This window comes from Dipodomys merriami, unplaced genomic scaffold (assembly GCF_024711535.1).
Source record: "Dipodomys merriami isolate MVZ:Mamm:240054 unplaced genomic scaffold, mDipMer1.0.p SCAF_2, whole genome shotgun sequence".
NCBI classification, from domain to species: Eukaryota; Metazoa; Chordata; class Mammalia; order Rodentia; family Heteromyidae; genus Dipodomys; species Dipodomys merriami.
In genome coordinates this window covers 58,914,079-59,049,819 of record NW_027203381.1, presented here as the reverse complement: position 1 = coordinate 59,049,819, position 135,741 = coordinate 58,914,079, and the positions used below count along the sequence as shown (strand labels likewise).

Here is a 135,741-nt window from a genome sequence, read left to right as displayed (position 1 = left end):
TGCTGATGGTTCAGGCCTGTAATCCTAGTTACTAAGGAGGCTGTGATCTGATGAACGCAGTTCAAAGCCAGCCCAGGCAGAAAAGTCCCTGTGAGACTCTTATCTGCAATTAACCACTCAAAAACTGAAAGTGGGGCTGGGCATGTGGCTTATTGGTAGAGTGCTTGCCTAGCATGATGAAGCCCTAGGTTCAATTCCCCAGCACCACATAAACAGAAAAAGCCAGAAGTGGAGCTGTGGCTCAAGTGGTAGAGTGCTAGCCTTGAGCAAAAACAGTTCGGGGGGGCTGGGGGTTTAGCCCAGCGGAAGGGCGCCCGCCTGGCGCACGCAAGGCCCTGGGTTCGGTCCTCAGCCCTGGAAAAAAAAAAAAAAAGACATAAAAAACAGCTCAGGGACAGTGCCCAGACCCTGAATTCAAGCCACAGGGCCAGGCGCCTGTGGCTCATGCCTGTTATCCTAGCTACTCAGAAGGCTGAGATCTGAGGATCACGGTTCAAAACCAGTCCAGGCCAGGAAACGTCCGTGAGCCTCCTCAATTAATCACCAGAAAGCCAGAAGTGGCACTGTGGCTCAAGTGATAAGAGTGCTTGCCTTGAGCTGAAGAGCTCAGGGACAGCTCCCATGACTGTCTAAAACAAAACAAAAACCAAAAAACAAAGTGGTGCTGTTGACTTAAGTGGTGGAGTGTGAGGCTTGAGCAGTAAGAGTCTCAGAGACAGTGCCCAGGCCCTGAGTTCAAACCCCACAGCTGACAAAAAGAAAAAAGAAAGAAGGAAAAAAAGAACAGAAAGAAAGAAAGAAGAAAGAAAAAAAATCGTTGGGTACCGCTGACTCAAGCCTTTAATTCTATCTACTCAGGAAGCTGAGATCTGAGGATCACTATTCAAAGCCAACCCAAGATAGAAGAGTCCATGAGACTCGTTATCTGTAACCACACACAGCTGGAAGCAGAGCTTTGGCTTAAGTGATAGAGTGCTATCCTAGAACAAAATTATCTCAGGGACATCACCCAGGCCCTGTGTTTAAGCCGTAGAACTATCACTCAGAAAAATAAAGTATGAATGAAACAGTTTGTACCAATAACTGTTAAATGGTCAAGCAGTCTATAAACTTGGTTACACCTGATAAATTGGCTTTTTACACTTTCATAGACTCAGCAATTTAAAAACCACACAAATGTAGGTAGTTATTATTTACACAGGTTAAAAACATATTATCAACTCCCTGTATTACCAGTCACATGGCATGATAGTTAACAGAGGGACTAAGAGATGTCATAATGATGACAGAATGTGAGCCAGTGGCTCACGTGTATAATCCTAGCTACTCATGAGGCTGAGATCTGAGGATCATGATTTGACGCTAACCTGGGCAGGAAAGGCTATAAGACTCATCTCCAGTTAACCATCAGAAAAGCAGACATGGCACTGTGGCTCAAAATGGTAGAGCACTAGCCTTGAGACTAGCTCAGAGACAGCACCCAGGCTCTCTCAGTTCAAGCCACACAACTGACAAAAAAAGGTAAAGGGCCAGCATTGAGTACTGTTGAGAATGAATGCTCCCTTAAATGGTGTCCCCTGAGCATTTCACTTGCTTGCCCTTAGTCCCTGCTCTGTTGAAGTGCCATGTTAAACACAGGTAGTGAAGGCAGAAAGTTCTGTGTTCAACTGAAAATAGGGACATAGGTTAAGAAATGGCTTATAATAGACTCCTATAAGAAAACGCAGTAAGAAGACACAAAACTGTGCTGATCTCCCCCTCTACTCCAGTAAGACTCTCAGAGTTGTTTGTTGATACTTGCCTACTTTATAGTAGCAGTGTTCAAGCTCTAGGACAGCTAGTCAGAGGTGTTTCACTTACAGACTTCTATCTGAAGAGAGAGAATGTTAAAGTTACTGCTTCCTATTGGAAGTGAGGCTAGACTGGCTGTGCAGAGCCTGTGCAAACAAAACAGACTTGATCTTGTGGACTTTTGAGTCAAGGTTCAGTTCACAGATTAGCAGTTTTCAGAGGACATAAATAGAAAGTAGCTGATGATCCCTTAAGGTGGTGTAAGTTGTTGGTACTGAGATATTGCTGATGGGTTGACCTTGACACCATGGGTTTGATCATTGAGTCATTTCTCTATGCTGCTTGAATTGGTTCTGTCTGTGTATGCTAGTCATGAGAATTTATTATTTTTTTAACTAATTCCAAGAGACAAGAAAATATGCATAAATATTTCTTAATGCCAGGTGCTGGTGGCTCACATCTGTAATCCTAGCTACTAAGGAGGCTGAGATCTGAGGATCACAGTTGAACCAGCCCGGGCAGGAAAGTCCATGAGACTCTTATCTCCAATTAACCACCAGAAAACTGGAAGTGGTGCTGTGGCTCAAGTGGTAGAGTGTTTGCCTTGAGTTGAGGAGCTGAAGGACAGCACCTAGGCCCAGACTGACATAAATAAAAATAAAAATTCTTAATAACTGATCAAATTTATGAACGTCAGTTAAGAAAATTTTTACTTTTTTTCTTTTGAAACTGGTTCTCATTGTTTCTTTCTGGTTATCCTTTGCCTGTATAACCCAGGATAGCTTTGAACTCTTGGTCCTGCCTCAGAGTGCTGGGATTACGAGCATGTGCTACCCTGTCAGTTTTCTAGATTGCCTTCTGACCATTGGATGAACTGTAGGGACCATGGGAAGCCCAGAACATTTAGAGTGAACTTTTGGGAAGAAGAGCTTGGTATTGTCTTTAGTCTCCAGCCAGGTCAAGTACATAATCAATAGATGCTTACTTAGCTCATAGGCAAATAGATGAAGTATTAGCAATCCCCATTTCTTAGGAAAGGCAGGGAAAAAATAAGGATTGGGCAAATAAGGGTTCACAGGTTTCACTAGGTGGCAGTGTTGTGTAAGCATTGGGTGATGGCTTTTGTAAATAGCCTAAGTATACCAGCATTTGAGTGAAATGAATGATGTGTGTGGTTCATGAGTTCTAGACAGGCCTCAGGGCACATATAGTTGTCAGAGCCCCAGGTAACTGTCCCTGTTCATGGTGTTATAAATGTACTGTCTGAGAACCACCAGAGTCACAATGCTTGACTTGAAAAGGCAAAATTTACTTATGCAGAAGGATGTGTCACCAGCCAAAAATCTTGCCAGCCACCACACAGCTGGCAGACGGCTTCCTATTTATCCCAAACGCAGCAAGCTCTGCCCCTCTGCTCAGATTGATTAGTCTGCACAGTGTGAGAGAGATGTATTTACATAATTTTACCATTAAAAGACTGAAATAAGATGAACAAATAGCAGGTGATCTCAAAACATACAGCCTCTGCTGTTTCTTGAACTATCTGAGGTATTTCTACAGAGGTATGTCCTATTTCTTTTTTTTTTCTTTTTTCTTTTTGTCGGTTGTCAGGGCTGAATTCTGGGCCTAGGCGCTGTCCCTCAGGTCTTCAGCTCAAGGCTAGCACCCTACCACTTGAGCCACAGCACCACTTCCGGCTTTATTTCTGCTTATGTGGTGCTGAGGAATCAAACCCAGGGCCTCATGCATGTGAGGCACTCTTCCACTGAGCCAACTTCTCAGCCCCTATTTCTGTCTTGAACAACCAGTTCTGATTGTTAGACTCCAGCAAGCTGAAACAAAAGAGTGCCACACACTGAGAAATTTGATGGTCCATTATTGAAGCCAGCAGTGGAGAATGGGTATTGCCAAAGATCTCTCGGGCCCCAGGGGAAGTTAAGAGGGGGTTTTTAAAGGCAGAAACTGCAAACTTGACATATGTTTAGTTAGTACCAGCGAGATTAAGTACTTACAACTTGGACTCATAAGAGATGGCTGTACTTGTCTCTTAAACAAAAGTGACTGGGAGGGGTTCAGGACCTAGGTAAATTGTAAAACAGGACATCACAGTTTAACTATTTGCTCCAGGGGTGTATTTACTCCTTAACTCCAGATTTTCCCTTCTCATGAAATTGCATGGCCCTTTGCTGTACAACTGGGGTCAGGGCTAGGCAAGGTATTTCAAGACCAAACCTTACATTAAAAAAAATGTTCCTTATTCCAAATCATTTCCTCTTTTCCTTCCATTACTTGGTGACATTGTCTTCAGAAATAATCAACAAGAACCAAGTCATCTGGCCAAGCAAGAACTTTTAAGCAACCCACTGTTAGTATTATGCCCACTTGGGTCCTCAGCTCCACCCAGACCTGGGCTCCTCCCTGTCTAGAGTGCCCACCATACAGCTGGCCAGACCCCAGACCCACCTGCACACACATTTATCTCACTTCCACCCTCACTCTTCCCCCCCCACACTCACACATACACCAACTTGAGACTGGGATGGGGGCGGATGCCATGTGCTCCCTCTCTTGGGGAGATATAAACCTTATAATCTTTCTCCTGTGCTGCCTGCCTCTGGGATAGTCGTGAAGGATTCCTCTACCCATTTTGACAGAGAAGCCCACTTTTCTCACAATTGGGACCTTGATGAATACTGAGATGAGTACAGCTGGTCTCACAATGAACCCAGAACTTGTGCTCAGAAGCCCTCAGATTGTTCAAGAAATAGCTGAGGGTGTGGGTGTATTTCAAAGTCTTTTAGGGGTCACTTCATGCAAATGAATCTAACCCTATTCATGCAATCCAACAATGCCTTAGGGCATTGGAGTGCTGGCAAACATCTGTACAGCTTCCTGGTAGTTCGTGGAATGGGGCAGGAAGGGCAGCAGATGGGAGGCGGTGCCTGGCCCTCTTTGACCAAACAAGATCATCCCTCTTGGGAGCTGGCCCAGGGCTCCGAGAAAACTGACTACCTGATTGCAAAAGATAGCAGCAACCACAGCAACGGACAAAACTTCAGTGACAGAGGAAAATGGCTGAGTACTTGAGGCTGCCCCACTCCCTGGTGCTCATCCGCCTGCGAAACCCCCCTGTTATGTGCTCAGGTATGGGCTCCGCAGCAGGAACAAAGGGCCCAACAGATCTGTGTCTGGCTTTGGAGGCTTTCACCTTCCCTGCAAGCTGAAATTAACATTTACAGATAAAACAACTGGTTTGCACTAGCCTGGGTCATCTCTGTCAGGCTGAGACCTGGCAGACTGATGGTGAGCCAGGCTTAATTTCACCAAGTGCCAACTTGGTGCTTGCTGAACGCTTTGCTAGCTTGCATCTTCCTTTGCTTATATGACCTTTCAATTCCAAAGGTCTTGACTTAATTCCAAGTTTGGACCTTGATCCAGCTTCATTCCCCTACTGGATACAGGCTGCCATTACACTATGTAACTGGTTTCAAAACTAAAAGAATTCATATTGGGGGTAGCGCACTTGCCTAGACTTAGTGAGGCCCTGGGTTCATCCCCAGCACTGCAATATATGGAAGATATTTGATTATAATTTCGCAACACATGCAGTTGAAGCAGTAACAGAGTGAAAGGAGACTAGGCAATTTTAACTGACCTGTAGTACTATATGAACAGGCTTGATTTTATCCTTAGTCTTTTTTGTTGTTGGTAGTGGTAGTCGTGGGGCTTGAACTCTGGCCCTGGGCTCTGTTCCTCAGCTCTTCAGCTCAAGGCTAGCGCTCTACCACTTGAGCACCACTTCCAGTTTTCTGGTGGTTTATTGGAGATAAGAGTCTCACAGACTTTTCTGCCTGGGTTGGCTTTGAACTATGATTCTCAGATCTCAGCCTCCTGAGTAGCCAGGATTACAGGTATGAGCCACCATGGCCCAGCTTTATCCTTAGTCTTAATACCAAATTTATTTTAATATGAATGATATCATTTACTATTATATAACAATGGGAGGATGATATATTCACTTGCATTCCAGGAAAAAGTGAATCAATTTACTATATTGGTTTTGAAAAGAAATCATAAATAATATGATTCTATATCATATTGGACTGCCTATATACTGATTAGATTATAGGATTCTGTAGCAGCTTCTTTTCAAGATGTGTCCATTGAGCTCTTAGAAAAAAAGATTCCATAATCTAAACCCTACCTGAAAACATTTTCTGATATTTTGAATGTTTCTAGCATTTAATCTGCTCACCCCTTCAAGGAATGTCCTGTATCTCATAAAGCTGTGAGGATAAAAGGAAGCAGAGATTACAAACTGGTATTTAACACATGTTAGCTGTCCTAATTCCATTCTTCAGAGGCCTGTTACAGATGCTACCTGCAGGTCAAATGCTCACATGCAATTCAGCTTCACCTAGAAGACTCTCCAATTGGCCTCAAATCCATTCTTGGTTTTTTTTTTTTCCATCAGTCTGTTAGACATTATTTTATGTAGGATGTCTATCTTTGCCTTCACCAAATTTAACATGTTCCTGATTTATTTTTTCTGCTTCATGCTTTTCTTTCCATCCTTCCTTTCTTTTCCCCTTCCTGTTTCTCATTTTGTGTGGGAAATCATCTCTTTCCAGCTAGCTCCCCGAGAGATTCTATCTGAATAAATTATTTTTATCTAATTAGTTTAAATCCTTCAGTGCTAGAATAGCCAGCCACATTTTATTTCATTCAGATGAGAGCAAACCCTGGATGCAACTATAAAACATGCCTATCTCCAGAACAATGACATGTTTGTTTTAAACTAATCCTAGTAAGAAACTTCCTGTTTTACCTAACAATTCAAAATTGCATATCAGCTAAAGAGAAAATTTCCCTAGACTAAATCTATGCTTAGGTATATTGCATAATCTATTTTCTATTTCTTTGTTTGAAAAAGTGCTGGCCACAAGCCACAGTCTTATTTTGTTTTTTTGGTGTTGTGGGGTTTTTTTTGGGGGGGGGCATTCGGGATTGAACCCAGGGTTGTACTTGCTAGATAAGTGCTTTGCCACTGAGCTACATCCAGCCCCTACAGAATTATTTTGCTGGCTGTTGGTTTATCACCACTATCAACAAAATTGTCCAAAGAAAAGGCCTACCATGGTCACAAAAGCTGAAAAGTTGTCAGCCATTATGAAACATTTTTCTTCTCCCTAGACTCCATTCTCTACACCTGACAGTGTTAAGGGAAGAAAATACTCACTTGGCCCTGTGTTCTTTACCTACCTGTGGGCTTCCTCTGTTGGCTGAATCAAGCAAAGATGTAGAGGCTACAGCCATTGCCCCTTTCTTGTTATCCTATTTGAGTTTTTCAAAATTAAAATGATCACAAATAAAAGAAGGGTTAGTTGGACTAAGCAAAGCCAATCTCTTGTCCTCAGTGGTGCTGATTGAGCAATTTTTAAATTTAATTTTATTGTGAAGATGCTGTGCAGAGGGGTTACAGTTACATGAGTAAGATAATGAGTACATTTCTTGTTGAGAATTGTTACTCCCTCCTTTGTTGTTCTCCCACTATCCCTCCCCTCCCCAACCTTCCTCACCCTTCCCCTCTCCCCTCCGAAGTTGTAAAGTTCAATTCCAATATACTGTCTAGTGGATATCATTGTTGCAATGGGTTATCCTGTGTCCTTGTTTCAGCATTTTGTTATTCCCCTTCCCCTACCCAAACTGGACAAATGTATATACAAGATACAGGGTACCAATATCAAGTACAGTGACAACAGGAGATATACTATAGGGGGAAGAACATACAAAGGAAACAAAACAATCTTGTAGTACATTAAAAACAATAAAGAAGAACCACTTGTACCCATATCTTGGGGTTTGTTTCACTTAGCATCATCTTATATGGTCATATGTACATAGCTTTTGAGCTTTTCTGCTCATCTGAAAAAAATTATTCTAGACATATACTAATTATTGCAAATGAGGGAAGCTATGGGAAAAAGTAACAATAAAGAAAAAGAACGAACTGTATAGAGGGTCTAATGAGAGCCTCTTTTTTCCATAAGTTGGAGTTTGTATTAATATGCTTCATTATATAGAGTCCTTTGCACTCTTTGGGATCTTGAGATCCCTGTTTAGAGTATCTACATATTCTAGTTCTTCCAGATGAGGGAGATAATATGACCTGCTTTTCTTTGGATCTGAATTACTTCACTTAATATAATTTTTTCTAAATCTTTCCATTTCCTTATGAATGGAACAATGTTATTCTTTCTTATAGAAGCATAGAATTCCATTGTGTATATGTACCACATCCCTACAGCATCTGCTGTTGTCAGATTTCTTGATTATGGGCATTCTTATTGGTGTAAGGTGGAATCTCAATGTTGTTTTGATATAGCCAGAGATGTTGAGCAATTCTTCATGCGTCTCTTGGCCATTTGTATTTCATCTTCAGCGAGGTCTCTCTTAAGATCTTTAGTCCATGTTTGAATGGGGGTGGTCGTTTCTTTGGGGTTTGTTTTGGGGGATGATTGAGCAAATTTTGCAGCCAATCCTTTGTAGTGTCCTTTACACAGAAGAAAATATAGTTGGTCCTATATCCCCATAGGATATAGGTTTTATATCCCCCTTTCAGCCAAAATGTAATTTTGTCTAGGATGCCTGGGTTTCTAATAAGCATTTGATTGTTATTCTCTTTTTTTGGGGGGTGGGTCTGGTTGTGGGGCCTGAACTCTGGGACTGGGCGCTGTCCCTCAGCTCTTCAGCTCAAGGCTAGCGCTCTACCACTTGAGCCATAGCTCCACTTCCAGCTTTTTTTTTCTTTTTGCTTATGTGGTGCTGGGGAATCGAACCCAGGGCCTCATGCATGCAAGGCAAGTGCTCTACCACTGAGCCACCTTCCCAGCCCCTTGATTATTATTCTCTTATCTTCTTGTTACTATTCCCTAAATACTGTAGTACTCTAACTGTTTAGAAAGCATTTATGTTTATTGGGCAGTATAAGTACTATAGAGATGATGGTGTGGCTAGGTTCTTTGCAAATAGCATGCGGTGCTTCATTCTTTTTTGTTGTTGGTCATGGGGCTTGAACTCTGGGCCTGGGTGCTGTCCCACTTGAGCAAGTGCGCTACCACTTGAGCCACAGCACCACTTCTGCTTTTTTCTGCTTATGTGGTACTGAGGAATCGAATGAACCCAGAGCTTCATGCATGTGAGACAAGCACTCTACCACTGAGCCACCTTCCCAGCCCCTGTGTTTCATGCTCAAGCATCCAGAGATTTGGTATCCTGAAGTGTGAAGATTCTTTGACTCAGTTTCTAATGGATGACTACATATGCCTTGGGTTTCTCAATATTATGTAATGGTCTAGATTAGAATATGATTTCATGAGCAGATTTGGTTTCTAATTAACAGGTTGAAAGACAGAAGTTCTGCTTGATTTCCTCTAGGTTAATGAATGAAAAGCATCTGGGGAAAGATAATTATCATGCACAAGGACAAGAATCTTCTTCATTCCATGAGGGTTTGGTTCCTCATTGACAGGTCTGAACAATATGTCTTTTATAAAAATTTGCTGTTGTGGGATTGGGAAGGTGGCTCAGTGGTAGAGTGCTTGCCTTGCATGCATGAGGTCCTGGGTTCGATTCCTCAGCACCATATAAGCAGAAAAAAGCAAGAGGTAGCGCTGTGGCTCAAGTGGTAGAGTATAGCCTTGAGCTGAAGAGCTGAGGGACAGTGCCCAGGCCCAGAGTTCAGGCCCCATGACCAACAAAATAAAATAAAATAAAAATAAATGTGCTGTTGTTTAAGTTTTTTTTACCCTATACATGAAAGACTCTATATTATAATACATCCCATCTCATTTATCAAGTATAACAGCTTCTATTATCATCATTCTTTTTTGGGGAGAGGGGAGTTGTACTTTTCATTCCTTCTTCCTTTTCCCCTCCCTATTTTAAATTTCATTTAGAAAATCACCTCATCTCCCATCATTGAGAGATTGCTATTTGTGGGTTTTTCCCAAAAAATGGTTTTAAATTCTTCATTGCTAGTTTAGTCAACTACATTTCCTCCCATTCAGATGAATGAAAGCCTTCCTTATAAGTGTAGGACATGGCTGATTTCTAGGCCTGCCTCCTAAAACGAAGACTTCCACACTTTAATGGTAATCCATATATAAGAAACCTATAGTTAGTTACATTACAGCTAACTAACTAACTAACTAACTAACTATATATATATATATATATACACACATATATATAGATACATATATATATATATGCACACATATATAACTGGAAACTAACTTGTGAAATCAAACCTATTCTTAGAGGTTAGTTTGGCATATTTTATTTAATCATCTTCTCTTTGAGAAAGTAATAGCCTGTAATCCTTACTAGTCATGAGGCTGAGATCTGAGGATCAGGTTCGAAGCCTACCAGAAGTAGAGCTCAAAGTGGTACAGGACTAGCCCTGAGTTCAAGCCCCACAACTAATACAACCTCCTCCAATATATATATAATCATTAAGTCCCAAACTTGAATGGATGACTTTTATGCTCTGTCTAAGACCCCATTCTGTACACCTGGCAGTGTGAAGAGGAGAAAATACTTCCTTGGCCCCTGTGCCCTTTGCTTGGGAGCCTGTGCTCTCTTTCTGTTAGCTAAATCTGGAAAAATTATGTCAGTTACAGCAACTATCCATTTCCTGTTTGCCTTGCTTAGGAGGTGTTTAAATTTTCCAGCAACAGAAATAAAAGAGGAAGGGAACATAGCTTTTTCATTTTGTAGTGTGGTATGGTATATATAGATTATAAGCACAGATAATGCTATTTTATATAAAAGACTTGAACAGATGAAGATTTGGACAAATCCCCACAGATACTGAGGCTTGACTTCATATGCCTTTTGGAGTCTGGACATTATGTAATGGTCCAGAGTTGGTTTGGTTTCTGAACTACTCAAAAGCACAAAGTTTTGTTTGATTTTCTCTAAGTTAATGGGTGAGAAGTTAGTAGGGGAAAGGTAATTATCATTCATAAAGGCAAGTGGCTACTTTATTCCCTGAAGTTAAACAAATATTTGACAATCTTGACAATATGACTCTTATTTATGTTTTATGTTATTATACTAAGGAATAGATATTTAGTACATCCTAGCTTATTTCTTCCTGTTTCTGGTTTTATGTGGGAAATTATCTCTCCCTATTACTGAGAGATTCTTACTTGAACAATTCTTTTTCCTCAAAGATACTACTGTGATCCTTCATTGCTACTTTAGTCATCATTTAGTCAGATTCCAATGAATCTAGAGTCTTTTATTTTATTTTTGCCGATTCTGGAGCTTGAACTCAGGACCTGGGCATTATCCCTGAGCCTCTTTGCTCAAGGCTAGCTAGTGCTCTACCACTCGAGCCACAGCATCACTTCCAGCTTTTTCTGAGTAATTTATTGAAGTTAAGAGTCCCATGCCTTTCCTGCCTGGGCTGGCTTCAGACTGTAACCTTCAAATCTCAGCCTCCTGAGTAGCTAGGATTACAGACATGAGCTACCAGCACCAGGTTAGAGTCTTTTAAAGTGTAGCACAGATTACTAGTCCTATGTATCAGAACAATGGTGTCCACATTTTTGTGTGTGTGCCTATACTGGGGCCTGAACTAAGAGCTTTGCCCTCTTCCTCAGCTTTTCCACATCCCATACCACAAGCCCAGATGTCCCTTCTTCCATCATTGCCCATTTTAAATTCTCTAGCCAACTTTTCTATTGCTACAATCTTTGGGTTTTATAAGTGTGTTTTGGAGGGGGGGGAATCCTTCCTTGGACTTGAACTCAGGGCCTTGGTGATGCCCCTGAGCTTTTGTGCTCAAGGCTAGTGTTCTACCACCTGAACTGCATCACCACATCTAGCTTTTTGGAGATAAGAGTCTCATGAACCTTCCTGTATGGGCTGGTAAAATGCAAGCCTCAGATCTTCAGCCTCTGAAGTAAGCTAGAATTACAGGGATGAGCCAGTATGCCTGACAATGCTATTTAAAACACACACACACACACACACACACACACACACACCCCTGTGATCCACATAGTAAGAATCTTCATGTTTTACATATTAACTGAAAACATGCATACAAATGCATAGGTAAGTCAATTGGCTTGCTGAAACAAAGCCTGTCCTTACAAGCCTGGCATATTTTATTTTTTCCTCCTATTTTCAAACAAAAATTATCACAAGTCACAAATTCATGAACTTTTGTTTCTTTGCCCTTTTTAATTTATTTTTTGCCAGGAATAGGTCACTAATCTTAGGTACTCCGAAAGCTGAAATCTAGGAAATAGTGGCTCAAAGCCAGCCCAGGCAGATAAGTCCTTTAGATTTTATTGCCAATTAACCAGCAGAAAGTCACACACACACACACACACACACACACACACACACACACACACACACACACACACACACACACACACACACACACACACAGTCTACATGAATCTAGGAACTTTTTTCTGCCCAAGACCATTTGGGCAGATAAGTCCTTTAGATTTTATTGCCAATTAACCAGCAGAAAGTCACACACACACACACACACACACACACACACACACACACACACACACACACACACAGTCTACATGAATCTAGGAACTTTTTTCTGCCCAAGACCATTTGGGCATTATAACAACATTCACTGGCCTAGATTTATTCAATTTTCACTTTGAAAAAACTCCTAGATTTTTACATTTTGAGTCCCACCTAAGATTCTCTAGGTTGGCTAGACCAAATGATTTCTAAGGCTTTATACAGCCCATGTGCCAGACATTCCCCACTCCTGGAAGTGGCAAGACTTGCCCACAAATGGGCACTCAAGATATTCTTGAATTGTCTTTTCAGACCACTCTCTACACCTGGTAGCATGAAGGGGAGAAAAAATATTCTTGGTCTCTGGCTTTACTTGCTTCGTGGCTATAGTTTCTCTAAGGCAGCTCAGCCTGGAAAAGAAAGCTCTATTGGTTATAGCCATTATCCTTTCCTGTTTTTCCTACTGATGAGTGTTCCAAACTTATCCATAGGTAAAACAGGTTTGTTGGAATGGGCAAAGCCGGAATCTTAGTTGCACTGATGGAACTAATTTTGGCTCATTTTGAAGCCATCCTTTACCCAGAAGAAATTCAGTCAGCCCTGCATATCCATTGATCCCCAACAGATAGAAAATGTAGTTATACCGGGTTACTTGGACCTTTATAGTCTTTTGTTGTTTTATAATTCCCTAAACAATACAGTGTGACAGCTGTTCACATAGTATCTCTGTTTCATGGGATCTTAGAAGGAGTTGAGAAATACTGATATGAATAGGTTATGCAAATAGTATATAATTTTGTCTAGCAGATTGGAACGTATGAGGACTTTGGTATCCTGAAGGGATGGGGACTTGTCTGAACCAATTCCTCCTCGACACTGAGGGACCACTGTGTATGCCTTTTGGGCTTCTCACTGTGTGTAATGGTTCAGAGTCTGTTCTCATGATCAGATTTGGTTTCTAATTAACCAATTGAAGGCTGGAGGGCTTGTTTATTCCTGTAAGTGACCAGGGAAAAGGTAACTAGGGAAAAGGTAATTATTGTACACAAGGCTATCTACTTTATTTCCTTTATTTTACAAGGTTTTGACTTATCATTGGCTAGGCTTAAAATTATGGCCTTTATGTACCTTAGTTGTTGTTTGTTCTGTAATAATAGTTTTCTATCATTTTTCCTATATGCATTCTTACCAATTTTTGAGTCTCCCTTTTTTAAAGCAAAACTTGCATCTAATAATGTCTTTCTTTGCAAATTCTCCTGTCTTGGTCTTTGTGACTTGGGCTCCCTTTTTCCTGGATCTCTTTACTGAGCCTCTGCTAGTTCTTTTATGCAGAAATGTCCAGAAAATCTGCTGTCATCTCACATTGCTCTTCTTTTTAAAAACTCGCCAAATCTTAGTTATACTTAACTTTTCTGGGAAGACTCCTTCAGATGCTAAGTCTTGGGGGGAAAATCTACTGCTGTGTGTAGATTATTTACTATCTTTGTCTTTGACACTTAGATTTGTTAGGGTCAGATTTGACTAGCAATATCAGAAAACAGGCAATAACAGTAATTTAAATAAGAGCAAGTTAATTTACCTCACAGCAGTGTCTTGGCATTCCAAAGCAACTATGAGTGACCTCTATGTTTGTCTACTTTTTTGCTCAATCTTTCTTAATATATGGTTGTACTTCTTGCTCAAAGATGATTGCTCCTAATCTAGCTAGCTATTCTCCCAGAAAGTAAATAGGAAAGAAAACAAGGAAAGTAAAGACATTCTAAAGGACTTTTTCTAAAAGTTGTATATACCATTTATTACTACTTAGTACATTGGGCAGACCTTACTGCAGAGCAGTGGGGAGTTAAAAGGTAGATGTCTTGATTCTTTGGAACATGTGAGAAGGAATCTTTACTTGAGGTGATTAGCAGCTGCTCCTAATGTCTCTCATTTACTTGTCTACCACTTTCCAATAGGAACTTGATGTAGCCCCTCTGAAAATTTTTGTTCCTTTATTACAGCACACATTAGTGGATGCATACTTATGTGATACTTTGTTGAAACTTATCAGCTAACTCCTAGTTGAGCACATAGGAGATGTATATTTTTAAAATTTGTTAGTGCAAATTTTAAGTTAGAGCAAAATAGTATTACATTAAAAGTGGACTTCTTAGCTTGGTGTCTGTGTACACCTAGCTAGTCAGAAGACTGAGATCTGAGGATCATAGTTCTAAGCCAGCTGGGGCAGGAAAGCCCATGAGACTTTTTCTGCAGTTGACCAACAAAAGGCTGGAAATGGAGCCGTCAAGTGGTAGAGTACTGGTTATGAGCTAAAAAACAAACAAAACTCAGGGATAGTATCCAGGCCCTGGGATTGTACTCCAGTCCTGAGTTCATACTCCAGGACTAATCCCCCTTACCCCCCAAAAAGGGCCTTCTTTAAATTAATGACACTGTTATTTGTTGAGAAATGAGTGAAAGCCTCCATTACAAGAATCTCTGGGGTTGTGTCCATTGTATATGAGCTTACTTGATCAGAATTAGGCAAGATAAACCTCTGAAATGGTGGAAATTTAATTTTGCTTCATATAATTTTTTTTTCTTTTAGCTTTTCTGTACTCCACGGAATAAAAGAAGGCCTACAGAAAGCTATATTAGATCATACAGTTAAAGGCATTGTAATTTCTGGATCAGGTGGAAAACTCTCTGCAAGTAACTAACCCTCTCCCACTGTCTCTAGAATATAGGCACAGACTGATCAGTAGTGAGCTAGTCCTATGGATGTGAACCTAGTGATTATAACAGATGGAGCACACTAGAGCAGGAATGAGAAACATGGTGGGTGAATAGACAGGTCTCTCCCAAGATACCTAAGCAACTCTTAGGACCTTTTTTCACTTTATGATAAGGCCAAGTTGGTTCATAAACATAATTTTACTAACCTAATATTACGTAAAAGGCATAACATGCTACTTTTCTCCTAGAAATACCTGATTGTTTGAATACTAAATCAGCATCCTATTGAGATTAAACAAAATTTTCATGGTTATTACAATAAATTTTGGAAAATACATTTCACAGTATTTGATATGACTTAAAAATATAATAGATTAATAAACAGATACAGGACTAGTTGGGCTAACCATACCTATTTTCCCCCAAAAAACCCTATGTCAAACAAGTGTTAAATTGAAAACATTCCTTAAGAGAAAGGAAGAAGAGAAGACTGATTACCCTCATCAAATTTCTATTTCATATTGGATTTGAGGCCTTACCTTGTCCAGCAAGATAGAAAAGGAAGTTAAAATATAAGGATTGAAAAGGAAGATAAATCTTCCTTATTCACATGTTTGTAGAAAAAGAAAATCTATCAGAAATTTAGTAGAATTAAGAGAATCTAGCACTTTGGGTTGATATGAAATCAGAATCCCAAAATAATTGGATTTTTGTGTCCTGAAATCATGAAACTTGAAGTCATACAAGGAATGATTTCAGTACACAGGAGACAGAAGCTGGAGCTCCAAAGCCACTCTAGGTTATACTGAGACTGTCTCAGAAAAACAGAAGAAAATTGAAATCACTGTATTCTTATTTGTACATTAGTTTCTGTCAGTTTGTGACAATAATCTTAATTATACATGATAAGTAGAAGAATGTAGCAATGCATTCAGTATCAGGCTTTGATTTAGGGCCAAATATGGTTGTACATGCCTATAATCTCAGCAATTAAGACTGAAGCAAAAGAATTATGGGTTTGGGGCTGGGAAGTTAGCTCAGTGGTAGAGTGCTTGCCTTGCATGCATGAGGCCCTGGGTTCGATTCCTCAGCACCACATAAGCAAAAAGAAAAAAGCCAGAAGTGGCGCTGTGGCTCAAGTGGTAGAGCGCTAGCCTTGAGCTGAAGAGCTGAGGGACAGCTCCCAGGCCCAGAGTTCAGGCCCCACAACCAGACCCCCCCCCAAAAAAATTATGGGTTTGATAACAGCATGGACCACATAGGAAGGCCTTGTCTCAAAAGAGAAAGAATAAGGAAAGGAAAGAAAGAAAAGGAAAGGAGAAAAAGGAAAGGGAAGGGAAAAAGGAAAGAACAAAGAAAAACTAGGCTTTGTGGTCAAACTGGCTGAAATGCTTATTCTGTGAGTCACTAATCATATGTCTTAACTGACTAGTTAAGATCTTAAAGCCTTCTTTACCTGTAAACTGAAGATTGTTATAGAATTTAACCTAGTTAAACAAAATAAATGACATAATATATGGAACTATTTAGCCCAGTGCCTGATGTACTTATCCAACAAATGTTCATTACTGTTAATCATGAAAAACCATCTCATTCTTAAAGTACTGGAATGATAAGCCTGAAGCTTAAATTTTAGCTGATTTTATTTTCCTTGGAAGTAAAAAAGAAAAAAACTCTCAAAATAACAGAAAACAAATCTTTGGCTACAGAGTTAAATTGGTAGATTGGTAAGAAAAAAAAAAGAGAGAGAATCTTAGATTGATGCTAGAAAAGAAACGTAGTGAAAAGAAAAAGGAAAGTAGGTAAATAAGCTAAAAATAAAATATTTAATTTTAAAACGATACAAAGTTTATTGTTACCAAAGAATAGATAATGAGCTGGGTGCTGGTGTCTTACACCTGTGATCCTAGCTGAGCAGGAACTTTAGGTCTGGAACATCATGACATAAAGCTAATTGAGGCAGAAACATTCTCAGGACTTCATCTCCAAAGTAACCAGCAAAAAGCTAGACCAAGTGTGTGGCTCATGTGTTAGAGTGCCAGCCAAGAAAGCTTGAAGCCCTGAGTTCAAACTCCGGAGCCCAAATAAATAAGCAAAAGTATGTTTGTTTATTCCAGGAAAATGATCACTATGGGCTGGGAAGGTGTCTCAGTGGTAAAATTCTTGCCTCACATGCATGAGGCCCTAGGTTCGATTCCTCAGTACTACATAAACAGAAAAAGCTGGAAGTGGTGCTGTGGCTTAAGTGGTAGAGCTCTTACCTTGAGCTGAAGAGCTGAGGGACAGCGCCCAGGCTCAGAATTCAAGCCTCATGACCCACTCCCCACCAAAAAAAAAAAAAAACAAAAGAAAGAAGAGAAAAGAAAAGAAAATGATCACTATGTACATGTCATGTGAAAACAGGAAAATAAGAAATTTTACATATGCTCTCAATGTTTAAGTATAAATTAAACTTTTACTTAGTTCTCACATCAATCATTTAATATATGTCTTGAAACAAAAAGGTTCAATAACTTACTCAAGGCCATAAAACTACATATACACTAAAATATTAAATATATACAAAAAATTCATCAAAATCCTGTTATTTTCTCTGTTTGGTGAAACATAAGTAATCATCATATTTTATAATATTGTATATCTTTCACAATTTTCAGACTGCCTGTGCTATTTTTATAATTTTTAATTACTAAAGGCAAGACATTTTACGAACTTTGTTATTCATAAAAGATGACAGTTACTCATGAGAGAGGATAGTCATGAGCCTCTGGGTTTAAAATTTAGTGCCTTGTACATACTAGGAAGGTGCTCTACCACTTTAACCTCGCCCTCAGATTTCTTTGTTTTTGTTATTTTTCAAAACAGTATCTTACAGTTATGCCCAAGAGGCTTGGATCACCCTCCCATTTACACTTTTCACCTAAAAATGTGAGCCACTGCCAGGCGCTGGTGGCTCACGCCTGTAATCCTAGCTACTCAGGAGGCTGAGATCTGAGGATCGCGGTTCAAAGCCAGCCCGGGCAGGAGAGACTGTGAGACTCTTATTTCCAATAAACCACCAGAAAACCAGAAGTGGCTCTGTAGCTCAAGTGGTAGAGTGCTCGCCTTGAGCTGAAGAGCTGAGGGACAACGCCCAGGCCCAGAGTTCAAGCCCCATGACCGACAAAAAAAAAAAAAAATGTGAGCCACGATAGCCAGCTCTACTATCTCATTTTAATGAGCTGTGTGGTTTTCCATCATACAGATTAGGCAGGCTGTGCCTCCCTAATCCAAACACCTAAAACCCTAAATGCTCCAAATCCAAACCTTCTGAAGGACACCACAAGTGGCAAAGCACACCTGACTTCTATGATGGGTCAAATTTAAAAGGCAGGCATACTCAAACTGTTATCTACAATCCATCTTGACTGGTATGTAATATATCACTCACAAATAATATATAGGCATTTTATCTTGCTATTTTATATTGTAATTACTTATACTGTTAACAAAGATACATGGTGAAATTGTTGTGAATTGGCCTGATAAACAGTGTCACCAAGAAAATGAGGAGACTGATTTGATCTCAGAATGATGGTCTTAAATCCTCTTAAATCCTTAAATTCTCTTTCCTAGACTTTTAAATTCCCTGTCATTAGAGTTTCTCTTTATCCTAAGAGTCCACAGATCTTAGGAGGCTGTAGGATTCATGGTAAAGATTTGATGAGTTTCTCATATTCAATTCTACATTTCCCAGAGCACTTCCTCTCTCGTGTCTCCATCTAAGGATGGAAGTGTCTCCTGAGGCCAAAGGGTCTAATGAGTAAAACAGGCTGAGGTGGAGTGGGGGAATTAACCGGAGGTAGGAAGGACAAATGGAGAGGGTGAATGAGGATGAATATGGCTGAAGTACTTTATTTCCATTTATGAAAACAGAACAATGAAACCAGGTGAAATTGTTTCAGAAGGGAGGTTGGAGGTAATGAAGACTGAGGGAAGGGCTCAGTTTTATGGGGTACATTGTATGTATATGGAAATGCCACAATAACCCTTGCCCCTTGTAAACTAATGTATGATAATAAAAATATTTTTATAAAAGAAAAATGATTAATGAACTTTATTCATATGAATAAAGTTAAAATCAGAGCCATTTCCTCTTGTATCTTTGTTCTTTAGGTGCTGATATCCATAGCTTCAGCAATCCTTGGTCCACTGGCATCAGATTGGGAAGTGTAGTAGATGAACTACAGAGAAATAAGAAGCCTGTGGTGGCAGCTATTGAAGGCGTGGCTTTAGGAGGGGGCCTGGAGCTGGCCTTGGGCTGTCACTATAGGGTTGCACATACAGAGGTAACCACTGAGGTCCATGTAGGGGTTGGTTTGGGGGCTTTCCTTAGGGAAAGTTCTAAATATGGTAATGGAGATCAATCAGGTGCTGTTGTTCAGTGGTGGCTTGTAGTTAACAAGTCTCAGGTATGTTCAGCACTGGTACTAGGCTGTGATGTAATAGGGAAGTGCTTGCAGATGTAGAGATTCTTCATCCTGGTTGGTAAGTAGACTACTCTGAGTTCTCTCTTTTTCTCTCTCTCTCTCTCACTCGCTCTTTCTCTCATATCATTTTTCTGTCATGGACCACTTGGATATTTCTAACATCATTCTTGGGTCACACAAAATTATCAATATAAGTAGACCAGCTGTGAGCAGGCAGCAAGAAGCATTTGTGTGTCTCCTGTCATGTACCTAGTGCTTTGGGGGACCTTTTGTGAAGGCCATTCATTCCCCACCCTTGCTAGACCTGGGATTTCTTCCTAAGCCACTACTTTCTTCTAGTCTTCTACCTATGTAACTTTTGTCCATTAACTTTTTCTTTTGCCATTGTTTTTTAAACAATATTTTGGATTTTATTGTATTTACTTTATAGTCCTATGTGATGTTAATATAGTTTACTCTGTTATTAAGTATTCTTTTTTCTGCCCATTTCTTGTGTGTGTGTGTGTGTGTGTGCGCGCGCGCGCGCGCACATGTGCAAAGATGCCAGTATTATAGCTTGTTGTTAGTATTATGCTCACCTTTGGTCCTCAGCTCCACCCAGACCTGGGCCCCCCTCCCACCCTGGAGTTCCCACCATACAGCTGGCTCCTCCCTCTCTCCGCCCAGACCCATGAACTCCCATCTACCTCACTTCCTATCCTCAGACCCTCCTGCTACCTGAATAGAGATGGAGGCCATGGTTCCCTCTTGGGGGAAATATGGCTCCTCTAATAAACCTTGTAATAATCTTTCTTCTGTGCCTGCCTGCCTCTGCGTGGTCCCCTGGCATGGATGTGTCCGGTCCTCTTTCCCTTGTACTCAGGGCCTTCGTGCTGTTCCTGACCCACACCTCCATTTCTGATGGAGATAAGTATCTCTAACAACCAAAAAATTCACAGGGACTTTTCCTGGCTTTTAACTTTGATTTTCAGATCTCTGCCTCTTGAGTACCTAGGAGTATGGGCATGAGCCAAGGTAATTAGTCCATTTCTGCCTTTTAATTAAAGTTTAGTATACATGTGCATTTGATACATTGACTGAGAAAGAAAAACAATTCTGCCCTCTTGCTATGTTGTGTCTCCGCTTCCTTAATTACTCTATTACTACTTTCATTTGTCTTAAGGAGCTATGTGTTCTATGGACCTATTAATCCTCTTATAGTCTTCTGTTTTACACACACTACATACACACAGAGTTATTTGCTTAGTGGTCATGGCCTTGGTAATTATGACTAATGTTTTAATTTATAAGAATGAGACTCTGGTTAGCACCAAGTTGGCTTCAGTAGTATTAAAAAATCTTATATCTCTGTTGCCTGCCTCTCTGGGGTTATGGACACAAATTGATACTTAAAAATCATGCGTTCCTTACATAGTTTTATACGGATTGCTTTTTGCAATTTTCTTTTATATGATATCAGAAAAAAGAAGAATTGAAATAAAAAAATTGTTAGTTCTGTGTTTTGCATTTATGTATACAGTTATCCTTTCTTGCAGGGCAGGTGTGTTAGCAACAGATCTAGGTCCTGGAAATGTATTAATTTTTGTCTTAACTCTCAAAGGATGCATTTTCTGAATATGTAGTTATTTTTTCAGATAGTGGCTCACATGTAGGCCCAGGCTAGCCTCATATTACAGGAGTATACCACCACACCCAGATTATTTATTGAAATGAGTTGGTCCCTCTAAATTTTTGCCTTGGCTGGTTTTGAACTGCTGCTTCTCAGTCTCCACCTTCCCAGTTGAGATGACAGTCACAGGTCTCTGGGTTTGGAACTTAGTGCCTTAACTTAGTGCCTTGTACATTTGAGGCAGGTGCTCTACCACTCTAACCACATCCCCAGCTTTCTTTGTTTTTCAAAACAGTCTCTTACAGTTATGTCCAAGAGGCTTGTATCACCCTCCCATTTATACTTTTCACCTAAAAATGTGAGCAGTGTAGCCAGCTGTAATATACCATTTTAATGAGCTGTGTGGGTTTCCATCATACAGATTAGGCAGGCTGTACCTCCCTAATCCAAACACCTAAAATCCTAAATGCTCCAAAATCCAAACCTTCTGAAGGACACCACAAGTGGCAAAGCACACCTGACTTCTATGATGGGTCAAATTTAAAAGGCAGGCATACTCAAACTCTTATGTGAAATTACCTCCAGACTCTGCGTATAAAGCCGATATGGAACATAAATTAATTATCTTTAGACTTGTGTTATATTATTTTACTTTTTGGTAAAATCTGATATCAACACATGCATATCCTAAGTTCACATTTCCTGTGTCCCTTTCCCTATGACCTCATACAGAGTGTCTGGAGATCTGAACAACCTGCAGCACGTGTGTGCCTTTGGGGGCTAAACATCGGGGAGCAGAGGTGATTTACTGTTAGGAAGACTCAAATACACAAAGTATGTGAGAACTGTTTAGGTACCTGGAAGTCTGCATTTAGGCTGTTGCTGTTCATTTTCCTCCTCCTCCTCCTCTTTTTCTCCCTCCTTTTTCTTTCTTCTTTTTCTTCTTCCTCCTCATCCTTCTCCTCCTTTTCACCCTTATTCTCCTGTTCCTCTTTTTCTTCCTTTTTTTTTGGGGGGGGACTGGAAATGGTGGGCAGAGCCTCATCCACTTTTCAATGGGCAGGGAAGGCTGTGTGGTAAGGACTCAAGGTCACCCTCCTACCTGGACTCAGGTAGCTGCTTAGCTTTTCATATGTGGGTATGCGCATAACCCGCATGCTTTATTGTGATAACCTATACCTATGTCAAGGGCCCCATTCTGTGGCATGTGGTTATATTCACTGAGATACATGTCCATAGTCCATTTTCAACATCTGATCACCCAGAGAAATGTCTACTCCTTTAATTGTTTTTTTTTGTCGGTTGTGGGACTTGAACTCTGGGCCTGGGCGCTGTCCCTCAGCTCTTCAGCTCAAGGCGAGCGCTCTACCACTTGAGCTACAGCACCACTTCCGGTTTTCTGGTGGTTTATTGGAGATAGGAGTCTCACGGTCTCTCCTGCCCGGGCTGGCTTTGAACCGCGATCCTCAGATCTCAGCCTCCTGAGTAGCTAGGATTACAGGTGTGAGCCACCAGCGCCCGGCTACTCCTTTAATTGTTTAATTTTCAATTTTCATTGTTAAGGTGATCTACAGAGGGGTTACAATTACGTAAGTCAGGTAATGAGTACATTTCTTGTTTGAACAGTGTCATCTCTTCTCACACCTATTCCTTTACTAGTAACCTTCCATCCTCTTCTCCTCCAGTCCTAGACTACCAGGAGACCTTCCTGTCACCCAATTGGCCTGTTCCCAGTAATTTATTCAAATAGATGTTACCATATGTGGTCTGCTGTGACTGCTTCTTTCACTTAACAGGTCTTCTAGGTTCATCCATATCAAATCATTGATCAATTCATTGTTCTAGTCTGTGGCTGAATATTTCATTCAAAGGATGTACATGGTTCATTTATCCTTTCATCAGTTGAGGTCATCTGAGACTTTTTTTCCTACTATTTTGACTTTCAGGAACATCCGAAAGCTTGTATGTGGGGTTTTGCTGGGACTATATTCCCATTGCTCTTGCTTTATATTTGAGCAGGCTTTGGTGTATGGTAGAGTAACCCACTCTGTGTTTACCCTTTGAAGGACTGCCAAATCATTTTCCAAACTGTCTGCATTATTTAGCATTCCCACCAGCAAATGTGTAAGGATTTTATCTTCATATCCTCTCAAACACCTGTGATTGTCTCTTTAAAAATACATATTTATTACAGTGCATTTGAAATTGTATCACAGGTAGTTTAAATTTGCATTCTCCTTTTATCTAATGATATTTAAGGTGCTCATTGGTGATTCATACCCCCATTTTTATAGAGATTTGTCTATTCAGATCCTTTGCCCATTTTTAATGATTAACATTTCATTGTTGAGTTGTAAAAGTTCTTTATGTACACCTGGTACAAGTCCTATATAAAACTTATAATCTGTCAATATTCTGCCCCATTCTCTGGGTTTCTTCTTCACTTTCTTGTGCTTTCTGGATCCTGCAGTGACTTGAATAAGTTGTTTGTAAGTTCTAATTTTGTTGTCTGACACAGTCAAGTTAGACTAAAGAGAATCAAGTTGCCAGAAGCTGGGGATGTGTTTGAGAATGAACACTGAGCAAAGCCTTGATTATTATGTTCATCAAAGACTAGAACATACATTGATGTGCCCTGTGGGAAGTCAGGCTGAGTTCAATGAAACATGTTCTGAGGTATAGGAGATCCTGGGAGATGCTTGTCTTCACTGTGAGCATGTGATCTCATTGTAATGGGCTTCCTACTTCAATGTCTGATAGAGTGAGATTGGTTTCCCAGAAGTCACTCTGGGAGTCCTTCCTGCTGCAAGAGGAACCCAGCTTCTCCCCAGACTTATTGGACTTCCTGTTGTACTTGACTTGATAACCTCAGGTCAGTATACACTTTGGGCACCTGTCTAGATCAATGTGAGGAAGGTAAGTGACTGTTATTGGACTTTGGTGTTCATATAGAAAAATGTTCTGATCTGGTTAGGAAATTGTAGTACAAATACAACTCACTTCAGTATTCTTTTCCCAAGAATTAAAATATTAGCTATAGCCGGGTGCTGGTGGCTCATGTCTGTAATCCTAGCTACTCAGAAGAATGAGATCTGAGGATCAGGGTTAAAGCCACACCAGGAAAAAAAGTCCTTGAGACTATTATTTCCACTTACCCACCAAAAAACTTGAAGTGAAGCTGTGGCTCCAGTAGTAGAGTATTAACCTTGAGCAAAAAAGCTCAGAGAAAAGTGCCCAGACCCTGAGTTTAAGCCTTAAGACAGGCATTTAAAAAAAAGAGACGATATTAGATACATATGCACATCTTTTGTCTTACAGACAGAATGTGGATAATATACTAAATTCTAGATTTATAACCAACTACATGCAATTATAAAACATAAAAAGGCTTATACCTAGCTACTCAGAGATCTGGAGGGTCTTGATTCAAATCTAACCTGTGAGAAAAGTCCATAAGGCTCTATCTCCAAAATACACAGAAAAAAAGCCAACTTTGGATTCACTGAGTTCAAATCCTTGTATCAGAACAGGGGTGGCTAGGAGGAGAGAAAGCCTGAATTTAGTTGAGGCAAAATTAATAGAAGCATACACAACTATTTATTTGAGACAGGTGTCTTTGCCTTTTTGTTGCTTAGATTTCCATAAACATGGACAATAGCCATACCCTGCTCTCTTATGGCGATGTGGTGATGATTAGCTAAGATTAATATGTACTGGGCTTAGAACATGATATGGTAAGTACATTTTAGAGAATGTAAATTATTTGATGTATCTCATGTGGAATTCATGAGATGCTTATAATCCAACATACTACAGAAATTCAAAGACCATGAGACAGCAAGAATGATAGGAGGAAACAATAGCAGTATGAAATGAGTCTCTAAATCCTAAGACTTAAAAAATGAAGTATCTTGGGGAACATGGAGTCATTTTGTGGCCCTGTTCTTAGTTTTGAAAGACAACCATGTTCTTGTAGAAATAAAGATAAAACCTCACCTCCTTGACAATAAGAAATGAAGTAAACTGAGTTAGCCTTTTCCCACAGCACTGGATCAGGAAATATCCCTATTTTTAGCATGACAAACATAAGAGGTGAAAACAGTAATGATGTGAAGCACTTCTGATTTGCATAGAAAAGGTCACAGTGAAGAATGCTGACAGTAGAATCATACACCTATCTTTGGAGGAGACTGTATAATTTTGGGAAGTTTAAAATAACATTTGGAAAGGGTTCTAAGAAGAGAAAACATGTTTTAACTTTGGAAAAGTTAAAAAAGAAAAAGAGAATTGGAGAGGGAGGGAGGAGGAGGGGAGAGAGAGAGAAAGAGGAGAGAGTGCCAGCCTGTAGCTTGAGAAAGAGCTCTCTGCTCCAGTACCTTGGGATTTCTATGGCAGCTACACAGGCATCTTATAGAGCCCATTAGAGCAGGGTCATCATCCACACTAATGCAGCCCAAGTCAAAACAAGTTTAAAGCACAGCATGAGGATTCAGATTGGAGGCTCATAGCCATATCTGGAGATCATTAGTTCTTTGAAACAAAAACATACTGGAGGAAGTGGCACTGTGGCTCAAAGTGATACAGTACTAGCCTTGAGCAAAAGGACAGTTTTGCAGACCCAAAGTTCAAGCCCCATGACCACCACCACCAACAACAGCAAAAAACACCGGAATATTATTGACACTGAAAGAGTAGCAGTAGTTCTCTTCCTTTATTTGTGAAATCCAGCTAGTAGATACCTTAGTGCTAAAATACTGATCAATTCCTCTTTGGGTAGTAGATCTCCTTCCCTGCATTGTTGCTCCACAGATTTATTGGGACCCAAGTTTCTGCCTTCCATTTTGTATTTCCTTGGCCCTCTAAATCAGCTAGGCTGACTTACTCACCCATCATACAAGTGACTTTCTATGGGAAACTCAACCCCTGACACCATCGCCTACTCCCTACCTCCTCCAGGCTGAGACCTGGAAATCTGTTTTCAAATACCCATCCCCAAAAGTACTGTTTTAGCAAAGGGAGCCAAGGGACATCACCAAATGAATGGTCAGGGAAACCCTTTTGTTCTCTGAAGTACTGTTCAGAAGCAGGACTGGGGGGCGGGGAGGGGAAGGAGGTGTTGTTCTAAATATGGCATCCACCAACACTGTAAGTGCAAGACAAGCACTGGAACTTACACTCATCAAAGGTTATTCAATACCACTTTTCAGAAGGCAGAATGGTGCTGTCAAGAAAGCAAGCGATGACATCATGTCCTTTCTTCTTTACCCTTTGGCAAGGAATACTTAAGATTCGTGCTTTCAACGATATCGACACACAGTAAATTATATCTTAGCCACTGGTAAAGAACTGCCAAGACATGATACTTCAGAGAGATAGAAACCATCATCAAGGGCTGGAATCAGGGCTCAAGTAGTAGAGCAGCAGCCCTGAGCAAGACAGCTGTGTGAGAGACAGAGGCACTGAATTCAAACCAGAAAAAGAAAAAAAAAAGTCATTTGTAAGCCCTCATCAAACATCAAACTTCTGTCACACTTTAGAGATGGCATTGTCTACAGGAAGCTACTACAAGTTCACTGCTAAACACAAGAGGCTATCAGCAACACTTCCACCAGACTCTAAGTGTTGTTACTTAGAAAGTAGAGCATTATTGCTGCTCAGTGTCACTGACCACAGCCCAAGAACCCTCAGCATAGTTCAACTAGCTTGAGGTCACAGGCCAAGGGTCTGAAGGAACAGTTTTCTAATCATCTCTGCTTTCATAGATAGAAACCTGACAAACAGGGTCAAAGTACGAGGTAGTAGAATATGGCAAAAGTTTGCCCCACCTCTCCTACATAATTTTTTAAATTATATTTTATATATAATGCCATCTTAACTGATACTTTACCAGCTCTGTTTTTGTTTGGGGACTTTAAAAAAAATCAGCTGCAGTCTGTGGTGTACAGTATTAGTACTACTTTTATTATCTGATTCTTGAAGAGATTCATACTATATAAAGTGCTTCTTTAGAGATTTACAGGCTAGAAGGAGAATTTATTACTTTCACCTCATGCTCAGAATTACGGAGGCAGGCACAATTCCTCCCATTTATCAGTGAGGAAATTGTGGTTCTGGAGCCAGGCCCCACAGTCACTGTGACCATGAAAATTGAACTGCCACTGGAATCCAAGTTTTCTGCCCATGTCTGCAGTGATCTTTCTCCTGCAGTAGTGTGAGTGGTCTCTTCATGTTAATACTTAGAGATAGCCTTCCAGTGTCCAAGAGAAAGCAGTGCTCTGCTTCTATCTCACATTGTTCTTTGTGTTCTTTGCTTTTGTTTTAGGAAGGCATATTTTGGCAGGTGAAGCACTCAAGATGGGCATTGTGGATAAAGTGGTGAACTCAGATGTGCTTGAAGAAGCAATCCAATTTGCCCAGCAAATTGTTGGTAAGAAGCCAATAATAGATGTATCATAGTATTGGAAACAAGCTCAGGTTGCATTTGAATGTGGCGCTCCTTAAGTATCTTCTGCATTGTCCATGTGATAGAATGTGACGGATGGTAAAGAGGAATGTACTGTCATGATATGAACTCTATTATATAGGTATAATTTAGTGAAGAAAGCATCACTGCATATCTTGGAGTTACCAATGGTGTAACAAGTGTCAATGCAATAAAAAAAATTTTTTTTGGTCAGTCATGGGGCTTGAACTATGGGCCTGGGCGCTGTCCCTGCACTCTTCAGCTCAAGGCAAGCACTCTACCGCTTGAGCCACAGCGTCACTTCTGGTTTTCTAGTGGTTCATTGGAGATAAGAGTCTCATGGACTTTCCTGCCTGGGCTGGCTTTGAACGGCGATCCTGAGATCTCAGCCTTCTGAGTAGCTAGGATTACAGGCGTGAGCCACCAGTGCCCAGCTATGCAATCAAATTTTATAAATGTGGAGATTGCATAAATGTGCAAGTCTATGCTTAAAATGTTTCCATAAAGGATTCATAGAAAGTGAAATGGCTCTTAAGGTATGGTGCTGGTCACCTAGCTGAAGCGTTTGAAAGGAGGTGTTTTACAGCTTGTCTTCCTATGCCTTTGGGATTTTCACCCTACCAGTGTTTTTCAAGTTAAGAAATAGAGGCTCGAATCCATTCTTTACAGTAGGAGACAGGCAGACCCTGCAACTCCCCCCATGAAGCTGTGGCCTCAAACTTCTGTTCCTAGGATCTAGTATGTCCTGGTCAGTTCTTCTCATTTTACAGACTTATATTCCTTAAAAAGTGTCATGTAGGCACTCTTTAGGGTATCATTTACACTCTAAAAATGACTTTCTTTCAGTCTATTGGAAATGTACTCCTTTCCAAAGAAACTTTCCAATCACTTTCTGAACAAAGTTTTACTTTCACACACACACACAAACCTACAAAAAAAGAGTCCCTTTAGGGTGTTACCTTAAATTTTGTTTATTTATTTGTTCAATGGGCTTAATCTGTTCCCTTTCAAAGTCTATGGTCATTGTCAGCTGTAAATAAGCAGAGGGGGTGCAGAGAAAATATCTGGGAGGAGGGTTGTGGCCCTGGCAGAAAGAAGTGTGTTCTGTTTGCCCACGAGGTGGCAGCAAAGGCTCTGAGTGATTCAAGGCAGCCCTGTGGAAAGCTGATGACTCTGCTGACTGAGGAGTCACCTCTCCTTTGGGGTTCATCCTCCTGTTTTAGTGGTAACAGGAGCTGGCACTGGGGAGGTCAGGAACCCTGGGAGAAAATCTAGTGACTCCTGGTGAGAAACTGCAAGGCCTTGGCCAAGTGGAAATGGCTTTTCTACTGTCCTCTGCCTTCCAGGCTGTCTTCAAGTCTTCAATGTTGTGCTTCCTAAGAGGACTGCTTGTTTGCTCAGACCTTACTTGACTGATTCAGAGTTTATTGGGGAAGGGGGCTCCTAAATCATTCTTTGAACTGACTAGATCTAGTGTTCACACTGTGGTTCTAGTTTGTAAAGAACTCAATTTCTACTGGACATTCTTTGCCTTAATTGACTTCCCTACTTTCTGACTTTTTTTCAGGGGGAGATGTAACTTAAAATTCACTGTATAATTTCTTTTTGATACCTGAGCAATCCTGTTCTGCAGTTCACCGTCCTCCTGGCTCATCATCTTCAGCTTATTTATTATCTACATTCTGATTTTGAATTAAGTTAGTTCAAGAAGTAGACTAAAAGCTAGTCACTGGTGACACATGCCTGTAATCCTAGGTACTCCAGTCTAAAATGTAAAGGATGGGGCTGGGAATGTGGCTCAGTGGTAGAGTGTTTGCCTTGCATGCATGAGGCCCTGGGTTCGATTCCTCAGCACCACATAAGCAGAAAAAAAAATCCAGAAGTGGCGCTGTGGCTCAAGTGGTAGAGTGCTAGCCTTGAGCTAAAGAGCCCAGGCCCAGAGCTCAACCCCACTACTGACAAAAAAAAAAAAATGTAAAGGATGGAGATTCAGAAATGTCCATAAGACTCTTTCTCTAAAATAACCAACAAAATGCTAGGCTGGAGTATATGGTTCAAGTGGTGTAGACCCAGCCTGAGCAAGAAAAACTGAGCAAGAGCTCAAGGCCCCGAGTTCCAGCCATGGTATTGGCTCAAAAAAAGAAAAGAAGAGAAAGGGAAAGGAAAGGAAAGAAAAGGAGGACAGGGAAGGAGTGGGGAGGAACTAGATTAGAGGCACAGGTGGTGATACACACCTGTCATCCCAGTTCTCAAAAGACAGAGGGAGGAGGATTGCAAATTTAATGCCATTCTGGGCTACATATGTAGAGTTTATTTTGAAAAGGGTTTTAAAAAAGAAAAGATTAGTAACACTTTCTATTGTACTTGTAAAATTAAATTTTAATTATTTTTAAACATTAATGTTTTGGGATTTCATTCCTGGTTTTACTCTTGCTTGGTGGGCAATCTGTCCCTTGAACTGCATTGCCTGGCCATTTTTACATGTGTTATTTTCAAGGTGGGGTCTCATTTTATGTCTGGCTGTCCTGAGCTACAATCCTCATACTTTTGCTTCTCCACTTCACTGGGAAGTATGGCAGACAGGCCACACCATGCCCAGCCATTGTTTAAGATCGAGTCCTAAGAACTTCTGTTTTGTTTGAGAGACCTCAAACCACAGTCCCTCCCCATGACCACCTCTCAAGTAGCTAGGATTACAGGTTTCACTATCTTGTGCAATCTCATCAACCTTGCATAGTTAAACCACTTGGGGGCAGCAACATATCAAAGCATCATTATCTTGATCAAGTCTTGATAATTCATACAATTCTGGCAATGAACAATTATGAATAGTTTTTAAACTTTAGCTATGAGAATGATATAGAAGTATGTAGAACTTCTAGTGAGATATAAAAAGTTTCAAGCCAGGTGCCTGTGGCTTACACCTGTAATCCTAGCTACTCAGGAGGCTGAGATCTGTGTGAAGCAGTTTGAAGCCAGCCTGGGTAGAAAAGTCCCCATGAGAATCTTATCTCCAATTAGCCATGCAAAACTTAGAAGTGGCACTGTGGCTCAAGTGGTAGAGTGCTAGCCTTGAGCACAAAGAAGTCAGGGACAGTGCCCAGGCCCTCAGTTCAAGGCCCACAACTGACTAAATAAATAAATAAAACGATTTCAAGTATAAACTTGCCCAAACTGGGGATGTATCTCAGTGGGAAAAAATTTATACGGAAAATTTACACAGAAAATTTATAAGGAGGGCCAGGTGGTGTAATAAATGCCTGAAATCTCAGCTATTTGAGAGCTAGAGATTGGAGAGCTACTGTTCAAGCCCAGCTAATGCAAAAATTCTCAATGAGTCATAGTCAGTATGGTGGTACCTATCTGTATCTCCATGGAGGCCTAAAGAAAGATCAGTCTCAGGGCTAGTCCTGGGAAAAAACATGAGGTCCTATCTGAAAAATGCTCAAGAAAAAAGGGCTGGAGATGTGGTTCAAGTGGTGAAATGCCTGTCCAGCAAGTTCAAATCCTAGTAACCCCCCCTTCCCTCAAATAGCCAACAAATAAAGAATAATTTGTAAGAAAAAAAAACAAAAATGAAAGAAAGGTAGTTTTAAGCTACCTTTTCACAGTTGTTAAATGTTTTAGTTTTGGTTTTGATTTTCCTTTTTTGAAACTGAGCCTGGGGCCTCATTCATGCTTATGTTCACCACTGAGCTGTATATCCAGCCTTTGTTTGAATTTCTTTTCTAACGTACAATGTTTTAATTTTCCTAAACATTTCTAATTTAATTTTAGGCTTATTTTTTTGTTATTTTTCTTTTTGGGTCCAGTCGTGGGGCCTGAACTCTGGGCCTGGGCGCTGTCCCTCAGCTCTTCAGCTCAAGGCTAGTGCTCTACCACTTGAGCCACAGCGCCACTTCTGGCTTTTTTTCTTTTTGCTTATGTGGTGCTGAGGAATCGAACCCAGGGCCTCAGGCACAGCAAGGCAAGCTCTCTACCACTGAGCCACCTTCTCAGCCCTGTTATTTTTCTTTCTTCTTCTTTTTTTTTTTTTTTTGTCGGTCCTGGGGCTTGAACTCTCGGCCTTCAGCTCTTCAGCTCAAGGCTAGCACTCTACCACTTGAACCTCAGCGCCACTTGTGGTTTTCTGGTGGTTTATTGGAAATAAGAGTCTTATGGATTTCCTGCTGTGGCTGGCTTTGAACTGTGATCCTCACATGTCAGCTTCCTGAGTAGCTAGGATTACAGGCATGAGCCACCAGCACCCGGGTTTCTTTCTTTTAAAAATATTTTTTATTACCCTTTGTTGTTGTACTGGGGTGTTCATTGTGACATTTCCACACACACATATAATATGTCCTGGTCAAACTCATCCCTCGCCACTCTCCCTTATCATCTCTATCCACTGCATATAAAAATTCTTTGATCATATCTACCCTTTCCCTACTGTGCCTACCCTCCATTTTAGCCTATGATTCTCTTTCCCCCACCCAGCGTTTATTAATTGTACAAAGGTGTATACAGTTTCCTTTTGGGGGGGTGAGGGGTGGGTTGTCAGGTTCTGCTTATGTTGCTAGGTTGCAAAGTAAGTGTGTAAGTGTATTCTTTTTTTTTTTTTTTTTTTTTTTTTGTCTGTCATGGGGCTTTGATTCTGGGCCTGGGCGCTGTCCCTCAGCTCTTCAGCTCAAGGCTAGCACTCTACCACTTGAGCCACAGCACCACTTGCAGTGTTCTGGTGGTTAATTGGAGATAAGAGTTTCATGGATAGTCCTACCAGGGCTGGCTCTGAACTGTGATCCTCAGATCTCAGCCTCCTGAGCTAGGATTACAGGCATGAGCCACTGGTACTTGGCTAAAGGAAGTGTATTCTTAACTTTGAAAGGCTTTTTAAACTTGATGAAGAAAAAAATGGGTAAACTAAAAGCCATGAAGTTTTGTTAAGCAAATTGGAAAGGATAGAAAAAATAATGTGGTGAGACTGAGTTCAAAAAAGCTCTTACTACTCTACTTATAATGGAGGGTGATTTGGAAGTCATGGATTGAGGTTTAAAAGTAATCATATTTCTCTTTTTTATAATTTACTGTGGAGAAATAATCATAGAATTACAAAGATTTGAGGATAGTAAAGCTTTATCTTTGGAAACAAACATTGAGTTTTAGGGGATTACTTGCCTAGAAGATGACAGATATAAACTTCTATTATTTGATGAAAATGAAACAATGCTTGTGTATAATATTAAGAAAGAAACATCCAGATGGGAATTTTTACAAATATGTATATTTTCAAATACCTGTTTACACAAGGTGAATACTATAAGAAGATACAATAGATTTTAACAGAGGTTATGTTGGGGATATATATCTTTTGTTACTAATTTAAAAAAACCAAAACACTGATCTTTTCCTCCTACTTGAGTCATTAAATTTACCCAGTGGAAAAGAGATATATGCCCAGTGTGGAAGGGCACAGTGTCATAGGAAAGTGTACTAAGGACTGGACATCAGAAGACATAGGTTATATTCTCAACCTTTGCCATGTGGACTACAACAGATCTCCTGATGCACCTTTATTTTCTCCTCCATAAAAGGAATGAGCTTTGCAAAATTAATTGGCTTTGAAGCATATTTTGAGGATACAAAGGTTACAATGGTTGGGTTCCCTGTGTTTGGGCCTTGTTTCAACAGAGCAGTTCTCTAGTTTTGAGGATTAGATTCTTAGGTCTTTTACTGTTTATTTTTAATAAGCACCATTGTTGAAATCCTATGCTTTCTTGGTGTTGCTCTTCATATAGAAATGCTAGAAATGGAAGGTAGATAATAAGGCGGCTCACCAGAGGACTGACTGAGAAGACGTATACTTCCCACTTATCTCACAGATGCACCATTTAGCTGTGTTCACTTCTCCTTTCATTTTCATTTGAGGTCTTGTGCTCCCTACTCTCTCCTTTTCTTTTTTGTTTGCTTTTAAATACAGCTATAAGTTTAACTAACATATAATTATGTACACATATGAAAATCCATACTTCTGTGAAGCTAGTGCAATTGTCTGGATCCAGCACAGTGATTCTTTAGTTTTTCTCTATATCAGATTCTCTTGGGCTACTTACAGCACAGATATTAGGGCCCTCCTCATTACATTCTTATTCAATAATGTAGGGTAAGAGGAAAAATCTGAATTACTAACAAGTGCCTTCATAGTGCTACTGCTGTAATCTGGACACTACACTTTGGGAATCATTGATGTAAAGGAAACAAAGGTAAAAATAGAGATAACTTTTCCTCGTTTTAACTTTTTCAATATGCATGCAAACATAACCTTGTCTTAATAGTATCAATCAGTTATTACAAGCACAATTAAAAAGCCCCATTAGTTTTCTGGTTAGTAAATAATATCCCAATATTTTAAAAAATATAACTACTTTGGTCCTCTTTTTCATTTGTAAAAATATTCCATTAATTCAGCCTATTCCTGTAACCAATTCCCAATTGTTGAGTTAAAAAAAAAATGAAGTTGGGGGCTGGGAAGGTGGCTCAGTGGTAAAGCGCTTGCCTTGCATGCATGAGGCCCTGGGTTCGATTCCTCGGCACCACATAAGCAAAAAGAAAATAGCCAGAAGTGGCGCTGCGGCTCAACTGGTAGAGTGCTAGCCTTGAGCTGAAGAGCTGAGGGACAGCGCCCAGGCCCAGAGTTCAGGCCCCACGACCAGACCCAAAAAAAAAAAAAAAAAAAAAAAATGAAGCTGGGTGCCCATGGCTCACACTTGTAATCCAACTACTTGCAAGCCTAAGAATTGAGGATCACTGTTTGAAGCCTACTCGGGCAGGAGGGTCTATGACACTCTTATCTCCAGTTAACCACCCCAAAAGCCAGAGGTGGAACTATGGTCCAAGTAGTAGAGCACTAACCTTAAGCAAAAAACACAAACAAAAACAAAACCCTCAGGAACAGCACCCAGCCATTGATTTCAAGCCCAAGGACTGACACAAAAATAAAATTAATAAATTAGAAGTTTAAGAAGACATAGTTTCTATATTTTATTTTATTTATTTATTTTTTTTTTGGTCCGGTTGTGAGGCCTGAACTCTGGGCCTGGGCGCTGTCCCTCAGCTCTTCAGCTCAAGGCTAGCGCTCTACCACTTGAGCCACAGTGCCACTTCCGGCTTTTTTCTTTTCTTTTCTTTTTTTTCTTTCTTTTTTTTTTTTGCTTATGTGGTGCTGAGGAATCGAACCCAGGGCCTCAGGCATGCAAGGCAAGTGCTCTACCACTGAGCCACCTTCCCAGCCCCATCTATATTTTATATACATGGAGGGATGTTCCACTTTCAGGCAGCAATTTTTGGACCAACTATGGTGGGAAGGGAGTGTAGGAGGTTATGTATTTATAAGTGTGATTAGGGAAATAGCTGCAGAGGGCTGGGAATGTGGCTTAATAGTAGAGTGCTTATGTAGCATGCATGAAGCCCTGGGTTTGATTCCTCAGTATCACATAAACAGAAAAACCTGAAAGTGGTGCTGTGGCTCAAGTGGTAGTGCTAATCTTGAGCAAAAGAAGTTCGGGACAATGCCCAGGTCCTTAGTTCAAGCTCCAGGACTGGCAAAAAAAAGAAAAGAAAAAAAAAAGAAATAACAAAATAAAGAAAAAAAGAAGAAAAGAAAAAGAAAGAAAATAACTGCAGATTTCCCCAGAACTTGAGGCTATTTCCTAGAATGTTGGCCGTGGATGTTAATTAGCTCTATGCATCTTAATTTTCCTAGTTTTTTTTCCCCTGGTTTCCTTAATTTTCTAGTCTATTTCAGTCCACTAGAAATAGCAGAGCAATGCAGAATTCCTTGGCCAAACCAGATTGCTTAGGCTCACCTGGAGCAGAAGGTCCTGTAGCGTACTACTTACTTTATATTGCCTATGTCTAGCAGCCTGCTTTTTCCAGAACAGATTAAAACTCCTAGTTCCTATGTGCAAGTCCCTGGTATGAAGCTGAGAGGGAGTGCATTATTCACAGACCATGAACCTGTGGGCTCTCTGCCCACTTTCTAGTATAGATGAGCACAAGGAATACACCAATGGGAATGTCAACCCAGGAAGCTAATGCTCAGGGACTTATTTCACTTCTTTTTTTTTTATTTCCCACTGGCTTTGAACTATTAATCAGTCTCCCAAGAACTGGAATTACAGACCTGTGTCATCATTAAGTCTTTTAATGCTCTGTTGCTGTTGCTATGATGAATCCTGGTCCTACTGCCATGGCTGTGATGAGCTATTTTAGCCTGTTTGTTTTTTTCTGGTCCTTGGGTTTGAACTCTTGGCCTGGGATCTATTCCTGACCTTCTTTTGCTCAAAGCTAGCTCTTTACAACTTGAGCCACAGCCCCACTTATGGCCTTTGCTGAGTAGTTTATTGGAGATAAGAATCTCATGGACTTATCTGCCCCAGCTGGTTTTGAGTGATCCTCAGATCTCAGCCTCCTGAGTAGCTAGGATTACAGGGGTGAGCCACCAACACCTGGTTTTGTTTTAGCCATTTTTAACAACTGTAGTTCTCCCAAAGACCTTAGCTGTTTGCTCATTTGGACTTTGTGGCTTAAAAAAAGTCTCGGTGGTTTCCTTGGTCTTTCTCTTCAGTTTATCTCTTGCTCTTTGTAGTTTCTTTTCATTCTTTTCATTCTATGTGTTTCCAAAGAGAAGAGTGATGACCCTGACTCGCGTAGGACATGGGCGCTCGCGACCCAGCTGAGCTTCCTCTGGAAGTGCTGCCCTTGTCTGCAGCGACCTCCATGAAGCCAGGGAATGGGCAGTGTTCTGTCTGTCTTTGCAGAGCTCTCCACAGACACAGCAAGCTGCCTGTCAGGGTTAGGGAGGAGCTAGCCCTTTGTATCTTGGAAAGCAATTTCTCAAGTGCATGTTGAGTCTCTTTGAGGCCAGGCAAAGAGAATCTCTTCCTGTCAGGTGAGCAGAAGGGATCTGGGAAAAGAATCCTAAAAGTCTGATTGAATTGTTACTTAGTTTCAGTCTTTCCTGTTTTCCTGACCTGCCCACACATGCTTTTTACTATATAGGTACTGTTGAGAATCTCCTTTTTTTAATGTTAAACTCTTTATAATTTTATTTAATGACTAGAGTCTGTGAATATTTTTGCTGGGCTGGCCTATGGCCATGATCCTTCTGATCTCAGCCTCCCATGTAGCTAGGTGACGCATACTACCACACTCATCTGTTGGTTGAGAATGAGTTTTGTGAACCTTATGACCTGGCTGACTTTGAACTGTGATCCCCTTGACCTCAGCCTCCTGAGCAGTAGGAGTATAGAATGGAGCCAGCACACCTATGTCCAATAAATCAGTCTTGAAACTTGCTGAGTCTCACAAATAGTTTCTTCATACCAACTACAGCTAATTCCCACCCCAGACCTGGGAAGAACAATGGTTTTCTTTCTGTCTCTATTAATTTGCCCTTTCTGGATATTTGATATGTAAATGTGAGCTATTACATGCAATCTTTTGCATTTGTCTTCTTTCAGATTGCATGCTTTGAGCTCCTGTATATTGCCACCTGTATCAATAATTTAGTACTTTATATGGATGAATAGTATTCTATGGTATGGTTATTCCATGTTTTCTTTATCCATTCAGCAGGTAGTGGACATCTGCATTGTTTCTGGTTTTGTTATCATGAATAATGTTGCTCTGAATACCTGTATACATATATTGTACAGATATTTTATTTCTCTTAGATTTCTAGAAGTGAAAATGCTAGTTTGAACATATTAAGTTCATGTTTATTTAAGAAACTACACTTTCCCAAAGTGAAGTACTGTTTTCCATTCTCAGAAGTAATATAGGAGGTTTCTAGTTTCTCTAGTGCTTGGTATTTCTGTCTTCATTATAGCTTTTGAGTGGGGCTGTGTTTATTAGCTACAGTGGCATAATGATTATTACCAACATTTAGGTTAACAATCAAGCATTTGTCAAACAATTTATTTCTCTGTCTCTCTGTCTCTCTCTGTCTCTCTCTCTTTGGCCAGTCTTGGGGCTTGTACTCAGGGTCTAGGCACTGTCCCTGAACTTCTTTTGCTCAAGGCTAGCACTCTACCACTTGAGCCACAACACCACTTCTGCTCTTTTTTTGGGGGGGGGGGTCCAGTCGTGGGGCCTGAACTCTGGGCTTGGGCGCTGTCCCTCAGCTCTTCAGCTCAAGGCTAGTGCTCTACCCCTTGAGCCACAACGCCACTTCCGGCTTTTTCTTTTTGCTTATGTGGTGCTGAGGAATTTAACCCAGGGCCTCATGCATGCAAGGCAAGTGCTCTACCATTGAGCCACCTTTCCAGCCCAACACTACTTCTGCCTTTTTGTGTCTATGTGATACTTAGGAATCAAACCCAGGGCTTCATGATGCTAAGTAAGCACTTTATCACTAAGCCACATTTTCATCCCTCAAACAATTTCTGTAATTGATGAATGCAGGTGCTGTTAGCCAGTCCTCTGGTTTTAGGATTTCACACAAATCTTCAATTGAGACTTGTAGCCATTGACTGCAAGTGGGATCCTAAAGCTGCCTGGGGGAGGATCTGCTCCTGAGCTTCAAGGGGTTGGAGGAGGATTCAGTTCTTTAGCTGCTGGAGGACCAAGGGTCTCGGTTCTTTGATGGCTGTCTAAAGATTCTCTTTCAGTCCTTTGCCACTTGGACTTTACCACAAGGCAGCTCACAGCCTGACAGGGGGCTCCCATCAGATTGTGAATGGAAGAAAGGGTGAGAAAGAGAAGCCAGAATCTTTTTATAACCAAATCTCAGAAATTATATCTTAATATTTTGAGGCTTGTGGCACATTCATTCTAGTTTTCATTTGCATTTCTATTATGATAATGCTGTTGAGGGTTTTAAAAAATTACTTGTAGCCATTTATATAAAATACCTGCTTACATGTTTTTTCCTAGTACAGAGTTGAATTCAGGGCCTGTTCCTTTCTAAGCTGATCTCTCTTCTAGTTGAACCATGCCTTTAGCCCTGATTTTTTTGCTAGTTATTTTTGAAATAAGGTCTCTTAAATTATTCTGCCTTGGCTAACTTCAAACTGCAATCCTTTTTACCTGGGATAGGCAGTAAGAGCCACCAGAGTGCCCTGCTCTGCTTGTTTTCTTGCAGTTTGTGGGTCTTGAGCTCAGGGCCTGGGAACTATCTCCTAGCTTTTTCACTCAAGTCTAGTGCTCTACCACTTTGAGCCATAGCTCCACTTCCAGTTTTCTGGTAGTTAATTGGAGATAAGAGACTCACAGTCTTTCCTGTCTGGGTTGGCTTTGAACTGCAGGAATTTACTGTCTTGCAGTTTTTGACTTAGAGGTTTGGTAGAGGCTTCACTGATCCAAAACCTTGCGGTCAACTAATAAACTCTCTGGAATATTTAGTGAAGAATGTATTCTCTGCCTATTTGGGTTGCATTGTGGGGTCTGCTTCACTGTATTCTTGAGGTGTGGAATCTGAAGGTGGTTCCTGGCTTTAGAGGTCACCACACACCTTGGTTCTTGATTGTATCTGCCATGTTAAAAGCTACGCTGATGCCAGAGGGGGATTCCTTCTTCTGTTGTACCTATCTAGACCTACTTGTTGGATATCTGTTGTCACATTTGTGATTAGATTGGGCCACTCAGCTCATACAGGGTCATCTTCCTATCTCAAAGTATTTCATCTTAAACTCACCTACAAATTGCCTTTGCCACAGAAGTTTATGTATTCATAGGTTCTGTGGTTAGGAAATAGACTTTATTTCATTGTTACTGGTTATGAGGCTTGAACTTTTGGCCTGGGCACTATCCCTCAGCTCTCTAGCTCAAGGTTAGCACTCTACCACTTGAATCACTGCCCCACTTCTGGTTTTCTGGTGGTTTATTGGAAGTAAGAGTCTCATGGACTTTCCTGCCTGGGCTGGCTTTGAACCATGATCCTCAGATCTCAGCCTCCTGAGTAGCTAGGATTACAGGCGTGAGCCACTGGTTCCCTGCACAAATAGACATTTAAAGAGGAACATTCTGGGCTGGAAGGGTGGCTCAGTGTTAGAATGCTTGCCTTGCATGTATGAGGCCCTGGGTTCGATTCCTCAGCATCACATAAGCAGGAAAAGCTGGAAGTGGTGCTGTGGCTCAAGTGGTAGTGCCCTTGCCATGGAATGAAGAGCTCAGGGACAGCATCCAGGCCCAGAGTTCAGGCCCCAAGACCGCCAAAAGAAAAAGAAAAAAAGAGTAACATTCTTTCTGCCACTAAAATATTTGTTCAAACTCTATGGGTCTTTATTTCCTTTCTTTAACAGTGCTTGCTCAAGTACAAAAGTATTTTTACTTTTATGTTTCAAAGGGATCATAATTAAGGCATTGAATTCAGGAAGATATTGCCTAAACTAAGATGATAGATACAATTCTTGGTTTGCTTCTAGAAATTTTGTAATTTTAGATATTTAATGGATTTATTATCTGTTTTGGGTTAGTTATTATATATGGTGCTAGGTTAAGGATCTCATAATTTAGGTATGTATTAATTGACTTATTAATTTTATGTGGATATTCAATTAGCCTGACACAATATGCTCACAAGTATCATCTTTCTTTTACTGATTTGATTTCCACCTGTATTGAAGATCCATCGGCCATTAAAAAATAATTTGAAGAATAATTATTAGACAAATTGGAGGAATTTACTGATAACTCCTAAATTTTCTCCCACTGATAATGTATGCTTACCTTTCTGTCAATATGACACTGTATTCTTTTCTAATATTTTAAAGGTTTCTATGTCTATTAAAAAAGGAGTTAACACTATGTTGAATTAAAATATTAAGTAAAAAATGGTTTTCCATAATCTATTTGACACATTAATATTTCATTGCTCATTAAATTCTTCTTAGCTATGTAATAGAAAGGAAGAATTTGAATTTTATGCTTGAATTAGGAGAATTAGATTGTTTTGAATCTGTTAAATGCTATCTTATAGGAATAAGGTAAAAGATATTCAAAATGTTGGTAACGTTCCATTAAATAATCTTGATGCAAGTACCACTTGCAAAGCTCTGTTCTTTCTTTTTCCTTCCAGATAAACCTTTGGAACCACGCAGAATCTTGAACAAGACAGTTCCCAGCTTGCCCAATATTGACACCATTTTCACTGAGGCCTTTGCCAAAATGCAGAAGCAGTACCCTGGTATTCTTGCTCCAGAGACATGTGTCCGTGTAGTTCAAGCCTCTGTGAAATATCCCTACGAAATGGGTATCAAGGAGGAGGAGAAGCTGTTTTGGTACCTTCTACAATCAGAGCAGGCCAAAGCCCTACAGTATGCTTTCTTTGCAGAAAGGATTACAAACAAGTGGTCAACTCCCTCTGGGGCATCCTGGAAAACAGTTTCAGGGAGACCCATTTCTTCAGCTGGCGTTCTTGGTAAGTGACTGGGTACGTTCATGAGACTCACCACATTTTACATGTGGGTGCTACCACTTACTTAAGGCTGCCTGATGTAAAATTCACCATATTTTCATCTGCCAATCCAAGTATATTGAACATAAGCTGTGTCAGTTCTCTTAAATCTCATACCTTACCATAAACTCTATTCCTTTTACGTGGGAGGGCTAGAGACACTAACCTTTTTAACAATGAGCTAACCTTTAGTGGTGTGAGGGACAGTCACAAGGTGCATATGACTCCTCCTAGACTGTTTTTACTCTTTCTTGCCACTTGCCTGAATGAGTCTCCCACTCTAGTATTTTCTAACAGGGATTGTTATTTGTACCACATTTCAAGACGTAGCTTGTCATTCTTGTAGCTAGGTAGAAATGAATTCTTTTGTGTTTTTCGATGATATCCATGCATGTCTTCCAGGTCTAGACCACTATGATTATTTGATGCAGCCTTCTGCTACTCCTGTGCACCCTTAAAAATGCTTTAAAATCACTTTGTTTACCTTTAGTAATTTTTAAGTGCACATTACCATAGAAGCCTCTATTCAGTGGTGATTTTTGAGTTCTTAGTACCATTGAGCCATTCTTTCCTTCATTCCTAATCCACAGGTTTGGGAACAATGGGCCGAGGCATTGCCATTTCCTTTGCAATGGCCAGGATCCCTGTGATTGCTGTAGAAGCAGACCAAAAGCAACTAGAGGCTGCAAAGAAGGCAATAGCTTCCATCTTGGAAAAGGAAGCATCCAAAAGGCAACAGAGTGGCAAAGCTTGGTCAGCACCAAAACTCACCTTCACTTCCTCTATAAAGGAGCTGGCTGGTGTGGATTTAGTCGTGGAGGCAGTATTTGAGGACATGAACCTGAAGAAGCAGGTCTTTGCTGAACTGTCAGCTGTGTGCAAGCCTGAAGCACTTCTGTGCACCAATACTTCACTCCTGGATGTGGATGAGATTGCTTCTGCCACAGATCATCCACAGTTGGTGATTGGCACCCACTTCTTCTCACCAGCTCATATGATGAGGTTGTTGGAGGTTATTCCCAGTCGCTACTCTTCCCCCACTACCATTGCCACTGTCATGGATCTATCAAAGAAGATTAAGAAGATCGGGGTAGTTGTAGGCAACTGTTGTGGTTTTGTTGGGAACAGAATGTTGGCTCCATTTTTTGACCAGGCTTATTTCTTGTTAGAAGATGGAAGTAAGCCAGAGGACATAGACGGAGTGCTAGAAGAGTTTGGTTTTAAAATGGGGCCCCATGGGCTGGGAAGGTGGCTCAGTGGTAGAGCGCTTGCCTTGCATGCCAGAGGCCCTGGGTTCGATTCCTCAGCACCACATAAGCAAAAAGAAAAAAGCCGGAAGTGGTGCTGTGACTCAAGTGGTAGAGCGCTAGCCTTGAGTTGAAGAGCTGAGGGACAGCGCCCAGGCCCAGAGTTCAGGCCCCACGACCGGACCCAATAAAATAAAATAAAATAAAATGGGGCCCTTCAGAGTGTCTGACCTTGTGGGGTTGGATGTGGGCTGGAAAGTTCGCAAAGGGCAAGGGCTCACTGGACCTGCATTGCCTCCAGGGACCCCTGCCTGCAAGAGGGGCAATGCAAGATACTGCCCAATATCAGGAAGATTTGGCAGGAAGACAGGCAAGGGCTGGTATCTCTATGACAAGCCACTAGGTAGGATTCGCACACCTGATCCCTGGCTTTCCAAGTTTCTGTCTCAGTACAGAGAAACCTATCACATTGAGCCACGTGTGATTAGGCAGGACGAGATCCTTGAGCGCTGCTTGTATGCGCTGATCAATGAAGCCTTCCGGATCTTGGGAGAAGGCATGGCTGCCAGCCCAGAACACATCGATGTTATCTACTTGCATGGGTATGGGTGGCCAAGGCACCAGGGTGGACCCATGTACTATGCTTCCACGGTGGGACTGCCCACAGTTCTAGAGAAGTTGCAGAAGTATCACAGGCAGAACCCTGATATTCCCCAGCTGGCGCCCAGCGACTACCTAAGAAAGCTGGCTGCCCAGGGAAACCCTCCTCTGAAAGAATGGCAAAGCTTAGCAGGGCCTCCCAGCAGCAAACTGTGATTGAGCCAGTGGTTTGCGCTCACATGCTGGCTTCCAGGAAAACTCAATTTCAGTGAGATGAAATCTCAGGATCCAAAGTAAGAATGCTCTGAAATACAAAGATAAACAGAAGTACTAATAATAATTTAGATCAGCCACTGGTGGTGTACACCTTTAATCCTAGCTACTCAGGAGACTGATAATCTGAGGATCAAGGTTCCAAGCCAGCCTGGGCAGGAAAGTTCCTGTGAGACTCTTTAATTAACCACTCAAAAAGCAGAAGTGGAGCTGTAGCTAAGTGGTAGAGTGCTAGCCTTGAGCAGAAGAGCTCAGGAACAGTGTCCATGCCCTAAGTTCATGCCCCTCAGACAACAAAAATAAATAATTCCCTTCCTTCCTTCCTTCCTTCCTTCCTTCCTTCCTTCCTTCCTTCCTTCCTTCCTTCCTTCCTTCTTTCCTTCCTTCCTACCTTCCTTCCCTCCTTCCTTCCTTCCTTCTCTCCTGTTCCTATTGCTCTACTCTGTTCTCCTCTCTTCTTCCTTCCTTCTCTTCTCTTGAAAACATTAATCCAGAGCTGGGAATGTGGCTTCATGCCTAGCATGCATGAAGCTCTGGGTTCGATTCCTCAGTATTACATAAGCAGAAAATGACAGAAGTGGTACTGTGGCACAAGTGGTTGAGAGCTAGCCTTGAGCAAAAGCAGCTCAGGACAGTACCCAGGCCCTCAGTTCATTCCCCAGGACTGGACAAAAAGAAAAAAAATTACTCTAGTTAGAAAGATCACCCCTTGTATGGATATTTATAGGGAATGTCCAGAATATACAAAATTTAGGTTTGTGTTTGTCTAAATCGAAATTCTTAAAGGTTACAGTGAGGAATACTGATAATAAGTGCAGATTATACTTTATATTGATAAAAGTATTCTAAAGTATTATAATGGTTTTATAATACTATGATTATAAATCCTATGATCGAGATGTATATTTTAAAAGTTAATTGTATTGTATTGTGAATTATGTATCTCAATAAAGTTGATAAGTGACTGGGGCAAAGTTGACATCTTTCAGCATGTTTTAAAAGATCTGTGTTCACTACATTTTCACTTGCCAGTCTAAGCAAGATCATCAAAATTTGTCCTGGAGAAATCTTTTTTTTTCTTCTGCTAGTCAGGGGCTTGAACTCACGGCCTGAGTTCTTTTGCTTAAGGCTAGCACTCTACCACTTGGCCATAGTGCCACTTCCTTCTTTTTCTGTTTTTGTGATACTGAGAAATGGAATTCAGGGCTTCATGCATGCTAGGCAAACACTCTACCACTAAGCCATATTCCCAGCCCCTGGAGAAATATTGAATGAATGTAAAAAAAAATTTCTATTTAACTCCCTTCCCTCAAAAGAAAGGCCAGTGCTGATGGCTCGTACTTGTAATCCTAGCTACTTAAAAGGCTGAGATCTGAAGAACACAGCTTGAAGGCAACCTGTACAGGAAAGTCTGTGAGACTCTTGATTTCCAGTTACAAAAAAAGCCAGAAGTGGAGCTGTGGCTCAAGTGGTAAAGTGCTAGCCTTGAGAGAGAGAGAAAAAAAAAAAAAAAAGACCTCAGAGACAGAATCCAGGCCCTGAGTTCAAGCTCCAAGACTGGCACCAAAAACAACAAAAATTGTCAGTGTGAAATTCTTGTTGTTGTTGTTTTTGTGGGGTTTTTTTTGTCTTTTCTTTTTTGGCATTGGGGATCGAACCAGGGATGTTGCATTTGCTAGGCAAACATTTTGCCACTGAGCAACATCTCAGCGCTGCTGTATTCTTTTGAAATTCATATAATTTGTTTTTTTTTAATTAAAGAGATTGCAGATGCTATAACAACTGACTACAAATTAACTTATTTTAGATTTCAATTTTTTAAAAAGATGACATTAACTTTTCTTTAACTTTAAATGAATTTTATTTTGCATTCTTAAACTTTTTTGTTATGCCAGGCACCAGTGACTCACATCTGTAAGCCTAGCAACTCAGGAGGCTGAATAGAAAATGCCAGCCTGAGCAGAAAAGTCCCTAAGATTCTTACCTCCAATTAACTGCCTAATAGCTGGAAGTAGAGCTGTGGCTCAAGTAGTAGAGAGCTAGCCTTGAACAAAAATCCCAGGGACAACACCCAGGCCCCGAGTTCAAGCCCCATATCTGACACACACAAAAAACAAAAACCTTATCTTTATTCTAAACTTCCCTTTATTTCTAAGTTTTAAAATTAAAGGACTATGAGTAGCTTTTTTTGAGTGAAAGACCCCTGAAGTTTTTGATAGTTTGTATATATTCATATGCATTTCTTAGAAGTGCAGTTCTTGTTTTGTACCATATCCTCAAACATAACCCAATCATAGTTTAACACCAATACTACACATTGAAAGTAAGAAGAAATTAGTTCATATTATTTTGTATCAAAAAAGGCAGAATGAATTCTAAATTGTTTTCTATCAATAATATTAAACATGATGGCATTTTTCAAGGTATCTTACCCTGTACTTGAAAATATACTTGCTTGAAAAGCTGGGTTTTGTTTGTAGTTTTTAACCTACTCATGTCTAAGAAAAAGAAAACGTCCTAACAGACATTTTTATAACTGTGTTCTAATGGTAATTGTCTCAAAGAGACATATGTTTCAAATACCCTTGAAGCTTTGCCATAGGACTCCAGCTTTAAAGCCAGATCCATTGATGTCCTGCAATCAGTAAAGCCACTTTGGCTGCACTCATAGCTGTCCATTTGTCTCCAGCAGGACCAGCTGTGCACAAGAGATAAAGTGAAGGGTCCTTAACTCCCCTGATTAGTGATGTTGCAGAACTGTCTGTGCAAATTATGTTCTGCCAATCTGTCTACACCTGGAATCTCCACACTTGTCTTTTAAAAGACCCAGAAAGATGAGCATGGTGACTCATGTCTGTAATCTTAGCACTTGAAAGACTAATGGAGAAAGAATGGAAATTCAAGGTCATCCTGGGTTACAGAGTGAATTACAGGCCAGCCTGAACTTTATAGCAAGACCATGTTTCAAACAAAAACCAGGAAAACCCTTATGAACTAGAAATGTTGGGGCTCACTCATATTATCTGAATCCTTTAGGTAGCCATTGATGATATCAAATCCAGCTTTCTTTTTTTTTGGGGGGGGGTCCAGTCGTGGGGTCTGAACTCTGGGCCTGGGCGCTGTCCCTCAGCTCTTCAGCTCAAGGCTAGCGCTCTACCACTTGAGCCACAGCACCACTTCCGGCTTTTTTCTTTTTGCTTATGTGGTGCTGAGTAATCGAACCCAGGGCCTCAGGCGTGCAAGGCAAGCGCTCTACCCCTGAGCCACCTTCCCAGCCCTAAATCCAGCTTTCTTAACTCTATAAACAACTTTCTTTTTTATTTTATTTTTGCACTATTATCAGTGTTTGAACTCTGGGCCTGAGTGTCCCTTTTTTTTTTTTTAAGTTTAGTTCTTTGCTCAAGACTGGTACTCTACCAATTGAGTCACAGCTCAACTTTCAAATGTTTTGTTGGTTGGTTGGTGATTAACTGGAGATAAGAGACTCTTGGACTTTCCTGCCTGGACTGGCACAGAACCTCAACCCTCAGATCTCAGCTTCCTGAGTAGCTAAGATTATAGGTATGAGCTTCCATCCTGTACTTCATTTAAAATATCTCTGGGAGTTAGTAGAGCACTAGACAATGAATGAAAGCAGAAGGAATCAAGTTTGAGTCCCTGGTGTCTTTTGCTTGGATGGGCATCAGGGAAACTTCTGGGCCTTGCTCAGTGCTTTGAGAATCTGGTGTCATAATCTGTGCCAGGGAACTGTGATGGGTCACATGTACTTCTTTTCCCACCTGCCTCTTCACTCTTACAGCGCTTTCTTCAGCCTCCTTGATGGCTGGCAAGACAGACGTGGAGCCTCTCCTGTCTATCTTCCACTCACAAGCATCTCTTTCAGCTGCTCCACCCTACTCTGGTGTGCAGGGTGACAACCTACTTCCCATTTTTGGCTGTTCTTGCTTCAAATGCTCCTAGAGCTTTAGTATGGCCACCTTTGCACCTAACAGCTCCTCTTTTTTCCTGGTTTTAATTCTGCATCTGCTTCACCGTACCTTCGATTTCTCTCTGCACTGCTGGCAGGTGGCCACTTGGTCCAGTGACATATGTCCAGGGAAGAACTCAGCTGAGTAATGATTGATAATCTGTTTCAAATTTATTTACTCATCACATTAGTTAGTCCATCTTATGACTACCTCAGATTGGGGGCATCCCTAGGATGGCACCCACGCCTGGACCCACACTGATCAAATCCTAGAGTCCCCAGGGCCCCATGTCACTGCTGCAGGTGCAGTACCATGAAAGCCAGCCTGAAGACCGCTGGGGGACCAAGCCGAGACCCAAGGCTGCCCAGGCCAGGCCTGAAGGGAAGGTGGCACTGACTCAGCGCTCACCTGCCTTCTTCTTCAGCTGCTACCATGCACAGCCAGACTCATCTCTACAATACAACTTGCTATGACTGGAGTGTGGCTTAAGTGATAGAGCACCTGCCTATCCAGCCATGCCCTGAGATCAAACCCCAGTACTGCTTCTCTCCCCTCAAATAGAAAAAGAAACAGCTTTCTGCATAAAATCACAGTTGTCCCCATTGCTAGTGCTAGGTGCTTATCTCACTAGTTTATGCATATTTTAATGGGCAAGTTACATGACTTCCAGGCAGGATAGCAATATTGCACCATTCCAGGGGATGGCATTCATAATGTACAATATGTTTCTCTCTCTCAATCTCTGTGTGTGTGTGTGCGCGTGTGTGCTTGTGCACCAGTACTGGGTCTTAAACTTGTCCTTGTGCTCTTACTTAGCGTTTTCACTGAAGGCTAGCATTCTACCACTTAAGCCATACCTTCACTTCTGGCTTTTTTTCTGGTTAATTGGTGATTCAAGTGACAAACTTTGTTGCCTGAGTTGGCTTCAAACCATGATCTTCAGATCTCAGTCTCTTGAGGAAGAGAAATGAGCTATCAGCATCTGGCTTTAATCTGTGGCTCTTTTTTTTTTTTTTTTTTAATTTTTGTTTTGGGTCTGGTTGTGGGGCCTGAACTCTGGGCCTGGGCTCTGTCCCTCAGCTCTTCAGCTCAAGGCTAGAGCTCTACCACTTGAGCCACAGTGCCACTTCCGGCTTTTTTCATTTTGCTTTTGTGGTGCTGAGGAATCGAACCCAGGGCCTCAGGCATGCAAGGCAAGCGCTCTACCACTGAGCCATCTTCCCAGCCCCTAATCTGTGGTTCTTATAGGTATTCTACCTAATGGTACTACCTAATAGTATCATATAATGGCTACTGATTAGTGTAAAAACTGCATCATGGGATCTGACACCACATCTTTGTAGGGCATTACCTCAAAACGAAATCTCAACAATATCTCCAAAGAGGTACTCTACTGCTCTTCTCTTAGGAAGGCTAGTAGATTCTGGGCAGTGCTTTATGTGATTGGATAGGGAAATCTATGAATTCCAGTCAAATGGATCATCTATCCTCCAAGACAGAAGTATTCTGATATAATTGACAGCACCCAGTGGTTGAGTGATGTCCTTGAGTACTAGTATCTGGGGTGCAGCCTTGGTGTCTGGCTAGCAAACTGTGCCTTCAGCAAATGGATCAGCCTTGGTGAGGGAGTTGGGCTCAAGCCCAGCTCCATCCCTACAATTATACCTACTGGGTTCATGGGCCACCCATGTCAGTACTAATGTAGGCAGTGACTGACAGGCTGGTATCAGCAGCATGATCACTCTATATAACTGTGTCATTTTCTTTGGTGAATGAATGCCTTTTTTTTTTTTTTTTGTCATGAGGCCAATTGTGGCCTGGGCGCTGTCCCTCCGCTCTTCAGCTCAAGACTAGTGAGTGCTCTACCACTTGAGCCATAGCACCACTTTCAGCTTTTTCTGCTTATGTGGTGCTGAGGACTCGAACCTAGGGTCTCATGCATGCAGAGCAAGCATTCTACCACTGAGCCACCTTCCCAGCCCCTGAACGCATGTCTTTAACACAGAATGCAGCCAGGCGCCAGTGGCTCACACCTGTAATCCTAGCTACTCAGGAGGTTGAGATCTCAGCATCACAGTTCAAATCCAGCCTGGGCAGGAAGTAAGTCCTGAGACTCTTATCCCCAATTAACCACCAGAAAACCAGAAGTGGTGCTGTGGCTCAAGTGGTAGAGCACTTGTCTGGAGTTGAAGATCTGTGGGACAGCGCCCAGGCTGAGTTCAAGCCTACAACTGACAAAAACAAAACATAGAATGCCCCCTTTTCTTTAATTATTTTTCCTCTCAGGCCCTGAGCACCTATCAAACTGTTGGCTATTGCCTGTTTTACCTCAAATGAATCCAGATTTTTCTCTTCTCTCCCACCATCTGCCATGCAAGTTTTGGCATTTCTCCTTTACAAGGCATGTGCCTTCATTTTCTCCAAACTTCCAAGTGTCAACTTAGCATTATGTTGGCAATGACTTCTGAAGTGACCAGGCCATGTATTATGACAAATGTTTTCACATGGACAGACTTCCTCTTCTCAAGTTTATGCCTTGAACCCTCCACTTACCACCTTCAAGGCCTGGTCCCATGTGTTTTTTTCTGGCTTTTGTAGCTATATGTTGGCTTCTTCTTCTTTGTATGGCCCTTGGAGGTTATAAACCCCATCTCTCTTACCAGTCTCACTACTTCCATGAATGGGTTATTTGGGGACTTAGTGTCCAGGAAGAGAGGGGAAAGTTTTTCCTACACTAGGCATGTGCTATCTTGTAAGGCAGAGGCCTCTGAATTCTCTTTGAGAGAGGTGGGAACACAAGCACTGAGCAAGAAGGGACCAATCACCTTTGCAGGCCCAAAGCATTCAGGGAATCTCAGATTTTCAAGATTTAACATTCAGAAATGGAGATGTGGCTACATGGTAGAGCACCAGCCTTGGTTAAAAAAAAAAAACCAAAACCATGAGGCTCTGAGTTCAAGCCCCAGAATTTGCACAAAAACAAACAAACAAACAAATAAAAAAACCAGCAACCAAAAAGATGATAAGACTTCAGTCAAGTGCCTATTGCTCACACCTGTAATTCTGGCTACACAGAAGGCTGAAATCTAAGGACTGAAATCTGAAGGCATCCCTGAGCAGACAAATCCATGAGACTCTTGTCTCCAGTAAACCAGCAGGAAAACAAAACAAAACAAAACAAACACAAAACTTGAAGTGGCTCACACCTGTCATCCTAGCTATTCAAGAGGCTGAGATCCGATCATCATGGCTAAAAGCCAGCCTGGGCAGACAAATTCATGGGACTCTTATCTCCAGTTAACCAGCAAAACCCAGAAGTGGAGGTGTGACTCAAATGTTAGAGTACCAGCCTTGAGTGAAAAAGCTAAAGGCGAAGGTAGAGGCCTTGAGTTCAAGCCGAATATCCCCACCAAAAAAGAAAGAGAAAGAAAGAAAGAAAGAAAGGAAGAAAGAAAGAAAGAAAGAAAGAAAGAAAGAAAGAAAGAAAGAAAGAAAGAAAGAAAGGAAGGAAGAAAGAAAGAAAGAAAAAAGAAAGAAGAAAAGGATTTTGCACTACTTGACCCAAATGTCCTTATCCTAAATCTACCTAGTCAAGTCCATATACTTCATGTAGTCAGTTTGCCATGAGAATGCAATGTTCTACAGAATTCCACTTCTCTTATAATGAAATCTGGGTCTGACTCTTCTATCTTCTTTCCCTGGTGACAACAAGGGATGAGTCTCTTTATAGGATGCTGGTGAAGTTCTCTGGTGGGCACACCTCATCTGACATTGGTAACTAATTACCTTCACTTCTCTTATTATATTTCTCTAGTATAGTAAAATCCCCTAGTAACAGCCATCTGCTGCTCTACGTAATTACTTCCTATAAGCCTCTTAAGTACTTGAGTGCAACAGTCCTCATTCTCTCTATCAGAATCTCTTCCCAATTCCACTGGCAAAAGTTTTAACCTTTCACTGAATTCTCAAAATTCTGCAAACTAATATAGTATTTGGGAACTTTATTTTTTTAATAATCTGCCACAATAATGAAACACCACCTAAATACTAGTGAGATATAATTTTAAAACATCTCTGCATATGAATTATAGTTCCTGGTATAATTTAAAATATATTTATGATGTTTTTTCTGTAATTAGTTATAACAATTATCTCTCATTTCTCTTGGACCTATATAAGTCAACCAGTTTCAAGACTGGTGTTGCTGGAGAAATCCCAAAAATTAGGCATGACTTGAGTCATATGACTTTCTTGCTGACTGGAAGCCAGTGATCTGGTTCCGAAATCCCATTTTAGAGTTTGTTTGCAAGAACTACCTCTGTGAACAAGTGTCATAGGCCAAGTTTTTCAGGAGAAACTCTGAGGTAGAAATATCAAACAGGAGGGGCTGGGAAGGTGGCTCAGTGGTAGAGCACTTGCCTTGCATGCCTGAGGCCTTGGGTTTGATTCCTCAGCACCACATAAGCAAAAAGAAAAAAGCCGGAAGTGGCGCTGTGGCTCAAGTGGTAGAGCGCTAGCTTTGAGCTGAAGAGCTGAGGGACAGCGCCCAGGCCCAGAGTTCAGGCCCCACGACAGGACCCCCCCCCCAAAAAAGAAAGAAATATCAAACAGGAGACCCATGGTGAACATTCTAATGATGAATGCTCTAGACAAAGACACCTGAAAAGAAGAAAGTAGGATGAACAGGAGAAGTTGAACTGTGATGTAAATGCCAGTGAACCCATGGGGAGCTCCGGGGCATAACCCTTCAGAGGTATACTGGATTGAGTCAAGGGGGCTGGGTGATGCATCCCACTTTGAGATACCTCTGTGTGTGTGTGTGTCTGTGTGTGTGTGTGGTATTTGAATTTGAACTCAGGATCTTAAACTTGCTATTTGGGTGCTCTATTACTTGAGTCATACCTCCATTCTTTCTGTTGCTTTATTTATTTATTTATTTATTTATAGGGCCTTGTATTTATCTCTAGAGCCAATATCCTCTTACCTTCACCTCCTCTTGGGATCATAAGTGTACATTATCAGCTTTGTTGATTAAGATAGGATCTCACTCAGTTTTCGAATAGTTAGGATTATAGATGTGGACCTCCATGCTCAGCATTTGAGTTATTTTTAGATATGAGTTGTTCCTAGGATAGGAAGATGGCCTTGGACATACCTTCAGCCAAGGTCAATATCCTTAGAGCACTCTACTCCTTACCTCCTCCCAGGCATGCCCAGCTCCTGGCAGAGTCAGTGCATTGACACTAAGGCGGGAATCTGGATGGTTCTGCCTTTGAAGACTAGTATTTTTTTTTAAATCATGTTGGTGTCTCCTGTTTCTGTCATTTAGTACCAGAAACTCTGAAGTCCGTGGCATCCTCATTATCTGAACTGTCCTTCCTGTATGGCATCTAAACTGTCTCTCTCAACGCTCTGTTCTTCGTAGGAATTCTTTAGGATTTACTTTGTATCAGCACAAGCTCCTCCTCAGGGCTCACAATGTTCTTTTGCAGAGATTCTTGGGGTATGCAAGAGACTCTCTAACAAAGAGCTTCATTAATTATCATCTGAATAAGTCAAGAAATAAAATGAAAATTAATTATGAGAGTTAAAGTATCACCTCTTATTTTTTTCTTTCTTTCTTTTTTTTTTGTCAGTCATGGGGCTTGAACTCTGAGTCTGGGCGCTGTCCCTCAGCTCTTCAGCTCAAGGCTAGCGCTCTACCACTAGAGTCACAGCACCACTTCCGGCTTTTTCTGCTTAGGTGGTGCTGAGGAATTGAACCCAGGACCTCATGCATGCAAGGCAAGCGCTCTCTACCACTGAGCCACCTTTCCAGCCCTCACCTCTTTTTGATAGAGGCAAGGGTGGAGGACAAGGTTTTAGACATATCAAACCTGTTGTAATGTAATAACATCGTAGTGGATAATTACGCAGGTCTCCCCACCTGGTCACAGAAATACTGAACCACACTTACTGTCTCATATTTTTTGTATGCTTAAAGTCAAAGCTTCAATCTCTGCTTTAGCTTTCTCAGACAGGGGTGGTGCTCTACCATTTGAGCCACTCCGCCACTTCACTTCTGGCTCTGTGCTGGACAATTTGAGATAAGAATCTCTTGGATTTGTCTGTAAGGTTGGCTTTGTATGATGCTCCTCAGATCTCAGCCTGCTGAGTGGCTAAAATTACCTGCATGAACACCTCATCTTTGTTTTGTTTTTAACCAGTCTTAGGGCTTGAACTCAGGGCCTCGCTGCCATCCCTGAGCTTCTTTTGCTCAAGGCTAGCATTCTACCACTTGAGCCACAGCACCACTTCTGGCTTTTTCTGTTTATGTGGTATTGAAGACTTGAACCCAGGGTTTTATGCATGCTATGCAAGCACTCTATCACTAAGCCACATTCCCAATCCCACCTCATCTGTGTGTGTGTGTGTGTGTGTGTGTGTGTGTGTGTGTGTGTGTGTGTGTGTGTGTGTGTGTGTGTGCGCGCGCGCGCGCTTGCGTGCATTCATACCCGCACCAGTACTAGGACTTTAATTCAGGGCATTACGCTGTACCACTTGGCCGCAACTCCACGCCTGGCTTTTTGCTGATTAACCAAAGGTAAGAATCTCACAGACCTTACTGCCTATGCTAACTTTGAACCAAGATCCTCAGATCTCAGCCTCCTGAGTAGCTAAGATTATAGGCGTGAGGCACCAGTTCCCTGCTTCCTTCTTTCATTTTTAACTTCTGCTTCAACCTCATCTTGTTAGAACAGCTGTTTCTGACTACCGCTGAACAATAGTAATTATTCACTTCCTTCATACTTCCTATCTTCTTTTTTCTTTCTTTCTTTCTTTCTTTTTTTTGTCAATTGTGGTTCTTAAACTCTGGGCCTGGGTGCTGTCCCTTAGCTCTTCAGCTCCAGGCTAGCGCTCTACCACTTGAGCCACAGTGCTGCTTCTGGTTTTCTAGTGGTTAATTGGAGATAAGAATCTCACGGACTTTCTTGCCCAGGCTGGCTTTGAACCGGGATTCTCAGATCTCAGCCTCCTGAGTAGCTAGGATTACAGGCGTGAGCCACTGGTGCCATCTTCTTGTCCTTCCTTTTTACCCAGTACAATTACTGTCTAACATAAATTTGTTTGTTACTTATTCTCTGTGCCCCCTCTCTAAATGTAAGCCCCTCAAAAGTAGGCACTTTTGAGTGTTTTACCTGCTTTCAATCTTAGCACCTAGACCAGAGCCAGGCTATAGGAGATATTTTATGTGAAGAAATAAAGATCTTACTTTACCTGTCTTCTAAAGTATCAAACTTCAAGTTCTCCCTTCTGAGGATTCACTCAAACTATCTTAGGAACACTAATGGAAGCTATAGAATGCAATCTTATATATTGTCTGTCTCAAAACTATTAATTACAGCTTATCATAAAGGAATACAGAAATTTTCTACACATTAGAAAATTAGCTTTTGCCTTAACCACCTAACTATAGGTCCTATGATCCTATCATTTTTATTTGTGACTTACACATAAACATCACGAAAAAAAAAATTGGGGGGGGGGTCCGATCGTGAGGCCTGAACTCTGGGCCTGGGTGCTGTCCCTCAGCTCTTCACCTCAAGGCTAGTGCTCTACCTCTTGAGCCCCAGCACCACTTCCTGCTTTTTTCTTTTTGCTTATGTGGTGCTGAGGAATTGAACCCAGGGCCTCATGCATGCAAGGCAAGCGCTCTACCACTGAGCCATCTTCCCAGCCCCACGAAAACAATTTTAAAATCAAATTATATTTTTTGCTTTTCACAAATCCTTTTTCTTTCAGACCAAAATATTACTAAAAATGACCAAATTCAAAAATATTTGTTACCAGAATATATGAAAGTTTAAAATCTGAACTGTTGCATAAAATCTAATTTTTGACACTCTCCTAAATTTCGTGTTGCAATTCCAACTTATCTCCAGGAGTATCTTGCAGAGTAGACTGTGTGTTGGAAAATAAACAGCTTAATGAATTGCAATTAAGATGGTTTACTTCTAAGAAGGGTGAGGAACTTTTTGCAGAAGTTTCCACTAGATGGTGTCATTGAGAAGTTTTCATAGTTCACTTTTAACTAAACAATAGAACACAATTCACAGCTTTAACAGCTCTAAATTAATCTTTCTATAACTTTACACAAGTGTTCTGGGGGCTCTCAGAGGTTAGTTCATCGTGTGTGTGTGTGTGTGTGTGTGTGTGTGTGTGTGTGTGTGTGTGTGTGTGTGTGTGTGTGTGTGTGTGTGTGTGTGTGTGTGTGTGTGTGTGTGTGTGTGTGTGTGTACTGGGGGCTTGAACTCAGATCCTGGGTACTATCCCTTACCTTTTTCATTCATGACTGGTGTCTGCCATTGAGCCACATCTCCACTTTGGCTTTCTGCTGGTTTGAAGAAAGAGTCACAAACTTTCCTGCCCAAGGTTGGCTTCAAAATTGCAACCCTCAGATGCCAGCTTCTCTCTCTCTCTCTCTCTCTCTCTCTCTCTCTCTCTCTATTTGGTCAGTGGTGGGGCTTGAACTCTGGACTTGGGTGCTGTCCCTGCACTCTTCAGCTCAAGGCAAGCACTTTACCACTTGAGCTACAGCACCACTTCCAGTTTTCTACTGGTTTATTGGAGATAGGAGTCTCATGGTCTTTCCTGCCCGGGCTAGCTTTGAACTGCAATCCTCAGATCTCAGCCTCTTGAGTAGCTAGGATTACAGGTGTGAGCCACCGGTGCCTGGCAGTTTACTTTTAACTACTAAACAATAGAACACAATTCACAAGTTTAACTTCTCTTTCTATAACTTTAGACAAATGTTCTGTGGGATTAAGTGTAGGTGTATTTAGCTCCCTTAACTAGCTAATAGGTAGTATGCACAGGAGCAAATTGGAGGTAGGATTTTGGCTAGGGTAACATTTGACAGTATGAGGTTTGCAGTGATCACGATGTATATGACTTTTGGTAACTCTTTTTCAGACTTAAAACATTATGTGAGATGCGTGTAATTTTCTTGTGGTTCCTTTTCAGCTTACAAGAGCATACAAGGGCAAGGGGTGTAGTTCCATGGTTGACTCAAAGCTCAAGAGTTTGATCCCTAGTCCACAAAGGAAAAAAAGCACGATTATACTCCTTCCTTCCTTCCTTCCTTCCTTCCTTCCTTCCTTCCGTCCTTCCTTCCTTCCTTCTCTTCCTCCCTTCTCTCTTCCATTCTTTTCTTCCTCTTTTTTTTTTTTTTTAACTTTTGCTAGCACTGGGTTTTAACTCAGGGACTCCCACTTGCTATCCAGGCATTCTACCACTTGAGCTACATACACACCCCTTTGGTGATTTAGTTATTTTTCAGGTAGAGTCTCACTCTTTTCCCAAGACTAATCTGGACTTTGGTCTTACTGTTCACACCTTCTGTGTAGCTGGGATGACAGGAGTGTGCCACAGTAGGATGAGAAGGGGTCCCTGTAACTTTCTGCCCAACTATGATCTTCCCAATCTTCACCTCTTCAGTAGCTAAGATTACAGGCATGGCACCCCACAGCAACTGAGTTTTAAAAATTGAAATGGAATGCTGGGAGCCAGTGGCTCATACCTGTACTCCTAGCTACTCAGGAGACTGAGATCTAAAGATCACGGTTCAAAGCCAGCCTTGGAAGGAAAGTCCATGAAACTCTTATATCCAATAAACCACTAAAAAACCAGAAGTGGCACTGTGGCTCAAGTGGCAGAGTGCTCACCTTGAGCTGAAGAGCTCAGGGACAGTGCCCAAGCCCAGAGTTCAAGCCCTATTACTGACAAAAATAAAAAAAAAAATTGAAATGAAGAAGGATACAGTGTCTCATGTCTCATGTAATCCTAACTATTCAGCAGGATTGTGGTCTAGAATACTTGGGTAAAAAGCAAGATCATACCTCAAAAATAACCAGAAAAGGCCAGATTCCAGTGGTTCATGCCTGTAATCCCAGCTACTCAGGAGGCTGAGATTGGAGGATTCTGGATGAAGCCAGCTCTGGCAGAAAAGTCTGTGAGACCCTTATCTCCAACAAACTCATCAGAAAAAGCTGGAAGTGGTGCTGTGGCTCAAGTGGTAGAGCCCTAGCCTTGAGTACAAAGAGGCTCAGGGATAGGGGACAGCACCCTGGCCCTGAGTTTAAGCACTGGGACTGGCAAAACAAGCAAATAAACAAAACAACAAAAACCCACCCAACAACAGAAGAGAAAGGACTGCAGATGTGAATCAAATGGTAGAGTACTTGACCTAGCTTGGACCTCTGAGTTCAAACCCCAGTACCCAAACAAACAACTTCAATTATTTATTCCTACATGGTGCATGAAAAGTTAGTGTAATTGTTTTTTGTTACTGATTTTTTTTCTGCCAGTACAATGGCTTGAACTCAGTCTTACTCAGTCTTTTGCTCACAGCTAGCAGAAAGCCTCTCAGATTTGTCTACCCTGATTGACTTTGAATGGAGATCCTCATATCTCAGCCTCTCAGCTTCCTGAGTGTCTAGGATTATAGGTATGAGCTGCTTATTAATTCTTTAAACTATGAGCAACAAGGTTAGATATTTAGTTATTTCTATATAAACATTTTTTTCTATTACATAATCAATTCAGGAATTATTTTCAATGTCTAATATTCATGGTATATTGATGTAATAATATGAGCCTTGATAAATACAGCAGTTAGTTTGCTTGACAATTTCCTAAGGGCCACTGATTTTTACAGTGGATCCAGATAATCAGATTCCATCATTTGCTGCAGATTTCAGGCTCTCATAGATATGTGAGAGATATTTTATCCACAGTGAAATGGAATCTTGCTGCAAAATCACTATTACACTTCCTCTTTTTTTTAGATTAAATTCCAGCTTCCTTACCTGACTTTTGCATGTTTGTTATAAGTTCCATCTTCTAGCCATTATTACCACTTTCTCCTAGTGTTAACAGAATTCAGATGAAAGAAGGGAAGATATTATCTGCATAATTTACATAATCTTCTGCCTAATCACCTGAATATATTTCCATAAGTTACATAGATCTATCTGAGCAATGAGAAGTCATGGGGGAGGGGGAGAGAGAAAAAGAGAGAGAGAGAAACAGAGAGAGAGAGGCAGAGAGAGGAAAGAGAGTCAGAGACAGGAAGACAAAAAGAAAAGAGGGAGGGGAGGAGAAGGGAGAGTAAAAGAGAAGGGAGGAGAGGGGAGGAGAGGAGAAGAGAACAGAGAAGAGGAGAGGAGAGGAGAGGAAAGTGAGAACTTTTCCAAAGTCCCTTTAGAAGAAGGCATGTGAAATGACAAATCAGGGAGTGTGAAGCACTGAAAGAAGAGATATCTGGGTTTGAGGCCACTGGGGCTACTGGAGGGTCAGGTGATGCCATGTCGCTGGAAAGAGAAAGGAAAAGCATGAAGCTCAATGCACTTCTTTCTCCTTTTCTCCATGGCTGATGTCCCCACTTCCCAGTGCCTTGCCTGGTCATAGGGAGACAGGAGCCAAGCGCAGGCCCCAGCAGCTGTTTTCTGGGCTGTTGACAGTGGGACAGCTCCAACACAGACTCTTTTCTTCTTCCATGTAGGGAGAAGACAGTGGCTATGAGTAGAGCTTTGTTTCAGCCATCCATCCCCCAATTATTGGAGAGAACTTCTGTTTAACCCTGCATATCCCATTCCTGGGCACTCAAGACCAGAGGACAATGCAACAAGAAAGAATCTCTCCTGCCAGGGCCCTTCTGCTAAAGTTAGTATGAGCTCAGATTCCAAGGTTGGCTAGGTAGGAGAGAAGCTTGAGGCGGGGTCTTAGTCTGGTGGCATGGAGAAGTTACTAGAATAGAGCAGTGACTGATAACTAGTGGCTAGCCATAGGCTAGACAGAGACAGATAACACATACCTTTCTTAGGAAAATAATTATTTCTATCCCATAAAAGATGTATAACCTAGTCATAGCTGCCTTGCTATATGAAAAGAAACTTTTAGTTCAGCTTGGATGTATCAAGAAAGCTTTCCCCAAGCCATTTGAGCCAGAAAAGATAAAAAAATGAAAGGAAAAGGGGATGGTGAACCAAAGCAATAGTACCTGCACCAAGTCTTATAGATGTGAATAACAGTACATTAGTTAGGCAGGGGTTGTTGAAATGAAGTCTGGAAGATAAAAATAAAACGGACAGAAAAAAGAAGAGAAAGAAACAACGTGTGTTAATCAGCAGGGTTCAAGGCAGAGACACTGGCTCTTACAGTCAGCTGAAGGAGGCTGTCAGGGTCAGCAGGACTGTTGGATATGAGCCCAGTGAGGGACCTCCTTGAGCGATAGGAAATGGCTCAGCTGACTGAGGATCCAGAAGAACCTCCGGCTTATATGTTGCTCCTCCAGAGGAGGGAAAACCATGGGGTTTGAACAAACCTAGACGAAGAAATGAGTAGCATGAGGAGGGGACCGCCTTTACTCTGCTCCATGGCCCTTTGACTCCTAACTTGCCCCAGCATTTTGCTGTAAGGGCCTTTTGGCAACAGAAAACAAGACTTCATCGTAAAGCTCTGCCCCTTACTTCACTGGCTGAATACAACTCTTTCCAAAGCTATCCCACCCACGGGCTCAGCGATTGGTGTTCTTCCCTGTGACATTTTGACTTAAAGTTGGATGGCTTTGTTTTAAAGTTTTTGAACACCTATCTTGTCCACAGTAATACTCTTCATGCTTCCACAATCAGATACTTGTTTATTCTCTCCCCTAGGACAAAAATGGTTCCTGGTTATCTTTCTAGATCATTTAATCAGTTTGTTCTAGTTATATTTACCACCCTGACTCATGATACTAACTGTTTACTATCTTCCTGGTATTACAGCTAAGTACTATCACACACATTGTCTACTTATTCCTCAAAAGAACTCAAAAGATAAGCATTATGGGTCCCGTTTTATCAACAAGAAAAAGTAAACCAAGAATGTTAAAAGACTTGCCTAAGATATCTGATGCTAAATATTATTCTCAATTACTATATATATGAATGTTTCTTTATGACAATAGTTAATTGTCTGTACCACTTCTGATTTGTCACCTATTAAGCTCTTAAAGGCTGGAGGCAAGTTGAGCAAACACAAAATCCTGAGTCTAACCCTATACTTCTCAAAAGGAAACAAAACAACACAAAACAAAACCTCATAGAGTTGAATTAATCTGTTAAATTTCTATTTGTTTCAGACTTGATATTTTCTTCAGTTTGTAACAATATGCATTATTTTTATAATTTATATTTTTCAATAATATATATTTACAAAAATTACACAAAAATGTGAGCCAGTATTATTTTTAAAATATCTGTCTATATAAATCTATCTGTCTATAGATAATATATAAATATATAAATCTAAAAATTATCTATCTGTCCATCCTTTGGTATTCTTCTTATTATACCAGATGAATTGAGCTCTTATTTTGTTTCAAATAAGAAATTAATCACTAATAATGTGCTCATGCTAGGCCATTACACTATCATTAAGCCACATCTCCAGTCCAAAAGTCTACATTTGAACTCTTCTCGTGATCTTTAGCTGATTCCTTAAATATCTAGGTCTGTAATTATGCCACCTGCAAAATAGATCCTTAGATTTGTTCCTTTATAATATCTACCTACTGTATTTTCTTATCTTGGATTGACCAGATTTCTAGAATAACAGATACTGAGTGGAGAAAACCTATGTGTGTTGCTTTAAGAATAAAATGGACTGCTTTCAAAACACACTCTATTATGTTTAGACTGAAAACCCAGTAAAGTTAATGTCACTTTAGTTTTCTCTTTGAAAGGCTAAAGACAGAAATAGTCCAAGACAATTCAAATCAACAGTGGGTAAGGAATGAAAAGGAGTAATCAAGATTGGAAATGCATAACTGCACATGCCAGTCCTTTTGTACACATCCAGGCAGAAAAGCAGCAGCTTTGGAATCAAGAAACAAATTCTTATTTCATTTTCCACAAGGAGTGGATGTGGAAGGTGTAATTTTGTGACCTTGGGCAAGCAACCTCCTTACCTTTCTGTGTGTCTACTCTCCTGAATGATGAAAAGGGCATTGACTTAAGCAATCCTGTTAGAAAACCACAGATCACTCCATCACTTTCAAAGCTCCTCACACCTTTTGTTTCCAAACCAGAATGGAAACATTTAGAGGCCTATGGGAGGTTGGATGAGTGGCAGCTTGTGCCCACTGGAAACCAGGGAACAGCTATTGCACAGAGGTGGCTTTCTCCACAAAGCAGAGGATAAAAGTCTCCTCATCCCAGCTGGGAAGCTACTGCCAGTGAGAGAAAAAAGGTCCTAGCCCTGATTTCATTTCACTCACCCAGGTGAATGAATTACCTGCTGGGTCCCACACAGGGACACTCCCAGGTCAAGTAGGAATGAGGCCGAGAAAGATAATAAGCCTTATCCTTGTCCCTTTACAGAAGGGCAGAGCAGGGAATTATTTTCCAGACAGTTGTGGTCAAGACCCCAGGTCAGCCATTGTAGATACGATGATTGGAGGCTAATTGGATTTGTGTTTTTCAGTTCTTTGTTTGTTTTGCAGTACTGGGTTTTTAACTCTGGTCATTGGGCTTGCTAGGCAGGTGTTCTATCTGTGGACCCACATCTCCATTCCTGTTTTCTGTTGGTAATTTTTTTTAATGTGAAAATACTGTACAGAGGGGTTACAATTACATGGGCAAGATAATGAGTACATTTCTTATCAAGCATTGTAGCCTCCTCCTTTGTTTCCCCTTCCCATCCTACCCTCCCTCAGTCCCCCACCAATCTTCCTCCCCCCCCACCAAAGTTGTAAAGTTTGTTTTTCAACATAACGACCTGTATATCTCATTGTTGCAATGGGTCCACCTGTATCCCTATTTAAACGATTTCTTTTTTCCCTTCCCCTCCACAAATTATACCAACATCAAATACAGTGAAAGCAGGGGTTATACCGCGGGGGAGGGACATACAAAGCAACAAAGAAATCATTTTATAAATGTGTTAGAAACAATCGCATGAAGGAGAAAAATATTTGAATACATATCTTAGGGTTCATTTCCCTAACATCAACTTATCTGGCCTTTTCTGCTTGACTCAGACATATACTAGTTATTGCAAATAAGGGAAACCATGGGACCTATGTTTCTTTGGGCCTGGCTTACTTCACTTAATACAATTTTTTGCAAGTCTTTCCATTTCCTAACAAATGGGGCAATGTCATTCTTTCTGATGGAGGCATAGAATTTCATTGTGTATATCTACCATATTTTCTTGATCCATTCATCTACTGAGGGGCATCTGGGTTGGTTCCATATCTTAGCTATGGTAAACAATGCTGCAATAAACATAGTTGTGCTGGTAGCTTTAGTGTGGTCTTGTTTGTGAACATTGGGGTAAATGCCCAAAAGTGGGATTGCTGGGTCATAGGGGAGATCTATGTGGAATCTTTTGAGGAACCTCCATACAGCTTTCCAAAGTGGTTGAACAAGTTTACACTCCCACCAACAATGCAGTAAGGTTCCCTTCTGTCCATATCCCCTCCAGCATCTTCTGTTGGTAATTTTTGAGATAGGGTTTTGCTTCCTGCCTAGGGGGTTCACTACATTAGGCTTTGGATAGCTAGGAAAATGGGCATGTGTTACCAAGTCCAGCTCATATTTCAGCATTTCATTCCAGATTTGCTTTTAAAATAAATATATCATAGTTCTGATCTGCCCTCTGACATCTAGCAGCAGACAAGCCCTCACTGCTAAACCAGGCAGGTCAATTATGAAGCCTCCTGTCCACAGTCCTTTCTGCAGAAAATTGTTCACTCCTGGCTCCTGCTAACGCTGCAGTTTAAGTGGCTACAATATCATATTACTTTCCTCCTCCTCCTTCACCTCCTCTTCTTCCTTCTTCTCTTCCTCCTCCTCCTCTCCTTTCTCCTCCTCCTCCCCCACAAGACAGAGTGTCTGAAACTGATCCTCACTCTTATGAATTTGAATGAGAGTAGGAGAGAGAAAAAGGAAGGAAAAGGTTAATCATATCAAGAAGGTGGGACTGAGAGTTTTATAATGTGAATTAGGGATCTGCAGATAGACCAAGCAAAGACAAACCACAAAACCGAGAAGAGACAAATAGAATGTGTTAACAATGAGGCATCAACTCATGAGTAAAACCAAAATTGGCTTTTGTGAGCATCCCAGTAAAGCTCTGGGAACTCCAGCTGGTCCTCCCTGGCTGCCTTGGGTCCCATCCCATGTCCTGCAGGCCTGGAAGAACTATCACTTTTGTTCTCCAAGCCTCTGGCAACACTCTGGGCCTCCGCTTATTCAATCGCCCATCGTTTGGAGTACCCATAACCAAACAATAGGTTCACACATGCACACAGCCCTCCTGGACGCCTGGTACTGAGACCTCCAGCAGGGATGCTCCATGATGGCCAGCGCATTCATGTTCAGAGCCTGTCAGTGGGAGCTGAAGGCCACCATTGCTTTGTTACCATAAGACCACCTTGCAATCATCTGTTTGTGCCAGGACTGCATTTGGCATTTAATAATGAATACTATATGTTGTTGCTTTCCCTTATGGAGCTAAGGAAATGTTGGCTCGGTATGTAGGGCCATTGGTTAGCAAGTGGCAGAAACAAGATTTGAACTCAGTGCTGTCTGATCTCTAAGCTTCTGCCCTTTCTCTCCTCACTGAGGAGTGCGGTAAAAGCTAGATTCTTACAGAAATTCAGTCATCAGACAGCATAGTGTTTCACATGTATGGCTTTAATATACTCTGGTATATTATAAAGATAAATCGACAGTCCTGGATATAAAGAAGGCAGGGACTCTGCAGTACAACACAGTCCCCACCAATCCTTTTATTGCATTATACCCAAGACTCTTTACTTGTTATTTTCTTGGCCTCTGGGGTGCTACAGCTAAGCACCCTGAATTAGAAAGAATTTCTTATGGAAGTACTCTATTTCATACGTCTTTGAATCATGTGCCCACAAGCATTATTCTCAGAATTAATCTCCACACATTTTATATTACACTATCTATCAATCAATCTATCTATCTATCTATCCATCCATCCATCTATCTATCATCTGTCGATCTAGTGTTGGTATTGAGGTTTGAATTCAGGGCCTCAGCCTTTCACTTGGCTCTTTCCTTCAAGGTTGGCTCTGTACCACTTGAGCCACAGCTCCACTTTGAGCTTTTTGCTGGTTATTAAAGATAAGAGTCTGATGGGCTTTTTCTGCCCAGGCTAGCTTTGAACTTCAATCCTGAGATCTCAGTCTTCTGAGTAGCTAGGATTATAGGATTTATTTTTTGAGACAATGTGTGTATATATAGCCCACTACACTCAGTAGACATTTTTTCCTCTCTAAAGATGTTTCCTCATCATTTCCCTAGCTAATTCTTAGCATTGTCCTTCCAACCCCACTGTCCTCAGAACCAAATAATCTCAAGTGCCTACTGATTTACCTCCTCAGGATTTGTACCTCTCCTACTGCACCATTCAGACTCTATTCAGCTCCACCTACCTTGGACTAGCAGTCCCCATATCCCTGATCTCTAGTCTTGCCCCTTCTAGGGATCTTGGAATATTCCAGAAAGTTAACATAAAAGGACAACTGATCTTGTCATTCCACACAGAATTCTTCAGTATTAGCCATGTATTGAGGAGTAACAAATGTCTCCACAATTTAGAGGGTTAATACAGCACACATTTATTATCTCACAGTTTCTATGCTCAGGAATTTAGGTACAGCTCAGCAGCTTTGGGTCTTTTCTTTTCTTTTCTTTTCTTTTTTTTTGGGGGGGGGGTCCGGTCATGGGGCCTGAACTCTGGGCCTGGGCACTGTCCCTCAGCTCTTCAGCTCAAGGCTAGCACTTTACCACTTGAGCCACAGCGCCACTTCCAGCTTTTTTTCTTTTTGCTTATGTGGTGCTGAGGAATCGAACCCAGGGCCTCAGGAATGCAAGGCAAGCACTCTACCACTGAGCCACCTTCCCAGCCCGCTTTGGGTCTTTTCTAATGCCAAAATCAAAGCGTTCTCTGGGACTGTGGTTTTATCTAAAGGTGCAAGTTTTTGCTACCAAGTTTCTGTAGTTGTCAGACATTGGAGCCTTTTAGGCTAGTGGCTAGAGATACCAAGTTCCTTGTCGTGTGGGTCTTTCCATGGAGTTAATCAGAAGATGGTAGTTAAGAGAAAAGAGCTTTGCTGGGCATATAATCCTCACTGGGTTGTAGTCCTCGCTATTCTGGGGGCGGAGATCTGAGGATGAGAGTTCAAAGCCGGCTGGGGCAAGAAAGTCTGTCAGACGCTTAGCTCCAATTGACCACTAAAAAGCTGGAAGTGGAACTGTTGTTCCTCAGCTTTGAGGGGAAAGAAAAAGGCTCAGGGTTAGCACCCAGGATCTGAGCTCAAGCCTCAGGCACAAAGAGGGATGGTTAAGACAACAAAAGTCTTCTTTTCACCTAATCTTGGAAAAGATTCTTAGCTGAACTTTTGGTGTAGCAATCACTCCTTTTGACCTAGGTTACTTTCACAAGACAACTCCACAGATAGCCCTTGGCCTTTCTTCCCACTCTTCATGTATTCCTATTCCCAGACTCCTACCCCAGACTGACTTGCAAGGCCAGTGCTAACTCATTCTTACTGGGAAATGTGTTTTAATGGCTTCAGGAAGACCCATGCATCTCCTTCATTCTCCTACTTATTATACTCTGTTTAAAAACCTTAATACAGCCAGGTGCTTGTAGCTCATGCCTGTATTCCTAGCTACTGAGAAAGCTGGTGTCTGTGGATCACAGTTTAAAACTAACCTGGGCAGAAAAAGCCCATATAACTCTTATCTCCAACTAACCAATAAAAAGCTAGAAACAGAGGTGTGGCTCAAGTGATAGAACTCTAGCCAAGTGAAAGCCTGAGGTGCTGAGTTCAAGGCCCTGTACCAGGACATAAATAAATAAATAATACCCTTAATTCAAGCCGTTACCTTCTGGACTCTTAGGATTGGCTTATTAGTCTGTCCTCAAAATCATTTCCAGCTTCTTGCCCAGGGCCTGGCGGATAGAAAGCCCTGGGTAGAGTGGATAAATGAGCCCCTCATTGTAAATTGGATGCTGCCTGAGTGACTGGAGCCCTGGGTGTGGATGGAATTCTGACCACAGCCAGGCATCTTCCAGGGCTGCATGTGGTACCTCAGCTGCTTCATTTATAATCCATGAGTCCATCATTGTATTCCAGAGTGTCCTTACTGTCATTGTAACCTTTAGCTGCTTACGAAAATGTACTAACCAAAGCTAAATTATTTAAATTATCAATCACAAAGGGAAAAAATTGTAAAAAAAAAAAAAAAAAGAAATGCAGAATATATGTGTTATGCTCACATTAAAACACTCCAGGAGCTCTTGTTTCCCAATTATGAGAGGTCCACTGCTCTGAGAAGTAGGTCTGACTGCTAGAGCGTAAAGGACGGGCTGTGTTGTGAGGAGCACAAGATCACCCCTCGTCCTCCTCCTGTCGGTCCCTCTCACATCACTCAGAAGTGCATTGGGTCTTGGCCCACTTAAGCATGAACATTGAGGGCTTTACCAATGCCCCTGGGGGTGTGTAAGGGGAGGTTGTTTGACAGCTTAATGACAGGCCCTTTGGTGCTCCCTGTTTTTGAAGCTTATTTATCCCCTAAAAATTTGCAGTGATAAAAATAAACCTCTAGTTGATCGAAACAACAACGAAAAACAAATGGGTATAAAACTGTTGAGTCCCTTTCAAAGAGCAGCTAAGGGACAAATGGCAAATTTGAAAAGTCATACAGAGGTGATCCACAAAATCAACCACGTCTCCCCACTTTAAACCTGTAAGAAATGCTATCTGGGACGGGCTCAAGATCTGTCTGGTTTTTAGTCTTGCCTTTGATGGATGCCTACTGGTGTCTTTTCTGGAAAAGACACCCTTGGTGGTATAATAGCAAAAAGGTTAGGAAGAGCTCATGAATATTTCTCTGTTACAGGTCTGTCATTCTTCAATACCTCTTTGAATCTATGTTTGTTCCAGCATCAGTCACATACAGAGGTAGGACACTAAGAAAGACTTCCAGCCAGTTTTTAAAGTAAGGCTTCAAAGGAATTTGTTCATCCTGAGGATCTGAGATTTAAAAAGTAGGTGCTTTGTCCTGCTATACTATTTATAAAATTTCTATCCACATATGTGTGTATGTGTGTGTGTGTATACACACATAGTGGGTATCAAACCCAGAGTCTTGTGAACCTATCACTGAGCTACTACCTCAGCCTGGTCATAAATTTTGATGTGTCCATAGATATTTTGATATGTCCATGGAGCAATATTTGTTGAGTGTCTAATATATCCCCCCAAAACAATATATAGTAAATGCCCCCCTACTTGAAGTGCCAAGTGTAGGCACAGAAAGTTGAAGATCTTCAGGTAAGAGACCTGGGTATGACAGCTTACATTATAATCTCAGCTACTCAGGAAGTGAATAGTGGCTTGAGAACAGCCTGGACAAAGTTAACTTGAGGCTCAATCTGGAAAGACAAAAACAAACAAAAAAACTAAAATACTTAACGAAACTGGGCCCTGTGATTCACACCTGTAATCCTAGCTACTCAGGAGGCTGAGATCTAAGGATTGCAGTTCAAAGCTAGCCAGAGCAGGAAAGTCCATATAAGACTCTTATCTCCAATTAACCACCAAAAGCCAGAAGTGGATCTGTGGTTCAAAGTAGTAGAGTACTAGCCTTGAACAAAGAAGCTCAGGGACAGTTCCCAAGCTGAGTTTAAGCGCCAGGACCAGCACCCACACACAAAAAGCATAAGGATTGTAGAGGTGAATCAAGTGGTAGCATGCTTGCCTTGCAAGTATGAGGCCCTGAGTTCAATTGCCAGTACTTAAATAAAACAAAAACAAAGAGAATACAGAGCAGAGTAAACTAGTAGGTTTCCAGCACCATTTTGAGCTAGAACTGGAAACAGTAGCATTTCTTGTGCCTAATGGGAGTGAGAACAGAATGGGGGAAGCTCAGAGGCAGGCAGAATAGCACACATTTAGAAACAAAGCAAAAATTCCGGGAGATGGCAGACTTGAAGGCACAGGGAAGGCCGGAGGAGGGGAGGAGAGCTTTGCATACATATCCCACAAAAGAGCTTCACTTTGTCCAGCCTGTAATGAGTAGCAGCAAACGATGAGTAGCAGCTGATGTGATCAGGTTTGTGTGGAGAGATAGCTTTGTAACACCTTGAAGAATGGACTGGCAGATTTAAAGTTAGGATAATGACATCTGCAGACAGAGGGGGTTTAAGATATAGTGAAGAGGGCAAGTAATATTTATTGAGCATCTACAATGTGCCAGTTACAGGCTCATCTCTTCCTTCCTTCCTTCCTTCCTTCCTTCCTTCCTTCCTTCCTTCCTTCCTTCCTTCTTTCTTCTTTCTTCCTTTTTCATTTCTTTCTTTCTGCCAGAACTTTGGGCACTCTTCCTGAGCCCCTTTGTGCTCAAGGCTAGGACTCTACCACTTGAACCACAGTGCCACTCGTGGCTTTTTTCTAAGTAGTTTATTGGAGATAAGAGTCTCATAGACTTTTTTGCTCAGGCTGGCTTTGAACCTTGATCCTCAGATCTCAACCTCTTGAGTAGCTAGGATTACAGGTGTGAGCCACTGGCACCCAGCTCATCTCTTCTTATATATAATTACATTTCATGTTCATGACCACTGTGTGAAGTAAGACTCATAACACTTGCTGAAGACATGACAGTGTAGGGCTGGGAAGGTGGCTCAGTGGTAGAGCGCTTGCCTTGCATGCCTGAGGCCCTGGGTTCGATTCTTCAGCACCACATAAGCAAAAAGAAAAAAACCAGAAGTGGTGCTGTGGCTCAAGTGGTAGAGTGCTAGCCTTGAGCTGAAGAACTGAGGGACAGCGCCCAGGCCCAGAGTTCAGGCCCCACAACCAGACCAAAAAAAAGACATGACAGTGTATAAAGCAAGGTAGTTCTGGACTGAGCTTTCATCTATTCTGCCTGATTCCAAAACTACTGTTCTTTCCTTACAAGGAACAACCCATAAGCGTGAACCTGTGCCTGCAGCCATGCTGAACACACCTCCACCCTTGTCACAGAAACCTCTGAATTCAGTTGTGCTGCTTTTGGAAGCTGTACCATCCACCTCATCACTCTAATTGCTTTAATATGACTAATTGACCAATTGCTAGTGGGTTATTTATAACCGTTGTGGAATTAGTTGCTTGGTTCAATCAAGCAACTGAAAACTAAGTGATTTGTAGTGACTCAATTTGTCAAAAGTGTTCAGAAGGGCTGGTGTGCAAAGGCAGCTTACATTAGCAATAAATAAACAGATGCAGTCCAATAGGAAAAGAACACCTGGTTATTCACAAGTGACATCTGAACCAAAAGTGATTTTGATCCTAGCTCTATAACTGGACAGGTCATGGCTATGAGTACCAAGAAATGTGCTAGAGAAACTTCTGGGTTTGAATTCAGAGCCTCATGCTGCTAGGATGGCACAATAACACTGAACCACACCTCCTCCCTGGCCTAGTGTGCACCTGAGCTATGACCTGCTCACTTTGAGGCTTCTGTCATTGCTTGAAGCACAGGTTTGGGCCAGCTTTCCTGTATAGAGACAAAGTCTTGTTGACTTTTCTGCCCAGGAACTGAGATTCCTGCACCCCTCTCTCCCTTATCACAATTTCCATGTGGCTTTGGATGACAGACTTGCACCACTGTAAGAAGAGGTTTCTTGAACTTTGCTGTCTGGGTTTCCCTTGAACCCCCCATCTTCCTATTTTTCAGCCTCCTAAGTAAGTATATTACAAGTATGTAATTCTAGGGTAGCATGGGTGGCGAGCTAGACATCTTTTCTTATTTTACCTGGTAAAAGGTGACATTGAACAACAGAGTAGTCTCTTGAGTCCTCAGATCCTTTCTTTGGAAGGACTGATGGATGTATCAGTTAGCTTTTGCTCTGTCATGCAGCAGCTCAAAATGACCACTGGTTATTCTGTGATTGTAGTGGTTGCTACGGTCTGAACTGATTCACCAGATCTCTCCTGGATGCTCTGTGCCTCTGCGATTGGCTGGTGGTTCTACTGTGATCAGCCTCACTCCTAGTTATAGGGTTGACAGACCATTGGTTGGGGGTGGCTGCTCATCACTAGGGATACCTCTATTCTCCTCCACACAAGTCATTTCATCCTCCAGCAGCTTGACTCAGGCTTCATCAAAAGAGTAGTTTTAGGGTTCCAACCACAGAAAAAAAAAAGGGAAAGCAAAGCAAAGCAAACAGGATGCAAGTTCTTTGCAATTTTTTTCAGTATTTAAGATTGAATTCAGATTGCACTTGTGACGCAGGCACTCTGCCACTTGAGTCCTATCTCCAAGCTTCTTTGGGGGCTTTATGCTAGGGTCTGACTTCATGACAGGACAGCCTGGGCTGTGGCCCTTCTATTTATACCTCCCCAAGTTGCTGGGGATGGCAGGCATGCCATATTGCACTCAAACATTGGTTGAGATGGAATCTCACAAACTTTGTGCCTAGGCTGGTCTTGACTCACCAATATCTGCCTCCCAAGTAGGTAGGATTACCCACTTGAGCCACCTTGTCCAACTTTCCTTTCAAATCTTTACCATGGGTGGGATCTTTGCTATTCACAGCACAGTGAGCAACTTCTAAGATGACTACTGATGATTCTTGCTCATTTGTATTCCTGTTCTTGTGTATCTTCCCCTGGAACAGGGCTGGACCTAGCAATGTGCTTCTAATGAATGGAAACAGTATAAATGTGAAAATCTTTCCCTGGTTTAAAATATTGTGACACACTTTCTTTTTCCACTCTGAGGATCTAAGCAAAGGCCTCACACATTCTAGGCAAGTGTTCTACCACTGAGTTACACTCCCAGCCCTGACTTTTCTTTTCTTTTTCTTTTTGTTTGGTTGTAGGCATTGAATTCAGGGCCTGGATGCTGTTCCTGAGGTTTTTTGCTCAAGGCTAGCACTCTGCCATTTTGAGTCACAGACACAGACACAGTTACGTACAGTGAAAGGAGTTTATTGTCAGCAGGGGCTGACAGACTAGCTCTCAGGATAGAGAGTAGCAGTCTGACCTTGTGTAAGGCAGTATTTATTTGTTAGGGGACTGGCTCGTGTGAGATGTGAGAGCCAAGTATTCCATTATGGTGGGCTAAGATTTATGACCGCAGCTTCAGGCTAGAGATAACATGGGGCTCTGGGAAGTGAAGTGGGAGGACCGGCCAGGGCTGAAGGCCAGTTGCAGTTAGGCCTGACAAGATTAACTGATTTTGTGAGAGGGGCTGAGGACCTTAGATAGAGGGCATGCTAACAGACTTGCTCTGATAAAACTAGTTTCCATATTTGGATTATCATCTGGAGAGGCTAAGCAGTGAGGAACTGAACCCACACCACAGCTCATTAGGTCTGCAAGGAACTAAATCTGGCCATCAACCAGTGAACCCTTAGATGATAAAGCAGCAGGGTCACAGCTTCATTATAGCCTTGTGAGAGATGTTGAAGTAGACCACCTAGCTAGGCATGCCTTCACCTAGAAAAACTGTATGTTGTCTGAATTTCAGGGCAATTTGTTACACAGAAATAGATAACTAATCCACATTGCTAAACTCAAGAGACAGTATGGGAGAGGACTTTGATAACAGTAACTATAGTTTTATAATAGTAATTATATGAACTACTCACATGTTTGGAAACAACTTACCATAACTTTACTTTTTCCAGTCTTCTGGTATCTGAGAAGAAATTATTTTCACTACTTCAACATTTATACTCTAGTTATATACTAGGGACAAAATGATAAATAGGACAGAGGCCATGTTCATGACTTCAAGGAGATCTTGTGTGTGATAGGTTTTAGTGCGCGTGTGTATGGAAAGATCTTAATGATTCTTTTCCTTCCTTCCTTCCTTCCTTCCTTTCCTTCTTTCCTTCCTTCCTTCCTTCCTTCCTTCCTTCCTTCCTTCCTTCCTTCCTTCCTTCCTTTCCTTTTCTTCCTTTTTTGCTGGTCATGGGGTTTGAATTCTGGGCCTGAGCACTGTCCCACAGCTATTCAACTCAAGATTAGCGCTCTACCACTTGAGCCACAGCACCACTTCTAGTTTTCTGGTGGTTTATTGGAGATAACAGTCTCACAGACTTTCCTGCCTGGGCTGGCTTTGAATTGCAATCCTCAGATCTCAACCTCTTGAGTAACTAGGCATGAGCCACTGGCATCCAGCCTTATTTTTTTTTTTAATTTTATTGTTATTATACAGGTGATATACAGAGCAGTTACAGTTACATAAGTCAGGTATATCACATTTTTTTTCCTTCTTGTTTCCTTAAAGTTGAGATAGCTGGTATGTAGGGATAGTGTATATAAAACATAGTTTGGGTTCATCTGAAAAAGCTTCTTTGGGGATGTGCTCTGCAGCTGAAGAGGTAGGCTAGGTAGATAGACAAGGAAGGGAATTTTTTTGTGTGGGTCCTGGAGGCTGAACTCAAGGCCTGGGCATGTCCCTGAGATTTTTGCTCAAGGAAAGTGCTCTGCTATTTGAGCTACATGTCCACTTCCAGCTTTTTGGTAGTTAATTAAAGATAAGAGTCTCACAGACTATCTTTCCTGGGCTGGCTTCAAACCTTGATCTTCAGATCTCAGCCTCCTGACTAGCTGGATTACAGTTGTAAGCCACTGGAGCCTAGCTGGGAGCAGAATTCTTTTTTTTTTTTTGGTGTCCGGTTGTGGGGCCTGAGCGCTGTCCCTCAGCTCTTCAGCTCAAGGCTAGCGCTCTACCACTTGAGCCATAGCGCCACTTCTGGTTTTTTTTTTCTTCTGCTTATGTGGTGCTGAGGAATCGAACCCAGGGCCTCATGCATGCAAGGCAAGTGCTCTACCACTGAGCCACCTTCCCAGCCCCGGGAGCGGAATTCTTAAAGGGGGAGCTAGAGAGAGAGGCAGCCAGCAGCTATTGGACAAATTCATTTCATAACCAAATTGTATCCTATTACGTAATTATGCAAAATTTCTTTAGTTATGTATACTAATGAAGTAAGGGAAAGACTAGGTCTAAGTAAGTCACCTTGCTTTCATAGCCATCCTGGTGCCTAACCAGGTGATGGCTCATCACCTGGCTTAAAGGCCTAGAAGTGAGACAAGCTATCCTTGAATTGCGGATATACCATGTTGATTAGACCAAGAGAAGATATCTAAATGTATCCTGTTGTTTAGCCCCAGAGAAGTCCCATCCCAGATGATAGGAGTGCCTGAATTCTGAGAGGCAGGGATGGGGACTTGGATGATAGGGTACTGGCCCTGCCAGTCCTCTGCCTTAAACTGGGGGGACTCGAGTTTCCTGGGACCCTGCCCCCTGCCTTGACCCTATTTTAGGGTCAAACCAGGTCAGATCATCAAGGCAGGCAGGCCGTGTGTGCTGTGTCCTGTCTCATGGCTTTGCTCTGGTCATCTCACTTCAGCTCTCCATTAGGGATGATCTGGTTTGTTGGCATTGTTTTTCTGCTTTTTCTTTCCTCTTCTGATCTCATGACTCAGTTTTCTACCAGAGTTAAGTCTATTCGCCAGGCTGCAGGTCTTTGTGACATTAGTCCACTTGCAGACACCAACCTTTTAATAAAGACTCCCAATATGACCTCTCAAAATGTGGCTTCTTTGTATCTTGCTGACTGGATTCAGCTTACAACACTAATAGATTTATGGATGAGACTATTGATGTCTGGAATTTGCTTTAAAATATTCCAGTGGTATGCTGGAAATTGGTGGCTCACACCTATAATCTTAGCTATCCAGGAAGCTGAGATCAAGGTTTGAGGCCAGTCTGGGCAGACTCTTATCTCCAATTAACCAGCAAAAGACTGGAAGTGGAGGTATGGCTCCAGTGGTATAGTGCCAGCCTTGAGCAAAAAAGCTAAGGGAGAGCATTAGGTCCTGAATTCCAGCCCCCAGACCCAGCACATGTGTGCACATGTGCACTCATGCATGCACACGTGCGCGCGCACACACAAATAGTAATATTCCAGTGTATGTGTGTGTGTGGGGAAATGGGTGAAACTACTGACAAGCAAGATTTTCTTAATTATGTTTTTATTTAAGTAGTTGTACAAAGGAGTTACCATTTAACAATGCATCTTATTCAATGTCCCCCCTTTTATCATTCTCCCCATCTCTCCTAACCCAATGCCTCCCCTCCATTTTCTTAATTTCATAGGATATTCATTCAATTTTATGACTGCATTCTCCCACACCTTCCTCTCTTTATTCATCTACCCCTTCCCCTTTGACCCCTGCTCCTGTCAAGTTCCAGTTTTCTGGTATTCATTTTGCTGGACTATGAGTTTTTCCATTTGAATTCTTCCTGTAAATATCATATTTCGGTTAATATATTTGTGTACACTTGCATACAACCCCATTGTGAAACAAGATTTTGTAAATGCATTAGTACATATTAAAACCAGATGATAGGTTTAGGGTTTCATTCTACTATTCTCTCTACTTTGGTAAAAGTGGATTTTTTATAACAAAACCTTAACAATTGTATCCTGACAACCCATCCTGAGAGTTGTATGTATGTGCATCTTTAGGGCTAGGAGATGGGATGCAAAAATGTATAGACTTCTCAGCTTCCAACCATGTGGTTAACCTAAAATGGCTATCTGGGTGTTACCTTGCCTCTTGGCTAACATGATTGATTGCATTCTTTTTCATGCTCATTTTTCACTCCTTGAGATGGTCAATTTCATCTTCAGTGAAATCTTATACCTTGGTTCACCCTAGAGTAAAAGCCAGGGGAAGAATACTATGGAAGCATTCCTGAAGGGATTCTGTTATTAAGGCCTTGTTTGATATACGAGGGAATGTAAAATTGGAGAAAAATAGGGTAGAACTATTGGAAATCCAATTTGTTAAAAATATTTTTTTTGTTGGATTGATGCAGTCATGAGGTAGCATGTATTGTTTGGTTTTCTCTTCCTTTTGCTCACGTTATTCTAAGATAGGTTAGCATATGAGTTGAGCAGCAGGGATGCGTGGAATTTATGAATCAGAGAGGTACTTCTTTTGGATTTAGTGGGAAGAGACACTGCCTCATATTTACAACTGTTTCAATGTGAGGTTAATGAGGAACCAGTTAGATCCTGCCATTTCTTGAAAATAATTTTTGCTGCCAAATTGAGTCTCTCTCCAGCCCCTAATAAATGAAGATTTTGCTACAGTCAGACATATGCAAATCACATTTCCCTTCTCAAGCCAAGGTTAAATAAAAGGGGAAATTATGAAAGATTGCTTAGAGCAGCACGGATTTTCAAGGCTTGAGGATGAATACTGTTCTTTCAAATTTAGGGTGAGTTGCCCATTAGGGCAAAACAGGGTAGGAATTAAATGAAGGAGGAAGGGGCCCTGGGCATAAACACGTTCCAGTACTGCATCTGTGTTGAAAGGCTTTGTTGTTCCCTGAACCTCGGTAATTACAGGCATTTTTCTATGCCCTGAAAAGTGTTTGGCAAATAAGAAGAGGCTGTCCCCTCCTTTTCTGTGTTCCAGGCTGGAATCTGGCACTGTTGCAGGGAAACACCAATTCCCAGCAAGGCTCCCTGGGAGCAAATGCTTTGTTTTCTCTTCACTGAATCCAGCCTAGGGTCCTTTCTCTGTAGCAGAGCCTAGCATGGAAAATCTATTTGGAGCAACTTGTCGCCAGGAGGGAAGAATACTAGCCAACTCTATGGGGAAGTGGCAGTCATCCAGGCCAGTCACACTGGCTAGCCAGGTGGGCATGAACACTGAAAAGCGGACGGACATGAGACCTATGTGTGCCCACACGTGTCACCACCATCCTTAGGTACCACACACACATGTTCACGATGCCAGTCACACCCACCCCAAATACACACTGTGTAATAATCATACCCATGCAGATGCTAGTACACTCATTCCACACATGTACCCAACCACACACACACATCACATATACTCAACCATATGCACAGTACGCACACTCCATTACTCACATACACACACATCATATGTACACGTATACACTTCATTATCCACCCGACCCCCCACGAATCATGGCAAGTGTCTAACACACCCAACAATACACCACACAGTCTACACACTCCACACCCCGCTGCTGTCGGTCCCCTGGGAGCCAGAGGCAGCCCCCTCTCCCCATAGGTGCGCTCCCCCAGGGACTCGCGCCCGCGGTCCCCCCTTCTCCCCCCTCCACCCCCCCCCCCCGCAACCCGGGGAAGCGTACGACAGAAAAAGTGAGTTGCGAGCGCGGACGGGCAGGCGGTGTGTACGTGTGAGAAAACCCTGTGAAAGAAGCACGAAGCAGCCCACGGAAAGGCTCCAGGCTCGGGGACCGGGCACGCGGAGGACACAGCGCGTGCCCGCGCGAGCCAGTTCCCCAGGCGTCTCCCTGGGAGGGAAGTGTGCGTGTGAGCTGCGCGCGTGTCCGCGCGGCGCGGCCCGGGCGTGCGGGTCCGAACAGTCTCCAGGGAGGTCTGGGCACCTCGGAGCGCGCGCGCCGCAGGAGCTCACCTTGGAGAGCGGCGGCGCTGCTGCCGCTGCCCCCGCCGCCAACCACTGCGCTCGCGGACTGGCTGGGAGGAGGCCGTGCGCACGCGGCGGCGCGCGTACGCGCGTGCGGGTGCGCGCGGGACGCGCCGGCGGCCGGGGGCGGGGCGCGAGGGAGGCCGTAGCCCCGCCCCGTCGCTGCGCCCGCGCGGGGCGGCTCCTCCGCTAGTCTGGGACCGCTGAGCTCCCGCCGCCTGCGCCTCCGCCGCGCGGCGTCCACCGTCCGCCCGCGCTGCGCCTCGCGTGTGCCGCCGGCTCGCGCGCTGCCCGCCCCAGGCGCCGCTCCTCCCGGGCTCCCGGCCTCGGCTCCGCGCGGACGCCGAGGAGATGAGTGCGGCCACGGCGCCGGCGCCCGAGCGCGGCTGGAAGAGCGAGAAAGTGGATGAGGCGCAGGCCCTGGCGCGAAGCTGCGCCGCCCGCCGCCCCGACTTCCAGCCGTGCGACGGGCTGTCCATCTGCGCCACGCACAGCCACGGCAAGTGCTTCAAGCTGCACTGGTGCTGTCACCTAGGATGGTGTCACTGTAAGTCCCGCCTCCGTGCGGCCCGCCGCGCTCCCGGGGCGGCCGGGGCTGCGGCGCCGCAGGCCGGGGTCGCGCCGGGCTCCGTCCACCGGAGCTGCCCAAGCGCGCGACGCCCGGCGCCGGCGCTGCCTCGGCAACGCGAGGAAATCCCGGGGGACGAGGGAGGGGGGCGGGAAGGGGACGGACCTGGCAGCCACGAAAGGGGAGCTCCCCGTGCCGGGAAAACCCGAGTCTCCCTTCCTTTTTCTTGTCTTTGGGCCCCGAAATATCATCATCGGGCGGTGGGCTGAGAAACGCTGGGGCCGGCTCTGGTCTCGCTCGGGAGGGGAAGCCTCGCCCCGGGTCTGGAGGCTCCGTGCCGTCGCCTCTTGAACTTCTCTGCGTTTATAGGAAAGAAAAAGCCCTGGGGAATGGAATCGGGGTCCAGTTATTGTGTTTGAGTTGAGCAAAGCGCTCAAGCGTGAGAGGTTTGCTCCCAGAAGTTATAAAAGGAGCAGCCGTTTTGGAGGTTGGACTCCCTCCGTACCCAGGTGCAGCCTTTAGAGCCATTGTGTGCATCTGCAAGAATAACAAAATAAAGTGAGAGTGAGCTTAACGGGCCGTGATCTAATGTAGAAAACCCCAGAACTAAATGGTGTAGGCCCTATTTATCGTGTGATTTTTAAATAGATTACACTTAAGCAGCCATTTAATCAGGATTCCACAATTAGATTAGTTCATGGCATTTGGCCTACTCTGATGAATCATTTGCTTTTCAGGAATATAATCTAAAGTTAGTTTCCACATAGTCTTATAGTAGAGTAGAGAGTTTGGAGAGAAATCTTCCAAGTGGTTTTAAGTTAAATTACTTTTTCCTTGTGAGAAGAAAATGGCTCACATACAGAGATTCTTACAAACTGAGCACAATCGAATATTTTAGTTGCATTTATGAATTCAAGGGTAGTGGATCCTTGTGTTTTCTTTGTAAATTCATGGTATGTGGAATAGGCACTGATGTTTTTATGTTTCATTCACTGATGTGTTCTTTTCTTCCTACTTCTCATTCTTCCTGTGTTCAGGCCTGGTCCCATTTAGAAAGCTGGGAACAGGGTAAAGAAATGAAAGTAGTAACTGGGAACTTGGGGTGCTGAAGAGCACAGTAGGATATGTCTTTAAGGCCTGTTTCTTGGACAAACATAGATTATAGGATGGAACGGGAGGAAGGTTTAGTGTGGTGCAGGTGAATACTTGTCTTCTTTCAGCAGTGCCTCTTATGAGAACACTGTTACTAATGGGAACTTTGCTGTCTAATCAAATTGCTTCTAACTTCCACAGCCTTTCTTAAAAAGAGCTGATTCAGTTGCTTTCTACCTTCTTCCTGCTGGTACTATTTGTACCTAATGACATCATATAGAACAATTCTTTTTCAGCCCGTGACTGTTTCTACCCTTCAGATATGCATATCTGAATACACATAGGCATTTCTTGCCATTATGGACTATCTTGTCTATCTGTGGACATTTCCAGAATGAAATAGGTCTTCCTGGTGTTTCTTGAAACGTGTTTAGACTTCATATTCATTGATTGACTGCACAAAGATTGCCAGCATTTTTTTCTGAAGCCATTGTTTAGAACTATTTTTAAGTTCCATTCCCAGTGCCCTTCCTTGTATAGAATAGTATCCAGGCTCCTAAGCATCCTGGTTCTTTTTCTAAACATGCCAGTGGTAGGATTTTGTGAAGACTGTGCTACAAAGGTAGACGTTATTCCACTAGTAATCTAGAGTGAAGTGAAACTGCTGTCTCCCACCTTTGAGATGCTGTTGAATTTGCTAGGGTCCCATTGCCTTTTCTGGTATCTACATCTCATTGCTATGAGCTTGCAGTTAATTAAGCCATCAGTTTTTTTTTAAACATTTGCAGCAGTTAAATACCATCTTGCCATCTCAATGTGATAGAATATTTTTGGACACAGATACTGATCCCCTGGGTATTTTTCCTAAATTTCATTTTAGGAGATTTAGCCTGTTTTTCTGACTTACGGTGTTTTAAAATTCTGGCAAAGATATTTTGTGTGTGTGTGTGTGTGTGTGTGTGTGTGTGTGTGCGCGCGCATGTGTGCGCGCATGTGTGCATGCAAGCATGCACTTACATTTCCAAAAATTCTTATTATTCACATGTTAGATGCCAGTAGTACTACATCTTTGTGCAAGTTATTGATAAAGTAGTTGAATACGAGAAGACCACATAGAGATTCCTGAAGCCTGCTGGTAGACCTGCCCTTGAAGCTGATGACAATTGAATAATCAGTTCTTGTTAAAGTTGTCCACGCTGTTAACTAGTTGCCCAAATGTATAATTATTCATGTATATTTTTCATGTCCTTGTGAGCATAATGAAAACCTGGAAAAAATTTGTTGCTGTTCTACCAACATAGGACTTTCACTGCTTTTTTTATTTTATTTATTTATTTATTTATTTAGTTTTTTGGTCGGTCGTGGGGCTTGAACTCTGGGCCTGGGCGCTGTCCCTCAGCTCTTCAGCTCAAGGCGAGCGCTCTACCACTTGAGCTACAGCACCACTTCCGGTTTCCTGGTGGTTTATTGGAGATAGGAGTCTCACGGTCTCTCCTGCCTGGGCTGGCTTTGAACCTCGATCCTCAGATCTCAGCCTCCTGAGTAGCTAGGATTACAGGCATGAGCCACCAGCGCCCGGTTTCACTGCTTTTTTTAAATTCATGATCTAACTATATAAATCTATTCTTAAAAAGATAATAGATTATATAATGTAACTCAGGTTGGTTGGGCTGATTTTAAAGTATCTGAATTTAGAAAAGGGGTGACGTTAAGTGTGCTGGACTGTTTCTTTCTAGTTATTCAGCAGTCAGACCTATATTAATTCTCTCTTTTCCAGGGTTCCACCAGGCTCTGAGTCTGCTTGCTGCACTTGCAGTAAGTCAGGGATCCCAGGCATGAGCAGCTGTGGTATTTGAAGCAGCCAGATGCTGTATTACTGTCGCCTCACTTGGCTGGGCATCAGTTCTTCCTATCCTTTGTATCCAAATAGCATTATTCTTGAGGGAAAACAGAGTTAACATGTTTGAGAATCATTTTCTTTTTTGACACTAGTGTAACATATCAGTTGTTATCAGGATTCTTCTTTTGTTGCACATGGCTTGAGCATCTTTTGTTTATGACATCTTTTGTTTATGTGTGTGTGTGTATGCCAGTGCCATAGCTTGAACTTAGACCCCATACTCTTACTTGCCTTTTTTGGTCAAGGCTGACACTCTGCCACTTGAGTCACATCTCCACTTTCAATGAGATATTTGTGTGACTGAGTGTGTGAGTCAGCCAGCCAGCCAGCCAGCTAGCTAGTCCTAGGCCTTGAACTCAAGATCTGGATGCTGTTCTTGAGCTTTGTTGCTCAAGATTAGTGCTCTTATCGCCTGAGCTACAGCTCCACTTCCAGCTTTTGGTTAATTGGAAATAAGAGTCTCCTAGACTTTCCTACATAGGCTGGTTTCGAACAATGATCCTCAGAGCTCAGCCTCTTCTGAGTAGCAGTTATAGACTTGAGCCACCATCACTTGGCAAAATGATGAGACATGTTTATGGAAACAGAAGACAGATATGAATACAGCTGGATCCTGGCCTTTGAGAGGAATGTAAGGGAAGGATCCATGCTGTTTTAATTTTTTTGAAACATGAGTGATAAAGGTGAGAGACTGGTTTGCTCACTAAAGCTGAGGGTACTAAAATGAAAAGCATCCCTTCATTCACATAAAGGCAGATACAGCTGATTGGTAGAGACAGAGTGGGTAGATTTGAGGTAAAAATCTATAGGCTTGAGTGAATTTGGGAAGAACAGGAAAATTACTAAGAATAACTTTTAGACTTACAAATTTCTACCTTGTGTACCTTGGATGAATGTCAATAAAGTAGTATTGTGAGGAAAATCATGAGCCCAGATTTGGATCTACTGAATTTAAACACATCCATTCATGGTAATGTGAGTGGGCAATTAGATATGGGAATCTAGAACTCAAAGGAGAGGCCTGGGCTAGAGATAATGTAGAAATCATAATGTAGAATTTATTTATAGGTTATTGTTGTTGTCATGATGAAATGTGAGATTGCCGAGAGAGATGATAACATGAGAAATGAAGAAAACCCTAGGCTTTTGTTTTAGAACACTAATTTGTAGAGTGTAGATATAGGAACATAAGCTTCCAGTGATATCTAAGAAGAGGTACCTAGAGAAGAAAATTCTGCGAGGGGACTACTGATGGCCTAGGGAAATGAGTGCTTGAAAAAAGAGTACTAAGATGGAGCTAGTTTTCTACGGGTTATTTCTTAAACATTGGTAATTTATACTAGTAGTGATTTTCTTTATTATTAAAGAAATACTAGTAGTGATTTATTTATTATTAAAGAGGGTGAAAGATTTATTCTTGGAACAAAGCACTTTGATACAGGGAATTCTTCAATGTAAAATGGGAATAGAATGCTAGGAGCCAAGAACTAGGACACAGAGATGATTGTTTTAATATTTATTCAGTGATTATTTTGTGCCAGAGTAAGATATTATGCTGAGTACTAATTACGAGTGATATACTAGTCATTGTGTCCGTTTAAATAGAATTGAGAAAAAGACTTAATGAAGTTAAGCAATAACAAAAAAAAAGAAGTAACAACAACAACAAAATAAGAAGTACCTTTCCATGGCACATAGCAAGTAAGGAGTGGAGCTTGGATTTGTATCCAGGTATGCCAGATTCTGGTTCTGGGATCTAGACTTGGAACCACCATCACACAGCAGAGCAGCATAGTGAACTGATCCAATAGAGCTCAGTTCCATTGAACCAGTGATAAGGAAAATGTTGAAGAACTGGACAAGTTGTGCCAATTGCATAGTGAAATACAGAAAAATGAGAACTCCAAAGGGAGAGCATTGGATGTGTTGGAGAATAAAACTCAAATGAAGCATTATGAAAGAGAAAGTGATGAGAAGGTGACAGGTGGAGTTGAGTGGGTGTACGTGGTATGATGGAGGTGCCACCAGCAGAACTCAGAGCTCAGTTTTCTTCAGAAGGAATCTTAAAAGATGTCGCTTTTAGGTTGAAAGGAGGAGGAGTGGGACTTGATGTCCTCTAATAGATGATATTAGCATATCTAAAGAAAGATTGACACTAGAGAATGTGGATAGGAGGCATGGAAAAGTAGAAAAAAGGGAGTTGGAGAGGCAGAATGTGCTAAATTTTCAGAACTGTTTAGAGAAGGTGGTATGCTACCTATATGTGCACTCCCGTCCTTCTGGCCAAGCTATCCCAAACATTTTTGGTTCAATTTGGCTTTGTATTTATAGGTTCCTATACAGACAAGAGGTGCTGATTAAAGAATTCAGCTGTCAGGACCTTAGGGAAAAGCACATGCCTTTCTGTTAGTATATTAACGCTGTAGTTTTTTGTTATTTATTTGTTCTGTTTTTCTGCTGCTTTGATACAACTAACTCTTAGGAAATGCACAATGAAGTCCAGACTGCTATAGGAGAATTCTGACTGGTTTTCCTAAAGCTTAGATATCTGTAGTAGTGGCTATAGAAAATGTAGTCAGGAAAGGCTGTCAGTGAAACTTAGAAAAAGAAAGAGGAGGGGGGAAGGAGGGAGGGAAAGAAAGGGAAAAAAAGGAAAAAAGGAAAGAAAGAGTACTAGTAACTGACGGAAGATGATCTGGATTCTAAGAGGAATGGTGTTGTGTTAGGTGGATTTCTTCATAGCTCTTCCAGAGATAGAGATAGCTGGTAAGTGTCTCTCCATTCTTTCAAATGGAGTGCATCAACCTCAGCAATAGCAGTACTTGTTAGCACACAGTACTTGTTAGCAGCACAGCAGTAATGTTTTGAATGTTGTGGTTTGAATATGCAGTGGCCCTCACAGGCTCATGTATGGATCACTTGGCCTCCAGGTGGTGGCACTTTTGTGAGAAGTTTGTGGAAACTGACAGGTGTGATCTCCACTGAGGAAGTAGATTACTGGGGCCTGTCTTTGAAGGCTATATTGGGACTCTATCCCAATCTTGCTTTCTACTTCCTGTTTGCCATGCTGTCTTAGACTAAGTCTTTTGAGACCATAAGCAAATCTTTCCTCTTTTAACTTGTTCTTCCAAGTATTTTGTCACAGTGATGGGAAAAGTAACAAATACAGATGTGTTAGTAAGCTAGTAATCATTATAATCTGTAGGGTAAATACTTTTAACTGTCCTCACTTTTCCATTAGGAAGCTTGCCTAAGGATATTCCAAACCAATTGCCAACAAGGCTTGCTGTTCCACTCAGGATATGGTGAGAATGTGTTCAGCCATTTAAAATTCTTTCTGGAACAAACAGAAATTAAGTAAGTAAAATGAGAATATTTTCTGATTTTAAGAGATGGACAGTTCTATACATTGTAAAACTTTGCTATAAAAAGTTGATATTGTATTGAGTAATGTAACTTTTTTAAACAATAGGCAAAAATGTATTTGCACCAGGCACTGGTGACTCATGTCCTGTGATTCTAGCTACTCTGGAGGCTGAAATCTGAGGAGCTCAGTTTGAAGACAGCCCAGGCAGGAAAGACTGTGAGATTCTTATCTCCAGTAAACTACTCAGAAAAAAGCTGAAAGTGGTGTTGTAGCTCAAGTGGTAGAACACTAGCCTTGAGTGAAAAAAATCTCAGGGACACTTTCTGAGTTTAAAACCCAAGACTGGCCCCAGGGCCCTAGGCTCTGAGTTCAAGCCCCAGGACAGATGTGTGCGCGTGCACACATGTGTGCACGTGTGCTTGCACGCGCACACACACATACAAAATCATATTTCACAGGGCTGTCGTGAAGCTTATACAACATATAGGCAAAATACTTAGAACAGCAGGGCGTCAGTAAAGGGTGGGACAAGTCACTTACCAAAAATGAAAAAACAGTGAAAGTAGAAAATGTTCTCTTTTGAGAGCAGGCTTTGCAGTTGGACTTTCTTCCCTCTTTTTCCTTTTAAGGTTTCCAGTCATTACTTAACCTATAACAATAACAATAGTAATAATAATATTAGCCTACTAGCATTATAATTGTCTCTGGACAAAACAAAACAAAACACAGAAGAAATGGCTCAAAAATGCAAACATTTTGAAAAATGACTTTATGGCTGACCATTTTTTTCAGTCCATGGTTCAATACAGGTTGTATCTCTTTATTACTGTAGTTCCTTTATGCCAAAACAATGATGTTTTTCTTAATGACTTCACATTTTTTAGACTCTAGGTTAAATATAGAATATCACAAATTGTTTCTTCATGATTATATTTCTGCTAAACAGTTTTATGAAGTTACTACATAGATGACATTGTGTCTTTCTTAATGACAACTCAAGAGACCAACATCTCAAGCTACAAAATGTTAGTTTAATACTGCTAATTGTTAAGGTATTAACTGCTAAGGTATTAACTGCTGCATGTAAACATACAGTTTTCCATTGTTATTTTCTCTGTTGGAAATTATTTTTCCATACTTTCTTGCTAAGCCTGTATTTGTCAGTGAATTGTGTTTCTTGTAGGCAATAGGCATGAGACACTAGCAGTATGGCTTATTTCTGTGGTTGTTTTTGTTTTGTTTTGAGATAAGGTCTCACTAAGTAGTCCAGGTTGGTCTTGAACTTGTAATCCTCCTGCCTCAGCTTCCAAGTGCTTGGGTTACAGGTGTTATGCCATTGATTTTGTATTTGATTTTTTTTTTCAGGTAGCCATAAAAAAACCTTGCTCTTTTAAAATATGTACCTAGTTGTCCACTGTATTTTTGTTCTTTGTATTTCTTTAAACATGACAGACATGCTTTTTGGGAGAGGGGAAGTCCTGGGGCTTGACCTCTAGGCCTGTCTCTGAGCTTCTTTCGCTCAAGGTGAGCGCCAATTTTGGTGGAGTTTTCTTAGACTTCTATGATAAGAAGATATAAACTTTGTCCTGAACTTCTGAATCCTGAACTTCAGAAGGCCATTGTTAAAAAAGCTAAAGTTTACCTATCCAACCAAAGAAACATTATGTTCACTTTTTCACATATCTTACGAAACTTCCACCATTTGTTTATTTATATTATTTTATTTGTGCCAGTGCTGGGGCTTGAATCAGGGCCAGGGCACTGTCCCTTAGCTTTTTTGCCCAAGGTTAATGCTCTACCACAGCTAACAGTTAACAGCTCTGCTTCGGTTTTGTTTTGTTTTTTGGTGGTTAATTGGATATGAGTCTCTACTTGGGCTAGCTTTGAACCCTGATCATTAGATCTCAGCCTCCTAAGTAGCTAGGATTATAGGTATGAGCTACTTGAAAGCCAGCAGGTATTTTTGCTGAGTATTCCTTACTTATTTTTGTCAGTTCATCATTGTAGGGCAGAATAATAATTTTTCAGCATTTTTGGTCTCAGCAGGAAGATTAGTCAGGTGTCCTAGTATACCATATGGTCAGAAACAATTCTTAGAATTTCTACTATGATGCATGTCTGTTTTAAAGTTGCTTCAGTGCTTTTATGTAACAACATGAACTATAAATACATGTGTTTATGAATCAGTATAATAAGAGGCAATAGCTATATATCTCTTAATGCTCTTTTGAGCCAGTCATACATCAGACTGCAGGCAAACTGTTGTAATGAGACATTATCACTTGGTTAACTTGTTGAGTATAAGCACCTCTACTCAGAACACTGGAGAAATTGCCACCTCTTATAGCTCAGGTTAAATGACAACTTCCGTAAAGTTAGTTTGGTTTGGGTAAGGTTGACATTCATTTATTTATGTGCAATTTTTGGATGATCAAACTATTTTAGAATTACTTTTTAGAGTCACATGAGACATTTCTTTATATCTACTAAGGTAGCAATAATAAAAATATAGATAATAAAGTTATGAATTGTAGTGGGAATATAAAATGGTGCAAACATTTTGGAAAAAAGTTTGTCAGTTGGTCAAAATGACAAGCATAGAGTTACCTACTGTATAGTTTAGCAATTCTGCCTCTAGACAACCCAAGTGTAATGAAAACAATGTCCATATAAACTTGTATATAAACATTCATAGCAGTGTTACTGATAAGAGCTGAGTAGAAAGACCCTAGATATCTGTCACTTGCTGAAGGATGAACAAAGAATGGAATATAAATACCTAGAGTATTACCTGACAATGGATTGGAAGGGGATGGAATACTCAGATACACAACACATGGATGAGCCTTGAAAACTTGTCAGAGGTGAAAGAATTGTACATAAAAACCTATGTGGGCTAGGTGCCAGTAGCTATAATCTTAGCTACTCAGGAGGCTGAGATTGGAAGATCGCAGTTTGAAGCCAGCCTGGTCTGGAAAGTCCATGATAGTCTTAGCTCTAATTTATCACTAAAAAAAGCCCTAAGTGGAGTTTTGGCTCCAACCTTGAGCAAAAAAGCTAAAGACAGTGCCCAGGCTCTGGCACACACACACACAAAAAAAGTAAAAACAACAAATACCAAACAAAAACTCACCTATGTGTTATGTGATTTCACTTGGATGAAATGTTCAGAATCAGTGATATACACAGACAGAAAGTAGAGTCATGATGTTACAACTTGTGTGGGAAGGAGAAACAGCAAGTGATTGTTGGTGTGAAATTTCTTTTTGGGGTATGGAAATGTTCTAGATTTAAGTAGTTGATACTTGTGGAACTTTTTTTTTTTTTGGTCCGGTCGTGGGACCTGACCTCTGGGCCTGGGCGCTGTCCCTCAGCTCTTCAGCTCAAGGCTAGCACTCTACCACTTGAGCCACAGCGCCACTTCCGGCTTTTTCTGCTTATGTGTTGCTGAGGAATCGAACCCAGGGTCTCATGCATGCAAGGCAAGCACTCTACCACTGAGCCAACTTCCCAGCCCACTTGTGGAATGTTTTAATGATAATAAAATCCACAGATTTATCTCTCTAGATTGATAAATTTTTTTTTTTGCTATGTGGGTGATACCATATAAAAAGCTCATGAAAGGGGGTTGGAGATTGAGCTCAGTGGAAGAGCACTTGCCTGGCAAGGGCAAGGCCCTTAGATTAGTCCTCAGCTCTGAAAAAATAAGTTCATAAACAGTACTTTTATCTCATGGCTGTTTTTCTTTTTAGTGGTATGAGGGTTAGAATACAGAGCCTGTGTTTACTAGGAAGTACTGTACCACTTGAGCCATGCCCCCAGCCCTTTTGCCTTTGTTAATTTTTGGATAGGCTGTTCCTGCTGGGGTTGTCTGGGATTGCAGTCCTCTTGTTACCACTTTCCACGTAGCTGGATGACAGGCATGTATCACCATGCCTAGCTTTTTAGTGGTTGAGTTGGGGGTCTTGCTAACTTTTTTATCTGGGCTGGCCTTAAACTGTCATCTTCTATATTGCTGCCTCCTACGTAATTAGGTTTACAGGCTATTTTATATCTTCTTACTGAAACTAGTTAAGAAACTAGTTTTTTCCATTTTTTGTTTTTTTTAGGTGAAGAGTGTTTATGTTGGCAATTGAACCCAGGGCCTTAGGCATTCCAACTATGTATTTCACTACTACTGAATTAACTTTAACCCTACATTCTGTGATTACATTGACATAGCATGAAGTGACTTCCTAGGTAGTAAAAAGCCTGGAAACCAAAGCTTTTTTTTTTTTTAAAGTGTTTTAAGACATATTTTTAATACATTTTTAAAAGAACTGTGTTTTGAGAGGCACATGGAAGAGGAACTGGTTGATACCTTAGTTGCTTGCTTAGAGGTCTATCTAAGTGAGAATATCAGTGGCTGCTAGCTTTCATTGTATAGCCAGTAAAAACAAGACTTGTGCTTTAATCTCCATGTTGAAATGAAGGCTTTATTGTTTGGCTATCATGTTACTTACTGATTTACACTCTGCTCTCTATTTGGAATGATATGAACAAACTCGTTATCATTTTGTTTGAATACAGATATTTTGGTAGTAGGACAGGTCTCCAGATGACTTCTTCTTCTTCTTTTTTTTTTTTTTTTGGGTCCGGTCATGGGGCCTGAACTCTGGGCCTGGGCACTGTCCCTCAACTCTTCAGCTCAAGGCTAGCGCCCTACCACTTGAGCCACAGTGCCACTTCCGGCTTTTTTCTTTTTGCTTATGTGGTGCTGAGGAATCAAACCCAGGAACTCATGCATGCAAGGCAAGCGCTCTACCACTGAGCCACCTTCCCAGCCACCCTCCAGATGACTTCTTAATTAAGCAGTAGATTAATATTGTTGGCATACTTGTTTAAATAATTGCTTTTTGTTGTGTGAAACTGATCGATTTGTATTTTCACTATTGTTCCTGTGTGTGCTCTTTTGCCCTGACAAGTTGATGAGTTTGTTTCTTGATTATCAATTTTGCTACTTGGCAGTTTCTATCTTATTAGCAAATGTTACCTCACCTGTATTTGATAGTAGTCATTTTTATAAAATTTTGTTAGATTTACAGTCATAATTGTGTTAAGTCACTAATTAATATAATGTATCTTGCAAGTGCTTATGAAGAATATTAGCCAGAATATAAAATTGGAGCAGCTTAAAAACCATTGGAAGCTGGGCGCTGGTGGCTCACGCCTGTAATCCTAGCTACTCAGGAGGCTGAGATCTGAGGATCGCGGTTCAAAGCCAGCCCAGGCAGGAGAGACCGTGAGACTCCTATCTCCAGTAAACCACCAGAAAACCGGAAGTGGCGCTGTAGCTCAAGTGGTAGAGCGCTTGCCTTGAGCTGAAGAGCTGAGGGACAGCACCCAGGCCCAAAGTTCAAGTCCCAGGACCGACAAAAAAAAAAAAAAAAAAACATTGGAGTCTAACCTGGTACTTCAAATCTTCTTTACATTCATGTTTTCAAACATGACACCAGCTTCTGTAGAGGATTAGAAAGCTGCTGGTTCCTCCTCTGGACAGTGTGTTAGCAAGCTATTTCTTATATAAGTGTCCTACTGTTTTTTCTTTTTGTTTTTGTTTTGTTGGTTGTGGGGCTTGAACTCAGAGCCTGGGTGCTGTCCCCGAGCTTTTTTGGTCAAGGTTAACGCTGTACCGCTTTGAGCCACAGCTCCATTACCAGTTTTTGGGTGGTTAGTTGGAGATAAGTCTCATGGACTTTCCTGCCTGGGCTAGCTTCTCAGACCCTTGAGTAGCTAGGATTACAGGTATGAGTCACCAGCGCAAGTTTGAGGGCTAATATATACTGCCTTAGCTGCTCCCTCCCCCTCTCTTTTTCCCCTCCCCTTCTTCCTTCCCTTTTCCCTTCCCCTTTCCTCCCTCCCTCCCCCCACCCCCCCTTCTTTTTCTGTCTCCTGCTAGTTCTGGTCTTTAAATTCAAGGCACGTGTTCTCACTTGGGTTTTGAATCAAAGCTACCACTCTACCATTTGAGCCACTCCTCTACTCCCAGCAAAGAGCTTCAAATAAGAGTTTCAGAGATTTTCCTGCCAGGTGGCTTTGAATTGTGATCCTCAGATCTCAGCCTCCTGAGCAGCCAGGATTTTAGGTGTGAGCCACTGGTGCCTGGCTGTCCTAGATCTGTCTATTAGAGTTGCACTGAAGAAGTGTACTTACCCCTCCATACTTTTATCAAACATTTGCTATGTGCAAACCCCTGAACTAGGTGCCAGGAATATAGCAGTGAGGAAGATAGCAATGATTCTACTCTATTGAAGCTTACTTCCCAGCAAGTGAGACAGATATTAAACAGTTGGTTACACTGTTAAGTAATCAATTACAGTAACCTGGAATTACAGTTGCTTACAGATTACAGAGACAGATACTTACAGTTGTGGGAGTGATGGGAGACCTGGTTGAGGAAGAGATGCTTGAGTTGAGAGCTAGAGTGTAGGCAGGAGCTATGAACCAGACCTGACTAGAAAGGACCAGACCTGACTAGAAAGGGAAGAGAGCGGTCTATGCAGAGGGAGGGGATGCAGGAACATCCTTTGAAGGAGATTTCAAGAGGCTATTGTCAAGGTTGGAGGTGTGGCTCAGGTAGTAGAGCACCAGCTCATGAGCCAAAAGCAAGCATCAGTGAGTTTGAGGCTGGTCTTGGACAAAAAAAGAAAAAGGGCCGGGCGCCGGTGGCTCACACCTGTAATCCTAGCTACTCAGGAGGCTGAGATCTGAGGATCGTGGTTCAAAGCCAGCCCAGGCAGGAAAGTCTGTGAGACTCATATCTCCAATAAACCACTAGAAAACTGGAAGTGGCGCTGTGGCTCAAGTGGTAGAGTGCTCGCCTTGTGCTGAAGAGCGCAGGGACAGCGCCCAAGCCCAGAGTTCAAGCCCCACAACCAACAAAAAAGAAAAAGGGCATTGTCAATTGTTATAGTTGTCTAACTTTTAACTCTTGTAGTACAGTATAATTTCTTGTACTCTTACCTCTATTCCCTAAAAGTCAGTTACAGTAGCCTTACACTTCAATGATACTGTGAAAATCTGGCTCCTTGCATTTCTAGTAAGGCCTGTAAATTAAAACAGATTTCATATTTTAAAAAGTTGTTAATAAAAAGTCAAAGAGGAGTATGCCAGAAAGACCACATGTGGTCTACAAATCTTAAATGTTTGCTACTTGGACCTTTATATGAAAAAGTTCTGCATCATAGATCTGACCAAATGACATTTTTAACGTTTTTTTTCCCCGACATTTCCCCATTTGTCACACTTATGATGCTCTTTTTGTGGTTCAAAATTACATCTAATGTGTCAAGTTTTATTTAGTTGTTATGTCTCATTTAGAGTCTTCTTTAATGTGGAAGGATTCTTCACGGCCTTTTTTTTTCTTTTACTTTTATGACCTAGGTCCTGTTAAAGTATACTGGCCAGTTATTTAGCAGAATGTTCTTCAGTTGGAACTTGTCCATTGTTTCCTTGATATGAAATTCACTGAATATATAATTTGGTAAATTTGATTTTTTTTCCTTAAAAAATTCAAGCATATATAGCTTACTATAAAATTATTATAGAACTAGGGCTGGGAAGGTGGCTCAGTGGTAGAGAGCTTGCCTTGCATGCATGAGGCCCTGGGTTCGATTCCTCAGCACCACATAAGAAAAAAGAAGCCGGAAGTGGAGCTGTGGCACAAGTGGTAGAGCGCTAGCCTTGAGCTGAATTGCTGAGGGACAGTGCCCAGGCCTAGAGTTCAGGACCCACGACTGGACCCCCCCCCCAAAAAAAATTATATTACTATTATCTCTCAGTTTTCAGTCTGAGAATAGCAAAAATTGTAAACTATTCTTTAATCACAAGTGTCATATCAATTTAAAAAATCCGAATTCTCTGAGCTTTTTTGTTAGTAGGGGTATTCTGTCATGGTATTCTGGTATTTTGTTAGCTAGGGGTATTCTGTAATGGTATTCATATTGGTTCTTTGTTCTGGAACTAAGGAGTATATTAATTAGAACTCTTGGCAGAAATGAAGTTTTGCCTTAGTCTTGTTTTCAGAAAATATATGTAGCTTTTAAATTAGGGAGCTATTTATAATTTTCCACTTAGTAAGTTTACCTATACTATAGTGTTATATTAAACTTCATTTAGTAATATAAACATTATTTCAGTAATGAAAAATTATTCTTAACACTATTCAACAGATTATGAAGCTATGTTTTAGAAATAATATACGATTCACATTGAGCTTGCAAAATTGAGGGTAGAGTTATATGCTTATTTTCATATTTTACTTAAAGGCTGTAACAGTAATTTATTTCTGCATTTAACTTTAAGTAGAATCACAGATTCACATATGAGTCTCCATAAAATGTTTGCTACTTTATATAGCTATCATTTTAGTAACTCTTTACCTCCAACAGATTGTAAAAGTGATACATTGTTCTCTAATCTCAATCACTTTATCTTTCAAAAATGTAATTGAAGGGCCAATATTATATACTCAGAACTTTTCTATTAAAAAGAGATAGATGATTGAATTTAAAAAGTATGATTACCTAGGGAATATAGAGCTGGGAATGTGGCTCAGCAGTAGGTGCTTGCCTAGCATGCATGAAGCCCTGGGTTCGATTCCCCAGCACCACATACACAGAAAAAGCAGAAGTGGCTCTGTGGCTGAAGTGGTAGAGTGCTAGCCTTGACCAAATGAAGCTCAGGGACAGATCCTAGGCCCTGAGTTCAAGCCCCAGGACTGGCAAAGAAAAGTAGGGAATACATGGTATTTGTTTAATGTTGAATTCAGACATTATTTGTAATTACTTGATTAAGTACCATGCATTCAGATCTGCCCTACCCTTTTTTTTTTTCTTTTTTCTTTTTGGTAGGGGATGCCTATTCTGTGGCTTGCTTGAATTCAGGCCTGGTCACTGTCCCTGAAATTCTTTTTGCTCAAAGCTAGCACTCTACCACTTGAGCCACAGCTCTACTTCAGGCATTTTATAGTCAATTGGAATTTGAGACTCATGGGCTTCCCTGCCTGGGCTGGCTTCAAACCACAATCTTCAGATCTCAGGGTTACAGGCATGAACCACCATTGCCAGGCTCAGCATTTGTTTCTGTTTTTAAGGAAGCCAATCTTACCAGTTATCAATAGTTTATGTAGCATAATAAAACTGTATTTCTGCCATGTCATGATTTTAGTGCAAATTTAATGATAGAATATTTTTTAAAAACATACATTCATTTTGTGATAGAAATATACCATTAAGATCTGTGGAAGCTAGAAAATAAAGTACTGACAGAAAATGCTTCATAGCCTTCCAAATGTTGCTTTAGTGAAGGGTTCAGTGGGAATGCCTAAGAGATTCATGATGAAGGTGACCTGTTTGGGCCCCCCACCACACCAGTGAAAAATCTGTTTGCTTCACATAGAATAAAAAGCTGAAAAAATGATCAACTTCACCATAAAACAAGTTCATTTTGTCTGGACTTGGCATCCTCCAACATTAATCAGATACAAATTTTCACTTTCGAAAAAGTAACTTCAGTGTAGGTAGGTAAAATAAGTAGAAACTTCTCTGAACCCTCCTTTGCTTTTCTGTTTATATGAAGTGATGAGGCAGATTAAAGGAGACTTGACATTCCCTAAGGGAAGTCGTATCAATCCAAACATTATTTAATACTTGGATTACAAAGGAAGAGATTCTCCAGGTATGGAAAGGGAAGTTGGTGTTTCGCTGTATGGATGCTTTGTGTTTCCATCTGAGATTGTATATATAATTTGTTATCATTCCTGTTGAGAAGTGAAATAAAACAGTTTGGATTGAAGAGAGAACCTTTAGACAGCATCTATATTCTGTTTTATAATTAGACTCCCATTTTATCAAATCATATGTTTTTTGAGCCATTTTTGGTGTTTTGATGGCATGTCATAGAAATTGATTATGTGTAGCAGGTTCTGCATTAGTGATTTTTTTCTTACCTTATTTGAAGTTATTGACCATAAAGTCTTATTGGCAAGTTGTTTCTTGGTTTAAGAATTTCTAAGGATAGGATGGGGATACATTATCAAATACATTTTAGGCTTAATGATCCTTATATCTGCATGGATCAACACAATTTCTTCATGAGTTTATTTTAAAATGTTTTCTAGAGGCATTGTTTTTATAGGTAAGTTATTGATTAGCTACCTTAGGGCATTTATTATAAAAATATAATTTAAAATTAATCTCAGATTAGGCTTTAGTAATAAGTTCTTTATTAACTATATTTTACAGATTTTCAGGTCATGGAGGAATAACAGTAATATTTTCAATTTTTTTTGTCACTACTGGGGTTTGAATTCCAGGCCTCATGCTTGCTAGATAGGTGCTTTGTCACTCAAAACACACTCCAGTCTGGAACCTACTTCAGATTATCATCCTCCTACTTATGCCTCTTGGGTAGTTGGAATTACAAGCATGTCCCATTATACCTGGCTAAAATTTTTATTTCTTAAATTTCTTCTTTTTGGGGGGGAGGGTCCAGTCATGGGGCCTGAACTCTGGGCCTGGGCGCTGTCCCTCAGCAATTCAGCTCAAGGCTAGTGCTCTACCACTTGAGCCACAGGGCCACTTCCGGCTTTTTTCTTTTTTCTTATGTGGTGCTGAGGAATTGAACCCATGGCCTCATGCATGCAAGGTAAGCACTCTACTGCTGAGCCACCTTCCCAGCCCTCTTAAATTTCTTAAATCATTGTTCAATTATGTTATAAAAGCACTCACGGAAGTCTTCAGAGCTGATAAACTAAAGAATCTATGTTTGGCTGTAAATTGATTTCTTTGGGGGTTAACATAGTTTTAGTTAAATTTTAAACAACCATCTAGAAATAGCATTATTTGCTTTTAAATTAACTTAGTATTTGATTATTGCTAGTTTGGTTGCTTGTGTATATAACTAGAAAATTAGTTTCTGATTTGTAGTTGTATGAGAAGTGTAATCTTACAAAGTTCATATTTAGTTTAGTTTTGTTGTTGTTTTGCTAGTCCTGGAGCTTGAACTCAGGGCCTGGGTATTGTCCCTGAGCTTCTTTTGGTCAAGGCTAGCCCTCTACCACTTGAGCTATAGTGCCACTTCCAGCGTTTTCTGTTTATGTGGTACTGAACTTCATATATGCTAGGGAAGCACTCTATCACTAAGCCACACTCCCAGCCCTGGCTCACATTTAGTTTTATGTTTGCTTTTTTTTTTTTTTTTTGGCCAGTCCTGGGGCTTGAATTCAGGGCCTGGGAGCTGTCCCTGAGCTGCTTTTGCTCAAGGCTAGTACTCTACCACTTGAGCCATACCTCTAGTTTAGCAGTTTGGTTTTGAAAAGAAAATCAATTTAAAGGCTGGGGGTAATCACTCAAATGCTAGAATGCCTCGTTAACATGAGGAATCCTTGAGTTCAAACCCCAGTGTGAACAATAATGAATGAGTAAATAAATAAAGCAATGAGTTTTAAGACCTTAGTTCTTTAAGCTAACCTATATCATAAATATTTTTAGGGTGTTAGAAATTACGGACCTTTTAAACAGATGACATTGTAAAAAGTTACAGTGCTACAATATATTTAGCTTTTTTTTTTTTTTTTTTTTTTGTTAGTCGTGGGGCTTGAACTCTGGGCTCAGCTCTTCACCTCAAGGCCAGTGCTCTACCACTTGAGCCATAGTGCCACTTCTGGTTTTCTGGTGGTTTATTGGAGATAAGAGTCTCATGGACTTTCCTACCCTGGCTGGCTTTGAATCATGATCCTCAGGTCTCAGCCTCCTGAGTAGCTAGGATTACAGGCATGAGCTACCAGTGCCTGGCTTATATTAGCTTTTCAATGGTACTTTATAATTTACCTCATTTTTGGCGTACTCTTTCATGTTTTGTTTTTGTTTGTTCATTTGTGTTTTTGTTTTGCTGGGCTTTTTGGAGATGAGATCTTGCAGTGTTGCCCAGGCTAGTCTTAAACTCATGAGCCTAAGTGATCTTTCTGCCTCAGCCTAGGAGCTGAGCTACAGTGTGTGCTACCACACTCAGCTTTGCCTATACTTTGAATTGATCAATTTCTCCTCCCATCAGTTTAACCTTTGTTAGTTCTAATATCAAAATGAATTCCTTTTTTTTTTAAAAAAAACAACTTTTTTCTCTTATGATTCTAGATAGCACATGGTGGTAGTCTGGACTATAAAATGAACATTGTATTTTATCTATTTTTACATTGTACTTCTAGGCAACTCTAGGAACTAGAATTGCTTAGAAAATTCTACTGCCCAGCCAGGTGACAAAGGGATGTTTTATAGGAGATGACAGAAAAGTATTTTCTGATATTTCTGGGCATGAGATGAGGGAGTTGGGGAATTTCAGTAGAAAAGATAGATGAAAAATACTTATAAAACTTTCCTAAGATAGAAAAATGGATTTATAGAAGTTTATAGAGCCATTTTCATGGTGTGGCATTGAGTGGTAGGGGAAGGCAAGAGATCTCTTACATGGGTAAAGTTTGTCAGAGGTCTCTACCTTCTCTTCTGAGCTGGTTTTTGTGGCCAGACATCTGTGCAGTTGGGCAGACTTGAAGGGCCATATGCTTGGTTTAATGATCTGTTATCACTACTATCAGTATCATAAACTTTTGTTAAAGCTTTTGGATCTGAAGTATCTGTGAGAGGCTCATGTATTTAAAGGCTTATTTCTTTGGATAGTGGGACAGGGAGGTTGTAGAACCTTTAAGACATGGATTCTAGTAGGAGGTCTTTGGAGCACTGCAGCATGCCTTCAGAGATTCCTTTCTTTCTTTGTACCACATCTCACCACATGTGTTTTACCTTGCAGTCCTACCATGAGTGCCACGATAGTTCCAAAGCAGAAAGGCCAATCAATAGTGAACTGAAATCTAGCCCAAATTTGTCTTCTTGCTGTCTAAATTGATTGAGTGTGTGTGTGCATGCATGCACATTTGTGCTGGTCCTGGGCTTGAACTTAGGACCTTAGCAATGTTTCTGAGCTTTTGTGCTCAAGCCTAGAGCTTTGCTACTTGAGCCATAGCTCTACTTTCAGTTTTTTGGTTTTTTTTTTTCCTTAATGGATCATTAGAGATAAGAATCTCATGGACTTTTCCTTCCCAGGGCTGGCTTTGAACCCTGATCCTTATATCTTAGCCTCCTAAGTAGCTAGGAATACAGGGTGAGTCACCAGTACCCAGCCTTATGTTAGGGCTTATTTATTTATTTATTTTTATTTTTACAGTAATAGGAAATAGATGGACAGTTTTGAACAAGGGGCCTGCATTTAAATTTTTGCACTAGCACCCAAATGTAGACCTTTCCTCATAAATGTTTCACTTAAGGCAAAGAAACATACAGACTTTAATATATAAGAAAATAGTATATTGAGTTGAGATGAAAAGTGAGTTAAAATGTGTTCAAATCCAGCTGAGCCTCATCTACAGTGTAACTTTCCACAAAATTTCTCTTGTCTGTCTAGCCCCATAACCTGGAGGCACCCAGGCAAATTACTTAATACTACCCAAAACTACATGACTCTGTACTCTATAGCCATTTTGTCATACATCCCTGAACTTCATTTGTCTCAGAAGACAGCATCTTCAGTCTGTGACTTATGTGTCCATTTTGTCATCTGGCAGCAAGCTATAAACTATTTTATTGGGAGAGGCCCTAGAGCTTTCAGCATCAGGAATGTTAAGCTGTGCCAGTCTCTGTTAGCTTGAATTTAGACCACTGTATTCAGTTATTGGTTATGTTTTAACTTCAAGAAAGTAAGAGTAATCTTAAAGAGAAATTTATAGAAAACTTTAGAAAATCGAATTTTAGAAAATTGAAAGACCTTTAATCATTGCAACCTTAAGTTTTCATTGACATCCTGTTTTATTTTTAAAAATTGGGTGTGATGGTGCACCAATGTAATCCCTGCTACTTGGAAGCGGAGGTACAAATATCTAGACTATCCAAGACCATGTCTGAAAAATAAGTTAAAGCACAAAGGGCTGGAGGAATGGCTAAAGCGGTAGAACAGTTGCAAGGGCTTGAGCTCCTGCTCCAAGACCACAAAAAAGTTGATTATTGCTTTTGTACAGTAAAATTTGCATATTTTATATGTACAGTTCTATGCATTTGAAAGAAATGGGTGTAACCACCAGGTTATCCAAGTATAGGATATTTCTTTCACCTTCAAGATTTCTCTCATGCCTCTTTGTAGCATGCAGTCTTTTATCCTTCACCCTATCCTTAGCAACTGATGTGTGCTCTTTCTCTCTGTCTTTCTCTCTGTCTGTCTCCCTCTCTCTCTCTCTCTCTCTCTGTCTCTCTGTCTCTCTGTCTCTCTTGTCTCTCTTGTCTCTCTTGTCTCTCTGTGTCTCTGTCTTTGTCTCTCTCTCTGTACGTCAGTATTAGGGTTGAACTCAAGGCCTGGTCTCTGTCCCTTAGCTTTTTTTTTGCTTTCTTTCTTGCTCAAGGCTGGTACTTTACCATTTGAGCCATAGTTCTACTTCTGGCTTTTTGGTGGTTAGAGACACTCTTTGTTGGCTTATCTGCTCCAAGAGCTGCTGGATCTTCTCCTGCCACCTGGAGTTCTCCACCCTCAGGTCCTCTGCAAAGTTGTCTCTGTCCAACTTTAATGTCATCACCAACTCTTTTTTTTGGGGGGGGGGGGATCTGGTCGTGGGGCCTGAACTCTGGGCCTAGGCGCTGTCCCTCAGCTCTTCAGCTCAAGGCTAGCACTCTACCACTTGAGCCACAGTGCCACTTCCGGTTTTTTTCTTTTTGCTATGAGGAATCGAACCCAGGGCCACATGCATGCAAGGCAAGCGCTCTACCACTGAGCCACCTTCCCAGCCCTATCACCAACTCTTTCACGTTGTCTAGGTGTCTTTTCCTCTCTGCCTGCTCCACTAGTGCTTGTTGGAACCTGTTAATTTGGTCTTCATGTTGGCCTTCGGTGTCAGGAGCATTTCCAGACTCTCCTGCAGCTCAGTGTTCTCTTCCTCCAGGTCATCATAGCTTCTGATCTTTTTCTGGAGCTGCAGCTTCATGTTATTCAGGGCTCTCATGAGTTCTAAGTTGTTCTTGGTGGTCTTATTCTGCGTGGTGGAGACCGCAGACTGTGTCATCTTTAGCTCTGTGACCTGCTGCTCTGAAGCCTGCAGGCCTCTGGTATGACCTTCCAGTTCTCTTTCATTGGCCACCTGCTGCATGTGGGCCAGGGCAGGTTGTAAATTGAATTTTTCTAAAACCTACATCTGTATTGATAGCTTGAGCTCCAGCTCTGTTTTCAGTGCTTCCTGCACACAGGCCATCTTCTCATTTTCTTTCCCCTGTTGATTCTGCAGGTCTTTATTTTCCTGCTTCAGTTGTTCAGTCTCACTACAGAGCTGCTGACTTCATATTCTGCTGGAGTCCAGGGCAAGCACCAGGTGTTGGTAGCGCTTTTCCAGGTCTTCAGTGTTATTGGGGTCCTCTGATACTCTTGATCCTGGCAGCTCTGGCAGTGCCCAATGGAGGGAGAGGCTTATTTGCATGGTCTTTGTTTATACCTTCAGTTCAATTACAGTCCCCAGTGGGACTAGGATGGGGAAGGTGGTGGGTGGCAGGGAGCACATTTCCAGGCTCTTTGAAACTACCTGTTCTTGCAGCCACCACCAACTTACTACTCCCTATTTTTTCTCCTAAATCATCTGGGTTTTTTCTATCAACATGTAGCACCTCTACTTCTCTTAACTGCTGTTAGTGGTGTAAAGGAATAGAGGGGAATACCAGTGCTATTAGGCAGCATGGAATGTGGGTGTGGCCTCAACTCTTACATCCCATTGGTCAGAATGAAACATGAAAAATAAGAAAGGTGGCTAGAATCTTGTGATCCAGGCAGACTGGATAAAGGCCCAATGACAGCTGCATCTACAGCCCTTCCCTGTCCAGTTAAGGACAGTTGAGGACTAGTTCTAGGTAGGTGCCTGCCCTGCTCTACTGGAGACTGACCTCCATTACACAGTTATAGTCACTTAGTGATCCTGAGAGGTCACTCTCAAGCCACTACCCTGGTGCTGCAGACTCTCATGACCAGGTTTTGGGGGATCAGACCCTAGAATTCCAGGTAGTGAATAAAGAAGGGATGACAGGGACGGTGCATTACTGTACAGTTCCTTTCCTCACTACACAACTCGGCTCCAAATATTTATGTCTTAGAAATCCCTCCATTGGAGGTAATTGGATTGGCCTACTTTATCTTTCCCTGTGAATTCATGTCTTGTATCACCTGATAATTGGCTCTCTGGAGTTCAGCCTATCCTTGTTCTAATCCTTTGTTGTATATGGGGAAGCACCTTTTTGTGGCTTTCAGTATGGCTTCCTGGAAATCAGTGAATGGTGCTTGATTCCCCTGCTTCTTGCCATTCTAGCTATTTTAGCTAGTAACTGTAATCGTAACTTTGTTTTTTTGGGTCCGGTCATGGGGCCTGAACTCTGGGCCTGGGCGCTGTCCCTCAGCTCTTCAGCTCAAGGCTAGCGCTCTACCACTTGAGCCACAGCGCCACTTCCAGCTTTTTTCTTTTTGCTTATGTGGTGCTGAGGAATCAAACCCAAGGCTTCAGGCATGCAAGGCATGAGCTCTACCACTGAGCCACCTTCCCAGCCCCTGTAATCGTAACTTTGTAACCCTATAACTCTGTAACTCTTTTTCTGCTATTTTCTGAACCTGATGTGAGCCCTACCCAGCTGAACTATCACCACCCTTTGTTCTAATCCCCTGCTTCCCACCATCAAAACCTTGGCTGGAAATTTAAACTTAAGGTGCGAATTTCTTGTAACAATCATTGGCTAAAACAAACACCCAGCCTCCTCCTTTCTCAGCCCTAGCCCAAAATGCTTAAAAGCTGATGTGGGCTGGCAGTCAGGGCTGTTTGCTGGGATCCCGACTCCAGGTGCAGTCCTGGTGCATTAGCATTTTTCTCTCAATAAAATCTTTTACATTTTCACTGCGGACTGAGTGGTCTCACTTCACCTCCCCACTACAGTCAACTTCTGACTGTGATCCATATCTTCAGGAAAGTCAATCACAAACAGATCCCAACTCCATCCAAGATAAAACTGCTTTCATTTCCAAATGCTAGATGGCATGTTGGCTTTGCTGTCTTTCTTTCTAATGCTTGCTACTGGTTCCTGAAGCTGGAAGTTGCATGGTAAGATGGTCAGTCCCAAAACTGAATCACTGTCCAGATCTGCCAAGGTCTGCAGTGTGAGTGCTTCATGGCTATGCCTTCCATACAGTCTGGCAGGATGGAGACCAGCAAGACTTTTCCAGAGGAAACAGTACCTGGAGACAATATATGGACTTGGCCTGTCTCTGGTCTCATTAGGGCATTTAGGTTCCTCAGCCAGAGTTGATCCACCTGCTGGGGCAAGGCAGAAACTGTTTCTATCTTTGGTTTCATGAGCAAAGATCCATGCCCTGAAATGTTAATATTTCTGTTTCATTAGTTCTACCATCTCCATGGTCATTCCTCTGTCTTCTTTCTATGATATGTATTGGTGAGAGCAGTATCATGCAAATATAGCTTCTCAAATCTCACAAGTCTTATGAGAACGGAACTGAAAGGAATATATTTCACATGCTAGAAGTGATTTGGCATTGCTCCAAAAATAACACTGAATAGTGAGTGGCAAAATCATCCAGTACTGAGAATCATGGCTTAATTTGAAGCATCAGTATAGAAAGGCATGTGTGTGAGACTGCTATACAACCCCAAAATAAGAAAAGCTGAGTTAGAATTTATATGATAAAAATTTGAACCTTCAGGATTCTTTAGTCAGATGTATCTTAATCTTGGTTGCTAAGTGGAATCAGTTAAAAAAACCTTGTAAAGAAATAGTGGGGCTGGGAATGTGGCTTAGTGGTAGAGTGCTTGCCTAGCATGCATGAAGCCCTGAGTTTGATTCTTCAGTACCATATAAACAGAAAAAGCCAGGAGTGGTGCTGTGGCTCAAGTAGTAGAGTGCTACTTTGAGCAAAAGAAGCTCACGGACAGTGCCCAGGCCCTGAGTTCAAGCCCCAAACCTGGCAAAAAAAAAAAAAAAAAGTACTGATGCCTAGAATATGATCTGAGTCCACTTTAAAAAAAGGACAGAATTTGAACATGGCTATTTTGTAAGATCTCAGAAGATTTTGCTGCACAGTCAAAACTGAGAATCACAGATCCAGCCTGGAAAAAAAAATATATGTATTATATATATATATTTTCTTCCAAGGGCCATTTGGATACCTGTAACATTCACAGGTCCAATAAGACTATCAATAAAGGCTCACTGGCCTCAGATAGCCAAAAGAAACATTGAACATTGTATCATTGTATGCCAAAGGATTTTGAAAGCCTTTGTAATGCCTGCCAGCTGGACATTCCCCAGCCCTGAACAGTACCAAATAGGAAGAATGAGCTTTTTAAAACTCCTTAGGTTGGGCTAGGAAAGTGGCTCAGTGGTAGAGCACTTTCCTTGCATGCATGAGGCCCTGGGTTCAATTCCTCAGCACCACATAAGCAAAAAGAAAAAAGCCGGAAGTGGCACTGTGTCTCAAGTGGTAGAGCACTAGCCTTGAGCTGAAGAGCTGAGGGACAGCGCCCAGGCTCAGAGTTCAGGCCCCGTGACTGGAAACCCCCCCCCCCCCAAATAAAACAACAACAAAAAAACTCCTTAGGGTAGGCTTAATTGATGTTATTTTCATTTTTATTAAGAACCCATTATCTTGGGCTAGCGATTTAGCTCAGTGATAAAGCACTTGTGCACAAAACAACAAAAAACAGGAACATGATTATCTGTAATTGCAACTCTAGGTGCTTTCATTTGCATTTAGTCATTTTAATTAAAACATATTAGGATGTGTTTCTGATGGAAATCTCACCATTTAAAAATCCTGATAGTATTAAGATTATAATGTCTCAATTATTTCCTTTGTTTTATTAATTTACTGGAGATGTGGACTTAGAGGACATACATGATAGGAAAAATGCTACTAATTCAACTTGTATATAACCAAATATCTGATTAACTATTTGAGTCCTTTTAATTTATTTCACAGTAATGTGGCATGACAGACTTACTTCATCAGTGTTCTTTTAGTTATTTTTGTATTCCCTTAATTATTTTCTTATAGCAAGCACTTTGCCAAGTATTATTTGAAATTTAAGTTAATAGGCTCTCCAGACAAATTCTATTATATTCTAGGGACTAGGCAGTATACTTCCTCTTTTTCTTTCAGACAGCTCTGTGCTTGGCACTTAACACAAGCTTAATAGATTTTGATGGGATTAATTACCCTCATGAATAGCCAACTCTTTTCCCAGATATATCACAACTGTACTTTTCTTTTTAGTACTTTCCAGCAATGAATTATAATTGGAAGCACTAAGACTTAATAGAGCTATGTCAATAAATGTTTTTACTAGAGTTTGTTATTTATAGGCATCCATGTTTATGATTTTCTGACTGGCTAAAATTTTCATACTTCCTCCTAAGTTAAACCTTAAATGAAGCAGAAATCAAGACACTGCCTTTGTTTTTTTTAAACCACATTCCAAGGAAAGTAATACAGGTTTTTGGTTGTTGTTGTTGTTGTTGTTGTTTTAATGCCAGTCCTGAAGCTTGAACTCAGGGCCTGGTCACTGTCTCTGTTCTTTTGTGCTCAAGGCTGTGCTCTACCACTTGAGCCACAGCTCCTGTTCTGGCTCTTTGGTGGCTAATTGGAGATAATGTTGAAGTATAGCAAGAAAACCGAGAAGCCACATTTTGAGAAGTCAAATCGGGAGTCTTTATTAGAAGGCCAGTGACTGCAGGTGGACTTTTGTCACAAACACCTACAGACCTGCGAATACACTACACTGTTAGAAAACTGAGCCATGAGAGCCAGAGAGGAAAGAAAAAGCAGAAAAACAATACCAACAAACCATATCAGCTCCAATGGAGAGCTGAAGTGAGACACCATGTTGACTGGGAAGAGCACCAGGAAACCGAATGTAAGGTTCACTGAAAGGAATGTGCCAGGCAGAAAAGAGTTTATTAGGAAGAGAGCAAACTGCTGGCCCACCTGTAGAGAGGGTCCTCAGAAAAAAGAGCCGGTCCTCAGAAAAAAGAGCCGACCCCTGGCAGGGTTGGAGTTAAGTTGGAAGGGAGGAGGTGTGACTGGGGGGGTGGGGCAGGATGTGACCTCAGAGAAAGGGGAGGTAACTGGCTCAGGTGAATCAGTCACCTAGGTAACATAGGTGCTGGGTGGAGACTTCAGACTTCTTTCATGGAAAATGGGCGGGGACTGGGGGGGTAGAGGGTTGGGGAGAGTCTACTTACAGACTTGCACACAGACTGGGGCAACCTAATATTCCCTTGAATCCACTGTATTTCAGTTAATACATTTGTATACACTTGTGTACCACTCAACATATTTACTTACAAGTTTATAAGCTAGTTCTAGCTTCTGCATATAAAGGAAAACATGAAACCTTTTTCCCTCTGGGCCTGACTTACTTCACTTAACTGTTTTATTTTCAGGTCTTTCCATTTCTTTATGAATAGTATAATCTTTCTAGTGGATGAGTAAACTTTCATTGTGTATATATACCACATTTTCTTAACTTTTTTGTCCACTGAGGGGCATCTGGGCTGATTCTATACCTTGGCTATGGTCAATAATGCTGCAGTAAACATGGTTGTGCTGGTGGGGGAATTTTTCTTAAGTATGGAATTCCTTAAGTACGTGAAAATTATTGATCATTAGTTATTGATAAATTAAGAGTTTGACAGCAAAAGCAAAAATAAGCTTATAGAAGTTTATAGAGATAGAAAGTTTATATATTAGGTAAAAATTCAAAATAAAGGTTAACTCTTGTGATGAGGGGATGAAATTGGGGAACGAATGTAAAGAAACTTTAACTGTATCAGTTTCACTTACTGGGTGGTCAGTATATATAATTTACTATCTTATTTATACTTTTATATAAAACAAATGTAGCATTTTAATACTAAAAGTAAGCTGAATAAGAATATGCTGAATATGCAAATGTGTGATTTTCAAACTTATTGAGGAGTGCTAAATTTTTTTGTTACAAAACTTCAGAAAAATGATGGAATTATTTTGCAGCAGGAGTATTTGAAGTCCATAAGACAAAGATGGTAGGGAGCTGAACTAGGGATAAGGGGTAATTTCTGGAAGTAAGGAAATGGGCAAGTGATAAATGGTAAATACTTTCTTTTTATACTCAAAATTCTGTCACAAAATGGCACACAACGTTAGTGATACAAAGTCGTGGGACTAGGAGGAGTTTGAAAGGAAGGAAAAGCAAACACACTGAACTAGCAAACACACTGAATTTTCAATAGAAAACATTGACTTGTAGAAAGCCAAACTTAAAAGTGATAGACCATCTTACTTGGTAGAAGAAATCTCAAGGCAACCTAACATCCTTGCTGGTATTACTGGCTCCTTTCAATCAAATAAGAACCAAGTATAAAGAGAAACAAAGTAGAAAGAAACTTTCAACATGGCCCAGAAAGGAAATACATGCAAAAGTGTGATTGAAGGAATAGTTACTGAAGAGATAAGCACAGATTTTTTTTCAAGTCAAGTGATTTATACTATAACAATAGGAAAGATGACTTGAGAAAATCTGGGGGCGGAGGGGAGAAGGGAAGGGGGGAAGGTAAGGCCACAGCCATCATTGATTCAGAAATGTAAAAATATCAGTGTGTTTCTAAAAGTTTTCTAGGCAAAATCATTGCAGGAAAGATTCCCATGGGTTTCTTTTTTTTTTTTTTTTTTTGGGTCCGGTCGTGGGGCCTGAACTCTGGGCCTGGGCACAGTCCCTCAGCTCTTCAGCTCAAGGCTAGTGCTCTACCACTTGAGCCACAGTGCCACTTCCGGCTTTTTGCTTTTTGCTTATGTGGTGCTGAGGAATCGAACTCAGGGCTTCATGCATGCAAGGCAAGCACTCTACCACTGAGCCACCTTCCCAGCCCCTCCCATTGGTTTCTGTACCCAAGATTATCTTAGGATTCACTTCCCAGTGTTTATTCTGCAAAGTAGTTTGAGGCTACTATTTCTGGTACCTGGCCCAGGTACCAGATACAGCATGTGCTTGCTAGAGGCATTGGTGTTAGCCACATGATGCTGTTTTGTAGAATGTAAGAGTTATTACAGTATTAATGCTGCTTTCACCAAGATTTCAAAGGACAGCCAAGAGGCCAGGCAATGTGCTGTGGGATCAGAGACCCTACAAGTACACTCCCAGTATGCAGCAGGTGATGCCTATGATGAACTATGAGTGTAAAGCCAAAGCTGCAAGAGAGACTATAAAATGGTTAAGGTGCCAGCAACGTGCAGTGCCCCTTGGGGAAAGCTACAAACAACCTAAGAGAATGGCCATATGGACTACAACCAACAAAGAGTAGAGTTTGGGCTGGTCAAGCTACACAGTGTGCCCCTGATGCCAGATATATGGAATTTTCAAAAATTATTATCTTTAGGTAGTTGTACAAAGGAATCGCCAATGTTGGCCCTGCTGGCTCTTGGTTTTATTTTGGGCAGATTCTTTTTTACTATAAAAAACAAAACAAGAAACCATTCTTTTAAAATAGGAATATATACCTTATACTTGTCCTAGTATTGTATCTTACAAGTACTGTATGTAACTTTCTTTTTTATTTTTATGGGAGGTCAAATCTTACTTTACCTTGAATCTAAGAGGAAACTTTTTATGTCAAACTCAAGAAATGCTGAAACAGATGTTGGAGACTTTGGGATAAACCCAATTCATGTTATGTTATGAGTGGTTTGAGTAAGTGTCCCTTGAAGGTCCATGAATTAAAGGACTGGTCCTTTGGGTGGCACAAGTCGGAGGTGGTAGAGATGTTAAGAGGTAGGCCCTCGTGGGAAGCCTTTAGGTCTTTTTTGTCAACTTGATGTGTTTTGCTGTTGAACCCCCTTAGTGAAATTTTTAGTACATTATTGTGTTTTTTGGGCTTTTTAATTTTATTTTCACAATTTGTTTAGTTTTTTGAGGAACCTCCAGACTGCTGTCCAGAGTGGTTGTACTAGTTTACATTCCCACCAACAGTGCTTTCCCTGCATCCCTACCAGCATTTGTTGTTGCTCAAATTCACATTGTTGGCTAATCTAACTGGGATGAGATGGAATCTGAATTGTTTTGATTTGTATTTTTTAAAAAAGATTTTCTAATTCTGTTGAAATCCTCACTGTATGCTTTGTTTGCTTTAGTAAGCATTTATTCATGACAGATATTTTAAATTGTGTCTTAGGTAAATAATATGATTTCATTTGATTAGGATCAGTTTCTGGAGATTTATTTAGTTTCTTTGTTTTGAACATCTTTGCCTGAGTTTTCTTTTCCTTGTCTCTGCACTGGAGTCTGGTTACTAGACTAAAGGAAACCTCTTTAGTCTTTGCTGACTGGCCCCAAAGGAGACCACCACTAATTAGGTTACACAGAGATTTTGGGGTGGTCTTCTAACTCTTCTCCTCAGCAAAGAGTAGTTATTGTGTTGGTAGTGTGTGGCTTGAACTCTGGGCCTGGCTTTTTTGCTCAAAACTAGCATTCCATCACTTGAGAGACAGGTCCATTTCTGGCTTTTTGGTGGTTAAATAAGAGCCTCTTGGACTTTCTCCTTCCCAGGCTGGCATCCTATCTCAGTCCTCAGATCGTAGCCTTTTGAGTAGGATTATAGGCATGAGCTAGCAGTAACTGGCTAATCTGTAGAATTTTATTTTTTGTGCTAGTCCTGGGGCTTAAATTTAGGGCCTGGGCACTGTCCTTGAGCTTTTATACTCAAGGCTAATGCTCTACCATTTGAGCCACAGTTCCATTTCCAGCATTTTTTTTTTTTTTAGTTAATTGGAGATAAGTCTCATAGACTTTTTTGTCCAGGTTGGTGTTGAACTGCAATCCTTGGATCTTGGACCTAGGCTTACAGACTTGAGCCACCAGTGCTTAGCTATCTGGATTTTTGTCCATTCTATCTGTGAAGACTCAGGAGGTTGAGGAACTATAGTGTTTACCAGTCCAAAACACTTATCTCCATTTTCTCTCAAGAAGGTAGAATGTGCTTGTCCCATAGGAGATCTGGTGCTAGAAAGATAAAAGCCAGTCATCTGGAGAGTACTCTCAGAGAATTGGGGATACTCTGCATAAGAATTAGCTTTTTCCTTTCCCCAGGCAAATCTGGGAGGTAGGAGAGCTCTTGAGCATACTGTATTGTGCTGGGATTAGAGATTCTGGCAGGAGAGGTTCCAAATATTCCTTCCTGATCTGATGAATCTGGTCTTGTTTTTGCTCTGGGCACAGAATCTTTTACTTACTTTTGTTGTAATCTTTTACTTATCTTTTGTTGATATCTCAACAAAAAGAATTTGTCTATGTATTACTTCTGAATTGATGTTTGTTAGTGGAAAGAGAGCCCAGGGCTTCCTTCTCTGCTCTCTTGTTCTCTGTATCTGTCTATATTCTGGCTGTTTAAAAAAAAATGTACTTTTTTTTCTTGCTAGGATTAGTAGCTCACACCTCTAATCCTAGCTAATCAGGAGGCTGAGATCTGAGGATCAAGGTTTGAAGCAAGCCCAGACCAACTGAGACTCTTATCTCCAGTTAGCCACCAATATGCCAAAAATAGAGCTGTGGCTCAGGTGGTAGAGCACCAGCCTTGAGCACAAAAGCTCAGGGGCAGCACCAAGGCCCTGAGTTCAAGCCCCAGGACAGACACCACAGTGTGTGTGTGTGTGTGTGTGTGTGTGTGTGTGTGTGTGTGTGTGTGTGTGTGTGTGTGTGTGTGTGTGTGTGTGTGTGTGTGTGTGTGTGTGTGTGTGTGTGTGTGTGTGTGTGTGTGTGTGTGTGTGTGTGTAATGTATGTATGTATGTTCAAGCCCCAGGACAGACACCACTGTATATATATGCGAACATTTTTTTTTTTTTGGGTGGTGGCTATCCAGGGGCTTGAACTCAGGGCCAGGACACTGTCCCTTACCTTCTTTTGCTCAAGGCTAGCACTCTACCACTTGAGTCACAGCACCACTTCCATCTTTCGCTGTTTATGTGGTATAGAGGAATTGAACCCAGGGTTTCATGCATGCTAGGCAAGCACTCTACCACGAACCCACATTCCCAGCCCTCACTTTTTAAAAAAAGAGTACTTTCATAGTTATTGAATATTTAGGCTTGTATTTCACAGACCTTTTTTTTTTTTTTTTTAAGAATAGGGCTTTTTTTTTTTTAACTTGCTCTAGAAGCTGGTAAGTTCTTAATATTGAGGGGCTACATATGGTGAGAAACTTCTTGCTGAATCATCTCATCGCAGGGGGGATGAATTCATAGCAAGTCACATAACCATTTCCACATTAATGACTACTCCATTCATGAAGCTCTCAGGACTTAATCACCCCTTATTAGGCTCTACCTCCTACTGCATTGAGGATTAAGTGTCCAACATAAGAACTTTGGAGAAGACATTCAAACCATAGCAATGATCTAAGTTAGTATTTATGTGCGTTGGCTAATTTGGGGAAAGAGAACAAGTAGAGATTAGTGAAAAATATGTGAAATCTTGTATATGTCTTTTTAAGTTCTGTATTCTGGTAATTTTTTAAAAGAAATCACAAAAGTATCTATAACATACTGGAAAGTAAAAATAACAACTTTTCCATGGGAACATGTGAGATTATTCAAGGGTCCCTTTAGCCTCCTGGGCTACTTTTTGTGCAGATCTCTACTTCATAGTAGATATCTTTAGCCCCTGGACTTTTGGTTTCATCTTATTATTTCATAGAGTGTTGTGGACTTCACTTGGGGTTCTCTCCTATCCTGCTTTCTGTATCTCAGAGGTAATTGTTTTAGTTCTCTAATATTAATGGTCTTGCAAACCATTGTTTAGTATGTTTTGTCTATTCTTTTTAATTTTTGTTGTTTGTTTGGTCCCTGTTATTTTCTCTTTCCCAGAAGTAGTATGTATGTATGTATGTATGTATGTATGTATGTATGTATTTTTTTCGGTTGTGGGGCCTGAATTTTGGACCTGGATGCTGTCCCCCAGCTCCTCAGCTCCTCACCTAGTGCTCTACCACTTGAGCCACAGCACCATTTCTGGCTTTTTCTGTTTATGTGGTGCTGAGGAATCCAACCCAGAGCCTCATGCATGCGAGGCAAGCATTCTACCACTGAGCCACCTTCCCAGACCCCAGAAGTAGAATTCTTTATGTTATCTACTTGGCAAATGGTACTGCCAGTGGCTCATTTGCTGTAACCATAAACCTGGGAATCATCTTTGACCTTTTATTTTTCTTTACATATCCAATTATTAACTATACAGAGTTAATGCCCTTTAACCTGCTTTTTTTTTGGGGGGGGCATTGCCTTAGTTCAGGTTCTTGTTCATTTCTCCTCTTGCAAACCAATTTGTCTTCCTGACCCCATAATCCTTCTGTACTATTGGAAGTAGTCTTTCTAAAATACAAATATGCTCTGACTTCTCTCTTCTGCACTGACTCTGCCTTTTCCCATGGATAAAAGCTTCGATCCAATCTCCATAATATGGCATGCATAGCCTTTTGTAGCATAATCTCTGCCCAAATCTCTGGGCACTTGTCCTTCTCAAACCTACCTCTATGTCAGCTCTAATGAAGGACTTTAGAACTCACTGAAAGTTTTTGCTCTTATGTATTCCACACCACAATCTACTTAGAATTACCTGTCTTTTCCCAGCCTAAGCTTCTAGCCATCTGACTGTTTAAACATCACCTTTTACTTATTCATTGATTTTTTTTTTGCCCCTGTGCCGCTCCTAAAGTTGATCCTCTCCTTTATTCCTCCTTTTCTGCTCTGTACTCTCTACTTAATCCTATTATGACACTTATCTCCTTGTAATTGTTATTTCTGAAGTATTCTCCAGTAGAAATGGCAGCCTGAGCTATATAGGGAATTATATAATTAGAAAAGAAATACAAAATTTGGCATAAAATTATATGGACCACCCTATAAAAACTCAATACCTAGAGGAATAATTGGAAATGAATGAAACAAGCTCAAAATGGTTAAATTACTTAAAATTATTTTTATTTGAGTTTACCACATTGAATTAGAACCTAGGGCAGTGTAGTTTGGTCTTTATTCAGTCACAACCAAAATGAAATGGCATAAAGAATAATTGTAGGTGGGGGGAGGATTGGGGGGGTGGGGGGGGAGCCTGGGAAGGGATGTGAAGGGTAAACAAAGGAGGAGGCTGCAATGCTTGATAAGAAATGTACGCATTATCCTGCCCATGTAATTGTAACCCCTCTGTACAGTATGTTCACAAAAAAAGAATAATTGTAATCATATAAGCTTAAAAGAATAGTATCTTAAAATTATATTTTAAAATGATACTTAAAGTCTAAAGTGTTGGTAACTGTAAGGTTTGGAGATAGACTTCCATGTGATTGTTCAGGCAGAGGAGTTTATTAAAACAACCAAACCTGCTGGCCCACACAAGATGGAGGTGTGCAGAAGGCAGAGATGGAGACAGGTTCTATAGGGGGAGGGTGGGGAAGAGGTGTGGCCATAGCAAATGCAGAAATGACCTCAGAGCCTGGGAACCCCTCCTGGGTCCAAAGGAGGTATGACTAGGATGGATGAGGAAGCAACCTCAGAGCCTGGGGACCTCCCACTGTTCGCAGTTGTGCCAGTTACCTGGGTTATAGATGCTGGGCAAAGACTTGTAGAAGGCCATGTGTACCCCCTCATGGAGGGAGAGAACAAAGGGGAAGCCCCCCCCCTCCCTAACCTAGCATTCCAGCCTTTTGATAGTTATAAAGGGGCATTGACTCTCTGGCTACTTCCTGCTGGCAAGAGGCATCAACATTCGGGGTAGGCGAAGATGCCCTCCAGAGGTTGTCAGAGCCAGCGAATGAATGAGCAAGTGAGCAAGAGAGAGATATTGGAACTGTTACAAGGAAAGTTACCTTTCTAGAGGAGATGGCTTGAGGCTTATACCCACGTTTATCCTACGTCAGCCACACAGGCCTGACAGGTACAGCAGTGAAGGTTGACAGAGGGAGACAGGAGAAGGATGAAGAAGGAGAGCAAAGAAAGCCTAACCATTTACCTTTGTGTTGATAGAAATTGTTGTAATAAAAATAAGGCATTTTGGCTTTATAGAGTCCTTTAGAGGGAATCTGGTGAAGACATAGATCCCTGAGGAGGTAGAAAATAGGACAAAAGGTATAAGGGTTCCCTCTGGCTTGGGGAGAGAGGGGGAGGAGGGAGAAAGAGAGGGGAGAGAGGAGAGAGAGAGAGAGAGAGAGAGAGAGAGAGAGAGAGAGAGAGAGAGAGAGAGAGAGAGAGAGAGAGCACACATATGCAGATGAATAGAGGGACCCAGAGACAGGAAACAGTGTAGTGAATGTGTGGCCAGCAATGGTGAAGACAAGCATGGGGCTCCTTTGGCAGTACAGGTCCATGGAGATGGGCCAGGAGGTGGACTGACCCTAGGAAAGAGAGAGAGGAAGAGGTCCAGCAACTCCTGACAGTATCCCCTCCTGGGTTTCCACACCATTATGTAAGGTTTGGAGAAAGGGGATTGTCACATGGTTGTTTAGGTGGAGAGAAGTTATTAGGAGAAACCAAACCACCAGCCCCCATGAGATGTAATGTGTTGGGGGGGGGAACTTATGCCAGGGAGACAGGTTATATAGGGAGAGGGCAGGGAGGAGGTGTGGCTGCAGCAAATGCAGAAGAGACCTCAGAGCCTGGGAACCTCTCATGGTCCAAAAAAGGCATGAGGGGGGTGGGGGGTGGGGTGGATAAGGAAGTGACCTCAGAGCCTGGGGACCTCCCATTGTCCCTAGATGTGTCCTTTACCTGGGTTACAGGTGCTGGTGGGGACTTCTAGTGAGGGCCACGGGTGCATGGAGGGAAGGGGCCATTTTTTCCCAGGTAGACCTAACAGTAACTTTCCATCTCTAGTACTATAGACACAAATAAATCAGTGGATGAATGAATGTATAGAACAGGAAAGTGAAGGAAAAGGTCTAATGGAAATACTTTAAAGAAAATCTGATGTAAGTGGATTTTTGTCATTATAGGAGTATTGGAATAGGTCTAGCTGCATAATTGGATCTGTTTAGAGTATAAAATGTATGTGCTTGTTTGCCATTAAACAAGGAAGATAGGGGCTTCTCATTGCTGCTTCTTCTAGCTGATAGATGGTTGGTTGAAGATGAGGTAAAAACTTCTCTTTATGAATAGTGGTCTCATCAAGGAAAAAGGACATTGGACCTTAAGAGTACATTTTTTTGACTGGTAGCAGAAGTTATACTGTCATGCAGTATCTTGCAGGTAAAACAAGTCTTAGTGTTAGAAACAGGAGACAGAGAGGAGAAAGAGATACAGTGATAGAAGGAAGGAGGCCAGCTAATTTATTATAAGGAATTGGATCATGTGATTATGGAGACTGGCAAGTCCAAATCTTCAGTGTGAACCAGTAGGCCTGAGACCCAGGAGAGCCAGTGATGCAGATAAGGTCCATAGACAAGATTTTCTTCTTGTTTGGGAAGTCAGTCTTTCTGTCTTTTCAGGCCTTCAATTGACAGGATGTTGTTCATTCACATGGAAAGCAATCTGCTTATTCAGAGTTGACTGATTTAAATGCTATTCTCATTTAAAACCACCTGCCATGCATTAAAGTGAATAATTGAGTTAAAAAATAGTTTACTATAAAAGAAGCTCTTTTCTCCCTTCACATTTGGTAAGTTCTTTGTGATTTTTACAAAACTATAGATTTTAAGTTATCAGCATCAACCAATGGCCTTTAGAAGATAATTTTTTAAATAGAATATGGCCTGGTCCCCCCCCCCCACACACACAAAAATCAATAATAAAACTCTCATGAATTTCTCTGAAATCATCAAGAAATCTCACCTAACATTTTCAGATTGTAGTCTGAAAAGGATTCACAGGAACTCTATTTGGTTCTTTATTAGCAACTTATAAAAGATTCTGCAGTTGGTTATGTCGTTTTCAAGCTGGGGACCTCATTGATCTTCTACCTAGTTAGACAATTTCCAGGATATTTTCTTTGCTATATCAGTCCAGACATATCCAGAGCCCTGCACAAGCTTCTTCCTTGCTGTGGGGCTTATGGGCTTTCTCTGTAAGCGTCATACTTGGACAGTGGTGTTTCCTTGTCATCACATTCTCACAGATGATTTTTAAAATCCTCATCAGATGCACTGAAATACTTGAAAAGAATCCCCGTACGGGCCACCAAAATGAAAGGAATCCTTTACATCTGTCCCAGGGGACCACGTTGAGGCAGGCAGGTACAGGAGAAAGATTATTACAAGGTTGATTAGAGGAGCCATATTTCTCTGAGCATATGGCAACTGTCCCTATTCAGGTAGCAGGAGAGTCTGGGGGGCAGGAGGTGAGGTAGGTGAATGCTCAGGTGGATCTGAGCAGAGAGAGGGAGTGGCCAGCTGTATGGTGGGAACTCCTATCAATTGAAGGCCTGAATAGACAGACTGGTTTCCCAAGCAAGAAGGAAATCTTGTCTATGGACCTTATCTGCAACACTGGCTCTCCTGGGTCTCAGGCCTATTGGTACACACTGAAGATTTGGACTTGCCAGTCTCCTTAATCACATGATCCAATTCCTTATAGTAAATTAGCTGGCCTCCTTCCTTCTATCACTGTTTCTCTTTCTCCTCTATGTCTCCTGTTTCTCCAGGAGCTCAGGTCTGGGTAGAGCTGAGAACCAAAGGTGTGCATAATGTTTACAATACAATTTAGCCTTGAAAAATGTATATTGTCTTGTTACCAAATCTTGTTGATGTATCTAACAGGTATCTCCTAGGTTTTAGCCATAATCTTAAATTTCCACACAACACCCAATATGGACAGAGCTTTACAGTGCCTGTCCCAGTGCTTAGACCTCTCTGATAGGTTGCTGCTATTTTGTCTAAAACATCACATGAAAATCAGGATTCAGTCTTTTATGTTCCCCATGGTTTACAGGCACAGATGTGCCTCTTCCAAGTCACCCTCCAGTGCTCTCTTCTGAAGCATTTTCTACCCAGGCTTGGAGAAAGAGCTGTTATCCTTAGCCAGCCACCATGCTCCATTGTCACTAACAAGATGCTGATGTTGCTCCAGCCATCCTGCTGAAGTTTTTCATTCTGAAAATAGATGAGTATATGCTCATCCATTTTGAAGGCTGGATTCAAAAATTTGTCACTGCTTATTCTTCAGGGAAAGCATTTGTAGTTGCATATGACATTCTTTTGGGAGCAAATAATCAAAGATATGCAGTAAGTTCTCACTGGTCTTCTTAGCTGCTTTTGACATTAATTATTGGTGTACAAATATTCAAGCAGCAAAGCCATGTTTTTGTTTTGTGGGTTGTAGGGCTTGAACTCTGGGCTTGGGTGCTGTCCATGAGCTTTTACACTCAAGGCTAGTGCTCTACCACTTTGAGCCAGAACACCACTTCCAGTTTCCTGAGGTTAATTTGAGATAAGTCTCCCATGGGGCTGGGAAGGTGGCTCAGTGGTAGAGTGCTTGCCTTGCATGCCTGAGGCCCTGGGTTCGATTCCTCAGCACCACATAAGCAAAAAGAAAAAAGCTGGAAGTGGCGCTGTGGCTCAAGTGGTAGAGCGTTAGCCTTGAGCTGAAGAGCTGAGGGACAGTGCCCAGGCCCAGAGTTCAGGCCCCACAACTGGACCCCCCCCCCAAAAAAAAAAGAGTCTCCCAGACTTTCCTGCCTGGGCTGGTTTTGAACCGTGATCCTCATATCTCAGCCTCCTGAATAGCTAGAATTACAGGTGTGGGCCACAAGGGCCTAGCTCAAAGCCATGTCTAAAAAAGAACAACCAGAAAAAAAATCAGGTTTTAGAATGCATTCTTTTCTTACTTCATTAATATTGAATTTGTGAAATTTAAACAATCTAAAGAATTACTAGAATATAACATCTAACATTATTTATATATGTTCCTTATGTATAAATTAATTATTTGTCCTCCTCTTCTTCCTCATTCTTTTTTTTTTCATGGTACTGGGCCAAACTATGTCACTTACCAGGCAAGTGCTTTACTACTGAACTGACATGCCTAGTTTGAACTGCTTAGTTTCTTTTGTAAATTATTTTTATGTAAATTGTACAAAAGCATTGCATTGTGATCTCTCCATATGTGCATATGATGTACTTAGATCAAATTTACCACCTCTTTCACTCCTTATTATCACTCTTTTTTTAAAACAATTTTTCTTAGATTTCATTACTCTATACATGTGTATGAAACTTTGATCATATTCATTTGCTCCCTGCTGTACCCTCTTTTTCTTTTTTTTTTTTTTTTGTTGGTCGTGGGGCTTGAACTCTGGGCCTGGGCGCTGTCCCTCAGCTCTTCAGCTCAAGGCGAGCGCTTTACCACTTGAGCTACAGTGCCACTTCCGGTTTTCTGGTGGTTTATTGGAGATAGGAGTCTCACGGTCTCTCCTGCCCGGGCTGGCTTTGAACCGCGATCCTCAGATCTCAGCCTCCTGAGTAACTAGGATTACAGGCGTGAGCCACCAGTGCCCGGCAGTACCCTCTTCTTTTCTCCTTCCCACTCCTAATGACTTCCACCTCAAATAGTCCCCCTGTTCTACACTTGTGTCATTCTTTTTTTGTATAGGTCTTGATACTGCCTAGAGACCATGTGACATTTGTCTTTCTCAGCTTGGCTTATTTCATTTAAGATGGTTTCTGTTTTTCACTAATTAGTATAATGTTGGCTGTGGCTTTTTACTATGTTGAGGTATATGCTTTTTATTGCTAGTTTATTTGGCTTTTATCATGAATTTTGTCCAAGACTTTCTGCATCTATTGAAATGATAATGTGATTCTGTTTATGTGCTGTAGTATGTTTAATATTTTGAACCCTTTTTTCATTTCTGGAGCAAAACCAGCCTCATGCTTTTTAATGTTTTGTTGAATTCTGTTTGCAAATATTTTATTGAGCATTTTTGTTCATCAAGAAAATTAGCTGTAGAGTGTGGAGCTGTGGCTTAAGTGGTAGAGCACTAGCCTTGAGCATAAAGAGGCTCAGGGACAGAGCCTAGGCCTTGAGTCCAGGGCCTACAACAGACAAAAAGAAAAAGAAAAATTGGCTGCAGTTGTTTTTTTTTTTTTTTAAATTGTGTCCTTTGTTTTTAATATCAGGTTAATGTAGGCTTCATAGAACAAGTTTAGTAGTGGTTTCTTTCCTTTCTGTTTCATGAAATAGTTTGAGGAGCCTTAGTTCTTTAAATGGCTGTTAGAAGTTGGCAGTGAATCCATTCGTTTCTGGTCCTGGACTTTTCTTCATTGGGAGACTTTATTACTAGTGTAATTTCATTGCTTCTCATGTATTTTTTTAAGTGGTTTATATTCTCTTTGTTTTGATAAGCCAAATTTGTCCTTTTTTCTTAGACTTCCCAGTTTATTAGACTGCTTTTTAAAGTTTTAAAAAATTCTTATTTGCTTTATTGTTATTATAAAGGTGATGTACAGAGGATTACAATGGTATGAGTTAGGTAATGAGTACATTTTCTTTTGTACAGTGTCTTCCCTTCCTTTACTCTCTACTAGTTCCTCCCTGTTAGTATTCTCTGATGATCATTTGAATTTCATTGATACTTGTGATACTGTTTGTTTTTTTTATCTGTAATTGTACGAATTTGGTCTTTTCTCTTTTTTTTTATTTTGGTTTGGCTAAAGGTCTGTCAGTCTTGTTTATCATTTGGAACAACCACCTTTTGTTTGATTCATTGTAGTGTTCTTTTAGTTTCCATTTTGTTATGTTCTGATCAGATCTTTGTTATTTGCTTTTGTTTTTGACTTATTCTTGTTTTTCTAAGAGCTTGAAATGCATCAGTAGGTTATTTAGGATCTCTTTGACTTTTTAATGAAAGTAGTCACAGCTATAACTTCCCTTTTAGTACTGGCCTTTGCTATGTCTCAAAGATTCCATTAAGTTTTATTTTATTTTCATTTGATTCTAGGAATTTTCATTTCCTCCTCTTCTTGGATGACCCACAGTTTATTCAAGAATGTTTTCTGAGTCTGATATATTGGGAAGTGAAGATTGGAATTGTAGTTTGAGGCTGGTCTGGACAAAAAGTGATATTCCATATCAAGCAACCAGCCTCACATCTGCATGTCTATGATCCCAGCTATGCAGGAGGCTGTAAAATAGAGGATTGAGGCTGGACCCAGGCAAAAATGCAAGACCTGAAAAAAGAGAAGCAAAAAAGATTTGGGGACATTGCTCACGTGCTAGAGTACCTGCTTAGTCAGTCTGAAGCTCTGAATACCCTAGAATCCTAGTACTGCCCCCAAAAGGTTAATTTTGAATTGTTTATTTTCTTAATGCTTTTTTTTTTTTCAGAAGACAATCAGAAAATCACTACCTATTAGGAATCCTACACCTTATAAATGGTTCTTGGTCAATTTGAGTTCAGTCAGGAGATAGAAATCATACAGTAGACTAACTGAAGGCATTTAATAGAAGGTGATCCTAAGGAATAACTTAATGTAAGATATAAAGTAATGTTCTATGGCTCCTTGGGGTCTTGGGAGGATCCCAGCTGACTCTGGGGTTTACACTTGCGTGGAGGAAGTTTGGTTCAATCCCAGGGATACCAGAGAAGATTGCTGGTTTGCCCTGCTCTCTTGGGCTACAGTTAGGTGGCTTATAATCAGCAGCCCTTGGGAATACAGATGGGCACAAACAATCAACAACTGATGGCTGGTTGTGTGGATGGAGTTGGACTTAATGTGGGCAGGAGACCTTTGGAACTCTGTTTTCTGATTGGAGATAGTCTTGGTTACCACTATGCCAGACCAAAGCTGTGAGGTTGTGGAGGAACCACATGTCTTGGATACATGGCTGGGATAGAGTTCTGATGACCCCTCTTACTTGCAGTGGCAAGAGCAGGAAAGCCTCTTGCTCCTGCAGTGTTTTTCCAATACACTGTGCTAGGAAAGGTCATGTCATGTGTAATAGAAACATGTTTAAAGGAACTCTGTCCATTACAGTATGGCATATGTTATTGAAGGGAAAGTTTGCAAGTGAGCTCCCATACATTTCTTGACAGCTAGTGCATTCATAGTATCAACTGTGGAGTGATCGCCTCTATTAGATTTTTTTGAGGGGGGGGGGAGGGAACAGCCTGGGGCTTGAACTTGGGGCCTTGGTGCTATCCCTGATCTTTTGTTTGTTCAAGGCTAGCATTCTACCACTTGAGCCACAGGTCTACTACATTTTTTTGCTTGTTAGTTGGAGATAAGAGTTTGAGAGACTTACCTACGGAGGCTGGCTTCAAACCATGATCCTCAGATCTCAGCCTCCTGAGTAATTTAGGATTATAGATATGAGACACTGGCGTCCAGCCCTCTTTTAGAGTTTATACTCTAACCATGATGACAAAGAGGTAGTCCTAGAACAGAGCTCCAGGCTTAGTTATGGTGCTAATAGATGAGCTTTGTCCTCATTGAGCAGTCAATAGTAGAGATGTCACTTAGCTATTAGCTACTAAATTTGTTACTTCTTACCCCCAATTCTTGGGATTTCGGGATTTCTCCAGCAACACCAATTTTGAAATTGGCTGACCTATAGGTCCAAGAGAAATGAGAGGTAATTATTTATAAGTGATGGCAGAAAAAACGTTATAAATATATTTAAATTAGGAGCTATAATTCATGTACAGAAATGTTTTAAAACTGTATCTCAGTGTTAAGAATGTGTTTCACTATTGTGGCAGATTATTAAAAAAATAAAGTTCCAGAATACTATATTAGTTTTTTTTAAATGAGGTTCTTGAATAATAAATAGACATGATTCCTACAAAAAAAATTTTTCAGTTACTTTAAAAATTCAGTAGGCATTTCCTGAGTCCCTGCTGAGCCCTGTGCTAAGCACACATACTTTCAGACACTTCAAGATCTTATTGTTCTTGGATCTGATTAGCTAGTTAGCATTCTTTACTTGTGAATTTATGAACTTCTCACCCGTAGATCAATAAATAAACGTGACAGATGTCATAAGCCGTTTCCTTTGCTTCAGTCTGTTAGCAATATCTGTCCACAGAATGAATGGGTACTGATAACATGTTCAAGATCTGTAGAACTCACAGCTGTGTGCTGGGAGGTGGCAGAGGGCCACACCAGCGCTGTGATACCCTGCGTTCTCTGTTTTGCTGCAGAGCATAGAAATTTCTTTGTGTACAAATGGATTTTTTCAGGGTACAGTTTCAGAATTCTGTCCAGTCTGGTGATTCAGTTCATGCATAGTGATTTTGGCAGAGAAAGGTAACAGTCTGAGATGGTGTTGTGAAATACCTATAAGGTCAAAGTTTACTTAAAAAAATACTCATTGTTGTTACTAAAACAACCATCAAAAGAGGTGTTACTCACCTTGTGATGATTTTATCATCTACAGTCAATCCTCCTCCTTTGCAGATCTTCAGTCACTTAGTATGTCTTGTCAGCAGTCCTTTTTTTTTTTTTTTTGAACACATGGTTTTCATGCTTCACACTACCCCCAGTGACCCATCATGGACAAAAAGGCTCCCTCAGCTCTCTTTCTAACCAGTTACAGTATTCCACTAGTTCTGCAGAGTAGCTCCAGTATTAAGTAGGACTTTTCCTGCTTAAGTGGAAAAAGGTAGACATAGTCTATATGAAACACTTATTTAGCCACTGAAAAAGACATGGAAGGGACTTCTCATTCATTATGCCCTGTCCCCTCACCCCCAGTGTGGTAGTTCAGCTAAACTTACATGTCAAGATGGTTTTGAACTGAATTGTCTGTGTGCCCAGACAGGATCAAGGGTTCTTTTGTGCCAATTTATTCAGCATAGGCTCTTCCTATATCCCACTTGCTATCCGAGGGAAGGGTCCTGCTCTTGGTGGAATATCTGAGTGATGAGGCTAGTGTTGAAGAACCCTCTGCTCCAGTCAAGTTGCTTGTCTCCCCATCTGTCAGTCATCCCACACTACTTTACCCTTTTTTTTTTTTAACATGAGGAATGCAGAACTCTTCTGTTCAAGTCCTGCTTCTCTTCATTTTACATTACATGTTTTCTGTGACCCTTCCAGTCCTCACTATTCTTGGAACGCTTACACACTGTATGCTGGCACCCACAACTTAGTACTTACCTTTCCTCTGAGTGTTTATAGATACTTATGTGAGTAGGATGCATTTTGCACTCTGCCTTCCCCCTAGTTGTTCACTGGAAGTTTCTTGTTAAAATACACACGGGTTTGTTGTAAAAATCTATCTTACCTAAAGACTTGGCTTTAGGTAAGACTTGACAAGGTTTCAAACCTTCATTTTCTCTCTTTTCTAATTGGCTGCTGTGAATTCATAAGTAGGGTGGACAGCTCCTTTATTCTTAGCTTACTGCACTTCCGGAAATGTTATATTTTAAAGCAGGTCTCACTGTACAGGCTGCCATACTTCAAGGTATTGAAATGTGCCCTGAAGCATGGAGATTATGGTAATCTATTAGTAAAGGGCCACTGCTTTGTACAAGTCGCTCAATGGTGTTTTCTACCTCCTTCATTCTATCTCTTAGCTGTTTGATTTAAATCCATACCTGAGTAAGATACTGGAAGAGGATGATAGCTTGATTGATGAGGTCTTCTGAGTGCTTTGGATTATTTTGACTGCTGAAATAGGAAGAGAAGCAGATAGAAATGGAAGACAATATAAAAGTAGATTGGATTTTGTCACTTCTCTCTTAAAATTGTGTAATGGCTTTCTACAGCCTGCCTCCACCGCAACCCTGTTTCCTTCTTTTCCTATCAAGCTCTGGCCACTCTGGGCCTTCCTCCATTCTTCATTGTTTATTAGCTTAAATTAGTTATACAGGGGGATTTCATTGTTATAGCTCCACACACGTTTGGACTATACTCCAATCACTTTTATGCCTTCGGTCACTCTATGGCATTATCTCTATTCCCTGGCCCTACTGCAAGCATCCCAACAGGTTTCCTTGTTCTATTTTCAGTTTTAAATGATCTATTTTTTAAAACAAAACAAAAATGGTTTGTTTACAATACTCAATGCATCTTACAAATTACATTTTCATTTCCTAAGTAATTACAGTGTGTGCAATGAGTTTACAGGAAAATATTAAGATATCTATTAGACATCTTAAACCTCAATCCTAAAATTTGAACGATATGTATCACTACATTAATAGAAGACTTTTTAATTAAGAAAAACTAAACTCTGTAGTTTAATGTTTCCCTCTGGTATCTTAACCCAAATTAAATGATCTATTGTGATAGTATTCAACCTCTCCTTTTTTTTTCCCAGTCGGTCATGGGGCTTGAACTCAGGGTCTGGGCACTGTCCCTGAGCTTTATCGCTCAAGGCTAGTGCTCTACCACTTTGGGCCACATTGCCACTCTGGTTTTCTGGTGGTTAATTGGCAATAAGAAAAGTCTTGCAGACTATTTTTCCTCGGCTGGCTTCAAACTTCTATCCTCAGATCTTAGCCTCCTGAATAGGCATGAGCCATGGGTGCCTATCTCTACCTTTCCATTTTTACCTGGTTAACCTACCTGTTCTTGAGGTGAAATGCACTAAATACTCTCTCCGGAGGGATGTCGTCCTGGCTTCTCAAGTCCAACTCAAGCATCCAAAATACCTGATTTCTATGTCTGATTTTGCTTATCCTTCCTGTCACTTTTTGTTTACCACTTTGAGTGGCTTGTAATTATGTATCTTATATGATGATCTGTTTTAAGTGTAAGCTCCAGGACCAGAGAGTGATTCATTTCACTTGCTCTTTTAACCCTTGTCCCTAGCAGAGTGTCACCATGTAATTGAAGTTCAGAAATACAAGTTTGAAAAGTGGAATGAGGGCTGGGAAGGTGGCTCAGTGATAGAGCGCTTGCCTTGCATGCATGAGGCCCTGGGTTCGATTCCTCAGCACCACATAAACAGAAAAGGCTGGAAGTGGTGCTGTGGCCCAAGTAGTAGAGCGCTAGCCTTGAGCAAAAGTAGCTCAGGGACAGTGCCCAGGCCCTGAGTTCAAACCCTCAGACTGGCAAAAAAAGAAAAAGTGGAATGAGAGCAGATGTAGGAGTTGGAGATGGGTAATGCGGGTGGTTGGCAGAGAACTGGACCAGAGACAGTGAGGAATTGACAGCAAGGGCTGAATGAGAACTTTGGTTTCATTTAGGGTGTACCTGACACACTCAGGTTACAGGCTCTGCTAGAAGGGTTGGCCACATAGTGACTGGCAAGCTTCCTGTGCCTTGAGGGCCCCTTAGGCAGGTCTGCCTCCTATAAGCAAAATGAATGGCATGTTGACAGTGCATGTTGACGGTGCACCAGACAATGAGCTCATGTTTGGAAGCGTTTTCGTGTGTGTGTGTGTGTGTGTGTGTGTGTGTGTGTGTGTGTGTGTGTGTGTGTGTGTGTGTGTGTGTGTGTGTGTGTGTGTGTGTGTGTGTGTGTGTGTGTGTGTGTGTGTGTGTGTGTGTGTGTGTGTGTGTGTGTGTGTTATCCCTGAGATTTGATTTTTTTTCTCAAGACTAGCACTCTGTGTGTGTGTGTGTGTGTGTGTGTGTATGTGTGTGTGATATCCCTGAGATTTGATTTTTTTTCTCAAGACTAGCACTCTACCACTTCCAGTCTGCCTCCTATGAGCAAAATGAATGGCATGTTGACAGTGCACCAGACAATGAGCTCATGTTTGGAAGCATTTTCATGGGTGTGTGTGTGTGTGTTTGGGGGATATCCCTGAGATTTGATTTTTTTTCTCAAGACTAGCACTCTACCACTTCCAGCTCCACTTCCAGTTTTTTTCTGAGTTAATTTATTAGAGATAAGAGTCTCATGGACTTTCCTGTCTAGGCTGGCTTTGAACCATAATCCTCAGATCATAGCCTCTTGAGTACTAGGCTTTCTGATGTGAGCCACCAGTGCCCAGTGCATTTTCATGTTTAATCCTTCAATCACCCTATGGAGTGTAGTGTTTACTGACCACTTTTACCCTGAGGTAAATGAAAATATGAGGGTATTAATAACTTCATGACAGCTGATGAGCTGAGTGGCGGGGTTCATATTGGTGTGTCCCTTGACCTCCTGGGGTTGGCCATATTCATATGGTGCATCTGTTTTGTTTCTTTTTTTCACTGAGCCTAGATGTGTTTTGGGTTTGATCGGAACATCATGTCGGAACAGCTGTAACAGCCTCCGTTAAACTCCCATTTCTCCTACTCCATCAGCACATGTTTATGACCATATCGAGTCTCTCAGATCAGATCTTCCTTGAATCCTTGTTCTTCAGCAGTTTACTGTAGTACCAAAACCTGAACTCCTTGGCTATGTACTCCAGGCCCCATGCAGCCTCAGTCCTACTTTCTCTTCTTTTGCTCTCTCCTTTGGTTGTCTGAACCCTTATGCTGACCTGACATGCCCCAGCTCTGAAAGCAGCCTGGAGCAGTTCTGCTTGCTGCCACTAAGCTCCATGACTTTAGGAGCCAGATCAGATCCTTCACTGAAGCCAGGTCCCCTCCCCTGACTGAGTGGTACCTGTCTGCACACCTGAGCTTTAACCAGTTCTGTCTGGTTTTGTTTTACTTTTTCACCTTCAATACCAACTTGTAAGCTCCCAGAAACAGGGCTGCATATTGTACTTCATTTTATTTCCCTGCAGCGTTTGATGTAGTAGTATAAACAGTAGTATATGTAGTCAATATTTACTAAATAAGTAGATAAACCATACTTCTGGTGGTCTGTTCCACCAGGAATTTGTATATATTAATGTGTGAGACACTCTAAGAAATTACACTGCTCTCAAATAAAAAAAAAACGAGTGTCATGCTTATATTTCTGATAGGGATTTCAACATATTAGAAAATGTGCAAACTGTAGTGTTCTCATAGGTCAAAGTGGGAAAATATTGATGTACTGTCACTGGGGCAAGATAGGCCATGAAAATTTCATAATACTGTTTTATTTTGCTTTTCATTTATGATATCTACTCAACCTAATGACTAGTGTACTTTGCAGAAATGGCTAAAATCATTTGAGAATGTCTTTTACTCTATTGGGAGTAAAAGGAACATAGTAAATATGAAATCAAAGAATTAGACTGTGCATTCAATTTATCTCAGGCCACTCCTTAGTATCTCAGCATATTTACCTATTATATTTTGATAGGCTAATATTAAGGTTTTTGTTATCTCAGCATATTTACCTAATTATATTTTACATAGGCTATATTAAGGTTTTTGTATTCTCTGAGAGCAATATATTTCCTGTGTCAAGGGGACATACATTTAACAACCATAAAACTATCTGTGAAAGCAAAAATCTCATTTTCCTCCTAGAGGATCTTTTGAAAGATCAAAATATCATGCCTGGCATTATAATTCTAGCTACTCAGGAGCCTGAGATCCGGGATTGAGGTTCAAAGCCAGTTTAGGCAGGAAAGTCTGTGAGACTCTTATCTCCAATTAACTACCAGAAAACAGGAAGTAGAGCTTTGGCTCAAAGTGGTAGAGCACTAGCCTTGTGCAAAAGAGCTCAGGGACAGTGCTTGCCCAAGTTCAATCCCTGTGACCTGGGGTGGGGGTTAAGGGGAGATCAAAATATATAACTGATTGTAGACAAACATTTTAACAAGGTGCATAAAATAGCCTAATGAGTATTGTACATTTATTTGGCTTGCTTTCTATATTTATTTTTGTGTTTTTGGTTCCCTTTTTGCTTTACAACTGAAAGAAACATCTTCAGGCAATTGTGTCAACAATGTAATTACAGTCAACTACAGTTGTGGGATGTCAGCTGAAGCAGTGGTAGGGAATGGCTGTGAGATGTTAGGGCATTATTTAGAGCTGAGCTAATGGTGTCCTCCTGCATGCAGAGCCCAGGAGGTCTCAAGGCCTAGGTCTGAGAACTAACTCTGTCTTACTGTATGAGCTTGAGTATGTAACAACTCTCTTATATCCTTATTCTTTTCTTTAACCAAAGAACCAAGATACGGATATAAATCTTTGTGGTTTTTTTTTCTTTTTTCCAGTACTGGAGTTTGAACTCAAGATCGTGTGCTTCCTAGGCAAGCACTTTTACCTCTTGAGTTACTCCCCTCAACCCTTTTTGTGTTAGTCATTTCTGGTAGGGTCTTGCACTTTTTGGCTGGAGCCAGTCTTGGACCATAATTTTCTACCTGTGCCTCCTTGTATAGCTTAACAAACAAGCATGTTAGTTTTTTGCCCATGTTTGCCTCAAATCACAGTCCTCCCAATCTCCACCTCCCAAGTAGTTGGGATTCCAGTGTATCCAGTCTGAGAATATAAATCTAAGTCTCATTAACATTTTTTAATTTTTTATTTTTTTGGGTCCAGTTATGGGGCCTGAACTCGGCCTGGGCGCTGTTCCTCAGCTCTTCAGCTCAAGGCTAGCGCTCTAGCACTTAAGCCACAGCACTACTTCCGGCTTTTTTTCTTTTTGCTTATGTGGTGCTGAGGAATCGAACCCAGGGCCTCAAGCATGCAAGACAAGCGCTCCACCACTGAGCCACCTTCCCAGCCCTCATTAACATATTTATTATGAGAAGTGTGTTATAAATTATTGCCAAATATCATAAAGGGGAAAATCAGAACTATTGTCAATGTAGAACAGTGGAAGCTACTTATTTATTGGCTTGAATAGGATTTTATTTGAGAAATACCAGAAGTATTGAATCACAGCTGGGCATAGTAGCTCAAGCCCTGTAATCTTATCTACTTGGGCAGCAGATATAAGAACATAGGTTTTTTTTTGTTTTTTGTTTTTTGTTTTTTTTTTTTTTGCCAGTTGTGGAGCTTGAACTCTGGGCCTGGGCGCTGTCCCTGCACTCTTCAGCTCAAGGCTAGCGCTCTACCAACTTGAGCCGCAGCTCCATTCTTGCTTTTTCCCCCCCTGCTTATGTGGTGCTGAGGAATCGAACCCAGGGCCTCATGCATGCGAGGCAAGCACTCTACCACTGAACCACCTTCCCAGCCCAAGAACATAGTTTTGAAGGCAGTTCAGGCTAAGAAAAAATTTTTTTTATATACTTTATCTCAATCAATGGCTGAGATGGTACTATAGGAGCTATGGGTAAAGCACAGTGGTTGGGCATAGTAGTATACTCTTCGCATTCTACTGACTCCAAGAAACACGAATAGGAGGATCATAGTCTGGGTTGGCCCAGGCATAAAGTGACATAAACCTTCCAACACAAAAAAGGCTGACCAAGTGGCTCAGGTGGAAACGTGCTTCCCAACCATTGCAAGGCCTTGTGTTCAAATCCCCAATACTGTTTCTTGTTTTTGTTTTTCCAGTCCTGGGGCTTAACTTTAGGGCCTGGGCTCTGTCTCCGAGCTTCATTTGCTCAAGGCTAACTCTCTTAACACTTGAGCCACAGTACCACATTTGGCTTTTGAGTAATATCAGTATCAAAAAAAATTAACAAGTCTTTAACTCCCACTTATTGGGGAAGCAGAAATGTTTCTTGTTATGCTAAAATAAATCCTCTGTGTGTGCACATACGTGTACCAGTCCTGGGCTTGAACTCAGGGCCTGGGAGCTACTGTTGAGCTTTTCTTGCTCAAGGTTAACACTCTACCACTTGAGCCACATTCCACTTCCAGCTTTTTGGTGGCTAATTGGAAGTAAGAGACTCACAGACTTTCCTGCCTTGGCTGGCTTTGAATCTAGATCCTTGGATCTCAGCCTACTGAGTAGTTAGGATTACAGGTGTGAGCCCTGGCACCAGCCTACGATAAATCTTTGGTAGAAGATAGCTTCCTAAGCTCAGTAGACTTTGGCCAAGAACAAAAACAACCAAACCTTCATTCCTGTCATTTTTTTGACACTCCAGCAGGAAAGGCTAATCTTTTCTCTGCCTATGTCCAAAGGTGTCTCCTCTATTCCCAAGTCTGGGCCTTGTAGGGTTGAAGGCCTGCCTCCTCTAGGCCTTCAGTCTTGGAGGTGAGGGTCCCCCCATGCCAGCTGTCAGATCTGACCTACCTTCTACCTCCACCTGACAAGTGGTAATACCTCCATCCATAGATGCACAGAGACACCTGGTAGATTTTAAATAGACTTCCCCAGGCAGTGTGACCAGCTTCTTCTGACTTCCAACTTTATCAGACCATATGGCTTGCATATTTGTTCCAAGCCTGGGAACCCAGAGGTGTAGCCATTTTTAAATATGCCTTTTCTGTGTGGTACTCCAGGATGAAGCTGAAGATATTTTTAGAGTAACTTAGTTATGAAGAAATTGTGGCATCTTTTTTTTTTTTTTGTATAGGAGTCAAGAAACCAAAATAAAAAATATAAGCAGGCTAGATTGATTTTGGTAGATTAGCAGTGGCGTGTGATTTGTTGCTATTCTTTCATGTTTCATTAATGTTAAGAAAACAAGACCCTAACTTTGATTTCATAGGAATTTCAGTATAACCAAGGACTCAGAAGCAGGAGACACAGGATGAATGAGTGGTTTGCTTGCAAAAAGGGTACCATAAGTTAGTGAGTTGACTGACAGGGCTTGCTCCTTGGACTGCTAGACAATATCTGGGTATATTTTTGTTGTCTTGCCTGGGGAAGAGCTGCTACTGGCACCAGTTGAGTGGGTAGAGAACAGGGATGCCACTAAACAACCTGCAGTGCCTAAAACAGCCTCCACAATCGTGTTTACTGGAGCACAGTGCCAGTAATGCTAAGGTTAAAAACCTGTATCACACGGAGTGCCAGCAGCTCATTTCTGTAATCCTAGTGACTTGAGAATAGGAGAATTAAGGTTCAAGGCAATGAGACTCCATTTCAGTAGAGAGATGCTAGATGTGATGGTTTGCACCTGTCATCTCGCAGTGACAGGAAGCCTAAAACAAGTGCACTGCAGACCAGGCTATACATCTAGGCATGAAGGGAGACCTGTAAAACAGCCAGTGAAAAGCAGTGTTACAGGTATGTCTTGGTGGAAGAATGCCTGCCTCAAGCCTTGAGTTCAAAAGTTCAAACCCCAGTCCTGCACCCCCCTCCAAAAAAAAAAAAAAAAAAGCTCTGTCACAATATGTGTAGCCTTGGATTGATTGATGTAAATGGGGAATCATGTGAATTAGGAAAATCCCCAGGTGATACCTATTATAGTAGCTGCTATCCTGTCTTCTTGGGGGGCCATTTTCTCCTGTTAGCTTTTTTTTTTTTTTTTTAATCATTTTATACTTACAGACTGGGTAACTTCCATCACTTGGCATGTGGAAATTTTGCTCGATGAAGTAAGAATAAGGAAATGGACCCATTACACATTTCACTTCCCTGCAACTGAGAAGCAGTGCTGAGAGCAGAGGGGAAGACTCTCTGGGAACATGGCAGCTGGCTGCGTGTGCCTGTGCCCCTGCCTGTCTGAGGCCGCTGCACACCAGTGGCTTTTGGGTCAGAGGGAACAACTTTGAGAACATTGGCCACTAATGCACTTTGAGTCTTCAGAGGCATCGTGATAACTTCAGCCTTCCCCAAGCATGGAGGCTTGCTGGGACAGTCCACAACACTCTTGCCCATTGGATAAGTAGTTGCACGTGTTCTGATTAAAGCCCAGAAAGTTAGGCATAGGAGGAGGTGTAGCTCAGAGACATTATAAGGCTCTGGGTTCCATTCCAGCACTGCAAGCAAGACAAAAAGAAATCTACTAAGTGAATGTTCTCCTGTAATTCTGATGATACATTTTTAGTCGTCCAGTTTCAAGATGTATTAACTTAATAAAGATAAGGTAAACATGGGGTTGTAGAGCCAGCGTGTCACTTCTGTAATCTTAGCTACTTAGGAGGCTGAGGTTTGAGGTTTGAGGCCAGACTGGGGAAGACAAATCTTGAGACTCTTATCTCCAATTAACCAGCAAAATGCTAAAAATAGAGATGTAGCTCAAGTGGTAGGGCACCAGCCTTGAATAGAAAAGGCTAAGCAAGAATGCAAGACCCTCAGTTCAAGCCCTGGAAACAACACACACATACACAATTATAATTTTATAGTATACTATTTTACAGCTTGTGTATTTGCCCATACTATACTGTAGTCATTTGTTCCAATATGATAAGACATTCAAGATTGATTGTAAGGACAAAGCAGTATCTACCACATACCTCCTCAGAGCAATTAGAATGACTTAAATATAAATTTCAGAACGTATACAGTTTCTTATACTACAGTTATTTAACTGCGATGTTGTTGATTCTATTCCTGTGTTCTTTCTCGATGTTACTGAAATGTTTCAGGAAACATAAGTCCTCAGAACATACTCTTGACGTTTCAACATCTTTTTTGTGTCCCACAGGCAAATACGTGTATCAGCCTATGACCCCTGTGGAGCAGCTACCAAGCACCGAGATCCCTGCCAGGCCTCGAGAAGCCACAAACACCATTCAGATCTCTGTCTCGCTCACAGAACACTTTCTGAAACTTGCATCTGTCTTCCAGCCTCCCCTTCCCCCTGACTCCCCGAGGTACTGTATGATCTCAGACCTCTTCATCGACAACTATCAGGTGAAGTGTATTAATGGGAAGATGTGCTATGTGCAGAAGCAGCCAATGCCGCACTCCCACAAGCTGAGCCCCGAGGAGGTCTCCGCACACGATGCCTTAATTTCAAAAGAGAGCAATACACCAAAAATAGATCACTGCTCTTCTCCCTCGAGTTCTGAGGACTCCGGGATCAATGCCATTGGAGCCCACTATGTGGAATCGTGTGATGAGGACACGGAAGAAGGAGCAGAACTGAGTTCCGAGGAAGATTACAGTCCTGAGAGCAGCTGGGAGCCAGATGAGTGCACCCTTCTCTCCCCTTCCCAGTCTGATCTGGAAGTGATTGAAACAATAGAAACCACTGTGTGAGTCCAGGGGGGGCCTCGGCCTCGGCCTCGGCCTCTGCTCCGCACTGGACTCCTTACTTTTGTCTGTTGGATCCTTTTCCAATGCTATTGGTATTTTCTATCCCTTCTACCAACCATAGCAGTTCAGTGGTCTGCTGATTAGTGTCACTCCTAAATCAGGCTGATAACTTAGACAGTTTCTATTGTAATGGTTTTCTTTTGTATCTTTTTATGTAGCATCTGGTGTCAGGAATTGTGACCCAACCTTAATTTCACTGGGAACTTTGAAAGCAGTGACGATCACAGAACACACTGGATTGGATGGAGGAGCTACCCAGACTGCACAGCCAGTCCTTTGCAGACAGGCTCCTGTGTCTTTTTGGCATGGTCACTGCACCCTTGTCCTGCTAGTTCCCCAGGGGAAGCAGTTTACTCCCTCAGGGAACAGTGGTCCATGTCGCTCTCCCCTCCCCCTTGTCCCTACCACCTGCCCTGGGTCAGCTGCCTCAGCATACTTCTGGACTTTGAAAGAGGCCAGTTTGGCCTCTGTGTCCACACACACAACCCTCTGCTACACGGGCTGAGCTACATCTTCACATGGGACGAGATACCACCTCAGTGTCATGTTCAGTGGAGCTTTAGCTGAGCGCCAGATACAGAATGGACAAGACCTAATTCCCACCACGAAGGGGTCTGCATTTCACGGGACACGCTTATGGAGATCATGGTACCCAGGGACAGAGCTAAGGACTTAGCTGGAGGCAGATGCTGCAGCATTGGAGCTGGCCTCATGGATGGGTTTCCCGGCATTTCTCTGCTTTTCCTTATTTTTCAAACCTTGGGAAACATTTAAGAACTTAGATCGGTATTGTAATTATGAGGCAGTCACATCTGACATCTTAAAAAAATCAATAGTTTTTAGTTAGCATGGAAATGCTAAAAGATGAAAGTCCTTTAGGGATTAGGAATGAATCTAATAGGTTTGATTAATTCTGCTTCATTTGGTTATATGAAGCATTAGAGTGGGTTAGATGAGAAATGGATTAGAATTCAGTTTATGATGCATGGATTTTTTTATGCAAATGGAAAAAGTTGAACTAGTTCACTTCTAAGGAGAAAGTATTTTGTGTATTATTCACTTTACCACATGAATGTTCACGGTCCACATAGTCCACGTATGTGCCCCTTTCTCACACACACAACAGTGAACCCTTCTTCCTTATCCAGCTCTCTTCAGAATGCTCATCTCCGTGTTGCCAGAGATCCTCATGTGAGTTGCATATCCACAACTTCCCTAACTCTGTCTGTGAGGCGCAGTGAACCCAGGAACTTCCAAGTGCCACCTGATGACATGAGAAGCGTCAGCGGGAGCGGAGCGTGTCTTCCGTCCTGACTCTTCCTAGCCTGGTGGCATTGTCAATCTGTGTTCGGGTGGTATCGCAGCACATCTTTGTCACGTTAGTTGGTATTTTAGGAGAGTAGAGTTCCTTTGGGATCTTCTCTGAGGCCTCCATTTTGTTCCCTCCACAAAGTACTCAAGGAGGAATTTGTTTTCTGCATTGTGTAGTTTAATGTTTACTAGAAATTTTTATTAGATTTAGGTGTCCAAAATATCTGTAGGACTTCGAAGGCAGAGTATATGCCTTTCTGTTTGAAGACAGCATTAATTTGTGTGTGTGTGTGTGCTAAATGAGAATGCGGCATATATCTTCCCCTCACTTGAAATGTAGTAACTTGTTAAACCAAGAAGGTGGTATGAGGAGCTCCAGAGACGACCAGGCATAGGTGAGGGCGGGTGTATGGGCCTGAGGGACATTCCCCTGGCCAGATGTGGCCCCGAGGGCCTTTGATGAGCCCAGCCTGAGTTTCCTAATGCCTCCCTTGAACCATGGCTGGCTGAAGGCAGCATGGAGGCCCCGAGCCTGTGAGCTGCTCAGCATCCACCCTGCACTCAGGTCTGGCAGGGCAACACAGGGCCTCCCTCTGCATGTGCCTGGGGTGAGCTCCTTGAACCCAGGGGAGTGGGGGTGGCAGGGCTGCTTCTCTATCCCCATTAAATTAATTAGGGACCCACTGCCACCTAACCTAATTGGAGTCTACAACCAGTGATCCAAAGCCACCGACATGTGGCCATGGGTCAGGCCTGGGCCCCTTACCAATAGTACCTATGACTTTAGTCAGCTTCCTGTTTTATAAACTCCAGAACTGCCGTTCAGATTACCCACTGTTTTAATGCAATTTTTGGATATAATGGTTAATAATCACTTTAAATATTTGCACAATCTCTTTATAATTACTAAGCTTCACTAAGCTTCACTTACTATTTTATAGAATTGGAGACATTCCATGTATTCTAAGTATCAGATACTCCTGGATCTCAAAACAGCCTTTTCTAAATAAGCACAAACAGGTTTTTTTGTTTTAAATTCTAGCACTGTTCATACTAATAATTTACTAAAATATGATTGAACCAGAATTGTTTATGCTATGTTATGAAATAATAAGATATTAAAATGTAATTTCAACTTAAATTCTAGGCCTATTCTGTTCTATGTTATATGAAAGAATTTCTCTGTGGTCCTGATATACTGCTGATTTGTATAACAATATTTATAAGCACTTTAGGAAATACTTAGATTGAAACATGTACTATAGACATTAAGCACAGCTATGTGAAATAGGCTTTTGACAAATGACTTGTGCAGTGACAGAGACGCAAGCTTGCCAGTGTGGGCCTCGGCAAGTGCTGTCTTGGGGCGGGGCCAGGCCGGCCCAGGTAAACTGCTCTCCGGCTGTAGTGGAAAGCTGGAATGATTCCCACGTTCGAAAAGTTAGTAGAAAGGGTAGAAGCTTAATTCCACTAAATGTGGAATTGGCTTTCTTACCTAACCAAGATACTGATTTTCAAATACATGCATAACTTTTCTGAGAAACTTCAAAGGAATTTTGAAGTTTTTGTGGTTATGACTATTTGCTATGTTGAAAAACAAGGTTTTACTATCAAATCTAGATTTTTTTTTACTTTGTAAAATTTTTTTTTCTTGGTGGTACTGGGTATTGAACTCAGGGCCTCACACTTACTAAGCAGATGCTCTTCCACTGAGTCATGCCTCCAGCCCTTTTACCTTACAGTTTTTAAGATATAAAAAATTTGAAGGCAACCATCAAACAGTTGCTTTCTTGGATGGGGAGACTTGCCGTATTAAGACGACAACACAAAATAACAAAAACACTACCACCAAGACCAGAGCAAAAGCCCAGTTGTTTCCTGACATACCTTATAGATTTGATCAAGGATTTGATTATATTTTGGGAGTGCTAGTTTTTCTTTTTTCTTTTTTGGCCAGTCCTGAGGCTTGAACTCAGGGCCTGGGCACTGTCCCTGCGCCTCTTTTTTTGCTCAAGGCTAGCCTTCTACCACTTAAGCCACAGAGCCACTTCCAGCTTTTTCTGTTTATATGGTACTTGGTACTGAGGAATCGAACCCAGGGCTTCATGCATGCCAGGCAAGCACTCTACTACTGAGCCACATCCCCAGCCCTAGTTTTTATTTCTTAAACTACTTCTCTTCATTGATTTGAACTATCATAATTCTTGGGGAACTTAACCAGAACAAACTCCTCTTAGGCAAATTTAGTTTTCTAGTTAGAGAGTAGGTCCAAACAGTCACTTAAAAAAATAGCCAGATGACTCTGGAAGTATAGATCTTATTGGGCAGGAGGAAAACACAAACCAAAATACTATTTATGAGGCCAGCTCTGGGTTATTCCCACATTCTCTTCACAAACTTTCCTTGTCATGGTTGGCTTTTTTACATGAGGAAAAAAGGTTATTGTTCTTTCCTATCTCCTGGTCCAGAATTGCGGGGGGGCCAGGGGAAGAAGGCTGGGTATGTGTTGTGCTTTTGGGGGAGTGTGAGCAGGGGGTCAGGGAAGGCAGGGGGGCCCTACTTATTTTATTAGTGTGACAGAGTCCAGGCCTGCCAATTTTACTCAAATCCAAATGTAACTAGAAGAGAACTGCTCAAACTTAAGTCACCATTGTCAAAGGGTCACTGTTCCTTGTCATGGCTGGTGGCTGAGTGTTGGGGGCATGGGGAATGGGCCCCATTCTACTGGGGCAGAGCTTTGTCCTCAGAGGAAAGTAGGCTCCTGGCAGGCTGGACAGATACCTGGGGCTGTCAGGCTGCTGGGCTGTTGTGCTCACAACACACACTCTGTTAAGGCTCTTCAGACCTTGCAATATTCACTTACTGTGCTATTCTTTTTAAACCTGTCTGTTTTAAAGTCCTAAGCACAATGTTGACTCTTCTGTAATTTCCTAAAATTATATTGTTTTCCTAAGACAGCTCAACTTTCCTTTTATGTGTAACACTTTAGGAAATCACTGCATTGTAAAATAAACGTGAACTTCTTTTCTACCAGAACAAATCTATTGTTTTTCCAGTGTGGGAATTCCCTCCCCCAAGGCAGAGAGTTCTGTTTCATTTAAGCAATGACCACAATGTGAGCTAAAAGCAAAAATGCACATTTGCAGTTGTGAAACGTTCAAGGCAGTGTTTACTGTGTGCTAGAAAAGGAGCACTTTCCACCCATTATCCCACTTAGCCTTTATAAAAGACTCCCAAGGGCACGTCAGGGCTGTGATCCACTACCTGCACTCATGAGCCGACACTGTCAGGGAGGGGTGTGTGTGTGTGTGTGTGTGTGTGTGTGTGTGTGTGTGTGTGTGTGTGTGTGTGTGTGTGTGTGTGTGTGTGTGTGTGTGTGTGTGTGTGTGTGTGTGTGTGTGTGTGTGTGTGTGTGTGTGTGTTGGTCCTGGGGTTTGAGCTCAGGAAGGGGTGTGTGTGTGTGTGTGTGTGTGTGTGTTGGTCCTGGGGTTTGAGCTCAGGAAGGGGTGTGTGTGTGTGTGTGTTGGTCCTGGGGTTTGAGTGTGTGTGTGTGTGTGTGTGCTGGTCCTGGGGTTTGAGCTCAGGGCCTGAGTGTTACCCCTGAGATTTTTTGTGCTCAAGGCTAGCACTCTACCACTCGAGCCATACAGCTCCATGTCTGCCTTTTTGGTAGTTAATTGGAGAAAAGACTCTCATGGACTTTCCTGCCTAGGCTGGCTTTGAACCACAGTCCTCAGGCCTCAGCCTCCTGAGTATCTAGTGTTACAGACATGAGCTACCAGTGCCTGGCTCAAAAAGAACTTTTTGATGGCTC

At 41.5% G+C, this 135,741-nt stretch overlaps 2 protein-coding genes across 2 annotated transcripts; both read left to right on the top strand.

Moving 5' to 3' along the window:
* Positions 1–4,862: 4,862 nt before the first annotated feature.
* LOC138832197 (peroxisomal bifunctional enzyme-like) lies at positions 4,863–43,115 on the top strand. The gene is made up of 9 exons (XM_070029747.1): positions 4,863–4,922; positions 12,073–12,086; positions 14,948–15,051; positions 19,231–19,403; positions 23,914–24,025; positions 27,476–27,580; positions 40,671–41,012; positions 41,639–42,269; positions 42,499–43,115. The coding sequence occupies exons 1-9, from the start codon at positions 4,863–4,865 to the stop codon at positions 43,109–43,111; spliced, it is 2,154 nt and encodes a 717-aa protein (XP_069885848.1). The 3' UTR covers positions 43,112–43,115.
* A 33,893-nt stretch (positions 43,116–77,008) lies between these two features.
* On the top strand, positions 77,009–135,177 carry CUNH3orf70 (chromosome unknown C3orf70 homolog). Its single transcript, XM_070029741.1, has 2 exons — positions 77,009–77,243; positions 130,003–135,177. Exons 1-2 carry the CDS (start codon positions 77,048–77,050, stop codon positions 130,557–130,559), a joined length of 753 nt encoding a protein of 250 aa, XP_069885842.1. The 5' UTR covers positions 77,009–77,047; the 3' UTR covers positions 130,560–135,177.
* The last annotated feature ends 564 nt before the right edge of the window (positions 135,178–135,741 follow it).

Coding starts and splice junctions, on each gene's coding strand:
- LOC138832197 (XM_070029747.1), top strand. CDS start 4,863: ATGGCTGAGTACTTGAGGCTGCCCCACTCCCTGGTGCTCATCCGCCTG. Junction 15,052..19,230: donor AGGTGGAAAACTCTCTGCAA/GTAACTAACCCT, acceptor TTTGTTCTTTAG/GTGCTGATATCCATAGCTTC. Junction 41,013..41,638: donor TTCTTCAGCTGGCGTTCTTG/GTAAGTGACTGG, acceptor CCTAATCCACAG/GTTTGGGAACAATGGGCCGA.
- CUNH3orf70 (XM_070029741.1), top strand. CDS start 77,048: ATGAGTGCGGCCACGGCGCCGGCGCCCGAGCGCGGCTGGAAGAGCGAG. Junction 77,244..130,002: donor TCACCTAGGATGGTGTCACT/GTAAGTCCCGCC, acceptor TGTGTCCCACAG/GCAAATACGTGTATCAGCCT.